Here is a 144179-nt window from a genome sequence, read left to right as displayed (position 1 = left end):
TCTCCCTGAAAATAAAAAAAAAAAACTTAAAAAAACAGTGGGAGAGTAATATTGCCCTTTCAGCTTGTGTGCCAGTCTTGACTCCTGGGTGTGCCACCTCTCTTATTCAGTGGGCCATAGAAAGCCTATTTATTTATTTTTATAAATATTATTGGGTTTCTAAAGTCTCCCTTAAAAAACAAAAAATACATAAAAAAACAGTGGGAGAGTAATATTGCCCTTTCAGCTTGTGTGCCAGTCTTGACTCCTGGGTGTGCCACCTCTCTCATTCAGTGGGCCATAGAAAGCATTTTTTTTTTTCCTTGATTTGTGTTCTAAAATCTACCTCAACACAAAAACACTACATCAATCAGTGGTAGAAAAATATTGGCCTCAGTCAGGGCTTGTGTGCCACTGCTGTGTGTGCTATCTCTCATTCAGTGGGCTATAGAAAGCCTATTTATTTATTTATTTATTTTTTTTCTTATTATTTGGTTTCTAAAGTCTCCCTGAAAAAAAAAAAAAAAAAAAAAACAGTGGGAGAGTAATATTGCCCTTTCAGCTTGTGTGCCAGTCTTGACTCCTGGGTGTGCCACCTCTCTCTCATTCAGTGGGCCATAGAAAGCCTATTTATTTTTTTGGTTTTTTTAATATTATTTGGTTTCTAAAGTCTCCCTGAAAATAAAAAAAAAAAAACTTAAAAAAACAGTGGGAGAGTAATATTGCCCTTTCAGCTTGTGTGCCAGTCTTGACTCCTGGGTGTGCCACCTCTCTCATTCAGTGGGCCATAGAAAGCCTATTTATTTTTTTTTAAAATATTATTGGGTTTCTAAAGTCTCCCTTAAAAAACAAAAAATACATAAAAAAACAGTGGGAGAGTAATATTGCCCTTTCAGCTTGTGTGCCAGTCTTGACTCCTGGGTGTGCCACCTCTCTCATTCAGTGGGCCATAGAAAGCCTATTTATTTTTTCCGTGATTTGTGTTCTAAATTCTACCTCAACACAAAAACACTACATCAATCAGTGGTAGAAAAATATTGGCCTCAGTCAGGGCTTGTGTGCCACTGCTGTGTGTGCTATCTCTCATTCAGTGGGCTATAGAAAGCCTATTTATTTATTTTTTTTTTTCTTATTATTTGGTTTCTAAAGTCTCCCTGAAAAAAAAAAAAAAAAAAAAAAACAGTGGGAGAGTAATATTGCCCTTTCAGCTTGTGTGCCAGTCTTGACTCCTGGGTGTGCCACCTCTCTCTCATTCAGTGGGCCATAGAAAGCCTATTTATTTTTTTGGTTTTTTTAATATTATTTGGTTTCTAAAGTCTCCCTGAAAATAAAAAAAAAAAACTTAAAAAAACAGTGGGAGAGTAATATTGCCCTTTCAGCTTGTGTGCCAGTCTTGACTCCTGGGTGTGCCACCTCTCTTATTCAGTGGGCCATAGAAAGCCTATTTATTTATTTTTATAAATATTATTGGGTTTCTAAAGTCTCCCTTAAAAAACAAAAAATACATAAAAAAACAGTGGGAGAGTAATATTGCCCTTTCAGCTTGTGTGCCAGTCTTGACTCCTGGGTGTGCCACCTCTCTCATTCAGTGGGCCATAGAAAGCATTTTTTTTTTTCCTTGATTTGTGTTCTAAAATCTACCTCAACACAAAAACACTACATCAATCAGTGGTAGAAAAATATTGGCCTCAGTCAGGGCTTGTGTGCCACTGCTGTGTGTGCTATCTCTCATTCAGTGGGCTATAGAAAGCCTATTTATTTATTTATTTTTTTTCTTATTATTTGGTTTCTAAAGTCTCCCTGAAAATAAAAAAAAAAAAACTTAAAAAAACAGTGGGAGAGTAATATTGCCCTTTCAGCTTGTGTGCCAGTCTTGACTCCTGGGTGTGCCACCTCTCTCATTCAGTGGGCCATAGAAAGCCTATTTATTTTTTTTTAAAATATTATTGGGTTTCTAAAGTCTCCCTTAAAAAACAAAAAATACATAAAAAAACAGTGGGAGAGTAATATTGCCCTTTCAGCTTGTGTGCCAGTCTTGACTCCTGGGTGTGCCACCTCTCTCATTCAGTGGGCCATAGAAAGCATTTTTTTTTTCCTTGATTTGTGTTCTAAAATCTACCTCAACACAAAAACACTACATCAATCAGTGGTAGAAAAATATTGGCCTCAGTCAGGGCTTGTGTGCCACTGCTGTGTGTGCTATCTCTCATTCAGTGGGCTATAGAAAGCCTATTTCTTTATTTATTTTTTTTCTTATTATTTGGTTTCTAAAGTCTCCCTGAAAAAAAAAAAAAAAAAAAAAACAGTGGGAGAGTAATATTGCCCTTTCAGCTTGTGTGCCAGTCTTGACTCCTGGGTGTGCCACCTCTCTCTCATTCAGTGGGCCATAGAAAGCCTATTTATTTTTTTGGTTTTTTTAATATTATTTGGTTTCTAAAGTCTCCCTGAAAATAAAAAAAAAAAACTTAAAAAAACAGTGGGAGAGTAATATTGCCCTTTCAGCTTGTGTGCCAGTCTTGACTCCTGGGTGTGCCACCTCTCTTATTCAGTGGGCCATAGAAAGCCTATTTATTTATTTTTTTAAATATTATTGGGTTTCTAAAGTCTCCCTTAAAAAACAAAAAATACATAAAAAAACAGTGGGAGAGTAATATTGCCCTTTCAGCTTGTGTGCCAGTCTTGACTCCTGGGTGTGCCACCTCTCTCATTCAGTGGGCCATAGAAAGCATTTTTTTTTTTCCTTGATTTGTGTTCTAAAATCTACCTCAACACAAAAACACTACATCAATCAGTGGTAGAAAAATATTGGCCTCAGTCAGGGCTTGTGTGCCACTGCTGTGTGTGCTATCTCTCATTCAGTGGGCTATAGAAAGCCTATTTATTTATTTATTTTTTTTCTTATTATTTGGTTTCTAAAGTCTCCCTGAAAAAAAAAAAAAAAAAAAAAACAGTGGGAGAGTAATATTGCCCTTTCAGCTTGTGTGCCAGTCTTGACTCCTGGGTGTGCCACCTCTCTCTCATTCAGTGGGCCATAGAAAGCCTATTTATTTTTTTGGTTTTTTTAATATTATTTGGTTTCTAAAGTCTCCCTGAAAATAAAAAAAAAAAAACTTAAAAAAACAGTGGGAGAGTAATATTGCCCTTTCAGCTTGTGTGCCAGTCTTGACTCCTGGGTGTGCCACCTCTCTCATTCAGTGGGCCATAGAAAGCCTATTTATTTTTTTTTAAATATTATTGGGTTTCTAAAGTCTCCCTTAAAAAACAAAAAATACATAAAAAAACAGTGGGAGAGTAATATTGCCCTTTCAGCTTGTGTGCCAGTCTTGACTCCTGGGTGTGCCACCTCTCTCATTCAGTGGGCCATAGAAAGCATTTTTTTTTTTCCTTGATTTGTGTTCTAAAATCTACCTCAACACAAAAACACTACATCAATCAGTGGTAGAAAAATATTGGCCTCAGTCAGGGCTTGTGTGCCACTGCTGTGTGTGCTATCTCTCATTCAGTGGGCTATAGAAAGCCTATTTATTTATTTATTTTTTTTCTTATTATTTGGTTTCTAAAGTCTCCCTGAAAAAAAAAAAAAAAAAAAACTGTGGGAGAGTAATATTGCCCTTTCAGCTTGTGTGCCAGTCTTGACTCCTGGGTGTGCCACCTCTCTCTCATTCAGTGGGCCATAGAAAGCCTATTTATTTTTTTGGTTTTTTTAATATTATTTGGTTTCTAAAGTCTCCCTGAAAATAAAAAAAAAAAAACTTAAAAAAACAGTGGGAGAGTAATATTGCCCTTTCAGCTTGTGTGCCAGTCTTGACTACTGGGTGTGCCACCTCTCTCATTCAGTGGGCCATAGAAAGCCTATTTATTTATTTTTTTAAATATTATTGGGTTTCTAAAGTCTCCCTTAAAAAACAAAAAATACATAAAAAAACAGTGGGAGAGTAATATTGCCCTTTCAGCTTGTGTGCCAGTCTTGACTCCTGGGTGTGCCACCTCTCTCATTCAGTGGGCCATAGAAAGCATTTTTTTTTTTCCTTGATTTGTGTTCTAAAATCTACCTCAACACAAAAACACTACATCAATCAGTGGTAGAAAAATATTGGCCTCAGTCAGGGCTTGTGTGCCACTGCTGTGTGTGCTATCTCTCATTCAGTGGGCTATAGAAAGCCTATTTATTTATTTTTTTTTTTTCTTATTATTTGGTTTCTAAAGTCTCCCTGAAAAAAAAAAAAAACAGTGGGAGAGTAATATTGCCCTTTCAGCTTGTGTGCCAGTCTTGACTCCTGGGTGTGCCACCTCTCTCTCATTCAGTGGGCCATAGAAAGCCTATTTATTTTTTTGGTTTTTTTAATATTATTTGGTTTCTAAAGTCTCCCTGAAAATAAAAAAAAAAAACTTAAAAAAACAGTGGGAGAGTAATATTGCCCTTTCAGCTTGTGTGCCAGTCTTGACTCCTGGGTGTGCCACCTCTCTCATTCAGTGGGCCATAGAAAGCCTATTTATTTTTTTTTTAAATATTATTGGGTTTCTAAAGTCTCCCTTAAAAAACAAAAAATACATAAAAAAACAGTGGGAGAGTAATATTGCCCTTTCAGCTTGTGTGCCAGTCTTGACTCCTGGGTGTGCCACCTCTCTCATTCAGTGGGCCATAGAAAGCATTTTTTTTTTTTTCCTTGATTTGTGTTCTAAAATCTACCTCAACACAAAAACACTACATCAATCAGTGGTAGAAAAATATTGGCCTCAGTCAGGGCTTGTGTGCCACTGCTGTGTGTGCTATCTCTCATTCAGTGGGCTATAGAAAGCCTATTTATTTATTTATTTTTTTTCTTATTATTTGGTTTCTAAAGTCTCCCTGAAAAAAAAAAAAAAAAAAAACAGTGGGAGAGTAATATTGCCCTTTCAGCTTGTGTGCCAGTCTTGACTCCTGGGTGTGCCACCTCTCTCTCATTCAGTGGGCCATAGAAAGCCTATTTATTTTTTTGGTTTTTTTAATATTATTTGGTTTCTAAAGTCTCCCTGAAAATAAAAAAAAAAAACTTAAAAAAACAGTGGGAGAGTAATATTGCCCTTTCAGCTTGTGTGCCAGTCTTGACTCCTGGGTGTGCCACCTCTCTCATTCAGTGGGCCATAGAAAGCCTATTTATTTATTTTTTTAAATATTATTGGGTTTCTAAAGTCTCCCTTAAAAAACAAAAAATACATAAAAAAACAGTGGGAGAGTAATATTGCCCTTTCAGCTTCTGTGCCAGTCTTGACTCCTGGGTGTGCCACCTCTCTCATTCAGTGGGCCATAGAAAGCATTTTTTTTTTTTCCTTGATTTGTGTTCTAAAATCTACCTCAACACAAAAACACTACATCAATCAGTGGTAGAAAAATATTGGCCTCAGTCAGGGCTTGTGTGCCACTGCTGTGTGTGCTATCTCTCATTCAGTGGGCTATAGAAAGCCTATTTATTTATTTATTTTTTTTCTTATTATTTGGTTTCTAAAGTCTCCCTGAAAAAAAAAAAAAAAAAAAAAACAGTGGGAGAGTAATATTGCCCTTTCAGCTTGTGTGCCAGTCTTGACTCCTGGGTGTGCCACCTCTCTCTCATTCAGTGGGCCATAGAAAGCCTATTTATTTTTTTGGTTTTTTTAATATTATTTGGTTTCTAAAGTCTCCCTGAAAATAAAAAATAAAAAACTTAAAAAAACAGTGGGAGAGTAATATTGCCCTTTCAGCTTGTGTGCCAGTCTTGACTCCTGGGTGTGCCACCTCTCTCATTCAGTGGGCCATAGAAAGCCTATTTATTTTTTTTTTAAATATTATTGGGTTTCTAAAGTCTCCCTTAAAAAACAAAAAATACATAAAAAAACAGTGGGAGAGTAATATTGCCCTTTCAGCTTGTGTGCCAGTCTTGACTCCTGGGTGTGCCACCTCTCTCATTCAGTGGGCCATAGAAAGCATTTTTTTTTTTCCTTGATTTGTGTTCTAAAATCTACCTCAACACAAAAACACTACATCAATCAGTGGTAGAAAAATATTGGCCTCAGTCAGGGCTTGTGTGCCACTGCTGTGTGTGCTATCTCTCATTCAGTGGGCTATAGAAAGCCTATTTATTTATTTATTTTTTTTCTTATTATTTGGTTTCTAAAGTCTCCCTGAAAAAAAAAAAAAAAAAAAAAACAGTGGGAGAGTAATATTGCCCTTTCAGCTTGTGTGCCAGTCTTGACTCCTGGGTGTGCCACCTCTCTCTCATTCAGTGGGCCATAGAAAGCCTATTTATTTTTTTGGTTTTTTTAATATTATTTGGTTTCTAAAGTCTCCCTGAAAATAAAAAAAAAAAACTTAAAAAAACAGTGGGAGAGTAATATTGCCCTTTCAGCTTGTGTGCCAGTCTTGACTCCTGGGTGTGCCACCTCTCTTATTCAGTGGGCCATAGAAAGCCTATTTATTTATTTTTTTAAATATTATTGGGTTTCTAAAGTCTCCCTTAAAAAACAAAAAATACATAAAAAAACAGTGGGAGAGTAATATTGCCCTTTCAGCTTGTGTGCCAGTCTTGACTCCTGGGTGTGCCACCTCTCTCATTCAGTGGGCCATAGAAAGCATTTTTTTTTTCCTTGATTTGTGTTCTAAAATCTACCTCAACACAAAAACACTACATCAATCAGTGGTAGAAAAATATTGGCCTCAGTCAGGGCTTGTGTGCCACTGCTGTGTGTGCTATCTCTCATTCAGTGGGCTATAGAAAGCCTATTTATTTATTTATTTTTTTTCTTATTATTTGGTTTCTAAAGTCTCCCTGAAAGAAAAAAAAAAAAAAAACAGTGGGAGAGTAATATTGCCCTTTCAGCTTGTGTGCCAGTCTTGACTCCTGGGTGTGCCACCTCTCTCTCATTCAGTGGGCCATAGAAAGCCTATTTATTTTTTTGGTTTTTTTAATATTATTTGGTTTCTAAAGTCTCCCTGAAAATAAAAAAAAAAAAACTTAAAAAAACAGTGGGAGAGTAATATTGCCCTTTCAGCTTGTGTGCCAGTCTTGACTCCTGGGTGTGCCACCTCTCTCATTCAGTGGGCCATAGAAAGCCTATTTATTTTTTTTTAAAATATTATTGGGTTTCTAAAGTCTCCCTTAAAAAACAAAAAATACATAAAAAAACAGTGGGAGAGTAATATTGCCCTTTCAGCTTGTGTGCCAGTCTTGACTCCTGGGTGTGCCACCTCTCTCATTCAGTGGGCCATAGAAAGCATTTTTTTTTTTTTCCTTGATTTGTGTTCTAAAATCTACCTCAACACAAAAACACTACATCAATCAGTGGTAGAAAAATATTGGCCTCAGTCAGGGCTTGTGTGCCACTGCTGTGTGTGCTATCTCTCATTCAGTAGGCTATAGAAAGCCTATTTATTTATTTATTTTTTTTCTTATTATTTGGTTTCTAAAGTCTCCCTGAAAAAAAAAAAAAAAAAAAACAGTGGGAGAGTAATATTGCCCTTTCAGCTTGTGTGCCAGTCTTGACTCCTGGGTGTGCCACCTCTCTCTCATTCAGTGGGCCATAGAAAGCCTATTTATTTTTTTGGTTTTTTTAATATTATTTGGTTTCTAAAGTCTCCCTGAAAATAAAAAAAAAAAACTTAAAAAAACAGTGGGAGAGTAATATTGCCCTTTCAGCTTGTGTGCCAGTCTTGACTCCTGGGTGTGCCACCTCTCTCATTCAGTGGGCCATAGAAAGCCTATTTATTTTTTTTTTTAAATATTATTGGGTTTCTAAAGTCTCCCTTAAAAAACAAAAAATACATAAAAAAACAGTGGGAGAGTAATATTGCCCTTTCAGCTTGTGTGCCAGTCTTGACTCCTGGGTGTGCCACCTCTCTCATTCAGTGGGCCATAGAAAGCATTTTTTTTTTTCCTTGATTTGTGTTCTAAAATCTACCTCAACACAAAAACACTACATCAATCAGTGGTAGAAAAATATTGGCCTCAGTCAGGGCTTGTGTGCCACTGCTGTGTGTGCTATCTCTCATTCAGTGGGCTATAGAAAGCCTATTTATTTATTTATTTTTTTTCTTATTATTTGGTTTCTAAAGTCTCCCTGAAAAAAAAAAAAAAAAAAAAACAGTGGGAGAGTAATATTGCCCTTTCAGCTTGTGTGCCAGTCTTGACTCCTGGGTGTGCCACCTCTCTCTCATTCAGTGGGCCATAGAAAGCCTATTTATTTTTTTGGTTTTTTTAATATTATTTGGTTTCTAAAGTCTCCCTGAAAATAATAAAAAAAAAACTTAAAAAAACAGTGGGAGAGTAATATTGCCCTTTCAGCTTGTGTGCCAGTCTTGACTCCTGGGTGTGCCACCTCTCTCATTCAGTGGGCCATAGAAAGCCTATTTATTTTTTTTTTAAATATTATTGGGTTTCTAAAGTCTCCCTTAAAAAACAAAAAATACATTAAAAAACAGTGGGAGAGTAATATTGCCCTTTCAGCTTGTGTGCCAGTCTTGACTCCTGGGTGTGCCACCTCTCTCATTCAGTGGGCCATAGAAAGCATTTTTTTTTTTCCTTGATTTGTGTTCTAAAATCTACCTCAACACAAAAACACTACATCAATCAGTGGTAGAAAAATATTGGCCTCAGTCAGGGCTTGTGTGCCACTGCTGTGTGTGCTATCTCTCATTCAGTGGGCTATAGAAAGCCTATTTATTTATTTATTTTTTTTCTTATTATTTGGTTTCTAAAGTCTCCCTGAAAAAAAAAAAAAAAAAAAAAACAGTGGGAGAGTAATATTGCCCTTTCAGCTTGTGTGCCAGTCTAGACTCCTGGGTGTGCCACCTCTCTCTCATTCAGTGGGCCATAGAAAGCCTATTTATTTTTTTGGTTTTTTTAATATTATTTGGTTTCTAAAGTCTCCCTGAAAATAAAAAATAAAAAACTTAAAAAAACAGTGGGAGAGTAATATTGCCCTTTCAGCTTGTGTGCCAGTCTTGACTCCTGGGTGTGCCACCTCTCTCATTCAGTGGGCCATAGAAAGCCTATTTATTTTTTTTTAAAATATTATTGGGTTTCTAAAGTCTCCCTTAAAAAACAAAAAATACATAAAAAAACAGTGGGAGAGTAATATTGCCCTTTCAGCTTGTGTGCCAGTCTTGACTCCTGGGTGTGCCACCTCTCTCATTCAGTGGGCCATAGAAAGCATTTTTTTTTTTTCCTTGATTTGTGTTCTAAAATCTACCTCAACACAAAAACACTACATCAATCAGTGGTAGAAAAATATTGGCCTCAGTCAGGGCTTGTGTGCCACTGCTGTGTGTGCTATCTCTCATTCAGTGGGCTATAGAAAGCCTATTTATTTATTTATTTTTTTTCTTATTATTTGGTTTCTAAAGTCTCCCTGAAAAAAAAAAAAAAAAAACAGTGGGAGAGTAATATTGCCCTTTCAGCTTGTGTGCCAGTCTTGACTCCTGGGTGTGCCACCTCTCTCTCATTCAGTGGGCCATAGAAAGCCTATTTATTTTTTTGGTTTTTTTAAATATTATTTGGTTTCTAAAGTCTCCCTGAAAATAAAAAAAAAAAAACTTAAAAAAACAGTGGGAGAGTAATATTGCCCTTTCAGCTTGTGTGCCAGTCTTGACTCCTGGGTGTGCCACCTCTCTTATTCAGTGGGCCATAGAAAGCCTATTTATTTATTTTTTTAAATATTATTGGGTTTCTAAAGTCTCCCTTAAAAAACAAAAAATACATAAAAAAACAGTGGGAGAGTAATATTGCCCTTTCAGCTTGTGTGCCAGTCTTGACTCCTGGGTGTGCCACCTCTCTCATTCAGTGGGCCATAGAAAGCATTTTTTTTTTTCCTTGATTTGTGTTCTAAAATCTACCTCAACACAAAAACACTACATCAATCAGTGGTAGAAAAATATTGGCCTCAGTCAGGGCTTGTGTGCCACTGCTGTGTGTGCTATCTCTCATTCAGTGGGCTATAGAAAGCCTATTTATTTATTTATTTTTTTTCTTATTATTTGGTTTCTAAAGTCTCCCTGAAAAAAAAAAAAAAAAAAAAAACAGTGGGAGAGTAATATTGCCCTTTCAGCTTGTGTGCCAGTCTTGACTCCTGGGTGTGCCACCTCTCTCTCATTCAGTGGGCCATAGAAAGCCTATTTATTTTTTTGGTTTTTTTAATATTATTTGGTTTCTAAAGTCTCCCTGAAAATAAAAAAAAAAAACTTAAAAAAACAGTGGGAGAGTAATATTGCCCTTTCAGCTTGTGTGCCAGTCTTGACTCCTGGGTGTGCCACCTCTCTTATTCAGTGGGCCATAGAAAGCCTATTTATTTATTTTTTTAAATATTATTGGGTTTCTAAAGTCTCCCTTAAAAAACAAAAAATACATAAAAAAACAGTGGGAGAGTAATATTGCCCTTTCAGCTTGTGTGCCAGTCTTGACTCCTGGGTGTGCCACCTCTCTCATTCAGTGGGCCATAGAAAGCATTTTTTTTTTTTCCTTGATTTGTGTTCTAAAATCTACCTCAACACAAAAACACTACATCAATCAGTGGTAGAAAAATATTGGCCTCAGTCAGGGCTTGTGTGCCACTGCTGTGTGTGCTATCTCTCATTCAGTGGGCTATAGAAAGCCTATTTATTTATTTATTTTTTTTCTTATTATTTGGTTTCTAAAGTCTCCCTGAAAAAAAAAAAAAAAAAAAAACAGTGGGAGAGTAATATTGCCCTTTCAGCTTGTGTGCCAGTCTTGACTCCTGGGTGTGCCACCTCTCTCTCATTCAGTGGGCCATAGAAAGCCTATTTATTTTTTTGGTTTTTTTAATATTATTTGGTTTCTAAAGTCTCCCTGAAAATAAAAAAAAAAAAACTTAAAAAAACAGTGGGAGAGTAATATTGCCCTTTCAGCTTGTGTGCCAGTCTTGACTCCTGGGTGTGCCACCTCTCTCATTCAGTGGGCCATAGAAAGCCTATTTATTTTTTTTTTAAATATTATTGGGTTTCTAAAGTCTCCCTTAAAAAACAAAAAATACATAAAAAAACAGTGGGAGAGTAATATTGCCCTTTCAGCTTGTGTGCCAGTCTTGACTCCTGGGTGTGCCACCTCTCTCATTCAGTGGGCCATAGAAAGCATTTTTTTTTTTTTCCTTGATTTGTGTTCTAAAATCTACCTCAACACAAAAACACTACATCAATCAGTGGTAGAAAAATATTGGCCTCAGTCAGGGCTTGTGTGCCACTGCTGTGTGTGCTATCTCTCATTCAGTGGGCTATAGAAAGCCTATTTATTTATTTATTTTTTTTCTTATTATTTGGTTTCTAAAGTCTCCCTGAAAAAAAAAAACAAAAAAACAGCGGGAGAGTAATATTGCCCTTTCAGCTTGTGTGCCAGTCTTGACTCCTGGGTGTGCCACCTCTCTCTCATTCAGTGGGCCATAGAAAGCCTATTTATTTATTTTTTTAAATATTATTGGGTTTCTAAAGTCTCCCTTAAAAAACAAAAAATACATAAAAAAAACAGTGGGAGAGTAATATTGCCCTTTCAGCTTGTGTGCCAGTCTTGACTCCTGGGTGTGCCACCTCTCTCTCTCATTCAGTGGGCCATAGAAAGCCTATTTATTTTTTTGGTTTTTTTAATATTATTTGGTTTCTAAAGTCTCCCTGAAAAAAAAAAATAAATAAATTAGGTGGGAGATTAATATTGACATTAGTGCTTGAGTGACAGTCCTGCGTGTGTGTCATCTCTGTGATTTTGTGCCACAGAAAACAGAGTGTGTAACATTGTGCCTGATTTTCCTTGTGGTCTCACCAACCTGTTAAGGGATATTGAAATCATACTGAAGTTATAGCTCACCGTGTAAGTTGTTTGACAGCAACAAATAAAGTTACTTTGGTTAAGATTTTAAAACAATGAGGAAGTCTGGTGCAAGAGGTCGTCGTGGGCGTTCATTGTCAGCTGGTAATGATGGTAGTGGTAGTGGAGCATCAGGTGGTCGTGGGGATAAAAATATTCCACCTAAGTCTGGAGCTGTGGAGCCAGTTTCGTCGTCAGGCTACACAAGGCCTCGAACGCTCTCTTTTCTGGGAGTAGGAAAACCGCTTTTAAAGGCGGAGCAGCAACAGCAAGTTTTGGCTTACATTGCAGACTCAGCCTCTAGCTCTTTTGCCTCCTCTTCCGAAACTGGTAAATGTAAAAGCAGCGCGTCGCTTGTGGATGTTCACGGTCAGGGACAAGTCGCTTCCTTGTCCTCCTCAGCAAAAACTACAACAAGAGAGAAGGATGCAGCAGGCGACACAACGGGTCACTCCATGGAGCTCTTTACACATACCGTCCCTGGCTTAGAAAGTGAAACATTTAACAGGCCATGCCCATTACAAGTATATTCTGACATGGAGTGCACTGATGCACAGCCACAGCCAGAGTACTATGCTGCTCCTTTGACTCAGACCACCACATTGCCCTCTCAGGGTACAGATCCACAATCAGACCCTGATGAGACTATGTTGCCCCGCCACGAACGCTATACCACCGACCGACACAGTGACACAGACGAAGTTGCACACGAGCTCGAAGAGGAGGTAATAGATGACCCAGTTATTGACCCCGATTGGCAGCCATTGGGGGAACAGGGTGCAGGCGGCAGTAGTTCAGAAGCGGAGGTGGAGGAGGGGCCGCAGCAGGCATCAACATCGCAACAGGTTCCATCTGCCGGGCCCGTATCTGGCCCAAAACGCGTGTCAAAGCCAAAACCTGTTGGAGGACAGCGTGGCCATCCGGTTAAAGCTCAGTCTGCAATCCCTGAAAAGGGATCCGAGTCTAGGAAGAGTGCAGTCTGGCATTTTTTTAAACAACATCCAACTGATCAGCGCAAAGTCATCTGTCAAAAATGTTCAACTAGCTTAAGCAGAGGTCAGAATCTGAAAAGTCTAAATACTAGTTGCATGCATAGACACTTAACCACCATGCATTTTCAAGCCTGGACTAACTACCAAACGTCCCTTAAGGTTGTAGCACCCTCGGCCAATGAAGCTAGTCAGCAACGCAACATCCCTTCCGTCACTGTAAGGCCACCATTTTCCGCACCACCGGCAGTATCTGTGCAGGTTTCTTTGCCAGCCAAAAGCAGTCAGGGTCAGGGAACCACCAGTTTTGTAGGAGGAAATATTGCATCTAGGGCACCGGCGGAAACAATACCGTCTCCAACCGTCTCTCAGTCTGCCATGTACACCGGCACACCCGAAAGTTCCACGATCTCCAGCTCTCCAGTCCAGCTCACCCTACATGAGACTCTGGTTAGAAAAAGGAAGTACTTATCCTCGCATCCGCGTACACAGGGTTTTAACGCCCACATAGCTAGACTAATCTCGTTAGAGATGATGCCCTACCGGTTAGTTGAAAGCGAAGCTTTCAAAGCCCTGATGGAGTACGCTGAACCACGATACGAGCTACCCAGTCAACACTTTTTTTCCAGAAAAGCCATCCCAGCCCTGCACCAGCATGTTAAACAGCGCATTGTCCATGCACTCAGGCAATCTGTGAGTACAAAGGTGCACCTGACTACAGATGCATGGACCAGTAGGCATGGCCAGGGACGTTATGTGTCCATCACGGCACACTGGGTGAATGTGGTGGATGCAGGGTCCACAGGCGACATCAATTTAGGGACAGTTGTGCCTAGCCCACGGTCTAGGAAACAGTTGGCTGTAGGCGTTCGCACCCCCTCCTCCTCCTCCTCCTCGTCCTCCTGCAGAAGCTACAGCTCTTCCACAGAACGCAGTCTGCCAACCACTCCATCGGCAGATGACACTGTTGCACACCAGTTGTCCCATTATGGGCCAGCTACTGCCAAGCGTCAGCAGGCTGTATTGGCTATGAAGTGTTTGGGCGACAACAGACACACCGCGGAAGTTCTATCCGAGTTCTTGCAACAAGAAACGCAGTCGTGGCTGGGCACAGTAGATCTTGAGGCAGGCAAGGTAGTGAGTGATAACGGAAGGAATTTCATGGCTGCCATCTCCCTTTCCCAACTGAAACACATTCCTTGCCTGGCTCACACCTTAAACCTGGTGGTGCAGTGCTTATTGAAAACTTATCCTGGGTTCTCCGACCTGCTCCTCAAAGTGCGTGCACTTTGCTCACATATCCGACGTTCGCCTGTACACGCCAGCCGTATGCAGACCTATCAGCGGTCTTTGAACCTTCCCCAGCATCGCCTAATCATAGACGTTGCAACAAGGTGGAACTCAACACTGCACATGCTTCAGAGACTGTGCGAACAGAGGCGTGCTGTTATTTATTTGTGGGAGGATACATGGGCAGGCAGTAGGATGGCAGACATGGAGTTGTCAGGTGTGCAGTGGTCTAAGATACAAGACATGTGTCAAGTCCTTCAGTGTTTTGAGGAATGCACACGGCTGGTTAGTGCAGACAACGCCGTAATAAGCATGAGCATCCCCCTAATGCGTCTGCTGATGCAAAGTTTGACGCACATAAAGGAGCAGGCGTCTGCACCAGAGGAAGAGGAAAGCCTTGATGACAGTCAGCCATTGTCTGGTCAGGGCAGTGTACAGGATGAGGTAGCGGGCGAAGAGGAGGTGGAGGACGAGGAGGATGATGGGGATGAGTATATTTTTAATGCCGAACCTTTCCCGGGGGCACAGCAAATTGGTTGCGTGTTACGGCCGGGTTCTGGTTTTTTGAGGGACACAAGTGACGTAGATTTGCCTGCAACTGCCCCTCAACCAATCACAACCGGAGATTTGACAACTGGAACTTTGGCCCACATGGCGGATTATGCCTTACGTATCCTAAAAAGGGACACACGCATTACGAAAATGATGAACGATGACGATTACTGGTTGGCCTGCCTCCTTGATCCACGCTATAAAGGCAAATTGCAAAATATTATGCCACATGAGAACTTGGAACTAATATTAGCAACCAAACAATCAACTCTTGTTGACCGTTTGCTTCAGGCATTCCCAGCACACAGCGCACGTGATCGTTCTCACACGAGCTCCAGGGGGCAGCAGACTAGGAGTGTTAGGGGTGCACACATCAGAAGTGGCGTTGGACAGAGGGGTTTTCTGACCAGGTTGTGGAGTGATTTTGCTATGACCGCAGACAGGACAGGTACTGCTGCATCAATTGAAAGTGACAGGAGACAACATTTGTCCAGTATGGTTACTAACTATTTTTCATCCCTTATCGATGTTCTCCCTCAACCGTCATTCCCATTTGATTACTGGGCCTCCAAATTAGACACCTGGCCAGAATTGGCAGAATATGCATTGCAGGAGCTTGCTTGCCCGGCAGCAAGTGTCCTATCAGAAAGAGTATTCAGTGCTGCAGGTTCAATATTAACCGAAAAAAGGACTCGTCTGGCTACCCAAAATGTTGACGATCTAACATTCATTAAAATGAACCACAACTGGATTTCGAAATCTTTTGCCCCACCTTGCCCGGCCGACACCTAGCTTTCCTATGAAAAGCTCTTGTCTGTGAATTACTTTTCTAATGTCTAATTTGCTGCAGCTGATTGTACAGCATACGACATGTTTACACCTCCCTAAATGGCAAAACTCCCCACACGGGGCCGTGGTATCGCGACCTGGCGCAAGCACCCGTGAGACTGCTGTTTGTCTGAAGAGGTGGGTGTGCTCGCTTTTGGTTGACGGCATTGCTACTGGGTCCCTCATAGTACAATGTAGTGTCTCTGGCGGTGGCGGTGCGCACCCAACGTCAGACACACCGTTGTAACATGAGGGGCCCTGGGGCGGTCCCGCCGGCCTCAAGAGAGTTCCCCCCTACCCCAGCTCAAAATGTGCTCTACCACGTGCAAAATTATGTCGCACAGCTCCACCAATCTTTAGTCTATTCGCTGACATCATTCAATGTCTGGCACTGACAATACAAATTTGTAGACATCTATGATGCAACTTAAAGTAGTCTGTGTCTGTGTCCTATATTGGCACCATTAAATAGTTACTGCCAAATTACTATGTCAGAAACTCAGTAGATGAGCCCACCCCTGTACCTAAGTATGCCACCTTTTTTTTTGTTTTGGTTGTTTTGCGAGACATTAACATCTATTTATATTTTGGGAGTACTGGGACAGACACTCCTTGCACTACTCCTCCACTCACCACCAAGCTGCCTGTGTATCCATGTAACCGCTGTAAAGCTGCCATGAGCCTATTGTTTGTTATTTTAGGCCTTTGATAGCCTGTCTGCGGTCCCTACTTTAAATACTCCTCCACTGACCACCAAGCTGCCTGCCCGTGTATCCATGTAACCGCTGTAAAACTGCCATGAGCCTATTGTTTGTTATTTTAGGCCTTTGATAGCCTGTCTGCGGTCCCTACTTTAAATACTCCTCCACTGACCACCAAGCTGCCTGCCCGTGTATCCATGTAACCGCTGTAAAACTGCCATGAGCCTATTGTTTGTTATTTTAGGCCTTCGAAGCCTGTCTGCGGTCCCTCCTTCCACTAGGCCTCCACTGACCAGACCACTGCTGCCCGTGTACCCCTGGAACCAATTTTAAAGTGCCTACAGCCAGCCCATTTTATTGTGTTAGGCCTTCGAAGCCTGTCTGCGGTCCCTCCTTCCACTAGGCCTCCACTGACCAGACCACTGCTGCCCGTGTACCCCTGGAACCAATTTTAAAGTGCCTACAGCCAGCCCATTTTATTGTGTTAGGCCTTCGAAGCCTGTCTGCGGTCCCTCCTTCCACTAGGCCTCCACTGACCAGACCACTGCTGCCCGTGTACCCCTGGAACCAATTTTAAAGTGCCTACAGCCAGCCCATTTTATTGTGTTAGGCCTTCGAAGCCTGTCTGCGGTCCCTCCTTCCACTAGGCCTCCACTGACCAGACCACTGATGCCCGTGTACCCCTGGAACCAATTTTAAAGTGCCTACAGCCAGCCCATTTTATTGTGTTAGGCCTTCGAAGCCTGTCTGCGGTCCCTCCTTCCACTAGGCCTCCACTGACCAGACCACTGCTGCCCGTGTACCCCTGGAACCAATAATAAAGTGCCTACCGCCAGCCCATTTTATTATGTTAGGCCTTCGAAGCCTGTCTAAGGTCCCTCCTTCCACTAGGCCTCCACTCACCTGACCACTGCTGCCCGTGTACCCCTGGAACCAATAATAAAGTGCCTAGAGCCTATTTTTTTATTTAATTTAATATTAATAAAGCCAGGATGAACTACGATATACCACGCTATGAGCTACCCAGTTGACAATTCTTTTGCGAGAAAAGCCATCTCACCCCTCCACCTGCATGTTAAAGACCGCATTGTCCTTGCATTCTGTCAATTTGTCAGTCCAAAGGTATACCTGACAACAGACACATGGACCTGTAGGCCTGGCCACGGAAGGTTACGTGTCCTTTGTGGCTAAATGGGTTAATGTATTGGATGCATGGTCCACACAGGGGACAGCCTGCAAAGTCTGTCTGCAGTCCCTAATTCAAGTTGTCCTCAACTGAATAAAGCTGAGCTTCTACCTTCTGGCTCTGATTAACTGCTGTTTTTAAAAAAATTGGCTGTTCCGTCCTTCTAAAGGTGTCTGCCCCTGCCTGGTGTTGTCCTCAACTGAATAAAGCTGAGCTTCAACCTTCAGTTCCAAACATACAACAGAAAACTGGTACAATACAAAAAGTGGCCTCCAGCTACAAAAACTTTCTCCTACAAGTAGTTAACTGACAGTTTTTTTTCCAGTGAAAACACAGATATGGCATCCAACGAGTGTTGTCCTGTCTCGTCTTCTTTATATTATTGCCAAGAAGCTGCAACTGAATAAAGCTGAGCTTCAACCTTCAGTTCCAAATTACCATTTTTAAAAAAGCAATTGGCTGTTCCGGCCTACTAAAGGTGTCTGTCTGCCCCTGCCTGGTGTTGTCTTCAACTGAATAAAGCTGAGCTTCAACCTTCTGTTCCAAATTACCATTTTTAAAAATGCAATTGGCTGTTCCGGCCTACTAAAGGTGAATGTCTGCCCCTGCCTGGTGTTGTCCTCAACTGAATAAAGCTGAGCTTCTACCTTCTGCCTCTTACTAACTGCAGTTTTTTTAAAAAATTGGCTGTTCCGGCCTACTAAAGGTGTCTGTCTGCCCCTGCCTGGTGTTGTCCTCAACTGAATAAAGCTGAGCTTCAACCTTCAGTTCCAAATTACCATTTTTAAAAATGCCATTGGCTGTTCCGGCCTACTAAAGGTGTCTGTCTGCCCCTGCCTGGTGTTGTCCTCAACTGAATAAAGCTGAGCTTCAACCTTCAGTTCCAAATTACCATTTTTAAAAATGCCATTGGCTGTTCCGGCCTACTAAAGGTGTCTGTCTGCCCCTGCCTGGTGTTGTCCTCAACTGAATAAAGCTGAGCTTCAACCTTCAGTTCCAAATTACCATTTTTAAAAATGCCATTGGCTGTTCCGGCCTACTAAAGGTGTCTGTCTGCCCCTGCCTGGTGTTGTCCTCAACTGAATAAAGCTGAGCTTCAACCTTCAGTTCCAAATTACCATTTTTAAAAATGCCATTGGCTGTTCCGGCCTACTAAAGGTGTCTGTCTGCCCCTGCCTGGTGTTGTCCTCAACTGAATAAAGCTGAGCTTCAACCTTCAGTTCCAAATTACCATTTTTAAAAATGCCATTGGCTGTTCCGGCCTACTAAAGGTGTCTGTCTGCCCCTGCCTGGTGTTGTCCTCAACTGAATAAAGCTGAGCTTCAACCTTCAGTTCCAAATTACCATTTTTAAAAATGCCATTGGCTGTTCCGGCCTACTAAAGGTGTCTGTCTGCCCCTGCCTGGTGTTGTCCTCAACTGAATAAAGCTGAGCTTCAACCTTCTGTTCCAAATTACCATTTTTAAAAATGCAATTGGCTGTTCCGGCCTACTAAAGGTGAATGTCTGCCCCTGCCTGGTGTTGTCCTCAACTGAATAAAGCTGAGCTTCTACCTTCTGCCTCTTACTAACTGCTGTTTTTTTAAAAAATTGGCTGTTCCGGCCTACTAAAGGTGTCTGTCTGCCCCTGCCTGGTGTTGTCCTCAACTGAATAAAGCTGAGCTTCAACCTTCAGTTCCAAATTACCATTTTTAAAAATGCCATTGGCTGTTCCGGCCTACTAAAGGTGTCTGTCTGCCCCTGCCTGGTGTTGTCCTCAACTGAATAAAGCTGAGCTTCAACCTTCAGTTCCAAATTACCATTTTTAAAAATGCCATTGGCTGTTCCGGCCTACTAAAGGTGTCTGTCTGCCCCTGCCTGGTGTTGTCCTCAACTGAATAAAGCTGAGCTTCAACCTTCAGTTCCAAATTACCATTTTTAAAAATGCCATTGGCTGTTCCGGCCTACTAAAGGTGTCTGTCTGCCCCTGCCTGGTGTTGTCCTCAACTGAATAAAGCTGAGCTTCAACCTTCAGTTCCAAATTACCATTTTTAAAAATGCCATTGGCTGTTCCGGCCTACTAAAGGTGTCTGTCTGCCCCTGCCTGGTGTTGTCCTCAACTGAATAAAGCTGAGCTTCAACCTTCAGTTCCAAATTACCATTTTTAAAAATGCCATTGGCTGTTCCGGCCTACTAAAGGTGTCTGTCTGCCCCTGCCTGGTGTTGTCCTCAACTGAATAAAGCTGAGCTTCAACCTTCAGTTCCAAATTACCATTTTTAAAAATGCCATTGGCTGTTCCGGCCTACTAAAGGTGTCTGTCTGCCCCTGCCTGGTGTTGTCCTCAACTGAATAAAGCTGAGCTTCAACCTTCAGTTCCAAATTACCATTTTTAAAAATGCCATTGGCTGTTCCGGCCTACTAAAGGTGTCTGTCTGCCCCTGCCTGGTGTTGTCCTCAACTGAATAAAGCTGAGCTTCAACCTTCTGTTCCAAATTACCATTTTTAAAAATGCAATTGGCTGTTCCGGCCTACTAAAGGTGTCTGTCTGCCCCTGCCTGGTGTTGTCCTCAACTGAATAAAGCTGAGCTTCTACCTTCTGCCTCTTACTAACTGCTGATTTTTTTAAAAATTGGCTGTTCCGGCCTACTAAAGGTGTCTGTCTGCCCCTGCCTGGTGTTGTCCTCAACTGAATAAAGCTGAGCTTCAACCTTCAGTTCCAAATTACCATTTTTAAAAATGCCATTGGCTGTTCCGGCCTACTAAAGGTGTCTGTCTGCCCCTGCCTGGTGTTGTCCTCAACTGAATAAAGCTGAGCTTCAACCTTCAGTTCCAAATTACCATTTTTAAAAATGCCATTGGCTGTTCCGGCCTACTAAAGGTGTCTGTCTGCCCCTGCCTGGTGTTGTCCTCAACTGAATAAAGCTGAGCTTCAACCTTCAGTTCCAAATTACCATTTTTAAAAATGCCATTGGCTGTTCTGGCCTACTAAAGGTGTCTGTCTGCCCCTGCCTGGTGTTGTCCTCAACTGAATAAAGCTGAGCTTCAACCTTCAGTTCCAAATTACCATTTTTAAAAATGCCATTGGCTGTTCCGGCCTACTAAAGGTGTCTGTCTGCCCCTGCCTGGTGTTGTCCTCAACTGAATAAAGCTGAGCTTCAACCTTCTGTTCCAAATTACCATTTTTAAAAATGCAATTGGCTGTTCCGGCCTACTAAAGGTGAATGTCTGCCCCTGCCTGGTGTTGTCCTCAACTGAATAAAGCTGAGCTTCTACCTTCTGCCTCTTACTAACTGCTGTTTTTTTTAAAAATTGGCTGTTCCGGCCTACTAAAGGTGTCTGTCTGCCCCTGCCTGGTGTTGTCCTCAACTGAATAAAGCTGAGCTTCAACCTTCAGTTCCAAATTACCATTTTTAAAAATGCCATTGGCTGTTCCGGCCTACTAAAGGTGAATGTCTGCCCCTGCCTGGTGTTGTCCTCAACTGAATAAAGCTGAGCTTCTACCTTCTGCCTCTTACTAACTGCTGTTTTTTTAAAAAATTGGCTGTTCCGGCCTACTAAAGGTGTCTGTCTGCCCCTGCCTGGTGTTGTCCTCAACTGAATAAAGCTGAGCTTCAACCTTCTGTTCCAAATTACCATTTTTAAAAATGCAATTGGCTGTTCCGGCCTACTAAAGGTGTCTGTCTGCCCCTGCCTGGTGTTGTCCTCAACTGAATAAAGCTGAGCTTCTACCTTCTGCCTCTTACTAACTGCTGTTTTTTTAAAAAATTGGCTGTTCCGGCCTACTAAAGGTGTCTGTCTGCCCCTGCCTGGTGTTGTCCTCAACTGAATAAAGCTGAGCTTCAACCTTCAGTTCCAAATTACCATTTTTAAAAATGCAATTGGCTGTTCCGGCCTACTAAAGGTGTCTGTCTGCCCCTGCCTGGTGTTGTCCTCAACTGAACAAAGCTGAGCTTCCACATTCTGGCTTTCGCCCTATACTATCAGATATTAAACTGCATTTGGCCTACTAGTGTGGTTATGCCCTTGAAACAGTGTCTGCTGCTCTTGGGTTTGCTACTCCACTGAACAAAGCAATGCCGCCTGTTTAGTCCTGTTACCAATTTTGAACTGCATTTAGCCTACTTTATTCTTTGGCCCTATATCTGTTTCCTCCTCATCCTGCCCATTGCCCAGCCACTGCTAGATGAGTCTGCTGGTACATTGACCTAGACCACTACATTCCCCTTATACTCTACACAGCCAGAATCTGACCCTGCTGAAAGTAAGGTTCCCCTTCCCGCATGTTATACCACCTTACACAGGGACAGAGAGGAAGGTGCAGATGAAAGTGCAGGTTCCTTCATCAGGTGGGGGGGCATACTCGTTGGCGACGTCACTGGCACAGGGCCCCTCAGAGTACGCAAAAGTGTCGCTGCTGGTGGGAGGCGCCCCCGCCATGCAAACACACATCGCTGTACTTTGAGGGGCCCTGTGCCAGTGCCAATGCGAACGAGTGGGCCCCCCCTGCTTGCTCAGGATCACAGCACTTGCAACGTTGAAATACTTACCTTTCCCTGCAACACCGCCGTGACGTAGTCCGCATTTCCTGGGCCCACGAAAAACTTGAGCCGGCCCTACTCCCCCCACAACTTTTGCCAAATGACCCCCAATTCCCTATGCCCAACTATTATTATAAAGTTAATTAAGATTGACAAGCTTCAGAAACAAGAATGGATGTTTTTGGCATTAAAATGGGCACTGTAGGTGTTTTCCTGGCCTCCACTCACTGCCGACTATGCTTCCCCATTGACTTGCATTGGGTTTCGTGTTTCGGTCGATCCCCGACTTTTAGCGATAATCGGCCGACTGCACTCGACTCGACTCTGGACAAAATCGGGTTTCACAAAACCCGACTCGATCTTAAAAAAATGAAAGTCGCTCAACTCTACTTGGTGCTTACAAAATGTGTCTAGCCCAAATACGTAAAGTGCCTAGTGCATATTTTATCTGACTACAATAGCCATAAAAGATTCACAAATTAATAATATACCTATAATTAGTAATATGTCTATAATCCCAGGGCACGTATTCCACACAATATATATCACAGCAATGCATAGGTGCAATGAGATAGCAGCAAAAATAGGTAAAGTATATAGGTAAGGAAAGGAGCTATATGACCTGATAGAGGCAGTCCTGATCCCTGATACGCGTTTCGGGCATGGCTTCTTCCTTGGGGGTTCCTACTCAATAGGTGTGCCTGTGATACTTACATAGTGTTGTTTAAGCATTGGTGGCAGTGGTTAAACATTTTTTTGTATGTGTGTCTCTATTTTTATCTTATCTAATTTTAGAATTATTTGTGAATAAAGATTTGTATATCATATTTGGCTTATGCTTCCCTGTTCTGTTTTTGGTGTTTGGTTTGGAAGTGCCATATATCTAGCTACTCTCTTGTAGGTTATCCCTTCTTCATGTATGGCCCTGAAAAAAAAATAAAGCCTATACTCACTTTCCATTCTGGCGCCGTTCCAGCGGTGTCGGCAGTCATTCTCCTTGGGACTCTCATGTGGTGTTGTAAATCAAGATGCCAGCGCCCAATCAGAGATGGTGTCACTGTCGCCGTCTTTGTACAAATGAAAGAGGAAGTCCAGACTGTAGCTGATCCCTGGCTTCCTCTTCTTACTCAATTTGTATGAAGGACCGTGACGTCAGTGCTGATTGGGAGCTGGCGTCACGTGTCATAACACGACACGAGAGACCCAGGAAGAGTGACTGCCGAGACTGCAGGAACAGCACGACCATGGGAAATAAGTATAAGCTTTATTACTTTGTGGGGGACAAGCGAAAGGTATGAGAAGAAATTGTCCAAGTAGTGGAAAACGTCTTTAATTAAACAAACAGTATCTTCTGATGTGTAGCATAATAACACCTACTCCAATGTCATGGTAGGCAAAAAAATATTCTTTTCCTAAAGTTCTAGTTAGAAGACAGGAGCAAGAAAGCAGGGAAATAAAGCTTTTGATGTTTTATCTATTGTAAATCTGCCGTACATGTTTATTCTCTAAGGTTGCTTCAGTCAATAATTAGGGGCTGTGCTTAAAATGTGTATTGAGACTCCGTCATCATTTTTAGGCTATGTTCACGTGTATCGAAATTGTGGTGAGTTATGCTGAGCCATTATGCTAGCAGGAGTGGGCTAGAGGGAATCCATAAATTGGAGACGTTTAGGACCATTCTCAATAATATACAGGACAAGATGCTGGACTGGAACATCAGTGGTCTGAGCAAAAGATAAGCTGAGATATTGGGCACTAAGAGTGGCAACTCAAGGTGACATCAAGGAACTATGGGAGGAGGTCACCTGCTAGGCCAAAGTCAAACGATCATATTTTTGGTCTGAGTGCCATCAGTGAAAAAACTGACAGCACTTGGACCAATGATATTCAATTGGGCTGCTCAGATGTGCAGCATTTTTGTGGATGTAATCCATGAGTGAATAATAAAATACTCGCATTCACTAGATTCCTCAGAATATTGAATTAATTTTGAATATTAAAATTTAGTCGTGCGCAAATCGAATCACATACAGATAAACCATATAGTATTCAATTTTTAGAGATAGACCGGTGTCCCACTTGCAACTGCAATGAGAGAAACTCACGTGAGTTTCTCGCCTCAATACCCGGCACTGCCGCTCCATTCCTAACCACTGGCGGCAGTGCCGGGTATTGAGGTGCGAGTTCTCACATTGCAGTTGCAAGTGGGACTCCGGCCATACATGGCAATTCTGTAACATCGTGTAACACCAGAAGTGGAAGCTATGTGTACAATGGCTGTTATGATCACACAGACATTCATGGCAGCAGACATTACTGCTTCTCTTGCTGCACTGCACTGGACTAAAACTCCCAGCAGACATTGCTCCACTCTGAATTATGGAAGCGGAGTAGCAGCAGAGGAAGAGACTGAATGGCTGAGTAGGGTGGAGAAGAAGGGTGGAGTTAGCTGTGCAGAGAGAGATGTGTGCATCCTCCATTACAGTCTGGCATTGGAGAGCAGAGAACAGAGATACAGAGTTCATGCTGACAGCCCAGATGCTCCAGCTGTGAGTGGACAAGGCAATCCAACAGCTGAATACAGTCTAGAGAACCGCCAGGTTACCAGGTGATGACCATTGCTGCTTGGCTTATCCCCCAGAAGATTGTTGCCTGCTCTCCATGTGTTCCCACATATCTGAACACTGCTGACCCAAGCTGGAACCTAGTGTGACCAAAGAGTGGTTGCATCAAGGAGTGAGTACATCTAGCTGGAACTTGTGTTTCCACTACTGATTAATCTATAAAGGAACTGCTGTTGTTTTGAGGAGATATTGGACGTGTTGTTCTACTGTGGAGAATTTCATGATAGAACTGATACTGAGGGGTTTTGTTTTTATTGTAATCTTAGGGTATGTGTCCACATTCAGGAAACGCTGCATTTTTGACGCTGCGTTTTTCCGCAGCGTCAAAAACGCAGCGTCCAGATGTTACAGCATAGTGGAGGGGATTTCATGAAATCCCGACTCCACTATGCGTTAAAAAACGCATGCGTTTTTGCCGCGAAAACGCATGCGCGGTGCGTTTTTTCAAAACGCAGCATGTTGCTACAATGAGCAAAACACGCAGGCACACCGCAGGTGACCTGCCAGTGACCTCAGGTGCAGTTTTGGTCAGGATTTTACTTGCATAAAATCCTGACCAAAGCCTGAAGCAAGCCTGAACGTGGACACATACCCTTAAAGTGCACCAACTAAATGCTCCAACATCCGTGGCAACTGGACCCCAACATTAGACTACATTATTTATATTGCTGCAGCTATTTGCTGGTTAAGTCTGATTAGGAGGGTGTCTGCTGTCCCTTAAAAGGGAAGTGTTATCATTCACATTCAGACCTACTGCAAAGCATATTTTTGACCTGTATTGTACATTGTGTAATATTATTTATTATGCTCTTCTTGTTATGCCCCCTGAATTTAATATGATTTAGCCCCAATAAATAAACCTGTTAAGTGTTTCAAATTCTTGTGAGTGTGTTTGGAGCCTGCACAGGGGTTTCCCGAGTAAACCCCTAGCAGAAGAAGAAGAAACTCCTCAATAACGCTAAAGTTCCCTGCAAGATTTGGGTGATGGCACTGCGCCATATGGAGGTGAGAACTACTGGACAGCTTAAAGGGGTATGGCAAGAGAAAACTGTATTTGGTCTTGTAAATTTTAACAACCTATGATGCATGAGAATGGATTTCACACAGATTACATGCAGAAGAATATTAAGATGAAAATGGCACGTTTTCTTCTGGATGAAATTCAGACAATTTTTAAAACACTCGTGTGAACTTAGACTTACACTGAAGGCAGCAATTAGTCTAAGACAGAATGCCTCAGTAGATCATACCTTTCTGACCTATGTTACCATTGGGGGATTGACCCCTTTACTCCCAAGGGTGGTTTGCACATTAATTACCAGGCCAATTTTTACAATTCTGACCACTTTCACTTTAAGAGGTAATTATTCTGGAATGCTGTAACGGATCCCACTGATTCTGAGACTGTTTTTTCGAGATGTATTGTACTTCATGATAGTGGTAAAATTTCTTCAATATGACTTGAGTTTATTTGTGAAAAAAATGGAAATTTGGTGAAAATTTCACAATTTTCCAACTTTGAATTTTCATGCCCTTAAATCACAGAGATATGTTAGGGTTGGTGGAACGCACTAAATAAATATGAAAATAAAGTGTGTTCGCCACCCGGGGTCTACCGTGCAGAGATGGCAAAATGCAGCTAGGAGACAATGGGGAATACAAGCAGCGAGCGAAAGTGACTCGCATTGAGTAAATGTCACTCAGTGGAGAAGCACATGGCTGTGCCAATCGCACATAGTGACGGTAAAGGAACTCTACTTTACCACTGTGTTTATCGGCACACAGCCACAGAGAAACATGGCACTAAACATGCACCCTGTTAACTCCACAGGAGCATGCAAGCCCAAATGGGGCAAGGGAACCGGTAGTGGACTCCAATCACTCATAGAATTCCTCTCCGGAGGGGCCGGAATTCTAAAGGCACTAGCACCTGCCCTGAATTCAACCGCACAATCTCCTCTCCTGAGAAGCCAGAATTCGAAAGGCTCTGAGCCTGCCCTGAGCACATACAACAGAGTCCACACTACTGTTATGTTCCTCACACACACTAAACTTGAATGATCTTAGCGCATCGACGGGCGTGCCAAAGATCCTTTTATAGTTTCTGTCAATCTGACAGGACCCTGCTCACTGGCCAATCTGGAGCTGGACCAAGACCTGAGCATGTGACAGGCGAGCACCAACGAGAAGTCATCCCACGAGCATGCTCAGTAGAGCAAAACCAGGTCTTATACTCAGGACTGATCATTCGCTGCAGTCTTTTATTGATTAATAAAGCAGAACTTGGGAAGGTAGCAGTAACCATTCTCACAGACTGAGTCTGAGCAAGACACTGAGACTGATGCCTTTGCTGAGCAGCATCCACTGTGGTCAGAACTGAATGGGAGACAACAGAGGAGGATAAGGCTTGGAATCCATCCTGTGCCGAGAGAGAATCCTGGCGCCTAACATATGTCACACAAAATACCTAATAAGTATCGTTTCCAAACTGTCTACTTTACATCAGCACAATTTTGGAACCAACATTTTTTGTTAGGAAATTATAAAGGTTAAAATTTGACCAGCAATTTTTCCTTTTTTTAGGGACCACATCACATTTGAAGTCACTTTGAGGGGTCTATATCACAGAAGATACCCAAAAGTGACACCATTCTAAAATTTGCACCCCTCAAGGTACTCAAAACCACATTCAAGAAGTTTATTAACCATACAGGTGATTCACAGAAATTTTTTGAAAAACAAATTAACATTTAGCTTTTTTTCACAAAAAGTTGAATTCAGATCCAATGTTTTTTATTTTGACAATGGTAACAGGAAAAAATGGACCAAAATTTGCTGTGTAATTTCTTCTGAGCATGCCGATACCCCATAAAAGGAGAAAACTGTTAGAATCTGTTTTGTTTTGACCATCAGCCATCTTGTTGTGGTTTTATGGCTGCTGGTCTTTTTCCCCTAGTGCTGGGTTGTCGTGGTCAGGTGATTGTATCACCCTTTATTACCCAGCACCTGCCTCCCATTCCTTGCTGCACAACGGTGTTAATCCGCTAGAGTCCTGGCTAGGTGCTAAGGGCTCATACTCACTTGCGAGAAACTCGGATGAGTCTCGCACGGCAATACCCGGCTCTGCACCCGGCACTCAGGAGCGGAGCGTGCGGCTGCATGTATTCCTATGTGGCTGCACGCTCCGATCTGAGTGCCGGCAGCAGCGCCGGGTATTAACATGTGAGACTCTTCCGAGTTTCTCACAAATGAGTATGAGCCCTAAGACAGATTTCTGTGTTTGATATTGTGCAGTTCTGGGATCTCTGCTTCTGCTATCTTTTGTTTCTGTTTTCAATTTGTTTCTGCAGCCTTCTCTGTGTTTCCTATTAGGTGACCTGTTTTTTTGTAACCAGTCTTTAGATCTTTTAGGGACCTCCTTCCCCTTATCTATAGGTCTTTGCTGAGTTTAGACTAGGATCGTCGGTGGGTCTATTCGCAAAGAATGGGTTGCCCACTCCATCATAGAGTTTCAGCCTAGTCTTAGTGCAGGGTCAGCTTTTCCCCTTCTCTCCTAGCTTGTCCACCCACACATATAAAAAAAAAAAAAAAAAAAAAAAAATTCCCGGATTCTTTCAATACGTGCAGCATCCAGGAACATGCTCAACGCTTGCAAGGGTTAACTTTGGAAGAAACCAACGTTCAACAGTGCGTGAGTAATTGCTCTGGAGCACACCCTGAAGCACACCCTGAAGAACCTAAGGTAGGATTACCTGAGTTTTTTTCTGGTAAACGTCAGAAATTTTTTACATTTAAAAATGCATGTTTACTATATTTTCGGCTTCGACCCAGATCTTCAGGGAGTGAATTACAGCGTGTAGGGATTATTATGTCTTTATTGCGAGGTGTACCCCAAATCTGGGTGTTTTCATTACATCCTGAAGATCCTTGTTTGACGTCAGTAGAAGCATTTTTTTCCTGCTATCGGTTTGTTCTATGATCATTCTGATCGGGTCACATCAGCTGAGGCAGAGCTCAGACGGCTTAAACAGGGCTCTGTGGATGCTGAGAGGTATTGCACGCTGTTCAGATGATGGTCCGCAGAGGTCAGGTGGAATGACCCAGCACTCAAGAGTCAGTTTTTAGCAGGTTTCAGTGAAAGAGATAAAGATGTGCATATCCTGCACCTGATACTTTGGAAACTGCTATGCAGTTATCTCTCCGTGTGGATAGAAGATTAAGAAACAGGCGGAGTGAAGAGAAGACTCTTATAATGCTGGACCCAGTCTCTCAGGATAGCCCCGTCAACAGTGGGGAACCGATGCAAATTGGGGCAATGCTTGCATTGTGGTAAGGCTGACCATTTTATTAAGCAATGTGAGGTTCACATAAGAAAAGGAAAAAAAAAAAAAGGTCTGTAGGAGTAACACTCCAGTTTGTATTTCGTTTTTACGGTCAGCAGGAGTTTTTCTTTCTGGTAATACCACATATCATGGTCATTCCATTGATTTTCTGGTAATGGTGGATTGTGGTTCTGCACTTATATTTGTCTAGGAATTGTTGATCAATCAAATTAAGTTTGATTCTGAACCATTGTCATCTCCTATTCCTGTTGCGGCTATTGATAACACTCCTCTGGAACATGGGTGTATTTCTCGAAAGGTTACCGGGTTCCCACTTATTGTGAATATGGAACATCAGGAGTGTATAGACTTGTTTGTTCTTGCCAAATTACCTTTCCCAGTCATCCTGGGTTTACCCTGGTTAAAAATACACAATCCTTTGCTGGACTGGTCGTCTAGTACCATAAGGTCCTGGGCTCAGGGGTGTTATGGTAATTGTTGTAATGTTCACATTGCTGCCGTTGTGAAGAAGGAGCTAACTGAAGCCATTCAGGATTTCTGGAGTACATTTTTGGAGCTCTACCACCCCATAGAGATTATGACTGCTCTATTAAGTTCATTCCAGGTGCCATACTTCCTATGAGTTGTTTATTTAATCTGACGATTCCCGAGATGGAGGCCTACAGACTAGTTTAGCTGCAGGTCATATAAGACCCTCTAAATCCCCTGTGGCTGTAGGATTCTTTTTTGTCAAAAAGAAGGATGGGGGCCTTAGGCCGTGTCTGGATTTTCGGGAGATTAATAAGGTCACTGTGCGCAATCCTTACCCATTGCCGCTGATTCTGGATTTGTTTAACCAACTAACTGGAGCGAAGTGGTTCTCTAAGATTGACCTTTGTGGGGCATATAATTTGCTGCGGGTGAAGGAGGGCGATGAATGGAAGACAGCCTTTAATACCCCGGAAGGTCATTTTGAATGTCTAGTGATACCTTTTGGCCTTATTAATGCGCCTGCGTTTTTTCAAAATTTCATTAATGACATTCTGAGGTTGTTGATCGGTAGAAGTGTTCTTGTTTATTTGGATGATATTTTGATCTATTCACCTGATCTGGAGTCGCATTGGCAGAGAGTCCGCAAAGTTCTACAGATTTTGAGTGAAAACACACTTTTTGCTAAATTGGAGAAGTGCGAGTTTGCGATGCAGAAAATGATTTTTTGGGGGTACCTTGTCTCCAGTGATGGGTTTGAGATGGACCCGGTGAAGGATCAGGCAGTGCTGGAGTGGCCTAGGCCTGAATGTTTGAAGTCGGTTCAGAGATTTTTGGGGTTTGCCAATTATTGCAGAAAATTCATAAAGAATTTTTCTGTGATCCCTAATCCTATAACTGATCTCACCAAGAAGGGTTCTAATACTGTCCAATGGTCCTCTGAGGCTGTTAAGGTTTTTGAGCATCTCAAGGAGAGGTTTAGCTCTGCTCCTGTTTTGATCCAGACGGATGAGACCAAGTCATTTCTGGTAGAGGTTGATGCCTCTTCAGTAGGGGTAGGGACAGTTCTGTCCCAGGAGGGAGAGGATGGGGTGCATCCCTGTGCTTTCTTTTCTAAAAAACTTTTGAAGATTGAGTTCAACTATGATGTTGGGAACAGAGAGTTGCTGGCTATTAAACTCGCGGTTGAGCATTGGCGACATTTTTTGGAGGGGGCTAGACATCCGATACAGGTTTTTACTGATCATAAGAAACTGATACATCTGGATGCTGCTAAACGTTTCAATGCCCGTCAAGCTAGGTGGGCACTGTTTTTTTCCCAGTTTCATTTCTCCATCACATATATCCCTGGGACAAAGAATGTTAAAGCAGATTCTTTGTCTCGTAGTTTGTCCCCAGCAGTTAATACTCAGAAGGAGGAATATATTTTGCAGAGAGGGGTGGTGGTGGCAGCAATGGGTTCTGAGTTGGAGAGTAGCATCCTAGAAGCCCAGAATGCTGCACTAATAGTGTTGAGCATTCCGATACCGCAAGTATCGGGTATCGGCCGATATTTGCGGTATCGGAATTCCGATACCGAGTTCCGATATTTTTGCCATATCGGGGATCGGGATGCATAATTATGTGTAAAATAAAGAATAAAAATAAAAAATAGGGATATACTCACCCTCTGACGTGCCCTGGTTGTAACCGCTTCAACCGGCAGCCTCTGTTCCTAAGAATGGGCGAGTGAAGGACCTGCGATGACGTCGCGGTCTTGTGATTGGTCGCGTAACCGCTCCTGTGACCGCTCACGTGACCGCGATGTCATCGAAGGTCCTTCACTCGCTCATTCTTAGGAACGGAGGCTGCCGGTTGCAGCGGTTACAACCAGGGCGCGTCAGAGGGTGAGTATATCCCTATTTTTTATTTTTATTCTTTATTTTACACATGAATATGGATCCCAGGGCCTGAAGGAGAGTTTCCTCTCCTTCACACCCTGGGAACCATCCAGGATAGCTTCCGATACTTGTGTCCCATTGACTTGTATTGGTATCGGGTATCAGTATCGGCGATATCTGATATTTTTCGGATATCGGCCGATACAATCCGATACCGATACTTTCAAATATTGGAAGGTATCGCTCAACACTAAGCACCAACTAACACTCAGTATGGTAAATTATTTGTGCCTAGAGCGTTACAGAGAGCTTTGTTTGCTGAATGTCATGAGTCTCGGTTGGCGGGTCATCCAGGGATTTCGGAAACTAGAAAGTCGATCGGTCGAAGATTCTGGTGGCCAGGGTGGCAAAGAGAATTCATGAAGTGGGTGCGTCAGTGTACTGTGTGCGCTAGGTCGAAGGCCTCACATACCCCGGCTGCAGGGTTGCTGTGCCCTTTGGAGGTTCCTAGTTCACCATGGTCACATCTTGCTATGGATTTTATCACACCAATCTGCCAGTCTCTGAGGGTTTTTCTGTCATCTGGGTTGTTGTGGACCGGTTTAGTAAGATGTGTCATCTGGTCCCGTTCAATAAATTACCCTGCTCCAAGACTCTAGCTAAGGCATTTGTGAAAGAGATTGTCAGGCTCCATGGGGTTCCCACTGACATTGTTTCAGATAAAGGACCACAGTTTGTGGCTCGCTTTTGGCATGCTTTTTGTGACAGATTAAAGGTTCATTTATCATTTTCATCAGGTTATCATCCGGAGTCCAGTGGATAGACCGAAAGGAAGAACCAGGACGTTTTTGAGACGTTTTGTAGCAGACAATCAGGAGATGTGGTTGAAATATCTACCACTAGCTGAGTTTGCTCTTAATAATCATACAGTATAGACCAAAAGTTTGGACTCACCTTCTCATTTGACCAAGAAGGAGAGTGATGGGGTGCTACGCCTGATGACCTGGCCTCCACAGTCACCAGACCTGAACCCAATCAAGATAAGGAGCGCCATTTGACTTTTTGAAATGTACAATTTCCTGGAATCATTAGCGTACATCATGTCCCTTTTGGAGAGCCCCTGATGTGCCAAAACAGTGGAAACCCCCCACAAGTGACAACATTTTGGAAAATGGACCCCTCAAGGAATGTATTTAGGTATGTGGTGAGCACCTTGAACCCCCAGGTGCTTCACAGAAGTTTATAACGTTGAGCTGTGAAAATAATAAAATCACATTTTCCTCACAAAAATGTTGTTTTAGCCCCAAGTTTTTAATTTTTCTAAGGGCTAATAGGAATTTTTTTTGCAACTAACTGAGGCCCTGAGTGCACCAATATGCCACATGTAATCAAGGAATATTTTTCAGGTACAGTGCATAGCTCAGAAGGCAAGGATTGCCAGATTTTACTGTTATGGTTTGCAGTTGCCGTGACCCATGATGTGCCAGAATAGCAGAATTCCCATAAGTGACCCCATTTTACAATCTACACCTCTCAATGAATTCATCAAGGGGTGCAGTGATCATATTGACATGACAGGTGTGTCACAGAATTTTATACCATTGGGCAGTAAAAAAAAACAAAACACATTTTTACCACCAAAATTTTGTTTTAGCCCCAGATTTTACATTTTCACACAAGAAGTGGGTTAAAAATGGCAAAAAAATTGTCCCATAATTTCTACTGAACGTGGCAATACCTCATATGTGGCTGTATAGTACTACTTAGCCATATGGAGAGACTTTGGAGGAACAAAGCGATATTTGCTTACTGGAGCGTAGATTTTCCTAGAAGTTTGCAGACCCCATATACAGAGCCCCTAATTGCAAGAAGAGCATAATCTCCCCTCAAGTGAACTTATTTAGGAAACTATACTCCTTAGGGATTTTATCTGCAGGTGTAGTGACTATTTCTCTGTCGCCCATGACGGCACCACGGAGAGAGGGGATCCGCCCACCAAGGACAGGAAACCTACAGATAAAAAGGGCGGTACCACTCTCCCGCATCAGTTGGTTTCCTGTCCTTGATGGGAGACCTACAGACTTACCAGAAGGAAGATCGTCGTGAAATTCCGGGGCCAATCAGTCCGACTCAGGCAGCTGGGGTCCCTCTGCCTCGGCTGGTGTGGTCACCCGAAGCGCCACCGCTGGGGCTAGTGGGCCTCTAGGGTGTGCGGGGGAGGTGACATGGAGACGCGGTCACCTCCCTAGGTAAGATGCAGCAGCGGCAACATCCAGGGGGGTCCCTCTGTGGTTGCGGGAGGAGCGGCGCGGCTCTCCCTTTAGAAGCGTCAGCCTGCACACTGCATAACCAACCGGCGTGCAGGGACCGCGCGTTAGGGCAGGCTGCAGGCTGCAAAGAGACCGGAAACTCCGGTGGGCAGCGGGTCATGTGCGGCACCATCTTGAAACTGCACGTTGGAAAGAGCGATAATGGCACACTCCGCAGGCGCCGACAGACAGCGTTCCTATGCAGGCGCCGGAAGAGGTGCTTCTGCGCAGGCGCATAATTGATCAAGCGGCGGGAATCTACGCCGCATAAAAAGAGGCTGCTTCAGTAATCCGTCGGTAAAGGAACCGCAGCACGAGCCACGGCACATGCCGCAGCGCAAATCGCAGCACTAGCCACAAAAAAAAAAAAAAAATGCCGCAGCAACGATAAACATACAGGGGGGTCCCTCTGTGGTTACGTGGAGAGTGGCGCTCTCCCCCCTGAAGCGTAAGCCTGCAATCTGCAAAAGCCGGGGCCCCCGGTGTGCAAAGAGAGAAAAAAAAAAAAAAAAAAAGCCGCATGCTGCCTCTCCCAGAATCTTCTCCAGGGAAACACCGGAGCTGAGCCTACTTCAGTTGCCAGGCCTGGACCTCATGGGGGAGAGAAAATCATTGACAGCAATGCAGCACTCCTGATGGGACGCCGCTTCCCCTCATGATGGGCTCTCGGCGTCACCAGCTCCCCCTGTTTTTTAGCAGGTATGGAGCCAGCACAAGTAAGTGCATGGTGGAATGTTCTGTTGATAGCTCATGCCTTTGTGCAAAGCTGTGCTAGAGCTTCCTATGTGAGGTATGTTTTCACATATACACAGCCAGACCTTGGACCTCTAGGCTATAATAAGGCCATATGTCCAGGCTACATCTCATGATTTGCCTTAAGTTAGTTGCATGTCTGTCTCCGCAGAGCCTTATGATTAGACTTCAAAGTGACCTTTGGAAGCATGTTTTTTTTTTGTTTGGGTTTTTTTGGGGTCTGATAAACAGGTGTCTCATTTTTCTTTGCAACTTAACTACTCTCTGCCTTGGGAGGACATATAGTGTTAATGGAGCACTTTGCCTCCATGAAGACTGCCCTTCAGCTGTGACTCATTAGTTAGCTCCTTCGGGTGGGGTCAGTCTGACAAATGAGATGTTCTATTCAGAGTGGAGGCTTATCCGTATCTCTGAGAGATTGCTCTTTTGCTTGTAACTATGGGCCGGTTTTCAAGCATGACTGTAGCTCTATGCTTTATATTGTGTGTGGCTGAACATCATATAATGATAATAATAATAATAATGGTGGTCTTTGTTTTTGTGTGGCGCTAGCATATTACACAGCACTTTGCAGACATTGTCATCGTTGTCCCCAGTGGGGCTCACAGTCTGAATTCACTATCGGTGTGTCTTTGGTGTGTGGGAGGAGGCCGGAGTGCCCGGAGGAGACCCACGCAAACACGGAGAGAGCATGCGGGCTCTTTGCAGATGTTGTCCTGGGTGGGATTTGAACCCGGGACTCCAGCGCTGCAGGGCTGCAGTGCTGGCCACTAAGCCACCGTGCTGCCCCATATCATACCGCATCATGATACTTTTATGCATTATATTGAGTGCAACACGTTGCATCATGTTTCCTCTATGCATTGTATTGAGTGCCTCCGTGTGTCATATTGCATCTTAGAGCCTCTATGCATCTTACCGAGTGCCCCTGCGTGTCATGGTGCCTCTTTGCATTATATTGCGTGTCTGTGTATCATTATGCTTCTATGCATTATGTCGTGTGTCCCTGTATCATGTTGCATCATAGTGCTTCTATGCATTATATTACATGCCTCTATGTATCATATTACATCATGGTGCCTCTATGCCTTATATTGCATGCCTCTGTGCATCATATTGCGGCATGGTGCCTCTATGCATCTTACTGAGTGCCTCTGTGCGTCATATGGCATCATGGTGCCTCTATGCATCATACTAAGTGCCTCTGTGCATCATATTGCATCATGGTGCCTCTATGCATTATATGGCATGTCTCTGTGTATCATATTGCATCATAGTGCTTTTATGCATTATATTGCATGCCTCTATGTATCATGTTGCATCATAGTACCTCTAGGCATCGTATTGAGTGCCTCTGCACGTTGTATTGCATCATGGTGCCTCTATGCATCTTACTGAGTGCCTCTGGGTGTCATATTGTATCATAGTGCCTCTACATTGAGAGCCTCTGTGCATCATGTTGCATCATAGTGCCTTTATGCATCATATTGAGTGCATCTGTGCTTCATATTGCATCAGTGCCTCTATGCATCATATTGAGTGCCGCTGTGCAGCATGTTGCATTATAGTGCCTTTATGCATCATATTGAGTACCTCTGCTTCATATTGCATCATTGTGCTTTTATGCATCATATTGAGTGCCTCTGTGCATCATGTTGCATCTTAGTGCCTCTATGCATCATATCGAGTGCCTCTGTGTATCATATTGCATCATAGTGCCTCTGTGCTTCATGTTGTATTATAGTGTTTCATATTGCCTCTGTGCATCATAGTTCACAGTGCCTCTGTGCATAATGTTGCATCGTATTGCATCATGTCGCATCTTAGTGCTTCATATTGCCTTTATGCATTGTATTGCATTATATTGCATCGTGGTGCTTCATTGTGCTTTTTTGCTTCACATTGCATCAATAGCCCCTCCATGCATCAAAATGTGTGCTTACGGGCATCTTATTGCTTCAGTGCTCCTGTGCCTCAGGGGGTATCATTAGTATCATAGTACCGCTGTGCTTCCTAGTACTTCGGGCTTGGTGTTTTCTTTTTTGGGTCTGGGTTAGACCTTCTGATTTAGGTTATGCAGCCACGCACAAGGTATATCGTGGGTCTACCATTTCACATTTTTGTCTTGGGGCCCCAACTCTGGCTTATAAGTCCTAGTGGTTTTGTACCCAGTTCCAACTTCTGTTGATTCATTCTTTACAACAGGGCTTAGCTGAGCTTTGCTTGAATTGGCTGAGTAAATTAGCAGTTCTTCCGTATGGAACAGTTTTTCTCAACCTATAAAGGGACATACTACTGTCCTGGGAGCAGAAAATACCAAGAGGTGGAAGGAAAAAATCCTTACCAATTCTACATGTGACAATCAGGCTGGTTTCCTTGATTAACATCCAGTAGACAGATTCTCGTCCCATAAGTCTGTTGTACTATGGTTACCAGGGACGGCATGTCTGCCTTTGGCACCTTGTGGCGAATCAGCACCTCTCTGGTGGGAAGAATCCTGTTTTTCTCTAGCCATAGAGTATGGCTACTCCCTCCATGGCTGATAACACTGACAAGCTTGCCTTTTAGGATATGTATATGTGTGTAATGTCAGTAAAATAGGAGTGATGATCCACGTTTCCCTTTCAGCGTTTCTAATGAGAGGCCAACTCTGGTAATGTTAGGAAATATTACCTGCCGGATTGTGTATTCCTTAGTTGCAATAATATCCAACCCTTGTTTGGGGTTTAGACACCTAAGGATTCGGAATAGACGTGATCTCCTGGATGAGTAATGTGTGTACATCCTAATGCTCTGCCATTATCCATGTATTAACGGTTATTGGTTTGATCTTCCCGCAGTCCAGGACCGGAGGCTAGTGGCACGCGTGGGGTGAGAGCGCGCCCTTATGACGCAAGCAGACGCCGCGGTGCATGACCGGGTAATCCAGTCTGAACAGGCACATGTTGCTTCTCCAAGTCCCCTCCTCGTGGAAATATAGAGCAGGTGGTCGGGGGCCGGTACTCTGAGCCCTAATATGTGGAAATGGTCAAAAGGCTGGTCACCCAGACTTCTCTGGTGCATCTCCTCAGAATATTAGCCATAATATTGATTGTGAATGTTTCTAGGAGTGGAGTAGACCATATAGGAACCACCAAACTGCTGGGGGGGGGGGGAACCTGGAGGAACTTCCTTTCAGGTTCCAAGTTAGAAGAGGGAGTTTCCAATAACAGCTGTCTTAGAGTTTCTGCAAGGAATTGCAACAGGGGCTAGCCACAAATACTTTAAAAGTTCAAGTCTTGGCTTTAAGGGCCCTGTACAATTACGACCCGGCTGGGTATCGGGGATATCCAGGTTCATCAAATCATTGGCCAGGTCTAGACCCATCCCCTCTCTGTTTACTCCTCCTTGGAATTTAAACTTGGATCTTATATCCCTATCCAAACCTCCTTTTGAATCCCGGTCAGAGGCTTCTCTGGGAATCTGTCCCTTAAAACATCACTTTATGAATCGGTGGGTTCCCAGGTTCATCAGGGCAGCAGGTAGTTCGAGGCCACTTCCAGTAAAAGTTCCCTTCAATGGGATTTATTTTTGGTCCTTTAAAACCCTGTCTAAACCGCCCTTCAAACCCTTAGAGGATATCCCATTAAAACTCCTATCCCTCAAAACATCCCTGCTCATCGCCCTCTCATCTGCTTGTAGAATAAGCGACATTCAGGCACTATCTTCTAACCCTCCTCATACACTGTTTTTAGAGGATAGTGTTACTCTCAAAATAGATCCTACATACCTCCCGAAGGTGGCATCCCGGTTCCACTGAACTCAAGAGATATCTCTTCCCTCCTTTTGTCTTAACCCTAAAAATAGGGAGGAGGAATCATTGCATACACTAGATGTCAGGAGATGCTTCACGTAGTACTTAGAAGCCACCAGAGAGAGTAGGGAGGATACCTCTCTTTTTGTGTGCTTTCAGGATCCCTGGAAGGGGAAAAAAGCCTCCAAAGCTACTCTGGCGAGATGGATCACAGATGCTATCAGCATATCATACTCATCAAGTGAAATGTCTATTTCCGGGGAGGTCAAGGCTCACTCAACGAGAGCAGTGGCGGCTTCTTGGGCGAGAAGGCCGGAGCTTCGATTGACCAGATATGTAGAGCTGCTACTTGGTCATCACCTTCCACATTCTATAGGCACTATAGATTGGACCTTATCTCCTCTTCGGACCTTACTTTTGGTAAAGGGTTCTGGAAGCGGTGGTCCCTCCCTGAATGTACAAATCTATGAAATCTCTCCGTGGTGCCGTCATGGGCGACAGAGAAAAATATAGTTCTTACCGATAACGGTATTTCTCTGAGCCCATGACGGCACCCGTACATTCCCTCCCTTCACTCATGGGTGTGCACGTTAATATAGTGCCATAGTTTATTTTATGATAGGTCACGCGGTATCTCAATTAAGTTAAGTAATATTGAAACTAATAAGCTGTTCCATAGTCTCCCATTGTTCTCTAGTAAACAACTGATGCGGGAGAGTGGTACCGCCCTTTTTATCTGTAGGTTTCCTGTCCTTGGTGGGCGGATCCCCTCTCTCCGTGGTGCCGTCATGGGCTCAGAGAAATACTGTTATCGGTAAGAACTATATTTTTTGACTCCTTGGGTATTTTCCAGAAACAAGCAGCAATGAATGTTGCCGAACGAAAATTGAAAACTGCTGACTAGTGACTAGTATGCTCTAGTGACCAGTATGTTGCAGTGACCAACCTGTGTTTCTAGAGGCAAGCAACCGTAAGTGAGGCAGGGTCTCATCGCTAGGGTTGAGCGAAACGGGTCGATCATTTTCAAAAGTCGCCGACTTTTGGCTAAGTTGGCGTCTCATGAAACCCGATCCGACCCCTGTGCTTGTCGGCCATGCGGTACGCGACTTTCGCGCCAAAGTCGCGTTTCAATGACGCGAAAAGCGCCATTTCTCAGCCAATGAAGGTGAACGCAGAGTGTGGGCAGCGTGATGACATAGATCCTGGTCCCCACCATCTTAGAGAAGGGCATTGCAGTGATTGGCTTGCTGTCTGCGGCGTCACAGGGGCTATAAAGGGGCGTTCCCGCCGACCGCCATCTTACTGCTGCTGATCTGAGCTTAGGGAGAGGTTGCTGCCGCTTCGTCAGAAGCAGGGATAGCGTTAGGCAGGGTCCACTAACCACCAAACCGCTTGTGCTGTAGCGATTTCCACTGTCCAACACCACCTTCGGTGTGCAGGAACAGTGGAAGCTATTTTTTTTTTTTTTTCCTCAGCGCTGTAGCTCATTGGGCTGCCCTAGAAGGCTCTGTGATAGCTGTATTGCTGTGTGTACGCCACTGTGGAAACCAACTGCTTTTTTCAAAGCACATATCCTCTTGTTCCTTTCTGCACAGCTATCTTTTTTGTTTGTCCACACTTTTTATTTAATTTGTGCATCAGTCCACTCCTATTGCTGCCTGCCATACCTGGCTTAGATTACTGCAGGGAGATAGTAATTGTAGGACAGTCCCTGTTTTTTTTTTTTTTTTTTTTTTTTGTGGGAGATTAAGATTGGCATTTCTGCTACAGTGCCATCCCTGTGTGTGCCATCTCTCACTGAGTGGGCCATAGAAAGCCTATTTATTTTTTCCGTGATTTGTGTTCTAAATTCTACCTCAACACAAAAACACTACATCAATCAGTGGTAGAAAAATATTGGCCTCAGTCAGGGCTTGTGTGCCACTGCTGTGTGTGCTATCTCTCATTCAGTGGGCTATAGAAAGCCTATTTATTTATTTATTTTTTTTTCTTATTATTTGGTTTCTAAAGTCTCCCTGAAAAAAAAAAAAAAAAAAAAACAGTGGGAGAGTAATATTGCCCTTTCAGCTTGTGTGCCAGTCTTGACTCCTGGGTGTGCCACCTCTCTCTCATTCAGTGGGCCATAGAAAAGCTATTTATTTTTTTGGTTTTTTTAATATTATTTGGTTTCTAAAGTCTCCCTTAAAAAACAAAAAATACATAAAAAAACAGTGGGAGAGTAATATTGCCCTTTCAGCTTGTGTGCCAGTCTTGACTCCTGGGTGTGCCACCTCTCTCTCTCATTCAGTGGGCCATAGAAAGCCTATTTATTTTTTTGGTTTTTTTAATATTATTTGGTTTCTAAAGTCTCCCTGAAAAAAAAAAACATAAAAAAACAGTGGGAGAGTAATATTGCCCTTTCAGCTTGTGTGCCAGTCTTGACTCCTGGGTGTGCCACCTCTCTCATTCAGTGGGCCATAGAAAGCCTATTTATTTTTTTGGTTTTTTTAATATTATTTGGTTTCTAAAGTCTCCCTGAAAAAAAAAAAACATAAAAAAACAGTGGGAGAGTAATATTGCCCTTTCAGCTTGTGTGCCAGTCTTGACTCCTGGGTGTGCCACCTCTCTCCCTCTCATTCAGTGGGCCATAGAAAGCCTATTTATTTTTTTTTTAAAATATTATTGGGTTTCTAAAGTCTCCCTTAAAAAACAAAAAATACATAAAAAAACAGTGGGAGAGTAATATTGCCCTTTCAGCTTGTGTGCCAGTCTTGACTCCTGGGTGTGCCACCTCTCTCTCTCATTCAGTGGGCCATAGAAAGCCTATTTTTTTTTTGTTTTTTTTAATATTATTTGGTTTCTAAAGTCTCCCTGAAAATAAAAGAAAAAAAACTTAAAAAAACAGTGGGAGAGTAATATTGCCCTTTCAGCTTGTGCGCCAGTCTTGACTCCTGGGTGTGCCACCTCTCTCTCTCTAATTGTGGGCCATAGAAAGCCTTTTTTTTTTTTTTTTTTTTTTAATATTATTTGGTTTCTAAAGTCTCCCTGAGGAAAAAAAAAAAATAAATTAGGTGGGAGATTAATATTGACATTAGTGCTTGAGTGACAGTCCTGCGTGTGTGTCATCTCTGTGATTTTGTGCCACAGAAAACAGAGTGTGTAACATTGTGCCTGATTTTCCTTGTGGTCTCACCAACCTGTTAAGGGATATTGAAATCATACTGAAGTTATAGCTCACCGTGTAAGTTGTTTGACAGCAACAAATAAAGTTACTTTGGTTAAGATTTTAAAACAATGAGGAAGTCTGGTGCAAGAGGTCGTCGTGGGCGTTCATTGTCAGCTGGTAATGATGGTAGTGGTAGTGGAGCATCAGGTGGTCGTGGGGATAAAAATATTCCACCTAAGTCTGGAGCTGTGGAGCCAGTTTCGTCGTCAGGCTACACAAGGCCTCGAACGCTCTCTTTTCTGGGAGTAGGAAAACCGCTTTTAAAGGCGGAGCAGCAACAGCAAGTTTTGGCTTACATTGCAGACTCAGCCTCTAGCTCTTTTGCCTCCTCTTCCGAAACTGGTAAATGTAAAAGCAGCGCGTCGCTTGTGGATGTTCACGGTCAGGGACAAGTCGCTTCCTTGTCCTCCTCAGCAAAAACTACAACAAGAGAGAAGGATGCAGCAGGCGACACAACGGGTCACTCCATGGAGCTCTTTACACATACCGTCCCTGGCTTAGAAAGTGAAACATTTAACAGGCCATGCCCATTACAAGTATATTCTGACATGGAGTGCACTGATGCACAGCCACAGCCAGAGTACTATGCTGCTCCTTTGACTCAGACCACCACATTGCCCTCTCAGGGTACAGATCCACAATCAGACCCTGATGAGACTATGTTGCCCCGCCACGAACGCTATACCACCGACCGACACAGTGACACAGACGAAGTTGCACACGAGCTCGAAGAGGAGGTAATAGATGACCCAGTTATTGACCCCGATTGGCAGCCATTGGGGGAACAGGGTGCAGGCGGCAGTAGTTCAGAAGCGGAGGTGGAGGAGGGGCCGCAGCAGGCATCAACATCGCAACAGGTTCCATCTGCCGGGCCCGTATCTGGCCCAAAACGCGTGTCAAAGCCAAAACCTGTTGGAGGACAGCGTGGCCATCCGGTTAAAGCTCAGTCTGCAATCCCTGAAAAGGGATCCGAGTCTAGGAAGAGTGCAGTCTGGCATTTTTTTAAACAACATCCAACTGATCAGCGCAAAGTCATCTGTCAAAAATGTTCAACTAGCTTAAGCAGAGGTCAGAATCTGAAAAGTCTAAATACTAGTTGCATGCATAGACACTTAACCACCATGCATTTTCAAGCCTGGACTAACTACCAAACGTCCCTTAAGGTTGTAGCACCCTCGGCCAATGAAGCTAGTCAGCAACGCAACATCCCTTCCGTCACTGTAAGGCCACCATTTTCCGCACCACCGGCAGTATCTGTGCAGGTTTCTTTGCCAGCCAAAAGCAGTCAGGGTCAGGGAACCACCAGTTTTGTAGGAGGAAATATTGCATCTAGGGCACCGGCGGAAACAATACCGTCTCCAACCGTCTCTCAGTCTGCCATGTACACCGGCACACCCGAAAGTTCCACGATCTCCAGCTCTCCAGTCCAGCTCACCCTACATGAGACTCTGGTTAGAAAAAGGAAGTACTTATCCTCGCATCCGCGTACACAGGGTTTTAACGCCCACATAGCTAGACTAATCTCGTTAGAGATGATGCCCTACCGGTTAGTTGAAAGCGAAGCTTTCAAAGCCCTGATGGAGTACGCTGAACCACGATACGAGCTACCCAGTCAACACTTTTTTTCCAGAAAAGCCATCCCAGCCCTGCACCAGCATGTTAAACAGCGCATCGTCCATGCACTCAGGCAATCTGTGAGTACAAAGGTGCACCTGACTACAGATGCATGGACCAGTAGGCATGGCCAGGGACGTTATGTGTCCATCACGGCACACTGGGTGAATGTGGTGGATGCAGGGTCCACAGGCGACATCAATTTAGGGACAGTTGTGCCTAGCCCACGGTCTAGGAAACAGTTGGCTGTAGGCGTTCGCACCCCCTCCTCCTCCTCCTCCTCGTCCTCCTGCAGAAGCTACAGCTCTTCCACAGAACGCAGTCTGCCAACCACTCCATCGGCAGATGACACTGTTGCACACCAGTTGTCCCATTATGGGCCAGCTACTGCCAAGCGTCAGCAGGCTGTATTGGCTATGAAGTGTTTGGGCGACAACAGACACACCGCGGAAGTTCTATCCGAGTTCTTGCAACAAGAAACGCAGTCGTGGCTGGGCACAGTAGATCTTGAGGCAGGCAAGGTAGTGAGTGATAACGGAAGGAATTTCATGGCTGCCATCTCCCTTTCCCAACTGAAACACATTCCTTGCCTGGCTCACACCTTAAACCTGGTGGTGCAGTGCTTATTGAAAACTTATCCTGGGTTCTCCGACCTGCTCCTCAAAGTGCGTGCACTTTGCTCACATATCCGACGTTCGCCTGTACACGCCAGCTGTATGCAGACCTATCAGCGGTCTTTGAACCTTCCCCAGCATCGCCTAATCATAGACGTTGCAACAAGGTGGAACTCAACACTGCACATGCTTCAGAGACTGTGCGAACAGAGGCGTGCTGTTATTTATTTGTGGGAGGATACACGGGCAGGCAGTAGGATGGCAGACATGGAGTTGTCAGGTGTGCAGTGGTCTAAGATACAAGACATGTGTCAAGTCCTTCAGTGTTTTGAGGAATGCACACGGCTGGTTAGTGCAGACAACGCCGTAATAAGCATGAGCATCCCCCTAATGCGTCTGCTGATGCAAAGTTTGACGCACATAAAGGAGCAGGCGTCTGCACCAGAGGAAGAGGAAAGCCTTGATGACAGTCAGCCATTGTCTGGTCAGGGCAGTGTACAGGACGAGGTAGCGGGCGAAGAGGAGGTGGAGGACGAGGAGGATGATGGGGATGAGTATATTTTTAATGCCGAACCTTTCCCGGGGGCACAGGAAATTGGTTGCGTGTCACGGCCGGGTTCTGGTTTTTTGAGGGACACAAGTGACGTAGATTTGCCTGCAACTGCCCCTCAACCAATCACAACCGGAGATTTGACAACTGGAACTTTGGCCCACATGGCGGATTATGCCTTACGTATCCTAAAAAGGGACACACGCATTACGAAAATGATGAACGATGACGATTACTGGTTGGCCTGCCTCCTTGATCCACGCTATAAAGGCAAATTGCAAAATATTATGCCACATGAGAACTTGGAACTAATATTAGCAACCAAACAATCAACTCTTGTTGACCGTTTGCTTCAGGCATTCCCAGCACACAGCGCACGTGATCGTTCTCACACGAGCTCCAGGGGGCAGCAGACTAGGAGTGTTAGGGGTGCACACATCAGAAGTGGCGTTGGACAGAGGGGTTTTCTGACCAGGTTGTGGAGTGATTTTGCTATGACCGCAGACAGGACAGGTACTGCTGCATCAATTGAAAGTGACAGGAGACAACATTTGTCCAGTATGGTTACTAACTATTTTTCATCCCTTATCGATGTTCTCCCTCAACCGTCATTCCCATTTGATTACTGGGCCTCCAAATTAGACACCTGGCCAGAATTGGCAGAATATGCATTGCAGGAGCTTGCTTGCCCGGCAGCAAGTGTCCTATCAGAAAGAGTATTCAGTGCTGCAGGTTCAATATTAACCGAAAAAAGGACTCGTCTGGCTACCCAAAATGTTGACGATCTAACATTCATTAAAATGAACCACAACTGGATTTCAAAATCTTTTGCCCCACCTTGCCCGGCCGACACCTAGCTTTCCTATGAAAAGCTCTTGCCTGTGAATTACTTTTCTAATGTCTAATTTGCTGCAGCTGATTGTACAGCATACGACATGTTTACACCTCCCTAAATGGCAAAACTCCCCACACGGGGCCGTGGTATCGCGACTTGGCGCAAGCACCCGTGAGACTGCTGTTTGTCTGAAGAGGTGGGTGTGCTCGCTTTTGGTTGACGGCATTGCTACTGAGTCCCTCATAGTACAATGTAGTGTCTCTGGCGGTGGTGGTGCGCACCCAACGTCAGACACACCGTTGTAACATGAGGGGCCCTGGGGCGGTCCCGCCGGCCTCAAGAGAGTTCCCCCCTACCCCAGCTCAAAATGTGCTCTACCACGTGCAAAATTATGTCGCACAGCTCCACCAATCTTTAGTCTATTCGCTGACATCATTCAATGTCTGGCACTGACAATACAAATTTGTAGACATCTATGATGCAACTTAAAGTAGTCTGTGTCTGTGTCCTATATTGGCACCATTAAATAGTTACTGCCAAATTACTATGTCAGAAACTCAGTAGATGAGCCCACCCCTGTACCTAAGTATGCCACCTTTTTTTTTGTTTTGGTTGTTTTGCGAGACATTAACATCTATTTATATTTTGGGAGTACTGGGACAGACACTCCTTGCACTACTCCTCCACTCACCACCAAGCTGCCTGTGTATCCATGTAACCGCTGTAAAGCTGCCATGAGCCTATTGTTTGTTATTTTAGGCCTTTGATAGCCTGTCTGCGGTCCCTACTTTAAATACTCCTCCACTCATCACCAGCTGCCTGCCCGTGTATCCATGTAACCGCTGTAAAACTGCCATGAGCCTATTGTTTGTTATTTTAGGCCTTTGATAGCCTGTCTGCGGTCCCTACTTTAAATACTCCTCCACTCACCACCAAGCTGCCTGTGTATCCATGTAACCGCTGTAAAGCTGCCATGAGCCTATTGTTTGTTATTTTAGGCCTTTGATAGCCTGTCTGCGGTCCCTACTTTAAATACTCCTCCACTCATCACCAGCTGCCTGCCCGTGTATCCATGTAACCGCTGTAAAACTGCCATGAGCCTATTGTTTGTTATTTTAGGCCTTTGATAGCCTGTCTGCGGTCCCTACTTTAAATACTCCTCCAGTCATCACCAGCTGCCTGCCCGTGTATCCATGTAACCGCTGTAAAACTGCCATGAGCCTATTGTTTGTTATTTTAGGCCTTTGATAGCCTGTCTGCGGTCCCTACTTTAAATACTCCTCCACTGACCACCAAGCTGCCTGTGTATCCATATAACCGATGTAAAACAGCCATGAGCCTATTGTTTGTTATTTTAGGCCTTTGATAGCCTGTCTGCGGTCCCCTACTTTAAATACTCCTCCACTGACCACCAAGCTGCCTGTGTATCCATGTAACCGCTGTAAAGCTGCCATGAGCCTATTGTTTGTTATTTTAGGCCTTTGATAGCCTGTCTGCGGTCCCTACTTTAAATACTCCTCCACTCATCACCAGCTGCCTGCCCGTGTATCCATGTAACCGCTGTAAAACTGCCATGAGCCTATTGTTTGTTATTTTAGGCCTTTGATAGCCTGTCTGCGGTCCCTACTTTAAATACTCCTCCACTGACCACCAAGCTGCCTGTGTATCCATGTAACCGATGTAAAACTGCCATGAGCCTATTGTTTGTTATTTTAGGCCTTTGATAGCCTGTCTGCGGTCCCTACTTTAAATACTCCTCCACTGACCACCAAGCTGCCTGTGTATCCATGTAACCGATGTAAAACTGCCATGAGCCTATTGTTTGTTATTTTAGGCCTTTGATAGCCTGTCTGCGGTCCCTACTTTAAATACTCCTCCACTCACCACCAAGCTGCCTGTGTATCCATGTAACCGATGTAAAACTGCAGTATTTTGCTTATAAAAAAGAAAATACTGGAGAGATATCAAATGCAGACATTTTAACATTAAAAACAAAAACACATACAACAAAAAACTGGTACAGTACAAAAATTGGCCACCAGCTACAAAAACTTTCTCCTGCAAGTAGTTAACTGAAAGGTTTTTTTCCATTGAAAACACAGATATGGCATCCACCGAGTGTTGTCCTGTCGCGTCTTCTTTATATTATTGCCAAGAAGCTGCAACTGAATAAAGCTGAGCTTCTACCTTCTGCCTCTTATTAACTGCTTTTTTTTAAAAAAATTGTCCACCAGCTACAAAAACTTTCTCCTGCAAGTAGTTAACTGAAAGGTTTTTTTCCATTGAAAACAGATATGGCATCCACCGAGTGTTGTCCTGTCGCGTCTTCTTTATATTATTGCCAAGAAGCTGCAACTGAATAAAGCTGAGCTTCTACCTTCTGCCTCTTATTAACTGCTTTTTTTAAAAAAAATTGTCCACCAGCTACAAAAACTTGCTCCTGCAAGTAGTTAACTGAAAGTTTTTTTTCCATTGAAAACACAGATATGGCATCCACCGAGTGTTGTCCTGTCGCGTCTTCTTTATATTATTGCCAAGAAGCTGCAACTGAATAAAGCTGAGCTTCTACCTTCTGCCTCTTATTAACTGCTTTTTTTTTATAAAATTGGCTGTTCCGGCCTACTAAAGGTGTCTGTCTGCCCCTGCCTGGTGTTGTCCTCAACTGAATAAAGCTGAGCTTCAACCTTCAGTTCCAAATTACCATTTTTAAAAATGCAATTGGCTGTTCCGGCCTACTAAAGGTGTCTGTCTGCCCCTGCCTGGTGTTGTCCTCAACTGAATAAAGCTGAGCTTCTACCTTCTGCCTCTTACTAACTGCTGTTTTTTTAAAAAATTGGCTGTTCCGGCCTACTAAAGGTGAATGTCTTCCCCTGCCTGGTGTTGTCCTCAACTGAATAAAGCTGAGCTTCTACCTTCTGTTCCAAATTACCATTTTTAAAAATGCCATTGGCTGTTCCGGCCTACTAAAGGTGTCTGTCTGCCCCTGCCTGGTGTTGTCCTCAACTGAATAAAGCTGAGCTTCAACCTTCAGTTCCAAATTACCATTTTTAAAAATGCAATTGGCTGTTCCGGCCTACTAAAGGTGTCTGTCTGCCCCTGCCTGGTGTTGTCCTCAACTGAATAAAGCTGAGCTTCTACCTTCTGCCTCTTACTAACTGCTGTTTTTTTTAAAAATTGGCTGTTCCGGCCTACTAAAGGTGAATGTCTGCCCCTGCCTGGTGTTGTCCTCAACTGAATAAAGCTGAGCTTCTACCTTCTGTTCCAAATTACCATTTTTAAAAATGCCATTGGCTGTTCCGGCCTACTAAAGGTGTCTGTCTGCCCCTGCCTGGTGTTGTCCTCAACTGAATAAAGCTGAGCTTCTACCTTCTGCCTCTTACTAACTGCTGTTTTTTTAAAAAATTGGCTGTTCCGGCCTACTAAAGGTGTCTGTCTGCCCCTGCCTGGTGTTGTCCTCAACTGAATAAAGCTGAGCTTCAACCTTCAGTTCCAAATTACCATTTTTAAAAATGCAATTGGCTGTTCCGGCCTACTAAAGGTGTCTGTCTGCCCCTGCCTGGTGTTGTCCTCATCTGAATAAAGCTGAGCTTCTACCTTCTGCCTCTTACTAACTGCTGGTTTTTTAAAAAATTGGCTGTTCCGGCCTACTAAAGGTGTCTGTCTGCCCCTGCCTGGTGTTGTCCTCAACTGAATAAAGCTGAGCTTCAACCTTCAGTTCCAAATTACCATTTTTAAAAATGCAATTGGCTGTTCCGGCCTACTAAAGGTGTCTGTCTGCCCCTGCCTGGTGTTGTCCTCAACTGAATAAAGCTGAGCTTCTACCTTCTGCCTCTTACTAACTGCTGTTTTTTTTAAAAATTGGCTGTTCCGGCCTACTAAAGGTGAATGTCTGCCCCTGCCTGGTGTTGTCCTCAACTGAATAAAGCTGAGCTTCTACCTTCTGTTCCAAATTACCATTTTTAAAAATGCCATTGGCTGTTCCGGCCTACTAAAGGTGAATGTCTGCCCCTGCCTGGTGTTGTCCTCAACTGAATAAAGCTGAGCTTCAACCTTCAGTTCCAAATTACCATTTTTAAAAATGCAATTGGCTGTTCCGGCCTACTAAAGGTGTCTGTCTGCCCCTGCCTGGTGTTGTCCTCAACTGAATAAAGCTGAGCTTCTACCTTCTGCCTCTTACTAACTGCTGTTTTTTTAAAAAATTGGCTGTTCCGGCCTACTAAAGGTGAATGTCTGCCCCTGCCTGGTGTTGTCCTCAACTGAATAAAGCTGAGCTTCAACCTTCAGTTCCAAATTACCATTTTTAAAAATGCAATTGGCTGTTCCGGCCTACTAAAGGTGTCTGTCTGCCCCTGCCTGGTGTTGTCCTCAACTGAATAAAGCTGAGCTTCTACCTTCTGCCTCTTACTAACTGCTGTTTTTTTAAAAAATTGGCTGTTCCGGCCTACTAAAGGTGTCTGTCTGCCCCTGCCTGGTGTTGTCCTCAACTGAATAAAGCTGAGCTTCAACCTTCAGTTCCAAATTACCATTTTTAAAAATGCAATTGGCTGTTCCGGCCTACTAAAGGTGTCTGTCTGCCCCTGCCTGGTGTTGTCCTCAACTGAATAAAGCTGAGCTTCAACCTTCAGTTCCAAATTACCATTTTTAAAAATGCAATTGGCTGTTCCGGCCTACTAAAGGTGTCTGTCTGCCCCTGCCTGGTGTTGTCCTCAACTGAATAAAGCTGAGCTTCTACCTTCTGCCTCTTACTAACTGCTGTTTTTTTAAAAAATTGGCTGTTCCGGCCTACTAAAGGTGAATGTCTGCCCCTGCCTGGTGTTGTCCTCAACTGAATAAAGCTGAGCTTCAACCTTCAGTTCCAAATTACCATTTTTAAAAATGCAATTGGCTGTTCCGGCCTACTAAAGGTGTCTGTCTGCCCCTGCCTGGTGTTGTCCTCAACTGAATAAAGCTGAGCTTCTACCTTCTGCCTCTTACTAACTGCTGTTTTTTAAAAAAATTGGCTGTTCCGGCCTACTAAAGGTGAATGTCTGCCCCTGCCTGGTGTTGTCCTCAACTGAATAAAGCTGAGCTTCAACCTTCAGTTCCAAATTACCATTTTTAAAAATGCAATTGGCTGTTCCGGCCTACTAAAGGTGTCTGTCTGCCCCTGCCTGGTGTTGTCCTCAACTGAATAAAGCTGAGCTTCAACCTTCAGTTCCAAATTACCATTTTTAAAAATGCAATTGGCTGTTCCGGCCTACTAAAGGTGTCTGTCTGCCCCTGCCTGGTGTTGTCCTCAACTGAATAAAGCTGAGCTTCTACCTTCTGCCTCTTACTAACTGCTGTTTTTTTAAAAAATTGGCTGTTCCGGCCTACTAAAGGTGTCTGTCTGCCCCTGCCTGGTGTTGTCCTCAACTGAACAAAGCTGAGCTTCCACATTCTGGCTTTCGCCCTATACTATCAGATATTAAACTGCATTTGGCCTACTAGTGTGGTTAGGCCCTTGAAACAGTGTCTGCTGCTCTTGGGTTTGCTACTCCACTGAACAAAGCAATGCCGCCTGTTTAGTCCTGTTACCAATTTTGAACTGCATTTAGCCTACTTTATTCTTTGGCCCTATATCTGTTTCCTCCTCATCCTGCCCATTGCCCAGCCACTGCTAGATGAGTCTGCTGGTACATTGACCTAGACCACTACATTCCCCTTATACTCTACACAGCCAGAATCTGACCCTGCTGAAAGTAAGGTTCCCCTTCCCGCATGTTATACCACCTTACACAGGGACAGAGAGGAAGGTGCAGATGAAAGTGCAGGTTCCTTCATCAGGTGGGGGGGCATACTCGTTGGCGACGTCACTGGCACAGGGCCCCTCAGAGTACGCAAAAGTGTCGCTGCTGGTGGGAGGCGCCCCCGCCATGCAAACACACATCGCTGTACTTTGAGGGGCCCTGTGCCAGTGCCAATGCGAATGAGTGGGCCCCCCCTGCTTGCTCAGGATCACAGCACTTGCAACGTTGAAATACTTACCTTTCCCTGCAACACCGCCGTGACGTAGTCCGCATTTCCTGGGCCCACGAAAAACTTGAGCCGGCCCTACTCCCCCCACAACTTTTGCCAAATGACCCCCAATTCCCTATGCCCAACTATTATTATAAAGTTAATTAAGATTGACAAGCTTCAGAAACAAGAATGGATGTTTTTGGCATTAAAATGGGCACTGTAGGTGTTTTCCTGGCCTCCACTCACTGCCGACTATGCTTCCCCATTGACTTGCATTGGGTTTCGTGTTTCGGTCGATCCCCGACTTTTAGCGATAATCGGCCGACTGCACTCGACTCGACTCTGGACAAAATCGGGTTTCACAAAACCCGACTCGATCTTAAAAAAATGAAAGTCGCTCAACTCTACTCATCGCTTCAGCTATGCCAAACGTGGACGCAATATGTGGTTTAGGTACACTGTGGGGCTCAGAAGGGAGGGGGCATTTGGATTTGGGAGCAGAGAATTTGCTAAATTTCTTTTGGTGGGTTAGGAGATATTTCACTTTTCCAGAGTCTTTGTGCTACAAGTAAAGTGAAAGCCCCCTTCATTTCTGTTAACAGATGATGGACCTGAGTGGGACTTGCTTTTTTGTGGATTGAGTTGAAGCTTTTATTGGGAACATTTTACACAACATTTAGGATCACATTTATCTGGCACACTATGCTGAGCACTTATTTTGGGGTTTCCATCTAAATCTCTGAGTGATGTGATTCAGATGAAACCCTTGAAAGATCCATTCACTATAATGAGGCAGCTGAGTTACTCTGGACTCCATCTGGCCTCTGTTCAGCAGTGTCCTTCTTTTCAGAAGTGCACAAAACTGTGGCCAATGGCACTTTAAAGCAATCCTAAAAAAGACGCACACCACCGGATCACAGGTCAGACGGCGTCCACAGTGCCTCCATCTGCCTCATTATAGGTAATCTTTTGTCAGGGGTTCAGTCTGATTCACATACTTTAGATACTTACATGGAAACACCGCTGTAAGCGCTCAGCGCAGAGCGCAGGATAAGTGTGCGCTGAACCATACTGCAATCTTTTGGAGGCAGAATGAAAAAATGAACATTAGGTGAAGAATTGGTTTTATTTATTTTTACGCCGTTCCTCATGTGGCATAAATGATTAGGAAACTTTATTCTTCGGGTTGGTCCGATTACAGTGATACCAGATTTATACCGGTTTTTATGTTTTTCTGCTGTCACACACTAAAAGATGCATTTTCTTGCAAAAAAATGTTTTTGCATCATCACATTTTGAGAGCTATAATTTTTCCATATTTTGGCCCACAGAGTCAAGTAAGGTCTGATTTTTTGCGGGACAAGTTGTAGTTTTTATTGGTACCACTTGTAGGCACATGCCATTTTTTGATCGCTTTCTATTCCGATTTTTTTTGGATGCGGAATGAACAAAACCCAGCAATTCAGGAATTTTTTTTTGGGGGGGCTTATGCCATTACGTGTGTGGTGAAATTGATAAAGCAGTTTTATTCTTCGGGTCAGTATGATTACAGGGATACATCATTTATATATATATATATATATATATATATATATATATATATATATATATATATATATATTTTTTTTTTTTTAATGCCTTGGTGCTTATACACAATAAAGATAATTTTATACAAAAAATTATTATTTTTGCACCGCTTTGTTCTGAGAGCTATAACTTTTTTATTTTTCCACTGATGGAGCTGTATTGCAGCATTTTTTTGGGGGGACAAGATGATGATTTCAGCGGTACCATGTTTATTTATATTGGTCTTTTTGATCGCGTTTTATTCCACTTTTTTCATCAGTATGATGATAAAGCATTGTTTTTACACTTGCTTTTCTTTATTTTTTTAATGGTGTTCTCTAAAGGGGGTTAACTAGTGGGACAGTTTGAAAAGTCGGGTCGTTGTGGATGCAGCAATACCAAATATGTCTACTTTTTTTTTTTCATTCAAATATTTATTTAGTGATACAATATCTTTAGATTTTTGTATTTTTTTAAAATATTTTTACAATTACTTAATATTTTTTTCTAACTTTATTATTTTGTCCCACTATGGAACTATCATTTTTTGCAGGCTGATGCAGCAACATCCACATGTTGTAGAAATTATCAGTTCTGCACTAACAGACAATCTTGATCATTGTAGATGATCACCAAGTTTCCTAGGTCTGGTGACCCAGATGTCATCAAGACAACATCAGGTCACCATTGCAACGATCGGGACCCTGCGTCACTCCATGCGGTCTCCGATCCAAAGGCATAGAGGCTGTCAGTCCTCTGCCGGCTCCCGTAATGCTGCGATCGTATTAAATCACAGAATTTCAGGGGATAAAGTGCCAGGAGCGGTCTACAACTGCTCCTGACACTTAGTGCCGGGTATCAGCTGTCACAATCAGCTGACACCCGGAGGCAATCGCCCACACACCGCCCTTGTGTGTGGGCATCGCTTGGACGTAATAATCCGTCCCTGGTCAAATAGGCCCAGGGCTCATGGATGGATTATGTCTGATGTCAGAAAGGGGTTAAGAGTAGACAGAGCTAGAAATTGTTGAAACTATGGATGAGCGAAGGTGCTCGGTGATACTCGAGTATCACGGTGCTTGGATGTTCTCTAAATCCCCACTCCACATTTTTGGTGCCTGTTACACAGCCTAAAAGCATGCGGAGATTGCCTGCATATCACTGTAACGCTCTAGCCACCATGGATGTGGCATTACTGTGACTGGCTGGCCGTGTGACATTATAAGGAGATACTGTATAAAAGAACAGATGCTGCCCGGTTCGGCACACTTGCAGCATTGCACAGCTCTGTGACACTTCTTACTGAAAAGGGAGAGTGCTTGTCAAGGCCTGTGTGTTCACAGCATAACAAATCAGAGGCCTGTAGTCTTGTTTCTGGTGTTGAAGCTGAGCCATCTATACTTACCTATAGCCCTTCTAAGGGCAAATTATTTGCTTTGCTATTTATATTACATACAATCTGAATTTAGCCACGGGAGGGAGAGAAAGTCGTATGAGCAGGGAGAGTGACAGAATACAGTCTGTAGACAGGGATTAGAGCTGTGCAGTCCATTGGCAAATATATATCTGCAGCTCTTTTGGGGATGGGGCTTATAAAAGGGAATATATTTTGATCCATCAAGTATTACATGCTTAGTGGTGCTTTGTGTTCTATAATACTCCTAAAAATCATTGAAACTTTTCTTGGATTAAATTTCTCACCCATACATTATTCTGTAGTGTAGAGTACATTTATGTCATCTCAGCCATACAGTATTACATATTACATGGTCTGGGTACATTTCTGTGATCTTTAAAACTGAGTCAAAGTTTTTAAACATTTTGTAGGATTACATTTCTCAGACATACGGTATTACGTGGTCTTAGTACATTTCTGTGATCTATAAAACTGAAAAAAAGTTAAAATTTTTTGCAGGCTTACATTTCTCAGCCATTCTCTTTCACATGATCTGTTATACATTTCTGTGATATATAACACTAAAAAAGCATTAAAAAATTAGCTGGATAACATTTATCACCCATACACTATTGCGTGATCTGGGGTAAACTTCAGTGATATGATATTATGTAACACTATAAAAAAGTGTTGAAAACATTGGCTGATTTACAGTTCTCATCCATTCACTATTCCATGGTCTGGGCTACATTTCATGTAATCTAGAAAACTGAAAAAAGCATTAAAACATTTGCTAGCTTAAATTTCTTAGCCATACAGTATTATATAGTGTAATGAAATATGTATAAATCTAATATATAAAGCTGAATGTGTGTGTGTGTGTGTGTGTGTGTGTGTGTGTGTGTGTGTGTGTGTGTGTATGTCCAGGATTGGCATCTGCACCGTCGCAGCTACATCCACAAAATTTTGCACAGTCACACGTCTGGACCCCGAGAGCATCATAGGCTGTGTTGTGAGGCAAAATGTTAACCCCGCGTGTTCCAATTCACCAAACAATTTTGCCCCTATCTACATAATGGGGAAAAAGTCAAAGGAAAAGTGTTAGAGGCAAATTGACAGCCAGGAGGAGATGGCATACAGGTATATACTATATACAGGGGAGATGATATACAGCTATATATTATATACAGGAGGAGATGACATACAGGTATATACTATATACACAGGAGATGACATACACATATATACTATATACAGGAGGAGATGACATACAGCTATATATTCTATAAAGGAGGAGATGACATACAGGTATATACTATATAGAGGGGAGATGACATACAGGTATATACTATATACAGGGGAGATGACTTACAGGTATATCTAATATATAAAGCTGAATGTGTGTGTGTGTATGTCCGGGATTGGCACCAGCCACAAAATTTTGCACAGTCACACGTCTGGACCCCGAGAGCGTCATAGGCTATGTTGTGAGGTGAATTTTTAACCCCGCGCGTTCCAATTCACAAAACTTTGCCCCTATCTACATAATGGGGAAAATGTGAAAGGAAAAGTGTTGGAGGCAAATTGACAGCTGCCAGATGTGAACAAGGGGGGACTTAAAGAACAAGAGCAATGGCGCCAAAAAGTATATACCATACAGTTGCTAAGGTGGGGCCCTGACATGGGATACTCACCACACCTGAGGATATGAACACACACACAATGTGCCACACACTACCACGTGCTTGAACACATATACCACCCTCAGCACACATTTCACCACACATGCACCAACCTCGCCACATAAAAGTCGAAACACAAAAGTCGCCACTCAAAACTCGCCATGCTCAAAATTCGCCACATGCAAAACTAGGCTCACGCAAAACTTGCCACACGTGCAAAACTCACCTCATGGAAAACTTGCCACACACAGAAAAATTGCCACATGCACAAAAGTTGCAACGCATGCAAAAGTTGCCTCACACAAAACTTGCACATACTCAAAATGCACCACACATAAAACTCGACGCGCAAAACACACTAACCTGTCACATGCAACTCGACACACAAAAAGTTGCTACACGCATGTCGCCACACAAAACTCATCTCACAAAAGTTGCTACATGCATGTCACCACACGCAACTCAACACAAACAAATTGGCACATGAAACTCGCCTACGACAGCTGTCAGTCACATGACCTGTCTATTATGTGTATGTGTGAGCTAATATATATACTGCCATGGGGAGGGCTTCCTGTTGGCTGGGATTTATCAGTCTGCCAATAGCAACCAATCACAGCTCAGCTTCTACTTTGCTACAGTTAATTAATCTGAGCTCTCATTGGTTAATATAGGCAGGGCATTCTCAGTATAACAAAGCTTATGTGAGGTAATAGCATGTCAGTTAGGGTGTGTTGGTGGAAAGGCTGATGCCAGTCATATTGCCTCTATGTGAGAGGATATAGAAACTGCCAGTTGCAGACTATTTTTACCACAATAATGCCTCATAAGAAAAGGAATTCCATGGCATGAATGTCAGCTGATGCGAAAAGAAAAGCTGCATTACGGGCCAATGAAAAATGTGAAGACCGAGAAACAAGGCTGACACACATGAGAACAGTAGCTGCTTTCTCAAGAGCCAATGAACTTTCTGAGCAGAGGGAAGCGAGGCTTGCAGACATGAAAACAAGAGCTGCTTCCTCAAGAGCCAATAAACTTTCTGAGGAGAGGGAAGCGAGGCTTGCAGGCAAGAGAACAAGAACTGCTTCCTCAAGGGCCAATGAATTTTCTGAGGAGAGGGAAGCGAGGCTTGCAGACATGAAAACAAGAGCTGCTTCCTCAAGAGCCAATGATCTTTCTGAGGAGATCGAAGCGAGGCTTGCAGATAAGAGAAGAGCTGCTTCCTCAAGGGCCAATGAGTCATCTCAGCAGAGAGAAGGCTGACTTGCCGCTAAGAGAATTGCTATTTCTTCCACCAGGGCACAGGAAATGGCTGGAGATTTGAAACATGCTGCCTTTTGTTACCAGTCAGACATAAACTATCAGGATAATCCTAAAGTTCAGATAGGAAAAATGGATGTGGTCTGCATGTACTGCAGTGCCCTAAAATGGAAAGATGAACCGCCAGGTTTATGCTGTGCAAATGGCAAGATAAAACTTCCACCTCTCCTGTCACCACCAGATCCCCTAAAGTCTCTGATGACAGGTACCAGTACAATGTCAAAGCATTTCTTGGACACCATCAGGAAGTACAACTCCTGCTTCCAAATGACATCATTTGGTGCAACAAAAGAAATGTTTACAACAGGATTTATGCCGACATTTAAAGTTCAAGGACAGGTTTACCACTCAATTGGCTCACTGCTTCCCTTACAAGGAGAAGAACCTCAATTTCTTCAACTCTTCTTCACGGGAAATGCAGAAGCAGAGGCTCAGCAGAGATGTTCTTTAATTCCTAACACTCGCCTTGATATTGTCACTATTTTGCAGCAGTTCATTCACTCCAACAATCCATATGTTCAACTTTTCAAGGCTGCACTTGAATGCATGCCAAATGACGATTACAAGGTTGTCATTCGAGCTGACAAAACACCACAAGGTGAGCATCAGCGACATTTCAATGCTCCCACATTTGATGAGGTAGCCATCTTGATTGTAGGTAATGATTTTCAAAGCCGTGACATTGTGCTTCAGAAAAGGAACAATAGTTTGCAAGGAGTAGCAGAAACTCACAGGTCCTGTGATGCACTGCAATATCCAATAATCTTTTGGCAGGGCAGGGATGGCTATCACTTTGAAATACCTCAGACAGATCCTACAACAGGCAACCCTCCAGAAAAAAGTGTCTGCCATGGACTTCTATGCATATAGGATCATGACAAGATTTGCAGAGGAAAAGCACATCTTGAAATGCAAACACCTCTTCCATCAATTTATTGTTGACATGTATGCAAAGATTGAGAGTGAATGTATTTTATATATCCGACTAAATCTAAAGAAGCTCAGGGCAGAGGAATATATTCACCTTAGAGATGCTGTTACAAATGATGCTGATCCAAAAGAGTTGGGGAAAATGGTTATTCTTTCATCAACTGTCACTGGAAACCCATGACGCATGCATGAATACACACAGGATGCAATGACTTATGTGAGAAAGTATGGCCGTCCAGATCTTTTCATCACCTTTACTTACAATCCTGCCTGGGAGGAAATTGGAGGGCACCTGTTGCCGGGCCAAAAACAGTGAATCGCCATGACCTTATTGCTTGGGTTTTCAAACAAACTTTCAAATATGACTAATCTCATCACAAAATCACATATTTATGGTGAGACGCAGTGCTGGATGTATTCAGTTGAATGGCAAACAAGAGGCCTTCCTCACGCCCACATTTTGATCTGGCTGAAGCAAAAAAATACAGCCTACCGAAATTAACAATATCATCAGTGCTGAATTGCCAGACCTTCAGATTGACCCATTGCTGTTTGACACCATTACAAAAAACATGATCCATGGTCCGTGTGGGAGACTCAACAAAAATTCTCCCTGTACGATTGATGGCAGGTGTTCAAAGCATTACCCACGATCCCTGGTCCAAGAAACCCAAACAGGACAAGATGGATATCCAGTCTACCGAAGAAGAAAGCCAGGGGATGGTGGTTTCACAGCAAAGCTCAAAATGCGTGTTGGATCATCACTCCAAGAGATAGAAATTAACAACAGGTGGGTAGTGCCTTACAACGCTTTGCTCTCAAAAATCTTCCAGGCCCACATAAATGTTGAATCTTGCCACTCTGTGAAATCAATCAAGTACATCTGCAAATATGTCCACAAAGGAAGTGATCAAGCAGTTTTTGAACTCCAGAAAAATGGACCTATTATTGATGAAGTGGAGGCATTCCAGATGGGCAGGTACATAAGCAGTAATGAAGCTGTTTGGAGAATTTTAGGATTCTCCATTCATGAGCACTACCCACCAGTTGTGCATCTGAGTGTGCACTTGGAAAATGGACAGAGAATTTATTTTGACCTAGCAAACTTGCAGCAGCAGCTCCAAACACCACCTAAGACCACCCTCTTGGCATTTTTTGAGCTGTGTCAACAAGACCCTTTTGCAAAAACAATTCTCTACTGTGATTTACCAAAGTACTACACTTGGAATGCCTCCAGAAAAACACTGGAACGGAGGAAATGGAGGCTTGATATTGAAGGCTATCCAGGGGTGAAAGCAACTGATACTCTTGGTCGCATCTACACTGTTCATCCGTCAAATGCAGAGTGCTTCTACCTGCGCATGTTACTTCATGTTGTCAAAGGCCCTACATCATTTTCTGACCTGAAGACCGTCGGAGGCCATGTGTGTGAAACATTCAGGGAAGCTTGCCAAAGAAAAGGACTTCTGGAGAATGATGGACACTGGGACATGACCCTCAGTGAAGCAGCAGCCACACAAACCCCAAAGAGACTAAGACACCTCTTTGCTATTATTCCCCCTGAGGAAGGAGTACGTTACTCCGAAACGCGTCGGGCTGTTTGATCCACTGCTCTATCCGTAGCCAGTCACGTATGTTAACACGTGACTGTGACGTCACGCTAGGTCCTGCACTGCCAGGAAACCGAGCGGCTAACAAACCACAGCGCGCATATACTTCACGCTAAGTACCGCAAGTGAAGATCGCGGGTGAGCTCTGCCACCGGCCGGGGCAGCGCTTACCACCTGCACACATCTCTGGCTATATACTTATCCCGATATTGGGACGAAGGAAAAGGACTACCACTACTAGCATAAAGAAACGGAGAAACACACTGAGCTATAGAAGATCCCCCTGGTAGGGTGAGTGTGTACTCATACCACTAAACAATACTTCACGTTTACTTTGTAGTACTGTAATGTTTATGGAAGTCATTCTGAAAGGAGTCTAACGGGGGCTGACAAATAAACAAAGGACCCTTGCTTTGTCCTATATCCACACACAATCAGAACTGATTAAAAATACAAAGAAAGGATTCTTCTCTTTTGGATTACTGAGCCACATAAACAGAGAGGGGTTTATTCCTAGCGCGGATATATTATTATCTATATAACCTTAGAGAATTTATTTTAACCCAGCAAACTTGCAGCAGCAGCTCCTAAGACCACCCTCTTGGCATTTTTTGAGCTGTGTCAACAAGACCCTTTTGCAAAAACAATTCTCTACTGTGATTTACCAAAGTACTACACTTGGAATGCCTCCAGAAAAACACTGGAACGGAGGAAACGGAGGCTTGATATTGAAGGCTATCCAGGGGTGAAAGCAACTGATACTCTTGGTCGCATCTACACTGTTCATCCGTCAAATGCAGAGTGCTTCTACCTGCGCATGTTACTTCATGTTGTCAAAGGCCCTACATCATTTTCTGACCTGAAGACCGTCGGAGGCCATGTGTGTGAAACATTCAGGGAAGCTTGCCAAAGAAAAGGACTTCTGGAGAATGATGGACACTGGGACATGACCCTCAGTGAAGCAGCAGCCACACAAACCCCAAAGTGACTAAGACACCTCTTTGCTATTATTCTAACAACCTGTAGCATTTCAAATCCTCTTGAGATTTGGACAAAGTACAAAACTGATCTCAGTGAGGACATTCTCATGCAGATTAGAAGGGAAAACTTCACTGAGGAAATGTTCAATTAAACTTTAATGCTCCTTGAAGATCAGTGCATAGCAATGTCAGGAAAAGCCTTACAGTTGCTTGGTTTGCCTGCTCCAATAAGAAATCCTGAAGGCATCCAAATGTGTAGGGAGATTTTCATAGAAACAAACTACAATAACTACATTTTAAGTTTCAGTGAAACCAACAAAGGTGGGATTGTCTTCCTTGATGCTTCCAGGTGGAACAGGAAAGACATTTGTAATCAACTTGCTCCTGGCAAAATTTTGACAACAAAAAAAGATTGCACTTGCAGTGGCATCTTCTGGAATTGCAGCTACGCTTTTAAAAGGTGGCAGGACATCACATTAGACATTCAAACTACCACTTAACCTGTCTCATAGTGACAGCCCCGTGTGTAATATTGCCAAGGGATCAGGACTGGCCAAATTGCTTCAAAAATGCAGCACCATCAATTGGGATGAATGCACCATGTCACACAAAAGGGCTCTGGAAGCAGTGGACAGACTGCTGCAAGACCTGCGTAGCAACAAATATATCATGGGAGGAGTAGTTGTTGTTTTGGCAGGTGACTTCCGCCACACACTACCTGTTATTCCAAGATCAACCCCTGCAGACGAACTCAATGCCTGTCTCAAAGCATCGTACCTTTGTAGAAAAGTAAAGAAAATGTCACTGAACACAAACATGAGGGTCTACATGACAGGCGATGTTTCTGCTGGACTGTTTTCGAGCCAGCTGTTGACTATTGGAGATGGCAAGGCACCAGTAAACTCAATCACTGGACAAATCACCTTCCCAAGCAACTTTTGTTGCATTGTGTCTTCCATTGAGGAGTTGAAAGCAAAGGTTTTTCCAAACATTCAACTCCACTTCAAAAATTCTGGCTGGCTGTGTGAAAGGGCCATTTTAGCTCCCAAAAATGACAGCGTCAACAAGATCAATCTTCAAATTCTAAATCTCCTTCCAGGTGTGTGCACAACCTACAAGTCAGTAGATACAGTAATAGACCCTGCTCAAGCATTATTTTATCCAACTGAGTTCCTCAATTCCTTGGAGCCACAAGGACTTCCTCCTCACAACCTCTTTCTAAAACCTGGAGCACCTATTCTGCTATTGAGAAATTTGGATCCACCAAAGCTGTGTAATGGAACAAGACTCTTGATTAAGAACCTGTTTCCCCATGTAATTGAGGCAACCATTTTGACAGGATGTGCCACAAGAGAAGATGTTTTCATTCCAACAATTCCTCTCATTCCATCTGATTTACCTTTTTGATTTTAAATGCCTCCAGTTTCCTGTTCGACTGGCATTTGCTATGTCCATCAACAAGGCTCAGGGACAGTCCTTGAAAGTAGTTGGAATCGATTTACAATCTCCATGCTTTTCTCATGGGCAACATTATGTGGCCTGTTCAAGAGTTGGAACAGCCAAAAATCTGTTTGTCTTTGCACCTGAAGGAAAAACTAAGAATGTCGTTTATTAGAGTTGAGCGACTTTTACTTTTTTATGATCGAGTCGGGTTTCGCGAAACCCGATTTTCTCAAAAGTCGGGTCGGGTGAAATTGGCCGATTATTGCGAAAAGTCCGGGGCCGACTGAAACACGAAACCCAATGCAAGTCAATGGGGAATCAAAGTCGGCAGTGAGTGGAGGACAGGAAAACACCTACAGTGCCCATTTTAATGCCAAAAACATCAATTCTTATTACTTAAGCTTGTCAATCTTAATTTACTTTATAATAATAGTTAAGCATTGAAAACTGGGGGTCATTTGGCTAAAGTTGTGGGGGGGGGGTAGGTCTGGCTCAAGATTTTTCTTGGGCCCAGGAAACGCAGAATACGTCACGGCGATGGAGCAGGGAGAGATAAGTATTTCAACTTTGCAAGTGCTGTGATCCTGAGCAAGCAGGGGGGCCCACTAGTTGGCACTGGCACAGGGCCCCTCATAGTACGGCGGTGTGTTTGACGGCGGGTGGCGTCTCCACTGCCAGAGACACTTTTGCATACTATGAGGGGCCTTGTGCCAGTGCCAACGAGTATGCCCCCCACCTGATGAAGGAACCTGCACTTTTTCATCTGCACCTTCCTCTTTTTCCCCGTGTAAGGTGGTATAGTATGCGGGCAGGGGAACCTGACACAGCTACTAGGCCCAAATAAGTAAGTAGGCTAAATGCAGTTCAAAATTGGGAACCGGAGTACACAGGCGGCATAGCTGTGTTCAGTGGAGGACAGCTGTAAGGACTGGCTGACACAGTTACTAGGCCCAAATAAGTAAGTAGGCTAAATGCAGTTCAAAATTGGGAACAGGAGTACACAGGCGGCATAGATTTGTTCAGTGGAGGACAACTGTAAGGAGTGGCTGACACAGTTAGAAGGCCAAAATAATAAAGTGAGGTAAATGTCTGCCCAAAAAATGTTCATAAATAAACAGGTGGCATAGCTAGGTACAGGGGTGGGCTCCTCTGCTGAGTAGCAGACAGTGGTAGTTGGCGCAAAGTATTAACTGATCTAAATGGAGGCCAGGGCCCCTGTATATTTTTACTATCATCTATCATTTCAACAAATTTGTATTGGCAGTGCCATTGAAGGATTTAACTGCACAGACTACACCGCACAGTGGTGGAGCAGGGAGAGGTAAGTATTGCAAGTGGTAGAGCACTGTTCGAACTGGGGGGAACACTCTCTCGCGGGTGGCGGTACTGGCACAGGGCCCCTCATATTACGACGGTGTGTCTGACGTTGGTTGTGCACCACCACCATCAGACACTTCATTGTACTATGAGGGACCCTGTGCCAGTGCCGTCACCCAAGAGTGGGCACACCCACCTGTCCAGGCAAACGGCACTCACACGGGTGCTTGCGCCAAGTGGTGACCACGGCCCTGTGGGGGGAGTCAGCCCATTTAGGGAGGTATAAAAATGGCCTATGGTGGACATTCAGAAGCTGCAAATGGAGGAATTGGAGCAGTCAGTAAGAGGAGGCCAAAAGCAAGACATTTTTCAGGCAAGCTACGTGTCAGCAGGGGAAGGTGGGGCAAAATAATTTGAAATCCATGATTGGTTCATTTTAATGAAGGTTAGATCATCAACATTTCGGATAGCCAGACATGTCCTTTTTTCGGTCAGTATTGAACCAGCAGCACTGAAGACTTTCTGATAGCACACTAGCAGCAGGGCAAGCGAGCTCCTGTAATGCATATTCTGCCATTTCAGGCCAGGTGTCTATTTTAGATGCCCAATAATCAAAGGGGAATGACCTGTGAGGGAGAACATCGATAAGGGAGGAAAAGTAGTTCGTAACCATATTGGACAAATGCTGTCTCCTGTCACTTTGAATGGATGCAGCAGTACCTGTCGTGTCTGCGGTCATTGCGAAATCACTCCACAACCTGGTCATAAAACCCCTCTGTCCAATGCCACTTCATATTTGTGCACCTCTAACACTTCTGCCATGTTGCCCCCTACAGCTCGTGTGAGAACCATCACCGCCGCTGTGTGCTGGGAATGCCTGAACCAAACGGTTCAGAATTGCTTGTTTGGTAGCCAATAGTGTTGAGCATTCCGATACCGCAAGTATCGGGTATCGGCCGATACTTGCGGGTATCGGAATTCCGATACCGAGATCCGATACTTTTGTGGTATCGGGTATCGGTATCGAAACAACATTAATGTGTAAAAGAAAGAATTAAAATAAAAATATTGCTATACTCACCTCTCCGACGCAGCCTAGACCTTACCGAGGGAACCGGCAGCGTTCTTTGCTTAAAATGCGCGCGTTTACTGCCTTCCGTGACGTCACGGCTTGTGATTGGTCGCGTGCCGCCCATGTGGCCGCGACGCGACCAATCACAGCAAGCCGTGATGTAATTTTCAGGTCCTGAATGCAGAATTAGGCATTCAGGACCTGAAATTACGTCACGGCTTGCTGTGATTGGTCGCGTCGCGGCCACATGGGCGGCACGCGACCAATCACAAGCCATGACGTCACGGAAGGCAGTAAACGCGCGCATTTTAAGCAAAGAACGCTGCCGGTTCCCTCGGTAAGGTCCAGGCTGCGTCGGAGAGGTGAGTATAGCAATATTTTTTATTTTAATTCTTTCTTTTACACATTAATATGGATCCCAGGGCCTGAAGGAGAGTTTCCTCTCCTTCAGACCCTGGGAACCATCAGGGATACCGTCCGATACTTGAGTCCCATTGACTTGTATTGGTATCGGGTATCGGTATCGGATTAGATCCGATACTTTGCCGGTATCGGCCGATACTTTCCGATACCGATACTTTCAAGTATCGGACGGTATCGCTCAACACTAGTAGCCAATATTTGCTCAAGGTTCTCATGTGGCATGATATTGTGTAATTTTCCTTTATATCGTGGATCCAGGAGGCAGGCCAACCAGTAATCGTCATCGGTCATCATTTTGATAATGCGGGGGTCCCTTTTTAGGATACGTAAGGCATACTCAGCCATGTGGGCCAATGTTCCAGGTGTCAATTCACTGCTTGTGCTGGGTTGAGGAGCACTTTCCTGCAAATCAACATCACTTGTGTCCCGCAAAAACCCTGTACCTGACCTTGCAACTCCACCAGTTTCTATTGCCTTCTGAGAAGCATCCTCCTCCCATAAATATTCATCCCCATCATCCTCCTCCTCCTCTTCATCCACCACCTCCAGGAGAGTTCCCTGAGCAGACAATGGCTGACTGTCATCAAGGCTTCCCTCCTCTTCGGCTGCAGACGCCTGCTCCTTAATGTGCTTCAAACTTTGCATCAGCAGATGTATTATTGGGATGCTCATGCTTATGATGGCGTTGTCTGCACTTGCCAGCCGTGTGCATTCCTCAAAACACTGAAGGACTTGACAGAGGCCTTGTAGCTTCGACCACTGCACAACAGTCAACTCCATGTCTGCCATCCAAGTGCCTGCCCGTGTATGTGTATCCTCCCACAAATAAATTACAGCACGCCTCTGTTCGCACAGCCTCTGAAGCATGTGCAGTGTGGAGTTCCACCTTGTTGCAACGTCGATTATAAGGCGGTACTGGGGAAGATTCAGTGATCGCTGATGGTTCAGCATACGGCTGGAGTGTACGGGCGACCGGCGGATGTGTGAGCAAAGTCTTCGCACCTTCAGGAGCAGGGCTGGTAACACTGGATAATTTTTCAGGAAGCAGTGCACCACCAGGTTCAAGGTGTGAGCCAGGCAAGGTATGTGTTTCAGTTTTGAAAGGGCTATGGCAGCCATATAATTCCTTCCGTTATCACTGACTACCTTGCCTGCCTCAAGATGTACACTGCCCAGCCATGACTGAGTTTCTTGCTGCAAGTACTCGGCCAGTACTTCCGTGGTGTGTCTGTTGTCACCCAAACACTTCATTTCCAACACAGCCTGCTGACGCTTACCACTAGCTGTTCCATAATGGGACACCTCGTGTGCAACACTGGCAGCTGCGGATGGAGTGGTCGTGCGACTGCACTCTGTGGATGAGCTTTTGCTTCTGGAGGAGGAGGAGGAGGGGTGGCAAATGCCTACAGCCAACTGTTTCCTAGACCGTGGGCAAGGCAGAACTGTCCCACTATGGCTGTTCCCTGTGTACCCTGCATCCACCACATTAACCCAGTGTGCCGTGATGAATACGTAATGTCCCTGGCCATGCCTACTGGTCCATGCATCTGTTGTGAGGTGCACCTTTCTATTGACTGATTACCTCAGTGCATGGACAATGCGGTATTTGACATGCTGATGGAGGGCTGGGATGGCTTTTCTCGCAAAGAAGTGTCGACTGGGTAGGTCATAGCGTGGTACTGCGTAGGCCATCAGGGCTTTGAAATCTTCGCTTTCAACCAACTGGTAGGGCATCATCTCTAACGAGATTATTCTAGCAATGTGGGCGTTCAAACCCTGTGTACGCAGATGACAGGATGAGTACTTCCTTTTCCTAACGAGAGTCTCTTGTAGGGTGAGCTGGACTGGAGAGCTGCATATGGTGGAACTAGCAGGGGTGGTGGTGGACATGGCAGATTGAGAGAGGGTTGGTGATGGTATTCTTGATGTTGGCCTACATACAGTGTTTCCTACTAAGAACCTTGTGATTCTCTGACTGCTTTGGCCTTGCGACGATACCTCCACATTTGCTGCAGGTGGTGTCCTAAACGGTGGGCTTACAGTGAGGGAAGCAATGTAGCGTTGCTGACTACCTTCATTCTGAGCGGGTGCACCAATGGTACGGGACGTTTGGTAGTTAGTCCAGGCTTGCAAGTGCATGCTGGTTAAATGTCTACGCATGCACGTTGTATTTAAATTTTGGAGATTCTTCCCTCTGCTAAAGGTCTTTGAGCATTTCTTACAGATAACTTTTGACTGATCATTCGGATCTTGGTTAAAAAATTGCCACACTGCACTCTTCCTACTATGGATAACATTTTCAGGCATTGCACGCTGTGCTACTTTCACCGGATGGCCACGCTGTCCTAAAACTGTTTTTGACAAACGTATTTGGCCTGATACGGGCCTGCCAGATGACAGCTGTTGCCATGTAGATGGCTGCTGCGGATCATCCTCCTCCGCTTCTGAGCTACTGTCAGCAGCAACCTCTTCCCCCAATGGCTGCCAATCTGGGTCAACAACTGGGTCATCTACCACCTCCTCTTCAATGTCATGTGCACCTTCCTCTGTGTCACCGTGTAAGGTGCTATAGCATTCAGGACGGGGCACCATAGTCTCATCAGGGTCAGATTCTGGCTCAGTACACTGTGAGGGCAATGTAGTGATCTGAGTCAATGGAACAGCATAATAATCTAGCTGTGGCTGTGCATCTGTGCACTCCATGTCCTATTCATCTTGTAATGGGCTGTTAACAATTTCCCTTTCTAACCCAGGCACGGTATGTGTAAAGAGCTCCATGGAGTAAACTGTAGTGTCGCCTGACGCATTCTTCACTTTTAGTTTGGGTGAAGGACACAAGGAAGCGACTTGTTCCTGACCGGGAGCATCCACTGACGACTCACTGCTTTTATATTTCGAACTTTCAGAAGAGGAGATGAAAGAGCTAGAGGCTGAGTTAGCAAGAAAAGCCAAAACTTTTTTTCTGCTGCTCCGGCTTTAAAAACGGTTTTCCTACTCCCAGATAAGGGAGCCTTCAAGGCCTTGTGTAGCCAGACGATGACGCTGGCTCAACACCTCGAGACTTAGGTGCTATATTGCTTTTCCCACTACCACCAGATGCTCCACCATCACCACCACCATCATTACCTGCTGGCAACGACCGCCCATGGCCTCTTCCACCAGACTTCCTCATTTTTGGGAAAATATAACCAAAATAACAAGCGTTATATGGTACTGTAAAACAAGGTAGAAGGTGTATATAAACTTGTTGATAAATTAAATCTCCCTTTTTTTGGGGGGAGACTGCACTAAAACTCAGGCCCAGTGTATTACACTACACAATGTAAGTGGCAGAACGTGGCTGGCTGATATACCACAAACTAACAGGACTCTAATATATCCACTTTGCGAGAATTTGAATCTCCCTTTTTTTGGGGGGAGACTGCACCAAAAAAAAGGCCCTGTGCATAAAACACCACAATGTACGTGGCAGAAAGTTTGTGGTATATCAGCCAGCCACTAACAGGACTCTACTGTATCCACTTTGAGAATTTGAATCTCCCTTTTTTGGGGGGACACTTCCCCCCAAAAAAAGGCCCTGTGCATAAAACACCACAATGTACGTGGCAGAAAGTGGCTGGCTGATATACCACAAACTAACAGGACTCTAGTATATCCACTTTGTGAAAATTTGAATCTCTGGGGGGAGACTGAACCCAAACTCAGGCCCAGTGTATTTTACAGCGCAATGTGAGTGGCAGCAAGTGGCTGGCTGATACTCGAGAAACTAAGAGGACTGAGGTATATCCACTTTGAGAATTTGAATCTCACTTTTTTTGGGGGGAGACTGAATCCAAACTCGGGCCCAGTGTATTTTACAACGCAATGTGAGTGGCAGCAAGTGGCTGGCTGATACACGAGAAACTAACAGAACTGACTTATATCCACTTTGTGAGAATTTGAATCTCCCTTTTTTTGGGGGGAGACAGCACCACAACTCAGGCCCAGTGTGTAACACAACACAATGTAAGTGGCAGAAAGTGGCTGGAAGATATCTGAAAAAAATCCAAGGACTGTAGTACAAAAATCTCCCTACAATGATCTCAGGACAAGTATGGCAGCAACAAAAAGGACTACTGCACACAAAAGTGTGGACAAATAAACAAGATAACTGCAGAAAGGAGCAACAGGATTTTTGCTTTTAAAAAAGCAGTTGCTTAGTTTTTGCTGTTTAATAATTACATTTCTATCTATTTGTTTTGTGGTTTTTGTGTGCAGAATAAATTTTTGTTAACACATTCTATTTTGCTAACAGCAGTTATTAACCCGGGCGAAGCCGGGTAGTACAGGTATAGGTTTATTGTGTGACTAGTAATAATTTAACATCTGTCCTGAAGGCTGCAGATCTCACCCAGGTGTTAATATGTATTATCCTGAGACAGCAGACTTCTGTCTCCTATCTAAACAGGGGGCCTAGCTAGGACCAGGAAGGAGAGGAAGCGCTTCACACCTTCGGCTCTTTGGAAGAGAGATGTCAGTTACAGCCTGACACTATCTATCTGTGGGAAGCTTTGCACAAAGAATCTCAGAGAAAATAATATATTCATTGGGGGCGCGGCTGTGGTCCAATCAAAAACAAGCAATTAGAATATCAACTTGGGGGGCTGGTCTAGAAATCTGACCTCCAGGGTGACTCTATAAATTTGGCTTGTATAAATTCAAAATTGTTCACAGATTGAGGGTCAGCCTAGCTGATGTGATCCAGTTTATATTCACCCACCCTCAGGGAGCAGAAGCAGACTACAAGTTAGCTATTTCTGTAAGTTTTCTCCTGTTTATTTTGTACTGTTTTGCATACCTGGATGTGTTTTATTACCATATTTTTATATTCTTTTTTACTGTAAGCACTGTACTTTTTGTATTAAAGCATAAAACTTTAACAGTTGAACCTTGTATGTTCTAAAGAATCCATAGCCTTAAAGTGTTTGACCCTTATGAGTGGTAGACAGTATTAGCAATATTTCCGGGACTCATCACCCGCGTGTTCAGTGAGTGGTGGCAGCGTGTATGAGCGGGGTGTGTGGCCTGGGTCAGTGTGTGATGTATGCTCCCATTACAGCATAGGACAGAGGTTGAATGCTGGACTGAGAGAGGGGGAGATAGATTAACCCTTGCAGGTGCAACCCCAAGTCACGTGCTGAGAGCGGGTACGTGACAACTGGTAGCAGTACGAAGTGGGGATCCATGACTTATAGTCTTTGGTACATTTCTGTGATATACCATTGTGCTCAAAAGTTTACATATCCCTACAGAATTTTTGCTTTCTTGGCCATTTTTCAGAGAATATGAATGATAACACGAAAACTTTTTCTCCACTCATGGTTAGCGGTTGGGTAAAGCCATTTATTGTCAAATTACTGTGTTTTCTCTTTTTAAATCATAATTACAACCCAAAACATCCAAAAGACCTTGATAAAAAGTTCACATACCCTGGTGATTTTAGCCTAATAACATGCACAGATGTTGACACAAATGGGCTTGAATAACTACTAAAGTTAATATTCTCACCTGTGACCTGTTTGCTTGTAATCAGCATGTGTGCATAAAAGCTGAATGAGTTTCTGAGATCCAGACAGACTCTTGCATCTTTCATCCAGCCACTGACATGTTTGGATTGTGAGTCACGGGGAAAGCAGAAGAATTGTCAATGGATCTATGGGAAAAAGTAGTAGAACTATATAAAACAGGAAAGGGTTACAACAAAAAATCCAAGGAATTGATAATACCAGTCAGCAGCCTTCAAACTGTGATTAACAAATGGAAACTAAGGGGCTCTGTAAAAGTAAAAGCATGGACAGGTAGACCAACAAAAATTTCATCAACAGCCAGGAAAATTGTTTGGGGTGCAAAGAAAACCCACAAATAACATCAGCTGAAATACTGGACTTTCCGAAAACTAGCAATGTGGCTGTTTCAAGATGCACATTAAGGAGGCACTTGAAGAAAAATGGGCTAGATGGTCGAGTCACCAGAAGAAATCCATTACTGCGCAAATGTCTCGCCTACAATATGCAAAACAGCACAGGAGACAAGCCTCAAAACTTAGAGTGATGAGACCAAAATTGAACTTTGTGCCACAGCCATAAACGATACATTTGGAGAGAGGTCAACAAGGTGGATTGCTGATGTTTTGGGGATGTGTGAGCTACAAAGCCACAGGAAACTTGGTCAAAGTTAAAGGAACGATGAATGCAGTATGTTATCAGCAAATTCTGGAGGCAAATTTGCAATTATCAATCTGGAAGCTGCGCATAGGACGTACTTGGATGTTTTAACATGACAAAGATCCAAAACACAAGGCCAAATTGACCTGTCATTGGCTATAGCAGAACAAAGTGAAGGTTCTGGAGTGGCCATCTTAGTCTCCTGACCTCAATATCATTGAGCCACTCTGGGAAGATCTCAAGCACGCAGTTCATGCTAGACAGCCCAGGAATTTACAGGAACTGGAGGCTTTTTGTCAAGGAAAGTGGGCGGCTTTACCATCTGAGAACATAAAGAACCTCATCCACAACTACCACAAAAGGCTACAAGCTGTCATTGATATTAGAGGGGGCAATACACAGTATTAAGAAATGGGGGTATGTGAAATTTTGATCAGGGTCATTTGGATGTTTTGGGATGTAATTATGATTAAAATTGAAAACACAGTAGTTTGACAATAAATGGCTTCACCCAACCATTAACCATGAGTGGAGAAAAAGTTTTGGTGTTATCATTCATATTCTCTGAAAAAAGGCCATTAAAGCAAAAAGTCTGCTGGGGTATGTAAACTTTTGAGCACAACTGTGGGCGATGGCAAATTTTGGCTAAGGAGGAAGATGATAATGAGACACAGTTGCCGGTACGTCTTGTTGTTAAGGATGACCCTGTTGTAATGTTTGGCAGGGATTTGCACTTAGTGCATAGCCTTTATGCGTGTAGCAGTACCAATACATGCCAATTTGAACAGAATGTGTATGTGGCCCTCCTTTAGTCTAATACGGGGTGTATCTGAGTCCCTATGAGTCCCTAATTTTTTGTAGTTCTTTTTTCCTTCCTAATTAAAGTGAAAAACAATTTTGGTTTACTTAAATTAAAAATGATTTTAAAAAATGTAAAATTCAGCCTTATATACAAGTCATTATACAGGAAAAAAAAATTTTGAACATTTTTTCCTGTACAATGCAATTTCTTGTGGATTTGGAATGTTTTATTTTCACTCCTTAAAGTGGAGTAAAAGTGTGACACAATTGTCACACGATTGTCAGCGATTTGGGAGTCAGATGCTTCCAAAAGTCTTTTCAATGCTATTCCCCTTTCATTCAGTACTTTTTCCATCCATCTGAACATTTTCACTGCTCCCAGACCTCTTTGTAGGGTCTGATGGGAAAAAAGCTGGAATTTCCCATTTACTCCCATTATATGCGTTACCCAAAATGAGCATTTGATAATTAGGAATTCTCGGTTCGAGCAATGAGCACCTGACAATTTTAGTGCTCGCTCATCTCAAGTTGAGACCACTTGTCACCAGTTTTTTAGTGTATTGAAAAATACTACCACCTTTATCAGTGCCTGTGCTGAATTACACAAACTTGTATATTTTCTTCAGGCTACCCCTGTATACACCCAAAAATACATTTTGAATTGCTCCTGCACTGTATGTAAATCCGGACGGTCCTGTCCGATATGGGCATCAATGTTGTGACGTCTGTCCCTCCTCTCCACTGCTAATCGCCTTCCTTCAGCTTTGATTGATGTGGATGACACATTCTGCGTCATCCATATAACACAATGAAATCTTGTTCCTGTGCTGGAGCATCGCCAGCTCATGCAGGATCACCTATATTTGCCTTACTGTGGACGTGCACAGTTACCATATTTTGCAGCATATTGGACGCACCGGTCCATAAAATGGTAATGTATCTTAATATCTGCTTTTACGGTAGCTTACCAATGGGGGGAGGCTGCGGTAGAGTGGGGTCCAAAGAGGCAATTTCGCTGCTGCAGGAAGCTGGTGGTGGCAGGAGTATGGCAATCCTCGGGCTGGGAGTAGGGGATCTCCACACTTGCCATCCTTCTCACTGCGGAGGACTTTGGGAAAATGGCACTCGGAAGCTGTGGGAGCTGAGCCAAGCTACACTCCTGCTTCCTGCATTAGTGACCCTGCCTCCTGAGATCCTGCTCCACTGCAGCCACTCCCCAGTAAGCAACAAATTTGTGGAAAAAAAGTGCATCTTATAATCCGCAAAATGTGGTATATTTTCTGCTCAGCCTGCTGTATGGTAAAACAAAGTGCATTTTAATGAGCTGGCAACGCTCCATTGCAGTCTCGCTATTTCATTGGGCTTTGTGGATGACGCAGAATGCGTCATCCACATCATTGAAAGCTAGAGGACTGAGATTAGCATCAGGGATGATAGACAAGCGACAAAGCAATGTTGCTCATTGGACAGAAACATCCGCATTTACATACAACACGGGAGCAATTCGAAAGACATAACATAGAAGTTTGTGGACTGCAGCACAGGGCCTGATAAAGGTCGTGTTTGTTGTGTTTGTGGTGATTGTTCATACAGTAAAAAATGGTGACAGGTTCAAGAATTAAGTATGATGACATCTCTTCTATAACGTATGAGCCCCCACATAGCCTCCTTTATACCGAAAAAGCCTTTAAATAGCTACCTATATTTAATATGAGCCTTCACATAGCCCTCCCATGCTGAAGCTGTTTTGAGCAGCGACACACGTTGGGCAGAGTGGCTCTGGTGAATCTCCACCAGGTAACTATGATTATATGTATTGGCAATTTAATTTAGGGACCTCATGAGGTACATATGTCTTAAAGGAGTAGAATATAGTGAGACTACCATTGATATTCAGATGGTGACTTGTGTGAGGCTGTGGCCTCTGATACAGCTAGGGGGTGCTGTTTGTTCTCCCCAGAATGTGCATGCAGACGGATGAAGTCCATAGGTGTGTGTTGTGAATTTGGATTCTGGGCTCCCCCGGTGGCCGCTTGTGGAATTGGACTTGTCATCCTCTTTCCTGTTTCACCTGGTTCCATCAGTAGTGGGTGTCGCTATTTAAGCTCATTTCTCTGGTGGTTTCTTGCCGGTCAACAATGTTATCTGATGCCTCTCAGTGCTTGTTCCTGCTTCTAGACAACTACTAGATAAGTTGGACTTTTGTCCATGTTTCGTTTTGCCTATTTGTTCCAGTTCACAGCTGAAGTTTTGTTACTGTGTCTGGAAAGCTCTCGTTGATCAGGGATTGCTACTCTGGCGTTATGAGTTAATGCCAGAGTTTAAGGTAATCTCTGGATGGTGTTTTGTTAGTGTTTTTCTGCTGACCATGAAAGTATACTATCTGTCTTCTGCTATCTAGTAAGCGGACCTCAAATTTGCTAAGACTATTTTCCTGCTGCGTTTGTTGTTTCATCTGAACTCACCGTCATTATATGTGGGGGGCTACTGTCTTCTTTGGAATATTTCTCTAGAGGTGAGCCAGGTCTTATATTTCCCTCTGCTAGCTATTTAGGTCTTAGGCCAGAGCTGGGCATCTAGCGATAAATAGGAAATGCTACCTGGCTATTTCTAGTTGCGCGGCAGGCTTAGTTCATGGTCAGTATAGTTCCATCTTCCGAGAGCTTGTCCCTCTATAGGCTTGCTATGATCTCTGCCTGCAGAGATCATGACAGTTTGACCGGCCTATAAAGTGTTAAAGACCCAGGTTGAGAAAGGAGAGTTATAAGAAGTCTGCTGGAAATTTTTTTTTTTTTTTTTTTCCCTCCAGTCTGCCTTGCTGCAGTCTTTTTTCTCTCTCTCCTCCTAATCTCTGTATGGCTCTGTGTGCACCTGACAATAATGGATCTCCAGAGTGTAACTGCGGGTTTGAATAATCTCATCACGAAAGTACAAAATTTACAAGATTTTGTGGTACATGCTCCGGTATCTGACCCGAGAATTCCTTTGCCGGAGTTCTTCACAGGGAATAGAGCTAGCTTCCAGAATTTCCGAAATAATTGTAAGCTTTATTTGTCCCTGAAGTCTCGTTCAGCTGGAGACCCTGCTCAGCAGGTTAGGATTGTGATTTCCTTGCTCAGGGGTGACCCTCAAGATTGGGCCTTCTCATTGCCAGCAGGGGATCCTGCGTTACGCGATGTGGATGCGTTTTTTCTGGCCTTGGGCTTGCTTTATGAGGAACCTCATTTGGAACTTCAGGCAGAAAAAACTTTGATGGCACTATCTCAGGGGCAAGACGAAGCTGAAGTTTTCTGCCAAAAATTCCGTAAATGGTCTGTGCTTACTCAGTGGAATGAGTGCGCCTTGGCGGCAACTTTCAGAGAAGGTCTCTCTGATGCCGTTAAGGATGTTATGGTGGGGTTCCCTGTGCCTGCAGGTCTGAATGAGTCCATGACAATGGCTATTCAGATTGATAGGCGTCTGCGGGAGCGCAAACCGGTGCACCATCTGGCGGTGTCTATGGAAAAGACGCCAGAAAGTATGCAGTGTGATAGAATTCTGTCCAGGAGCGAGCGACAGAATTTTAGACGGAAGAATGGATTGTGTTTCTATTGTGGGGATTCTACTCATGTTATATCAGCATGCTCTAGGCGTACAAAGAAGCTTGATAAGTCTGTTTCCATTGGCACCATTCAGTCTAAGTTTATTTTGTCTGTAACCCTGATTTGCTCTTTGTCATCCATTGCCACGGACGCCTATGTTGACTCTGGCGCCGCTCTGAGTCTTATGGATTGGTCCTTTGCCAATCGTTGTGGTTTTGATTTAGAGCCTTTGGAGACTCTTATTCCTCTGAAGGGGATTGACTCCACCCCATTGGCTAATAATAAACCACAATACTGGACACAAGTAACCATGCGTATCAATCCGGATCACCAGGAGATTATTCGTTTCCTGGTGCTGTATAATTTACATGACGATTTGGTACTGGGATTGCCATGGTTGCAGTCTCACAACCCAGTCTTGGACTGGAGAGCAATGTCTGTGTTGAGCTGGGGATGTAAGGGTATTCATGGGGACTTACCTTTGGTTTCTATTTCGTCGTCCATTCCCTCTGAAGTCCCTGAGTTCCTCTCTGATTATCAAGACGTCTTTGACGAACCCAAGCTTGGGTCGTTACCTCCGCACCGTGAGTGCGATTGTGCCATAGATTTGATACCGGGTTGTAAATATCCAAAGGGTCGTTTGTTTAATCTGTCTGTGCCGGAACATGCTGCTATGCGGGAATATATAAAGGAGTCTTTGGAAAAGGGACATATTCGTCCATCTTCTTCTCCCTTGGGAGCTGGGTTTTTCTTTGTCTCAAAAAAAGACGGCTCTTTGAGACCATGTATTGATTATCGGCTTCTGAATAAGATCACTGTTAAGTATCAATACCCATTGCCATTGCTTACTGATTTGTTTGCTCGTATAGAGGGTGCTAAGTGGTTCTCTAAAATTGATCTTCGTGGGGCGTATAATTTGGTGCGGATCAGGCAGGGGGATGAGTGGAAGACCGCATTTAATACGCCCGAGGGCCACTTTGAGTATTTGGTCATGCCTTTTGGTCTTTCTAATGCCCCTTCAGTTTTCCAGTCTTTTATGCATGATATTTTCCGCGATTTTCTGGATAAATTTATGATAATATATCTGGATGATATTCTGATTTTTTCTGATGACTGGGACTCTCATGTCCAGCAGGTCAGGAGAGTTTTTCAGGTTCTGCGGTCTAATTCTTTATGTGTGAAGGGGTCTAAGTGCGTTTTTGGGGTCCAGAAAATTTCCTTTTTGGGGTATATTTTTTCTCCCTCTTCCATTGAGATGGATCCCGTCAAGGTGCAAGCTATTTGTGACTGGACTCAGCCCTCCTCTCTTAAGGGTCTTCAGAGATTTTTGGGCTTTGCCAACTTTTACCGCCGATTTATTGCTGGTTTTTCGGATGTCGTTAAACCACTGACTGATTTGACCAGACAAGGCGCTGATGTTGCTAATTGGTCCCCTCATGCTGTAGAGGCCTTTCAGGAGCTTAAGCGCCGTTTTGCCTCTGCCCCTGTGTTGCGTCAGCCTGATGTGAATCTGCCTTTTCAGGTTGAGGTTGACGCTTCGGAGATCGGAGCTGGGGCAGTGTTGTCGCAGAAAGGTTCCGACTGCTCCGTCATTAGGCCTTGCGCCTTCTTTTCTCGCAAATTTTCGCCCGCAGAGCGGAATTATGATGTTGGGAATCGGGAGCTTTTGGCCATGAAGTGGGCGTTTGAGGAGTGGCGCCATTGGCTCGAGGGGGCTAGGCATCAGGTGGTGGTATTGACTGACCACAAAAATTTGATTTATCTTGAGACTGCCAGACGCCTGAATCCTAGACAGGCGCGCTGGTCTTTATTTTTTTCTCGCTTTAATTTTGTGGTGTCATACCTACCGGGTTCTAAGAATGTTAAGGCAGATGCCCTTTCTAGGAGTTTTGACCCGGACTCTCCTGGTAATTCTGAACCCACAGGTATCCTTAGGGAGGGAGTAATTTTGTCGGCCGTTTCTCCTGATCTGCGGCGGTCCTTGCAAGAGTTTCAGGCGGATAGACCGGATCGTTGTCCGCCTGATAGACTGTTTGTTCCGGATGATTGGACCAGCAGAGTCATCTCTGAGGTACATTCTTCTGCATTGGCAGGTCATCCCGGAATTTTTGGTACCAGGGATTTGGTGGCAAGATCCTTCTGGTGGCCTTCCCTGTCACGAGATGTGCGAGTCTTTGTGCAGTCATGTGACGTTTGTGCTCGGGCCAAGTCTTGTAGTTCTCGGGCTAGCGGACTGCTGTTGCCCTTGCCTATTCCTAAGAGGCCTTGGACACACATCTCGATGGATTTTATTTCAGATCTGCCTGTTTCCCAGAAGATGTCCGTCATCTGGGTGGTCTGTGACCGTTTCTCTAAAATGGTCCATTTGGTTCCTCTGCCCAAGTTGCCTTCTTCTTCTGAGTTGGTTCCTCTGTTTTTTCAGAATGTTGTCCGATTGCACGGTATTCCTGAGAATATTGTTTCTGACAGAGGTACCCAATTTGTGTCTAGATTTTGGCGGGCATTCTGTGCTAGGATGGGCATAGATTTGTCTTTTTCATCTGCTTTTCACCCTCAGACTAATGGCCAGACCGAGCGGACTAATCAGACCCTGGAGACATATCTGAGGTGTTTTGTCTCTGCTGACCAGGATGATTGGGTTGCTTTTTTGCCATTGGCAGAGTTCGCCCTCAATAATCGGGCCAGCTCTTCCACCTTGGTGTCCCCGTTTTTCTGTAATTCGGGGTTTCACCCTCGATTTTCCTCCGGTCAGGTGGAATCCTCGGATTGTCCTGGAGTGGATGCGGTGGTGGAGAGATTGCATCACATCTGGGGGCAGGTTATGGACAATTTGAAGTTGTCCCAGGAGAAGACTCAGCGTTTTGCCAACCGTCATCGTCGTGTTGGTTCTCGGCTTTGTGTTGGAGATTTGGTGTGGTTGTCTTCTCGTTTTGTCCCTATGAGGGTCTCTTCTCCTAAGTTTAAACCTCGGTTCATCGGCCCTTATAGAATATTGGAGATTCTTAATCCTGTTTCTTTCCGTTTGGACCTCCCTGCGTCCTTTTCCATTCATAACGTTTTTCATCGGTCGTTATTGCGCAGGTATGAGGTACCTGTTGTACCTTCAGTTGAGCCTCCTGCTCCGGTGTTGGTTGAGGGTGAGTTGGAGTACGTTGTGGAGAAAATTTTGGACTCTCGTGTTTCCAGACGGAGACTCCAGTATCTGGTCAACTGGAAGGGTTACGGCCAGGAGGATAATTCTTGGGTCAATGCATCTGATGTTCATGCTTCTGATCTTGTTCGTGCCTTCCATAGGGCTCATCCTGGTCGCCCTGGTGGATCTGGTGAGGGTTCGGTGCCCCCTCCTTGAGGGGGGGGTACTGTTGTGAATTTGGATTCTGGGCTCCCCCGGTGGCCGCTTGTGGAATTGGACTTGTCATCCTCTTTCCTGTTTCACCTGGTTCCATCAGTAGTGGGTGTCGCTATTTAAGCTCATTTCTCTGGTGGTTTCTTGCCGGTCAACAATGTTATCTGATGCCTCTCAGTGCTTGTTCCTGCTTCTAGACAACTACTAGATAAGTTGGACTTTTGTCCATGTTTCGTTTTGCCTATTTGTTCCAGTTCACAGCTGAAGTTTTGTTACTGTGTCTGGAAAGCTCTCGTTGATCAGGGATTGCTACTCTGGCGTTATGAGTTAATGCCAGAGTTTAAGGTAATCTCTGGATGGTGTTTTGTTAGTGTTTTTCTGCTGACCATGAAAGTATACTATCTGTCTTCTGCTATCTAGTAAGCGGACCTCAAATTTGCTAAGACTATTTTCCTGCTGCGTTTGTTGTTTCATCTGAACTCACCGTCATTATATGTGGGGGGCTACTGTCTTCTTTGGAATATTTCTCTAGAGGTGAGCCAGGTCTTATATTTCCCTCTGCTAGCTATTTAGGTCTTAGGCCAGAGCTGGGCATCTAGCGATAAATAGGAAATGCTACCTGGCTATTTCTAGTTGCGCGGCAGGCTTAGTTCATGGTCAGTATAGTTCCATCTTCCGAGAGCTTGTCCCTCTATAGGCTTGCTATGATCTCTGCCTGCAGAGATCATGACAGGTGTGCATGAGAGTCATGGATTTCCGGTCCAGGTTTTCCAGGTGGCTGAAGGCCACAGGTTTGTGTGTGTTTAAAAGCCCTGCAGTAAGGGGTATGGGTGGCAGGCCGTGCAGGCCGTGTCAGGCCGTGCAGGCCATGTCAGGTGTCTGGCCAGGTGAGGCCAGGTGTGTGAGGTGCACGTCAGTGTCAGTCTGGTGTGTGCTGGTCTGCAGAGTGCATGGAGGCCAGCAGAGCCAGCACCCAGGGCAGCTGAATAGCCTGGCACCCGCAGCGTACACAGAGATGCAAGTCGTCCATGGTACTGGTCTCGGATGTGGACAGTCCTGTGCCCGTAGGAGTCGGATGTGGACAGACCTGTGCCCGGAGGTGGATGTTCTGTGCCCGGAGGTGGATGTCCTGTGCCCGAAAGAGGACTAGCATGTGCAACGATTGCAAACAGGTGGATATGGTGCCCGGCTGCTATCCGGAGGATATCCTGAACTGTGTACGACTGTGTGAGTAAAGAGTCTGTAAGAGACTGTGATACAGCGATGCAGGACACCCACGAGAACTAGTCAGAGGTAGTGTTGAGCATTCCGATACCACAAGTATCGGGTATCGGCCGATACTTGCGGTATCGGAATTCTGATACCGAGATCCGATACTTTTGTGGAATCGGAATCGGAAGTTTCCAGTGTATGGTTCCCAGGGTCTCAAGGAGAGGAAACTCTCCTTCAGGCCCTGGGATCCATATGAATGTGTAAAATAAAGAATTAAAATAAAAAATATTGATATACTCACCTGTCCGGAGGCCCCTGGACATCACCGCTGGTAACCGGCAGCCTTCTTTGTTGAAAATGAGCGCATTCAGCACCTTCCATGACGTCACGGCTTCTGATTGGTCGCGTGCCGCTCATGTGACCGCCAAGCGACCAATCACAAGCCGCGACATCATCCCTCAGGTCCTAAATTCCCTTCTAGGAATTTAGGACCTGAGGGATGACGTCACGGCTTGTGATTGGTCGCGTGGCGGTCACATGGGCGGCCGCGACCAATCACAAGCCGTGACGTCATCTAAGGCCCTTCACGCGCTCATTCTTAAGAAGGAAGGCTGCCGGAAAGAAGCAGGGCGCGTCCGAGGGTGAGTATATACCTAATAGGAATATACTCACCCTCGGCTTCTTTCCGGCAGCCTTTCTTCCTAAGAATGAGCGCGTTCAGGGCCTTAGATGACGAATTAGGAATTTAGGACCTGAGAATTACGTCACGGCTTGTGATTGGTCGCGTAGCGGTCACATGGGCGGCCGTGACCAATCAGAAGCCGTGACGTCATGGAAGGCCCTGAACGCGCTCATTTTAAGCAAAGAAGGCTGCCGGTTACCAGCGGTAAGGTCCAGGCTGCGTCGGAGAGGTGAGTATATCAACATTTTTTATTTTAATTCTTTATTTTACACATTAATATGGATCCCAGGGCCTGAAGGAGAGTTTCCTCTCCTTCAGACCCTGGGAACCATCAGGGATACCTTCCAATACTTGAGTCCCATTGACTTGTTCTGGTATTGGGTATCGGATCAGATCCGATACTTTGCCGGTATCGGCCGATACTTTCCGATACCGATACTTTCAAGTATCGGACGGTATCGCTCAACACTAGTCAGAGGAGTGCTGGCGTGAGTAGTGTCTGCAACATATGAGGCTGTGTGTATGGAGACGTATAGAGTCTGAGATGGCGTGCGGTCGCCCAGGGAAACTGGACAGAGGGAAGTTCGGCCTGTGTATTGACTGCGTCATATAGCCATGCATTATTAATGGGCTGTATGAAGAAGCCGTTTACTAAATTAACTGTGTGAAGTAACACAATAAAAGAGACTTTTGTGTTTGAATTTGTGGGTCACTGCTTCTTCACTGCGTACGAAGCTACTGCAGCTTTACACTTGCTATATAAATATTTATATATATTTTAATTATTAATAATGTATATTGGATCTATTGTGATCTGGTAATTTTGACATCACTTTCCTTGTGAGTTTCTGTACTTCTGTATTTTTGCTATGATTGATATTTATTACCTACTGGAGTGTTGTATTTTTCATTATACGTGCTTGATAATATTTAAGTATTAAGGAGATGTCTCAAGATTTTCACCAGTCTGCTCACCATTGTTGTGCATGCCGCTCTACACATGGTTTTAATTGTTTTTAATTGTCTGTCTGTTTGGCATGTTGTGTATCAATAAAGCCTTTTTCATGTATGGTATATGCTGTGTGTGCACTATTTTTGAGCTCTTTTGCCTTGGTTTCACACACTGGAAGACGTCTTGTGGTAAATGGAACCATGAATTCTGCTGTCTACCAAAAATACAGAAGGAGAATGTCTTACTATCTGTTTGTGACCTCGAGCTGAAGGGCACTTGATTTATGCAGCAGGACAATGATCCAAAACATACCTGCAAATCCACCTCTGAATGACTTACTAAAAACAAAATTAAGACTTTGGAGTGGCCTAGTCAAAGTTCTGACCTTAATCCGATTGAGATGCAGTCACATGACCTGCAAAGATGAGTGGGCCAAAATCCTTCCAGAGCATTGTTAAAGGCTAATTGACAGTTATTGCAAGCACTTGATATTGTAATTGTTGCTGCTAAGGGTGGCCCAACCAGTTATTAGGTTTAGGGACATGTTGTGAATTCCGCTCTTGGGCTCCCTCCGGTGGTTGTAAGTGGCACTTTTGTGAGTTCTGCTCTTGGGCTCCCTCCGGTGGATTTAAGTGGAACTGCTGCTCCTTGGATTTAGCAGTCAGCAGCTGCTTCCACTGATCGTCTATTCTGGCTCGGCTATTTATCCTGGCTCTATCCTTCAGCTAGTGCCAGTTATCAATGGTTCCTGCTTGGATTCACATCTCTCTTGGATTTCCCTGATGTTCTGACCAGTTCAGCAAAGTTAAGTCCTTGCTTTGTTCTTTGCAGTCCACATTTTGTGGACTTTATCGTTCAGCACTTTCTATGTTTTTTCTAGTCCAGCTTGTCAGTATGGATTTATTCAGTTAAGCTGGAAGCTCTGGGAAGCAGATTTACCCTCCACCTTTAGTCAGGTGTGGAGATTTTTGTAAACTGTGGTGGATTTTTCTAGTTTTTAATACTGACCGCACAGTATTCTGTCCTATTCTATCTATCTAGCTAGAGTGGCCTCCTTTGCTTCATCCTGGTTTCATTCTGCGTATGTCATTTCCCTCTCCACTCACAGTCAATATTTGTGGGGGGCTGTCTTCCTTTGGGGATTTTCTCTGAGGCAAGATAGCTTTCCTGTTTCTATCTTTAGGGGTAGCTAGTCCTCCGGCTGTGATGAGGTGTCTAGGGAGTGACAGGAACATCCCACGGCTACTTCTAGTGTTGTGTTAAGATCAGGAACTGCGGTCAGTACAGGTACCACCTCCTCCAGAGTTAGTCCCATGTTGCTCCTAAACCACCAGTTCATAACAGGGGCAACCACTTTCATACAGGGCCCTGTAGGTTTGCATTTCTTTTTCCATTCATTTAAAAACTGTATTTTGCGTTTACTTGTGTTATCTTTGTCTAATGTTTAAATATGTTTGGTGATCTGAAACATTTAAGTGTGACAACCATGTAAAACAATTGGAAATCAGGAAGGGGGCAAATACTTTTTCACACCACTGTATATACAGTATGAGCCCTCACATAGCCCCCTATATAAAATATGAACGCCACACATAACATTCTATATACAGTATGGGTTCTACATAGCCTCTCTATATATAGTATGAGCCCCACATAGCCCCCATATACAGTGTGAGCCACCACATAGTCTCCTATACAGTGTGAATCTCCACATAACTGTAAGGAGGAAGACCAGGCTGCGGTTGCCTCTCCTGTGCCAGCTTCGGAACTGTCGAGACTGTCTCCTCTGACTGGGGGAAAGAATAAAAGACCGGACAAATCTTACTCGGAAGCAGGGGGTGTGGCTAAGCAGCAGCGCGTACGAAAGCAGTCAGTTTTAGCACAAACAGACAGCAAGCAGCAGGTGAAGGGAAGTGTTCTATCTCCTAAGCACTGGCACTGCGAAGGGCCTTGTATGCCAGCTCACACTGCAACTTGTGCGATCGTTGAGCAGAAAGGTGCTGTACACTCCAGTACTGTGAACACAGCAGATGTGCAGAGTAGAGGAGGCAGGGTACCGGAGAAATATCTGCGGACCTCCTTGTCAGTGAACCTCGGCAGGTGTACCCAGGACATGAGAGACACTGTGGCCCTCTTTACTTTGGCCGTAGCAATTCATGGATTAGGGGCTCAGCGGAAGGTACCAGACACCGACCGCTGCCCTCAGAAGATGGACTGCCATGTGAAGGATTCACCTCTGGACATCATTTCAGCAATGGCTGATGCTGCAGTTCCCTGCGGAATCATCTGCCGTGGCGGAGTATCAAGGACATGATAAGTTATTTATAAAAAGACTGTTCTCATTCTGCGCCTACTGTTCTGCATATTTTCCCTTTAATCATTTGTCTCCCTGCGAGGAGTAAATCCCTTGTTCAATTAAACTGTTTAATTTGTTAACTCTTGTTCTGCCTTCTGTCTGTCACTGCATTCTGCAACCTGCTAACATAACCTCCTATATGCAGTGTGAGCACCCACATGGCCTCCTGCATGCAGTATGAGCTCTTAAATAGCCTCCATTACATAGGCACACATACTCATCTCGTTCCTATTACCCCGGCTCTCTGCTTCAGTACTTGGGTATCTATTTCGTCCTGTGGCCAGCTAGTACAGGCTGGCGTCGGCGCAATTACATAATTGCGCTGGCACGTGACAGAAAAGTCATTGGGAGCTGCGCTGCCATTCTATATTGTTGGCAGTGGAGCATCAGGAAAGTTCCATGTCCAGGGATTAGCTTCAAACATTACAGTCAGGGTAATCTGGCCATGGGCCCAACCAGAGCAGCCGCAGGCCTCAGGTGGTAGCACAGAATGCCCTCGTTATAATCTGCCTATGCATGTCACTGTTGTGTAAATTTGGCTTTTCAGATTTCTAACAAAGCTGGGTGAGAAATCTGTATTGGAAACATTATTATTAGTTACACATCAATTTAACTCCAAGCGCATTTTAGAATGTATATAAATTGCTGAGCAAATTGCCTCTTCAGAGAAAAAGAGGACTTGAACTCTATAGCGCCACCTGTTGGAAGTAGCGATCCTACAAGTCAACCCTTTAACGAGTCTTGCAATATGACTTGGGATAAAAGCCAAATCAGTATCTCTGATCTCTATCTAATTTGCTGGTGACACGTCTGTTATACTACAAGGTCTATAAACTTCATGGTGAGATGAGCAGACAAGGATTTTGCCATCTAAAAATGTCCTCGTACTGCAGTAAATTCGACTTAAAAATGTTTTCAGCAAAAAAATGTTTTTTTTCCTATATTTCACGATAATAGATTTAAGTCTGATTATGACATTGCTTACATCAAAGTATTGTTTCAACAATATGATTAAGTATGCAATACATCAATCATGAAGTGTTATAATGCAAGGTTATGATGGAAATTATTAATTCATTATTCAGGACGTACCAGTGACAGCTCTGGCTCAAACTCACTTTGCATGCAGCCTCCATCATTTCTAATTACAGCATGTAAGAACACTTCATATTTCCTTTATAATGGCTTTGAAAAGGAAACAAATGCTTTGAATCTTGTAGTTTTGGTGTGTCTGACAGCTGGCCAGCATCCTGCTTCTTACTCACTGGAAACAAAGGCACAATGAAGATTAATCTTGTAGTTATCATCATTTCACCTTCATTTACATAATTATTCTAATCCCACTTAGCTCATATATAAAGGAAAGGAAAGCCTCGATCTCAAGTATTTCATGCATTTCCTAAAAAATGGTCTATAAAAAGTGACTAACTATCACTTTCGCAGAAACATAATTAATTATGTATGAGTTCAGTGTTTCACAAATTTGATATTAATACACCCTGAGCTACCACATTTTATTTAAATGTGTACATGGCTATACCAAACCATACTTTGTCCATTGACTATATCCTGTAAGTGGTCAGGTGAGGGTTTCTGATCAAAGTACTTATTTCTATATACTGTATGAACCACGGCCTGTATTATATTAATTTTTCAAAATTTTTGAGAATTTTATTCTCAGCAACTTAGTTGATTAGTCAGCTTCTTAGGCCGGTGTCACACACAACGTATAAAAAAAATCGGTCCATGTTACATGGACGAGAATCGCAGACGTGTTCCCTGAACTGTGATCCGTACGTTATCCGTGTGCAGTGCGAGGATGCAATTTTTCTCACAAGATTTTCTTGCTGGATTGCAAAATGGACATATATGGATTCATGGGCTCAAATATTCGTGAAAACATATATTTTATACAGGGCTAGATAGCAGAAAAGCCAGTTATTAATTTGTCGGCTTTTGCTAAATCATTACCGAACCCGACAGGATATGGTTACATACAGTAAACCATTGCATATCCGTTATGTTTTTATATATATGGTCCCTCTCTGGGCTATTAATATCTGCCCTCAGTCACTGGCTTTCCCTCTCTGGCGGAGAAAATTTTGCCGGAGTCCACACCAGTTTTTTCCGTGCATTAATCCTTTAATTTAACACCTACAACTCCCAAATTTTAAACACACGTACACTGCTAACATTTTTAGGGAGGGATATATAAAAATATAACGGATACGCAATGTTTATTGTATGTAAACCATGTATCATATTCTGTCGGGTTGTACAATGATTTTACAGAACCCAACAATTGAATTATCAGCTATTCTGCTATCTAACTCTCTATGAAATATAAAGATATGTACAGTATGTGTGTCAATGACATATATATACAGTGTGTGTGTGTATATATATATATATATATATATATATATAGATATATATATATATATATAGATAGATAGATATATACACCTATACTATGTGTAGACATTTATTTTATCTATTCTAACCTGTCAGCATGATTTTACTGTACACCGAACTAAATTGCCGGCTTTACAAAAAGGACACCGGTGCGTATTTCTCGCAAGTCACACTGATGGTCCGTGTGGTGTGCGAGATTTTCTCGCACCCTTAGACTTTCATTGGCGATACTCGGCTGATATACAGTGCAAATCGCAGCACGCTACGATTTCTCTCGCACATATAATGCGGCCGAGAAAACAACGGATGATAGGAGCTGGCCCATAGATTAACATTGGTCCGAGTGCTATGCAATTTTTTTTTTTTATATATAGCATAGTACTCATCCGTATTACGGTCTCGTGTGACTCCGGCCTTAGAATATCTCATTCAATTTTCACTGTCTAAATATGAAAAATTGAGAAAGCTTAGTGCATAAATTGGCAAATTCATGTGTACCTGGATGCCACGTTAAGGTTTTTCTCATTTCCAGGACCTAACAATACCATTCCTCTCTTAGAATAAAGTCTTCATCTGTATGGGAACCTAATATGAGTCCTCTTAGACTGAAATCTCTGTCTCTGGAGGGGTAGTGGTCCTACTGTCATTAAAACACCTGTGGCTAAAAGGTGGAGTACACCACTACATTAGATTCCCATACAGATTAAGACTTTATTCTAAGAGAGGAATGGCATTGTTAGGTCCTGGAAATGAGAAACACCTTAACGTGGCTTCCAGGTACATATGAATTGGCCAATTTATGCACTAAGATTTCTCAGTTTTTCATATTTCTAGTGCAGTAATGCAATTCAATTTTATATTTGCATGCTATGGAGTGCTGCCTTTTGTTTTTGCTTTGTTTGTTTTTTTACTTTTTTTATGGTTTGCAGACCAGTCACCATTCTGGTCACTCTTCTCTGAACTTGCTCCAGTTTGTTGGTACCTTTTTTTTGAATGTGGTGCCCAAAACTGGACACAGTATTCCAGATGAAGTCTGACCAATGAGGAGTAGAGGGCAATAATGACTTTGCGTGATCTAGACTGTATGCTTCTGTTAATACATCCCACAATTGCATTTGCCTTTTTTGCTACTGCATCACACTGTTGACTCATGTTCAGTTTATGATCTAGTAGTATACCCAAGTTTTTTCCACATGTCCTGTTGGATAGCCCTATTCCTCCCATTCTTTATATATTTTTTTTTTTTTTATTGCCCAGATGTAGTTCTTAGCATTTTTCCTTGATAAAAAACATTCTGTTTGTTGCTGCCCACTGCTCCAGTTTATTTATATCTTTTTGAATCCTCTCTCTCTTCTCCAGTATTAGCTATCCCTCCTAGCTTTGTGTCATCAGTAAATTTTATCAGTGTACCCTCAATTCCTTCATCTAAATAATTGATAAAGATGTTGAACAATACAGGGCCCAGGACAGAACCCTGTGGTACCCTACTTGAGACATTCTTCCAACTGGATGTGCAGTCATTTACGACCACTCTTTGAGTCCTAACACTAAGCCAGTTATGAATCCACCGAACAGCTGCCTTGTCCATTACATACTTAGTCATTTTTTTCAATTAGAATGGTGTGAGATACTTTGTCAAATGCTTTGCTGAAATCAAGATATACTATATCTAAAGCATATCCCTGATCCACCCAGACAGTGATTCTGTCATAGAAAAAAATTAAGTTAGTTTACATGACTTATTAGTTACAAATCCAAGCTGACTCTGGTTAATCACTTTATTCTCATCCAGGGACTTACATGTATGTTGTTTAAAAATTTGTTCAAAGGTCTTTCCTGGTATAGAAGTCAGACTCAGCTGCCTATAGTTCCCTGGGTCCACCTTAATATATCAAGTACTTCGGTTTTGATATTTAATTTTTTGCACGCTGCACCTTCACCTTTGTGTTGGGTATATGTATATTTTAGTATTATACTAGTTATATATTAAAGTTTTTTTGTTAGTAAGCTGTCTTTATTAGTGATGGGCGAGCAGTAAAATGCTCAGGTGCTAGTTGCTCAGGTCGAGCAAATTTGAATACTCGGGTACTCGACCCGAGCAACGAGACCAGTGTAAGTCTATGGGAAACCCGAGCATTTTTGCCGCGATCACACTGGGGTCCTTTTAGGGTCTAAAAACTTCTGAAATAGATGGGAACAGTGCTCAAATGACACAGGAACATAATGGGGAAGACCCCTAGAAGCATTTCTGACTTCTAGGTCACAGCTGTGACCAATGTTGTCAGAGTGTGATGCCACTTTTACAGGCGCACACTAAAACATACAAAAACAAAACCAAAATAGATTTTCCCGGGAAATATGTTAAGGAACATCCTTTCCATGGTAATAATTAGTGTTGAGCATTCCGATGCTGCAAGTATCGGGTATCGGCCGATACTTGCTGTATCGGAATTTCCGATACCGAGATCCGATATTTTTGTAATATCGGATATCGGTATCGAAACAACATTAATGTAAAAAGGTGTAAAAGAAAGAATTAAAATAAAAAATATCGCTATACTCACCTGTCCGACGCAGCCGGGACCTCGGCGATTGTAAGCGGCAGCGTTGTTTCTTTAAAATTCGCGCTTTTACTTGCTTACGTGAATTCCCGGCTTCTGATTGGTCAGGGCGGCCATGTTGCCGGGACGCGGACCAATCACAGCAAGCCGTGACGAAATTACGTCACGGCTTGCTGTGATTGGTCCGCGTCCCGGCAACATGGCCGCCATTAACCAATCACAAGCCGTGACGTCACGGGAGGCTGGACACGCGCTTATTTTGAAAAGCGCGCGTGTCCAGCCTCCCGTGACGTCACGGCTTGTGATTGGTCACGGCGCCATATTGCCGGGATGCGGACCAATCACAGCAAGCCGTGACGAAATTACGTCACGGCTTGCTGTGATTGGTCCGCGTCCCAGGAACATGGCCGCCATTAACCAATCACAAGCCGTGACGTCACGGGAGGCTGGACACGCGCTTATTTTGAAAAGCGCGCGTGTCCAGCCTCCCGTGACGTCACGGCTTGTGATTGGTCACGGCGCCATATTGCCGGGACGCGGACCAATCACAGCAAGCCGTGACGTAATTTCGTCACGGCTTGCTGTGATTGGTCCGAGTCCCGGCAACATGGCCGCCCTGACCAATCAGAAGCCGGGAATTCACGTAAGCAAGTAAAAGCGCGAATTTTAAAGAAACAACGCTGCCGCTTACAATCGCCGAGGTCCCGGCTGCGTCGGACAGGTGAGTATAGCGATATTTTTTATTTTAATTCTTTATTTTACACATTTATATGGTTCCCAGGGCCTGAAGGAGAGTTTCCTCTCCTTCAGACCCTGGGAACCATCAGGGATACCGTCCGATACATGAGTCCCATTGACTTGTATTGGTATCGGGTATCGGTATCGGATTGGATCCGATATTTTGCCGGTATCGGCCGATACTTTCCGATACCGATACTTTCAAGTATCGGACGGTATCGCTCAACACTAGTAATAATTTGTATGTAAGGCAAAATAAAGAACCCCCCAAAAAATGTACCTCCACCACTTGGGCTATGTTCACACGTAGCGTTTTTGATGCGTTTTTCAACTTTAGCATTGCTTTCAACCAATATAAATGTATTCACTGGGAAATGTCATTTTCACATTTAGCAACATTAGCTGACCATGTGATGTGTGACGCATCATCAGACACATCTTGCATCCTTAATAGTGTTGAGCATTCCGATACCGCAAGTATCGGGTATCAGCCGATACTTGCGGGTATCGGAATTCCGATACCGAGATCCGATACTTTTGTGGTATCGGGTATCGGTATCGAAACATTAATGTGTAAAATACAGAATTAAAATAAAAAATATTGCTATACTCACCTCTCCGACGCAGCCTGGTCCTCACCGAGGGAACCGGCAGCGTTCTTTGCTTAAAATGCACGCTTTTACTTCCTTCCGTGATGTCACGGCTTGTGATTGGTCGCATGCCGCCCATGTGGCCGCGACGCGACCAATCACAGCAAGCCGTGACGTAATTTTCAGGTCCTCAATGCCTAATTCTAGGCATTCAGGAATTTAAAATTACGTTCCGGCTTGTGATTGGTCGCGTCGCGGTCACATGGGCGACGCGACCAATCACAAGCCGTGACGTCACGGGAGGCAGGAGACGCGCATATTTTTAAAATTACGTCACGGCTTGTGATTGGTTGCGTGCCGCCCATGTGACCGCGACGCGACCAATCACAGCAAGCCATTACGTAATTTCAGGTCCTCAATGCAGAAATAGGCATCAGGACCTGAAATTACGTCACATGGGCGGCACGCAACCAATCACAAGCCGTGACGTAATTTTAAATTCCTGAATGCCTAGAATTAGGCAAGGGACAAGGGAGGAGATAATTAAAGAGTGACTTTCTCTCATCAACACACACACGTTCACAAGTGTACACTACAGCATGGCCAAGCGGCCATGCGAACCTTTTATAGTGGCAGTGCTACAAGACCTTCAAGATGGACCAATAGGAGCCGCAACAGGACCTGAGCATGTGACCCCCGACCTCCAATGGGAGGTCGTCCCATGGGCATGCTCAGTAAGGGAAAAGCAGGACTTAGTCCCAGAAAGACCTGCTCGTTGCTGAACATTGCTGGCTACAAGGACTGAGCCTGGAAGGGCAGTAATAAACAGTTGTCCAGTATCATCCTGAGCTAGATGCTGAGACCGACGTCTCCGCTGAGCAGACTCCACTGCGGCTGGAGAAGAATTGGAGACTGCAGCGGAGATGGTTTGAGATTCCCCCTGTACAGAGGTGGGAACTTGACACCTAACACATACTGTAAAGCCTGCCTTGCACCTAATTTACAGGCACCCCAATAAGCCTTGGAAGAGACAAAGAGGTCTGCCTCCTGAAAACAATGTTCCCATTATTAGGAAGTGGGTCTCCTATAGTGTTTGCTTATACAGTGAATTCAAGGCCTGCAAAAAATTAGGAGTCACTCCAATGCCTCTTGAAAGAGATGTGGAGGATGGCCTCATAAAGAATTACCATTATATAGGAGCAGGTCACCTATACTTGTAATGCCCATACACAAAGTGTATGGGCTGACAAACCTTTCCACCTGGGGCGAACACATCAGCTTTTTAAAAACCAAATTTTTTTTTACGGGAATCATAAACACCCTTGCCAAAAACTAGAATGGCTGTATCATCAGGGAACACGTTCACCCTGGTGTTCGAGTAGTGGTGTCTGAAGAGACATGGAGAATGTCCTAGGAATCTTTTCCCAATTTAAAGGAGCGGGTCTCTTATACTTGGAATGCCCATACACTAAGTGTATAGGCTGACAAGCATTTCCCCCTGGGGGGTACATATTTGTTTAAAATTATTTTACGGGCATCATAAACTCCCTTGCAAAAATCTAGAGTGGCTGTAGCATCTAGTGGTGGTGGATGATGAGGAGAAGGAGGAGGAGAACCCAAATAGCCAAAATCAGGAATGTACGGGTGTGAAGAGCTGCATGGAAATACACCTCCCAAAAAAGACACTGTATTGGAGGTTATGTTTTGCTGTTATCATTCGGTGGTGTAGAGAAGTGTGGCCCAATCCAGCCCTTGTTCATTTTTATAAGAGTCAGCCTGTCAGCATTTTCAGTTGACAGGCGGATGCGCTTATCAGTTATAATTCCACCAGCAGCATTAAAAACCCGGTCTGACAAAATGCTAGTGGCAGGCCAGGTCCCCCAAGGCATAGTGAGCCAGTTCATGCCACGTGTCCAGCTTGGATACCCAATAATTAAAAGGCACAGAGGAATCACAGAAGACGTTGCCTCTGCTGGATTGGAGTTGTCTCTCTCACCTGCACTCCTTGGTTGTCCAATGAACTGTGACGTCTGCAGCCAGCATTTTCAGATGGGAATTTTTTAAATAATTCCGCAACAAGGGCCCTCTGGCACTGCACCATTTTAGTACACCTGTCTGCCTCTGGAAGAAGAGATTGAAAGTTCTCCTTGTAGCGTGGGTCTAGAAGTGTCACCAACCAGTAATGAGTGTCACTGAAAATTTTGATAATGCGAGGATCATGAGAAAGGCAGCACAACATAAAGTCAGCCATGCGTGCCAGACTGCTAACAGGCAAGACTTCCGTGTCCTCACCAACAGGACGACTGACCATGCTGTCCTCCTCCTCCTACCTGTCCCCCTCCCTGTCCTCAAGCCATCCATGCTGACCAGACGGTATGACAGTTTTGCTCGTAGTACCGTCTATAGAGCATGAAAGTAGCTCCTCTTCTTCCTCCTCTTCCTCATTGTCTACCAATCCACGCTGGGATGACATGAGGCTGGGATGTGTGTAATCACCCTGTGTGGGTTCCTTGCTCCATGTCCTCGTGATCTGCCTGCAAAACATCCTCTTTCATTGTGAACAGAGAGCTTTTCAGAATGCAGAGAAGCGGGAGGGTGATGCTAATTATGGCGTCATTGCTGCTCACCATCTTGGTGTAGTCCTCAAAGTTTTGTAGGATGGTACATATGTCGGACATCCATGTCCACTCCTGAGGTCATATATGTGGTCTTAACTGAATAATAATGGCCTTGTTGATGCTGGTAGTCAACAACTGCCCTCTTCTGCTCACAAATCTTTTCCAACATATGCAGTGTAGAGTCACCAGTCAGTGAGCCGGAAGCTGCAAATGCTGCTGAAGCATGGAAAGGGAGGCTGAAGCAGAAACTGACTTTCTAAACTGGGCACACAGGCAGCGTACTTTCACAAGCAGATCCAGCAGGTAGCTTTTGAGAAATCATTGAATGATGAGGTTAAGCACATGGGCCAGACATGGTACGTGTGTGAGCTTGCCTCAGAGCCACCACCAGGTTCCAGCCAATGTCACACACGACCATGCCTGGCTGTAGGTTAAGCAGTGTCAGCCACAAATGTGACTGCTTTTTCAGAGTTCTCCACAAAGCTTCAGCATTGTGCGGTTTGTCACCTAAGCATATTAGATTCATCACAGCCTGTTGACGCTTGGCTGAGGCAGTGCTGCAGTGCTTCCAGCTTGTGACTCATGTGCTCATTTCGGAGATGGAGGCTGAAGAGGAGGAGGTGCAGGAGCTGTAGACTGTGGGGGCAATGCTGACTGAAGTAGGGCCCGCAATCCTCAGTGTCGGGAGGACATGTTCCATCCTATGGTCCAACTGGGTCCCAGCTTCCACTATGCTAACCCAGTGTGCCGTCAGTGAGATGTGCCATCCCTGCCCACAAGCACTTGACCACATGTCCATGGTTAGGTGGACTTTACCAGTAACAGCATTGTTGAGGGCAAAGGTAATGGAGTGGGACACATGCTTGAGTAATGCCGGGACAGCACACCAGGAGAAATAGTGGTGGCTGGGGACCGAGTACCTTGGGACCACCACCACCATCCAGTTGTGGAAAGCTTCCGTCTCCACGAGCCTAAGGCAACATTTCAAGCGCAAGCAGACGGCAAATGTGTGGATTTAGTACTGTGGCCTGTGTGGCGTTGGCTCTGTATTTCCGCTTGCATTCCAATGACTGGGGTATAGACAACTGAAGGCTGCGCTGGGACAAAGACGTGGACATACTTATTGATGGTGCTAGTTGAGTGTGGGCAATGACATGTGCAGGGCAGGAGGAATCCACCACCTCATCTTCCACATCCGCACCCTGGACCTCCTCCTGACTTTCTGTCAATTGTGTCTCATCATTGTCCACCTTTTGTGACACTTTCCCACCGTCGCCTTCGTGTAACCGTGACTGCTCAAATATTTGGGCATCGCTACACGCAATCTCATCTTGCCCTGCCTAAAGTGGCCTGGGTGAGGTGCCCGAATTTATAAATGAAAAATTGAACAGCTCTTCGGAGTGTCCAAGTGTGGGATCAATTTTCTCCAGGCACTCGGCATGGTGGGAGGAAGGAGGATCAGGATGAGTAATATGCCATCCAGACTCACGGCTACTCAGATTTGACCATGTGGAAGATGTGGTGGCAAAGTGACTAGAAGCATTATCTGCTAACCAAATAACAACCTTTTGACACTGCTCTGGGTTCAATAGTGGTGTGCTGCAGTCCCCTCGTAATTGGGACAGGAAGGTCGAACGACAAGATGTGGGTGTTTGTTCTGTCCCAATTTCAGCTTGCCCATGGCCTCGGCCTCTGCATGCACCATCACGTCCACTTCACCATCCCTTGCCATGCGCCTTCCATTTTAAATGGACCACAGTTTAAAATATCTGGACTGTATGTAACCATTCTTTTATTGTTACCAAACTGTAGTTAATAACTAGGGTAAGACACAGCAAAAACAGTTCAATGGAGCCTTCAAATACCACAATTTTTAGCCCACAGATAGATCAGGCGTCTGACAGAGATAATACACTGTTCAATATGTGGCCTGTATATTTGTTTTTTTTACAGAAAAATACTGTATAGAACTAGGCTAATACACTGCCAAAAAAAGGTGAATGTAGTCTTGAAATGCCCAAATTTGTAGCCCACAGATAGATCCGGTGTCTGACAGAGATACCACACTGTTCAATATGTGGCCTGTATTTTTGTTTATTTACAGAAAACACTGTGTAGACTTACCAAAAGCACAGCAAAAACAGTTGAATGGAGCCCTCAAATGCCACAATTTTTAGCCCACAGATAGAAGAGGCGTTTGATGTAGATACCACAATGTTCAATATGTGGCTTGTCTTTTTTGCCACCAAAATTGTCAATAAGTTGGCTATGACACAACAAAAAAAAAATTCAATGGAGGCCTGAAATGGTACAATTTTTAGCGCAATGATATGGGATCAGTATTAAATATCTAAAGTGTAGCTAAATATTTTTTTGGCAGCTAAATATTTTTTCATAGCAAAATGGTGTCAAAAATTGTATAAGACACTCCAAAAAATACTACAGTACCATGAAAAATAAATGCCAGAATTTTCTGCGCGCTCAGATATGATGTCTGGGACGGTCAAACCCGTTTAAAATAGCTGGATTTTCATGCTGTACTATGAAAAGTATCTGCCTGTAGTCTGCAGTGTCAACAAGCAAATGGAGGAAAAAAGGGGATTCTGGATTGATTTGACATAAAATAATCACGATTAACATGCCAAAAAAATTCTTCCTAGCCACTGATACCTGGGGCTTGGTATATATGTAGTAGACAGCAGTAGGGTTGAGCGAAACGGATCAGACAAATTCAAAAATCGCCGACTTTTGGCAAAGTCGGGTTTCATGAAACCCGATCCTAGTGTGGGATCGGCCATGAGGTCGCTGATCTGCGCGCAAAAGTCGTGTTTCATATGACGCTTTCAGCGCCATTTTAGCCAATGAAGGAGGATGCAGAGTGTGGGCAGCGTGATGACATAGGTCTCGGTCCTCACCATCTTAGAGAAGGGCATGACAGTGATTGGCTTGTTTTCTGCGGCATCACAGGGGCTATAAAGGGGCGTGCACGCCGACCGCCATCTTACTTCTGCCGATCTTAGCATAGGGAGAGGTTTCTGCAGCTTCATCAGAAGAAGGGAAATAGTTAGGGAGGGAAGATTAACCCCCAAACTGCTTGTGCTGTAGCGATTTCCACTGTCCAACACCACCTATTTTTTGCAGGGACAGTGGAGGCTGTATTTTTGTGCATCAGCTCTGTAGCTTATTAGGTTGCCTTATAAGGGTATGTTTCCACGGTCAGTAAACGCTGCTTGTTTGACGCTGCAGCTTCAAACAAGCAGCGTCCAGATGTTCCAGCATAGTGGAGGGGATTTTATGAAATCCCGTCTCCACTATGCTTGGAAACCCGCATGCGGCGGCCCTGCGACTCCGGACATGCTGCGCGTCTTTTCAGAACGCAGCATGTCCGTACACCTTGCGGGGACGCAGCGTCCCCGCAAGGCATATCACAGGGCCCTATGGCGAGGGGTGCGATGATCCCGGATGTGTACTGTACACATCCGGCACCATCGCGTCCCATTTAGGGGGCGGGGCTTAGCGCCGAGCGGCTTCGCCGCTGTCGCGATAACGCCGCGTAGCCTTAATGTGGAGACATAGCCTTAGGCTCCCTGATAGCTGCATTGCTGTTTGCACGCTGCTGTGCAAACCAACTGCTTTTTTAAAAGCAAAAATCCTGTTGCTCCTTTCTGCACAGTTATCTTGTTTATTTGTACACACTTTTGTGTGTAGCAGTCCTTTTTATTGCTGCCATACTTGTCCTGAGATCATTGTAGGGAGATTGAAATTGTACTACAGTCCTTGTATTTTTTCATATATCTTCCAGCCACTTTCTGCCACTTACATTGTGTTGTTTTATACACTGAGCCTGAGTTTTGGTTCAGTCTCCCCCCAAAAAAAGTGAGATTCAAATTCTCACAAAGTGGATATATTTCAGTCCTGTTAGTTTGTCGTATGTCAGCCAGCCACTTTCTGCCACTTACATTGTGTTGTTTTATGCACAGGGCCTGAGTTTTGGTTCAGTCTCCCCAAAAAAAAGGAGATTTAAATTCTCAACAAGTTTATATACACCTTCTACCTTGTTTTACAGTACCATATAACGGTTGTCATTTTGGTTAGATTTTCCAAAACATGAGGAAGTCTGGTGGAAGAGCCCGTGGGCGGTGGTTGCCAGCTGGTACTGATGGTGGTGGTGGTGGTGGAGCATCTGGTGATAGTGGCAAAAGCACAATAGCACCTAAGGCTGGAGGTGTTGAGCCAGCGTCATCGTCTGGTTACACAAGGCCTCGAAGGCTCCCTTATCTGGGAGTAGGGAAACAGCTTTTGAAGCCGGAGCAGTAGGAAAAAGTTTTGGCTTTCCTTGCTGACTCAGCCTCTAGCTCTTTCGCCTCCTCTTCAGAAAGTTCCAAATATAAAAGCAGCGAGTCATCAGTGTATGCTCCCGGTCAGGAACAAGACATTTCCTCGTGTCCTTCACCCAAACCAAAAGTGAAGGATGCATCAGGCGACACTACAGGTTACTCCATGGAGCTCTTTACACAAACCGTGCCTGGGTTAGAAAGGGAAATTAACTGCCCATTACAAGATGAATCGGACATGGAGTGCACTAATGCACAGCCACAGCTCGATTATTATGCTGTTTGTTATGACCCCAATGGCAGAGGGTCTCAAAAGTACATACCAAGTCTGCAAACACAAAAAAACAGCTCATAGGGCAGTGGTAACTGGGCTGACCATATATCTAATCCTAGCACCACAAATAGCAGCAGCCGGGGAACGTGCCTATGTTGGTTCTAGACGTCTCGCGCCAGCCGGAGAACTAACTAACCCTAGAAGGGAAAAGATAGACCTTTCTTGCCTCCAGAGAAAAGACCCCAAAAGTTGGATACAAGCCCCCAACAAATAATAACGGTGAGGTAAGGAGAAAAGACAAACGGAAGAATGAACTAGATATTTAGCAAAGAGAGGCCCACTGACTAATAGCAGAATATAGTAAGATGACTTATATGGTCAGCAAAAACCCTATCAAAATTTCCACGCTGGATATTCAAGAACCCCCGAACCGTCTAACGGCCCGGGGGGAGAACACCAGCCCCCTAGAGCTTCCAGCAAAATCAGGAATCACATATAGTACAAGCTGGACAAAAAATAAGAGCAAAGTAAATAACCAAAAAACAAGGAAGCAGGACTTAGCTTAATTTTGCAAGATCCAAGACCAGCAGACAGGAGCAAACAGAAAGGAACTGATTACAATGATGCCAGGCACTGGACTGAGAAACCAGGAAGTTTATATAGCAACACCCCTGGACTAACGACCCAGGTGGGTGCCAAACTGAGGAAAGACAATCCCAGAGTCATATCACTAGTGACCACAAGAGGGAGCCAAAAAGTCTAATTCACAACAGTACCCCCCCTTTAAGGAGGGGTCACCGAACCCTCAGCAAGACCACCAGGGCGATCAGGATGAGCAGCGTGAAAGGCACGAACTAAATCGGCCACATGCACATCAGAGGCAACCACCCAGGAATTATCCTCCTGACCATAGCCCTTCCACTTGACCAGATACTGAAGCCTCCGCCTGGAGAGACGAGAATCCAAGATCTTCTCCACCACGTACTTCAACTCGCCCTCAACCAACACCGGAGCAGGAGGCTCAACAGAAGGAACCACAGGTACAACGTACCTCTGCAACAAAGACCTATGGAACACGTTGTGAATGGCAAACGACACCGGAAGATCCAAGCGAAAGGACACAGGATTAAGGATTTCCAATATCTTGTAAGGACCGATGAAGCGAGGCTTAAATTTAGAAGAGGAGACCTTCATAGGAACAAATCGAGAAGACGGCCATACCAAATCCCCAACACGAAGTCGGGGACCCACACCGCGGTGGCGGTTGGCAAAACGCTGAGCCTTCTCCTGTGACAACTTCAAGTTGTCCACCACATGATTCCAGATCCGCTGCAACCTATCCACCACGGAATCTACCCCAGGACAGTCAGAAGGCTCCACATGTCCCGAGGAAAAACGAGGATGGAAACCAGAGTTGCAAAAAAAAGGCGAAACCAAAGTAGCGGAACTAGCCCGATTATTAAGGGCAAACTCAGCCAACGGCAAGAAGGTCACCCAATCATCCTGATCTGCAGAAACAAAACACCTCAAATAAGCCTCCAGAGTCTGATTAGTTCGCTCCGTTTGTCCATTAGTCTGAGGATGAAAGGCAGACGAAAACGACAAATCAATGCCCATCTTAGCACAAAAGGATCGCCAGAACCTGGAAACAAACTGGGATCCTCTGTCAGACACAATATTCTCAGGAATGCCGTGTAAACGAACCACATTCTGAAAGAACAAAGGAACCAGATCGGAAGAGGAAGGCAGCTTAGGCAAAGATACCAAATGGACCATCTTGGAAAAGCGATCACATACCACCCAGATGACAGACATGCCCTGAGACACCGGAAGATCTGAAATGAAATCCATGGAAATGTGTGTCCAAGGCCTCTTCGGGACAGGCAAGGGCAAGAGCAACCCGCTGGCACGAGAACAGCAAGGCTTAGCTCGAGCACAAGTCCCACAGGACTGCACAAATGACCGCACATCCCGTGACAAGGAAGGCCACCAAAAGGACCTAGCCACCAGATCTCTGGTGCCAAAAATTCCCGGATGCCCTGCCAACACCGAGGAATGAACCTCGGAAATTACTCTGCTGGTCCACTTATCAGGAACAAACAGTCTGTCAGGTGGACAAGAGTCAGGTCTACCAGCCTGAAATCTCTGCAACACACGTCGCAAATCCGGAGAAATGGCTGACAGGATAACTCCCTCTTTGAGAATACCAACTGGTTTTGCGATTCCAGGAGAGTCAGGCACAAAGCTCCTTGAAAGAGCATCAGCCTTCACATTCTTTGAACCTGGTAAATACGAGACCACAAAGTCAAAACGGGAGAAAAACAATGACCAGCGGGCCTGTCTAGGATTCAGGCGTTTAGCAGACTCGAGATACATCAGATTTTTGTGATCAGTCAAGACCACCACACGATGCTTAGCACCCTCGAGCCAATGACGCCACTCCTCAAATGCCCACTTCATGGCTAACAACTCCCGATTGCCAACATCATAATTCCGCTCAGCAGGCAAAAACTTCCTAGAGAAAAAAGCACATGGTCTCATTACAGAGCAACCAGGGCCTCTCTGCGACAAAACGGCCCCTGCCCCAATCTCAGAAGCATCCACTTCAACCAGAAAGGGAAGTGAGACATCAGGCTGGCACAAAACAGGCGCCGAAGTAAACCGGTGCTTCAACTCTTGAAAGGCTTCCACGGCTGCAGGAGCCCAGTTAGCAACATCAGAACCTTTCTTGGTCATATCCGTCAAAGGTTTAACAACGCTAGAAAAATTAGCGATAAAACGACGGTAGAAGTTAGCAAAACCCAAGAACTTCTGAAGACTCTTAACTGACGTGGGTTGAGTCCAATCATGAATAGCTCGGACCTTGACTGGGTCCATCTCCACCGCAGAAGGGGAAAAAATAAAACCCAAAAAGGGAACCTTCTGTACTCCAAAGAGACACTTTGAGCCCTTAACAAGCAAAGCATTCTCACGCAAAACCAGAAACACCATCCTGACCTGCTCTACATGCGAGTCCCAATCATCAGGAAAAAACAGAATATCATCCAGATAAACAATCATAAATTTATCCAGATACTTCCGGAAAATATCATGCATAAAGGACTGAAACACTGAAGGAGCATTAGAGAGCCCGAAAGGCATCACCAAGTACTCAAAATGACCTTCGGGCGTATTAAATGCAGTTTTCCATTCATCTCCTTGCTTAATGTGCACAAGGTTGTACGCACCACGAAGATCTATCTTGGTGAACCACTTGGCACCTTTAATCCGGGCAAACAAGTCCGACAACAGAGGCAAAGGATACTGAAATTTAACAGTGATTTTATTCAGAAGCCGATAGTCAATACAAGGTCTCAAAGATCCGTCCTTCTTGGCCACAAAAAAGAATCCCGCACCAAGAGGGGAAGAGGATGGACGGATATGCCCCTTCTCCAGAGATTCCTTGATATACGAACGCATTGCGGTATGCTCAGGTACAGACAGATTAAATAATCTTCCCTTAGGAAATTTACTACCTGGAATCAAATCTATAGCGCAGTCACAGTCCCTATGAGGAGGAAGAGCACTGGACCTGGACTCGCTGAATACATCCTGGTAATCAGACAAATACTCAGGAACTTCCGAAGGAGTAGAGGAAGCAATAGTTACCGGCGGGGAATCACCATGAATTCCCTGACAGCCCCAACTTGACACAGACATTGCCTTCCAATCCAAGACTGGATTATGGGTCTGTAACCATGGCAGACCTAAAACGACCAAATCATGCATTTTATGCAGAACAAGAAAACGAATCACCTCCCGATGTTCAGGAGTCATGCACATGGTTACCTGTGTCCAAAACTGCGGTTTATTTTCCGCCAATGGCGTAGCATCAATACCTCTAAGAGGGATAGGATTTACCAACGGCTCAAGAACAAAACCACAGCGCTTGGCAAACGACAGATCCATAAGACTCAGGGCAGCACCTGAATCCACAAACGCCATAACAGGGTAGGAGGACAATGAGCATATTAAAGTCACAGACAAAATAAATTTAGGTTGCAAATTACCAATGGCGACAGGACTAACAACCCTAGTTAGGCGTTTAGAGCATGCTGATATAACATGTGTAGAATCACCACAGTAAAAACACAACCCATTCTGACGTCTATGATTTTTCCGTTCATTTCTAGTCTGAATTCTACCACATTGCATTAAATCAGGTGTTTGTTCAGACAACACCACCAGAGGATTTGCGGCTTTGCGCTCCCGCAAACGCCGGTCAATTTGAATAGCCAGCGCCATGGAATCATTCAGACCTGTAGGAATGGAGAAACCCACCATCACATTCTTAATGGCTTCAGAAAGGCCATTTCTGAAATTTGCGGCCAGAGCACACTCATTCCACTGAGTAAGCACGGACCATTTCCGAAATTTTTGGCAATACACTTCAGCTTCATCCTGACCCTGAGAAATAGCCAGCAAGGCTTTTTCTGCCTGAATTTCAAGATTGGGTTCCTCGTAAAGCAATCCGAGCGCCAGAAAAAACGCATCAATATTTGCCAATGCCGGATCTCCTGGCGCTAGCGAGAAGGCCCAATCCTGAGGGTCGCCCCGTAAGAAAGAGATAACAATTTTTACTTGCTGAGCTGAGTCTCCAGATGAACGGGGTCTCAGAGATAGAAACAATTTACAATTATTCCTGAAATTCCTAAACTTAAATCGGTCTCCAGAGAACAGTTCAGGAATAGGTATTTTAGGTTCAGACATTGGACTACTGGTAACAAAATCTTGTATGCCCTGCACACGAGCAGCAAGCTGATCCACACTTGTAATCAAAGTCTGGACATTCATGTCTGCAGCAAGCACAAGCCACTCAGAGGTAAAGGGGAGGAAAAAAGAGAGGAAAGAAAAAAAAAAAAAAAAAACTCAGACTTTCCTTTCTTGTAATCCCACTTCTGCAATGCATTAAACATTCAACCTTGGCCTGGCATACTGTTATGACCCCAATGGCAGAGGGTCTCAAAAGTACATACCAAGTCTGCAAACACAAAAAACCAGCTCATAGGGCAGTGGTAACTGGGCTGACCATATATCTAATCCTAGCACCACAAATAGCAGCAGCCGGGGAACGTGCCTACGTTGGTTCTAGACGTCTCGCGCCAGCCGGAGAACTAACTAACCCTAGAAGGGAAAAGATAGACCTTTCTTGCCTCCAGAGAAAAGACCCCAAAAGTTGGATACAAGCCCCCAACAAATAATAACGGTGAGGTAAGGAGAAAAGACAAACGTAAGAATGAACTAGATATTTAGCAAAGAGAGGCCCACTGACTAATAGCAGAATATAGTAAGATGACTTATATGGTCAGCAAAAACCCTATCAAAATTTCCACGCTGGATATTCAAGAACCCCCGAACCGTCTAACGGCCCGGGGGGAGAACACCAGCCCCCTAGAGCTTCCAGCAAAATCAGGAATCACATATAGTACAAGCTGGACAAAAAATAAGAGCAAAGTAAATAACCAAAAACAAGGAAGCAGGACTTAGCTTAATTTTGCAAGATCCAAGACCAGCAGACAGGAGCAAACAGAAAGGAACTGATTACAATGATGCCAGGCACTGGACTGAGAAACCAGGAAGTTTATATAGCAACACCCCTGGACTAACGACCCAGGTGGGTGCCAAACTGAGGAAAGACAATCCCAGAGTCATATCACTAGTGACTACAAGAAGGAGCCAAAAAGTCTAATTCACAACAGCTGTTCCATTGACTCAGATCACTACATTGCCCTCGCAGTGTACTGAGCCAGAATCTGACCCTGATGAGACTATGGTGCCCTGTCCCGAACGCTATAGCACCTTACACGGTGACACAGGGGAAGGTGCACATGACATTGAAGAGGAGGTGATAGATGACCCAGTTGTTGACCCAGATTGGCAGCCATTGGGGGAAGAGGGTGCCGCTGCCAGTAGCTCAGAAGCGGAGGAGGATGATCTGCAGCAGCCATCTACATCGCAACAGCTGTCATCTGGCCGGCCCGTATCAGGCCAAAAACGTTTGTCAAAAACAAAAAGTTTTAGGACAGCGTGGCCATCCGGTGAAAGTAGCACAGCGTGCAATGCCTGAAAAGGTATTCCATAGTAGGAAGAGTGTAGTGTGGCAATTTGTTAACCAAGATCCGAATGATCAGTGCAAAGTTATCTGTAAGAAATGCTCAAAGACATTTAGCAGAGGGAAGAATCTTCAAAATTTAAATACAACGTGCATGCTTAGACATTTAACCAGCATGCACTTGCAAGCCTGGACTAACCACCAAACGTCCTGTACCGTTGGTGCACCTGCTCAGAATGAAGGTAGTCAGCAACGCTACATTGCTTCCCTCACTGTAAGCCCACCGGTTAGGACACCACCAGCAGCAAATGTGGAGGTACCGTCGCAAGGCCAAAGCAGTCAGAGAATCACAAGGTTATTGGTAGGAAACCCTGTATGTAGGCCAACATCAAGAATACCATCACCAACCCTCTCTCAATCCGCCATGTCCACCACCACCACCGCTAGTTCCACCATATGCAGCTCTCCAGTCCAGCTCACCCTACAAGAGACTCTCATTAGGAAAAGAAAGTACTCATCCTCTCATCCGCGTATACAGGGTTTGAATGCCCACATTGCTATACTAATCTTGTTAGAGATGATGCCCTACCGGTTGGTTGAAAGCAAAGCTTTCAAAGACCTGATGGCCTATGCAGTACCACGCTATGACCTTCCCAGTCGGCACTTCTTTGCGAGAAAAGCCATCCCAGCCCTCCACCAGCATGTCAAAGACCGCATTGTCCATGCACTCAGGCAATCAGTCAGTGGAAAGGTGCACCTCACAACAGATGCATGGACCAGTAGGCATGGCCAGGGACATTACGTGTCCATCATGGTGCACTGGGTTAATGTGGTGGATGCAGGGTCCACAGGGGACAGCCATAGTGGAACAGTTCTGCCTAGCCCATGGTCTAGGAAACAGTTGGCTGTAGGCGTTCGCCACCCCTCCTCCTCCTCCAGAAGCGAAAGCTCGTCCACAGAGTGCAGTCGCATGACCACTCCATCCGCAGCTCCCAGTGTTGCACACGAGGTGTCCCATTATGGAACAGCTAGTGGTAAGCGTCAGCAGGCTGTGTTGGAAATGAAGTGTTTGGGCGACAACAGACACACCACGGAAGTACTGGCCGAGTACTTGCAGCAAGAAACTCAGTCATGGCTGGGCAGTGTACATCTTGAGGAGGCAGGCAAGGTAGTCAGTAGTGTTGAGCATTCCGATACCGCAAGTATCGGGTATCGGCCGATATTTGCTGTATCGGAATTCCGATACCGAGATCCGATACTTTTGTGGTATCGGGTATCGGTATTGGGATTAATATCAATGTGTAAAAGAAAGAATTAAAATAAAAAATAGGGATATACTCACCTCTCTGGCGGCCCCTGGACTTTACCGCCGTAACCGGGAGCCGTTGTACCTAAGAATGCGCGCTTGAAGGGCCTTAGGTGACGTCACGGCTTTGTGATTGGTCGCGTAGCGGTCACGCGACCGCTACGCGACCAATCAGAAGCTGCGGACGTCTTCTAAGGTATTTCAAGCGCTTGAAAGACCTTAGGTGACGTCACGGCTTGCTGTGATTGGTCGCGTCGCGGCCACATGGGCGGCGCGCGACCAATCACAAGCCGGGACTTCACGTAAGGAGGTTAAAGCGCGAATTTTAAGCAAACAACGCTGCCGGTTCCCTCGGTAAGGTGCAGGCTGCGTCGGAGAGGTGAGTATAGCAATATTTTTTATTTTAATTCTTTATTTTACACATTAATATGGTTCCCAGGGCCTGAAGGAGAGTTTCCTCTCCTTCAGACCCTGGGAACCATCAGGAATACCGTCCGATACATGAGTCCCATTGACTTGTATTGGTATCGGGTATCGGTATGGGATTAGATCCGATACTTTGCCGGTATCGGCCGATACTTTCCGATACCGATACTTTCAAGTATCGGACGGTATCGCTCAACACTAGTAGTCAGTGATAACGGAAGGAATTTTATGGCTGCCATAGCCCTTTCGGAACTGAAACACATACCTTGCCTGGCTCACACCTTGAACCTGGTGGTGCAGTGCTTCCTCAAAAATTATCCGGAGTTACCAGCCCTGCTCCTGAAGGTGCGAAGACTTTACTCGCACATCCGCCGGTCGCCCGTACACTCCAGCCGTATGCTGAACCATCAGTGATCGCTGAATCTTCCCCAGCACCGCCTAATAATCGACATTGCAACAAGGTGGAACTCCACACTGCACATGGTTCAGAGGCTGTGCGAACAGAGGCGTGCTGTAATTAATTTGTGGGAGGATACACATACACGGGCAGGCACTTGGATGGCAGACATGGAGTTGTCTGGTGTGCAGTGGTCGAAGCTACAAGACCTCTGTCAAGTCCTTCAGTGTTTTTGAGGAATGCAGATGCCTGGTAAGTGCAGACGACGCCATCATAAGCATGAGCATCCCAATAATGTGTCTGCTGATGCAAAATTTGACGCACATTAAGGAGCAGGCGTCTGCAGCCGAGGAGGAGGGAAGCCTTGATGAGTCAGCCATTGTCTGCTCAGGGAACTCTCCTGGACGAGGTGGCGGATGAAGAGGAGGAGGATTGTGGGGATGAATATTTATGGGAGGAGGATGCTTCTCAGGGGGCAATAGAAACTGGTGGCGTTGCAAGGTCAGGTACAGGGTTTTTGCGGGACACAAGTGATGTTGATTTGCAAGAAAGTGCTCCTCAACCCAGCACAAGCAGTGGATTGACACCTGGAACATTGGCCCACATGGCTGAGTATGCCTTGCGTATCCTAAAAAGGGAACCCCGCATTATCAAAATGATGACCGATGACGATTACTGGTTGGCCTGCCTTCTGGATCCACGATATAAAGGAAAATTACAAAATATCATGCCACATGAGAACCTTGAGCAAATATTGGCTACCAAACAAGCAATTCTTGTAGACCGTTTGGTTCAGGCATTCCCAGCACACAGCGGCGGTGATGGTTCTCACACAAGCCGTAGGGGGCAACATGGCAGAGGTGTTAGAGGTGCACAAATCCGAAGTGGCGTTGGACAGAGGGGTTTTATGACCAGGTTGTGGAGTGATTTCGCAGTGACCGCTGACACGACAGGTACTACTGCATCGATTCAAAGTGACAGGAGAAAGCATTTGTCCAGTATGGTTACAAACTACTTTTCCTCCCTTATCAATGTTCTCCCTCACAGGTCATTCCCCTTTGATTACTGGGCATCTAAAATAGACACCTGGCCTGAATTGGCAGAATATGCATTACAGGAGCTCGCTTGTCCAGCTGCTAGTGTGCTATCAGAAAGAGTATTCAGTGCTGCTGGTTCAATACTGACTGAAATAAGGACACGTCTGGCTACCCAAAATATTGATGATCTAACCTTCATTAAAATGAACCAATCATGGATTTCAAATTATTTTGCCCCACCTTCCCCTGCTGACACGTAGCTTGCCTGAAAAATGTCTTGCTTTTGGCCTCCTCTTACTGACTTCTTCAATTCCTCCATTTGCAGCTGCTGAATGTCCACCATAGGCCATTTTTATACCTCCCTAAATGGGCTGACTCCCCCCACAGGGCCGTGGTCACCACCTGGCGCAAGCACCCGTGCGAGTGCCGTTTGCCTGGACAGGTGGGTGGGCCCACTCTTGGGCGACGGCACTGGCACAGGGTCCCTCATAGTACAATGAAGTGTCTCTGACGGTGGTGGTGCACATCCAACGTCAAACACACCGTTGTAATATGAGGGGCCCTGTGCCAGTACCGCCACCCACGAGAGAGTGTTCCCCCCAGCACGAACAGTGCTCTACCACTTGCAATACTTACCTCTCCCTGCTCCACCACTGTGTAGTCTGTGCTGTTAAATCCTTCAATGGCACTGCCAATACACATCTGTTGAAATGATAGATGATAGTTAAAATATACAGGGGCCCTGGCCTCCATTTAGACCAGTTAATACTTTGTGCCTACTACCACTGTCTGCTACTCAGCAGAGGAGCCCACCCCTTTACCTAGCTATGGCACCTGTTTATTTATGAACAATTTTTTGGCAGACATTTAGCCCACTTTATTATTTGGGCCTACTAACTTAGTCTGCTACTCATTACAGTTTTCCTCCACTGAACAAAGCAATGCCGCCTGTTTAGTCCTGTTACCAATTTTGAACTGCACTTAGCCTACTTTATTATTTGAGCCTATGTGTTTCCTCCTTATCCTGCCCATTGCCCAGCCACTGCTATATGAGTCTGCTGGTACATTGACCCAGACCACTACATTCCCCTTGCACTCTACACAGCCAGAATCTGACCCTGCTGAAAGTCAGGTTCCCCTTCCCGCATACTATACCACCTTACACGGGGACAAAGAGGAAGGTGCAGATAAAAGTGCAGGTTCCTTCATCAGGTGGGGGGCATACTCGTTGGCGACGTCACTGGCACAGGGCCCCTCATAGTACGCAAAAGTGTCTCTGCCAGCGGGAGGCGCCACCTGCCATCAAACACACCGCCGTACGATGAGGGGCCCTGTGCCAGTGCTAATGAGTGGGCCCCCCCTGCTTGCTCAGGATCACAGCACTTGCAAAGTTGAAATACTTACCTCTCCCTGCTCCACCGCCGTGACGTATTCTGCTTTTCCTGGGCCCATGAAAATCTTGAGCCAGCAATACCCCCTTACAACTTTAGCCAAATGACCCCCAGTTTTCAATGCCTAACTATTATTATAAAGTAAATTAAGAATGACAAGCTTAAGTAATAAGAATTGATGTTTTTGGCACTAAAATGGGCACTGTAGGTGTTTTCCTGTCCTCCACTCACTGCCGACTTTGATTCCCCATTGACTTGCATTGGGTTTCATGTTTCAGTTGGCCCCCGACTTTTCGCAATAATCGGCCGATTTCACCCGACCCGACTTTTGACAAAGTCGGGTTTCGCGAAACCTGACTCAATCCAAAAAAAGTAAAAGTCGCTCAACTCTAGACAGCAGCAGCAGACAGTAATGGAATGGACCATCTTGATGCATGCAATGTCATTTATATACCCACATACAGTGCCAGCATGACTTGCACTGATATGTATATAGCCACATACACTCCCCTGCCTAACTAGCACTGCAATCTATATACTCCGTAATTAGTCCTTTAGAAGGACTGTTGGTGTAGCTGGATTTGTGTAAAATATGATGGTATACCCACAATAACTGAAAAACCCCAAAATCTGACCCTGTCTCGGCAGCACGTCTCACTACACTGTCTGAATCAGGAGCTGAATGCGAGGAGCAGGGCGGCGCCAGGTCTCTTACAGATCTGAAGACGCTGTGCGGCCAGCCAATCAATGTAATGCCACAACCAAGATGGCTACGACATTACAGTACGTGGCAGACAATCTCTGCATGTTGATTGGCTCTCTATAGCGCGCCAAACATGCAGGGCGGGGACCTGAACTCCCGCAGAACAAACCCGGAAATGCTCGGCGCTCGCCGAGTACCGCAAGTACAGCTATGGCCGGGCGAGTAACGAGCATTACCGAGTATGCTCACTCGTCACTAGTCTTTATACATCCTATTTCATTATCATCTTTTGTTAACTTGTTTTTACTTGCCAATGGCAGGCTTCCTCTCTGGTCCTATAAATACGGAGCTCTGGTTAGAGGACACCAATCAAGCCTTCTCTACAGAGGCTATTCCAGGCAGTGGTTGTGTATCCATTAAAAACCTTTTTTAAAGACCTCTATATTGGTTATAAAAATAATGTAAAATCGTGGTGGGAAATTAAGGCTCTGGAGAATTATATAAAAAATAACATTGTTCTGAGTGGTTTTAGGATTAATATTTTCCCCTCTCCTAGATTGGCTAATCCCCAATTACTTCAGGCCTGGCAGAGAGAGTCCATTGCCTCATCTTGCAGGTTTATGAAGATACTGTTGGAGGCGGAGAAGATTAATTTTGAAAGGACAACTGGAATAGTGAATTAATTAATTGATAAAAGACTACAACGTAAAAACGATCCCGAATTCACCAGACGGGAAGGTATACTTCAGTCCTCAGTGGAAAAATTGCAAGCTCCTATTAAGGATAGAAAACACAACCAATTCCTTAGGGAATTTAAAATTTTAAAACAATATAGTAATGCCGGGTGCAAGTGCCCTAAAAAACAGTGCCCACATTTTGCCCCCTAGAAAGTAATAATGCCATGTGTGCCCCTTTGACAGTCAGAGTAACCTGAGTTCCCCTATAACAATAAGTGGCCACTTTACATTTAATAATGTCCTGAGTCTTCCCACTGTACAGCTCCCCTATACACAGTATGATGCTCTATTATACACAGTTTAATGCCCCCTCACTGTATAGTACCACGCACACAGTATACTGACCCACGGATTTGACGCTGCGGATTCGCAGCAATTTTCCATGCGGCTTACAGTACCATGTAAACCTATGGAAAACTGAATCCGCAGTGCACATGCTGCGGAAAATTCCTCTCGGAAACGCAGTGGTTTATTTTCCGCAGTATGTCAATTCTTGTGCGGATTCCACACCGTTTTACACCTGTTCCACAATTGGAATCTGCAGGTGTGAAAAAACACAGATGAAATCTACACAAAAACCGGGGTAAATCCGCAGGTAATCCGCAGGTAAAACGCAGGGCGTTTTACCTGCAGATTTTTCAGAATCTATGCTGAAAAATCCGCACACAAATCCACAACGTGTGCACATACCCTTAATATCCCTCTGTGCCTGTACTTTTACACATACTGGTTGGTTACTGGTTCATGCAGCATTACATGAACACCCTATTTATTACATTGATGGCTAGACCGTACAATGAAAGCAATTGTTACCATCCACCTTTCGGGTCTCCCCTATTTCCTCATAGATTGTAAGCTTGCGAGCAGGGCCCTCACTCCACTTGGTATCTTTATGTGATCAATGTTATTCTTTAATGCTTATTGTCCCCTCTAAAATGTAAAGTGCTGCGGAATATGTTGGAGCAATAGAAATAAAATTATTATTTATTATTACTACAGGAAGACACAAAGTCCAACCTTGGCAACAAAAACCAAAGAGAAACAAGGTCCAAGGTTGCTTTATTACTTGGATGACCAGCAAAAGTCAAGATGCAATGTACTAATAAAACATTGAGACACAGATGCAATGGCACAAAATAATTTCCCTGAAGGACAAGCAGGGGCATCCCACTGAGCCTTCAATACCACTCCCACCTTCTCAGAACATGCAACAGACGTTCTTAATCCCAGGGCAGTAAGTGACAATAAAATTAAACCTGGTGAAGAACAATGACCAACTAGCTTGTCTAGGATTAAGACGTTTAGCAGATTTGAGCTACAACAGATTTTTATGATCAATAATTACATTGAGAGGGTGGACTGCCCCCTCCAAAAAGTGAGGCCATTTCTTAAAAGCCAAGTTGATGGCTAAAAGTTCTCTATGGCCTACTTCATAGTTCTTTTTTGCTGACGATAATTTTTTAGAGAACGCACATGGATGCTACTTACCAGGGGATGACCCTCGAGACAACACAACCCCAATCACCACCTCAGATACATCAATCTCAATAACAAATGGTTGGAAAAAATAGGGGCGGAATGAGTACAGGAGCAGTGGAAAAGCATTTCTTCAAAGAAGAAAATGCTTGACAGGCACAGTCAGACCACCTCGAGAAGTCCGTACATTTCTTTGTCATGTTACTGAGGGATTTGACAGTTGAAGAGAAGTTTTGATAAACTTATGATAGTAGTTAACAAACCCCAAAAAGCATTCAGATTTTCTGTCAGATCGCATTCCAGAACTGCACATACGGAAAACTGCCACAGACACTAGGAAACCCAGGAAATGAACCTCTTATATGACGAAAAAACATTTTTCTAATTTGGAGAACAGTTTATTATCCTGCAAAATCTGTAACATCTGCCAGAATGTCTACCTGATGTGACCACAGGTTGGAGGGAGGAGTGCTCGAACAGAGGGCAGATATACAAATAGCAAAAAAACTGACTGGCACCTGTACACACCAGTTTTCTGATCTGGAAGTGTCAGTAAATGATTTGCTATTTGTATATTAGCCTCTGACTGAGCACTCCGCCCCACAGCCTGTGGTGGTTTTAATTGCAGCATGATCCTACCTACCCAGAAAAATTCAGGCTTCAGCCTAAGGGCTCATTTCCACTTGCGAGAAACACGTCCGTGTCTCGCATGTGGAAACCAAGCTGTGGCGCCGGCACTCCAGAGCGGAGCGTGCGGCCGCATAGGAACACATGGAGCTGCACGCTCCGCTCTGGAGTGCCGGCGGCACAGCTTGGTTTTCACATGCGAGACACGGACGTGTTTCTCGCAAGTGGAATGGAGCTCTAAGAGAGGTATTCACACTAGACACGTAGGTTCCCAGCAGATCTGAGACTGCCTGGTCGTTGGCTGCTGGGCATGCATGAATTGGCAAAATTATATGCTAAGCGTCTCTATTTTTTCTTATTATCTAGAGCAGTAATGCTATTCATATTTCATATATTACTTATTTACATGTTTTAGCAGTACAGAATGCAACTTTCTTTATTTCTCAAGTTAGGGGCAGACACTCAGAAAAATGGCATCAATTGACCCACAGTACAAATTTGATAATGGCACAGCATCAGTCAGCCATGGGCCATGCATGAGGTATCATGGTTTGGGCCATCATTTACAGCTTTGAATTTAAGTATAAATTAAGATGAGGTGGGTGAGGGACCTGTGTAAGCATACACGTAAATGTGATTTTTGATCAGCCACACACAGGTGGCACAAATATTAGCTTGGTATACCACAAATGTTATACAAATTTAAAGATATTGACACAGGTAGTTGACTGAAAGTAATTGCAGGCCTGCCGGTCTGGGAGTCCTACTGCTACAGGCAACACACATGATGGAGACCCAACTTGGAGTACAAACATTTCCCAAAACTATTGACACACACCACTAAAGTGTCATCAATTTCTCAGAGTAGAAATATTCTAATTGCACAGTTTTTTTTTAAAACTTCAGTTACTGTACAGTCTACTCGACTCTCTTTCTCCGGCAGGCGTACAGGGGTATTATTAGTATTATTATTAATTGTTATAGTGCCATTTATGTGAAAAAAGGTTTGCATAATAAAAAGTGCAATAATCTTAAACAATACAAGTCCCTGACTGTTACTGGAGGAGAGAGGACCCAACTTGTGAGGGATCACAGTCTACAAAGGATGGATGAGGATACAATTGGTGAGGGTAGACCTGCTTGTATGGTGGAGCAATGGTTAAGGTAGGTTGTAGACTTGTCAGAAGAGGTATTTCTTCAGGTTCCTTGTGATGGCTCACATGGTATGCGGGAGTATGATATCTTGGGGTACACAGTTCGAGTAGAGAGGATCTACGGGGGACACCTAGTATGAAATTGTGGGAAGTTGTGGGAAGAGGAGATAAAAGGGGAGTAGAGAAGAAAATCTTGTGATGATCAGAGTTTTCGTGCAGGTAAGTTCCAGGAGACTAGTTCACAGATGTATGGAGGAGGAGGAGACAGGTTTTGGATCACTTTGTATGTCAAACTTAGGGTTTTGAATCGGAGTCTCTGTGCAATGGGGAGCCAGTGCAGAGACTGACAGAAGGGAAAATCCTGGGTATAGCGGGTTGATAGTGGATTAGTTGGGCAACAGAGTTTAGAATAGATTGGATGGGTGTGATAGTGTTAAAAGGGAGCCCACCCAGCAGAAAGTTGCAGTAGTCGAAGTGGGAGATAATGAGGGTACGCACTAGGATTTTAGGAGATTCATAGTTGAGAAATCTGCAGATTTGGGAGATATTTTTGAGTTGGAGTCAGCATGAAGGGGAAAGGGCTTGAATCTCAGATTTGTAGTCAAGTCAAGCCATTGATTTTGACAGATAGGTCAGTTGCGGGGGTTAAATTAGATAGTTGAAAGATCATGAATTTGGTTTTATCCATGTTAAGTTTTAGAAATCTAGCAAACAAGAAAGATGAAATAGAGGACTGACATTGTGGGATAGAGGTGATACTGAAAGCTGTGAGTCTCCGTGAGCTATCCCAGGCCAAAGGTGTAGATGGAGAAGAGCGGGGGTCATAAAACTGAACCTTGGGGGATACTGACAGGGGGCGAGATGAGGAAGTGGTGTGTGAGTGGGAGACACTGCATGTCCTGTCTGTTAGATATGAGCAGAACCAAGATAGGACTAAGTCTGTGATTCCAGGAGATGAGAGAGACTGTAGTAAGAGGGAATCGTCCACTGTGTCGAAGACAGATGACAGGTCCAGAAGGAGGAGGGCATAGTAGTGTTGCTTGGATTTGGCGGTTAGTAGGCTATTGTTGACTTTAGTCAGGGCAGTATCAGTGGAGCGGTGCAGTCAGAAGCCAGATTGTAAGCGGTCAAATAGGGAGTAGGAGGAGAGGTTTGGGAACAGTTCAAAATGGACCTGTTATTCCACTAGTATTAAGGCATTGGGGAGAAGTGATATTGGGCGATAGATGGTATGGGTGTCATCGAGGTATGTTTGAATCGTGAGGGGAAGACAACATTTGTTAGTGACAGGTTGAAGTGATCGGTTAGTTTTGGGATGAAGACTGTTGCAAGGTTTGGAATGAAGTAGTATGGGTTTGTGTCAAGTTCATAGGTGGTGAGATGTGATTTGGAGAGTAAAGAGGAAAGATGATCTTCCGTGATGATGGAGAAGTTGGTTTTGGAGGAGGCAAGTTGAATAGTTATGAGGAGGGGCTGTGGAGACATTAGGCAAAAGTTTTGCCTTCTGTTGTCAATCTCCTGCTTAAAGAATGAGGCAAAGTCTTCAGCTGATATGAGTGGATAGGGAGAGTGATCTGTGGGACGAGGGGAGAATTAAAAGTACTGAATAGCTGTTTAGTGTTGTTAGACGGGGATGATAAGAGAGATGAGAAGTAGGTTTGTTTTGTTGCACTGAGTAATTGTGCAGCATTTTGACAACTTCTGTTACTGGAAGGGCTACTGAACTCCCTTTTTTTGCTAGCCACACAGGGGTATGCCTTGTAGATGAGGGCCAGAATGTGCTCCCGTGAATGGCAAGCCCTGCATTAAGTGACCTATCCTCCTCTTCCTGCACCTTAACATCACACACAGTACAGTCCTCATAAGTGCCACCCAAATTATCCTTGTTTCCCTCTCTCTCTCTCTCTCTCTCTCTTTCTCTCCACTGCCCAACTGACTGTGGGGAACCACAGATGGGCGAGTCTTCAGAGCTATTTGCACATTCTATTCCATGTGCATTAGACATCTGCTCAAAAGAGTCACAGATTCAAGAGGAAGAAAGCATCTTCACCAATGGGAAAGAATTTTTGCAGTTGGATCTGGGCTGGACATAGTCGGGTCCAAGCAGAATCCAGACCCTCATCATCAGATGGCTGCATGAGGAGGAGGGTGATTCTCAGGGCAAGGAATGGGAGAAGAGAGGATGATGACTTGGTTGTAGATCCCACTTGATGTGAACCCAGGGGCACACAGCTGAGTAGCTCATCATAGGAGGTGGGGGAGGAGAAATACAAGTAGGTTACATTGTGGCTTCCCACACAGAAAGTGAATGATGCAACCACGACACGGAATGCATCCTCATCCACAGCTCTGGCTGTGGAAAGCAGCGGTCGTGGGTCTGAAGTTCGCAGGGGCGGCAAGGGTTGGCTAGCCTGGTCCTTTTTTGAGACCATAAAGGATGACCCAGCTCACATAATCTGACAACTTTGTAAAATACGACTAAGTAGAGGCAAAGAAATCTCAAAATTTGCCTATTACATGCATGAATTGGAACATGCACGATCAACATGCTTTAGTCTGGGAATCTCACTGCCCTAAAATGCAGAGTAGCGGGCCTCGTCAACTACTGGCTGCCTCATTAACCACATCTGCTGGTTCTTTCTCCGCAGTCAATATGGCAAGTGTTGTCACACAGTTCCCTGCCCACAGAACCTCCACTTGTTTACCCACTACAGTTGTTGTGTGAGAGCCCATCAGCTGTTACGGAAGTGGATATGCCTGCTGTTTTTGACTGATCTCAAACATTGAGCACATCACATCTTTCTCAATCCACCATAACATCCCCGCCTGCACCTCACTCACAGTCCAGCAGTTTGTCATGTTTACCCTACTCCACCCACTGTCAGCACAGCAGTCAGTTCTCTTTCGTGCAGTTGTGGTCATGAAAAAGATTATTTCATCATACACATGGCAAAGCTAAGAGCTTAAACTTCAATATCTTCAATCTACTGACAATAATAATCTTTATTTATATAGTACAAACATATTCTGCAAAGCTTTACAAGTCTGCAGTTCATACAAAATGGTCATAAGTTACAACATCAACGATAATACAATAATTAAAGCAAAAAATTATGGTGAACGTGCTCGTAAGAGCTTATAATCTACAATAAGATGGGGGTGACACAAAGTACAGGTGCTTATTTACAATGATAACACTGGTCAACACAATTTTTCTGGAAAAAGGTTTTAAAACATATTTTAAGTCAATTTTGGCTGCTGATTACGAATATGAATGTGAACTCTGTTTTTGGCTATCACATCAGGATTTCGAGATATTTTCAATTTTTGATGAAAATGACTTCTAATGTTTTATGATAAAAACACATGATTTTCGGTACAAAATTTTGTATATTTTTAACCCCTTAATCCCATCTGACGTACTATCCCGTCGAGGTGGGGTGGGCCTTAATTCCCACCGACGGGATAGTACGTCATAGCGATCGGCCGCGCTCACGGGGGGAGCGCGGCCGATCGCGGCCGGGTGTCAGCTGCCTATCGCAGCTGACATCCGGCACTATGTGCCAGGAGCGGTCACGGACCGCCCCCGGCACATTAACCCCCGGCACACCGCGATCAAACATGATCGCAGTGTACCGGCGGTATAGGGAAGCATCGCGCAGGGAGGTGGCTCCCTGCGGGCTTCCCTGAGACCCCCGGAGCAACGCGATGTGATCGCGTTGCTCCGAGGGTCTCCTACCTTCTTCCTCCCTGCAGGTCCCGGATCCAAGATGGCCGCGGCATCCGGGTCCTGCAGGGAGAAAGGTGGCTTACCGAGCGCCTGCTCAGAGCAGACGCTTGGTAAGCCTGCAGCCCTGCACAGCAGATCGCAGATCTGACAGAGTGCTGTGCACACTATCAGATCATCGATCTGTAATGTCCCCCCCTGGGACAAAGTAAAAAAGTTAAAAAAAAATTTTTCCACATGTGTAAAAAAAAAAAATCCTAAATAAATAATTAAAAAATATATATATATTATTCCCATAAATACATTTCTTTATCTAAATAAAAAAAAAAAAAACAATAAAAGTACACATATTTAGTATCGCCGCGTCCGTAACGACCCAACCTATAAAACTGCCCCACTAGTTAACCCCTTCAGTAAACACCGTAAGAGAAAAAAAAAAAATGAGGCAAAAAACAACGCTTTATTACCATACCGCCGAACAAAAAGAGGAATAACACGCGATGAAAAAGACTGATATAAATAATCATGGTACCGTTGAAAACGTCATCTTGTCCCGCAAAAAACGAGCCGCCATATAGCATCATCAGCAAAAAAATAAAAAAGTTATAGTCCTGAGAATAAAGCGATACCAAAATAATTATTTTTTCTATAAAATAGTTTTTATCGTATAAAAGCGCCAAAACATAAAAAAATGATATAAATGAGGTATCGCTGTAATCGTACTGACCTGAAGAATAAAACTGCTTTATCAATTTTACCAAACGCGGAACGGTATAAACGCCTCTCCCAAAAGAAATTCATGAATAGCAGGTTTTTGGTCATTCTGCCTCACAAAAATCGGAATAAAAAGTTATCAAAAATGGTCACGTGTCCGAAAATGTTACCAATAAAAACGTCAACTCGTCCCGCAAAAAACAAGACCTCACATGACTCTGTGGAGCAAAATGTGGAAAAATTATAGGTCTCAAAATGTGGAGACGCAAAAACTTTTTTGCTATAAAAAGCATCGCTGGTTTCACACTTGCGTTTTTGTCTGCAGCGTTTTTTGCACAAAAAAACACATGCGTTTTTTCCCTATATTTAACATTGAAAATGCATGCGTTTTTTTGTACGCGTTTGGTCGCGTTTTCAAACGCATGCGTTTTTTTTCTGCATGTGTTCATTTTCAGAAATACAGCCTGCAGTATTTTCTTGCGTTTTTAAGCACATGCGTTTGCGTTAAAAACGCATGCGTTTTTATCGAAAAAAAACCAGAAAACACACTGAAAAGCCACCCACCACCATCAAGGTGATAAAGGGATCCAAACCCTAACCCTTACTCTACCCCTAACCTCACCCCTAACCGTTTAATGAACATTTTCTGACAGTCATAGTGCCACGTATTTCAGTGCCACGTATTTCAGTGCCACGTATTTCAGTGCCACGTATTTCAGTGCCACGTATTTCAGTGCCACGTATCACGTGTTTCAGTGCCACGTATTTAAGTGTCACGTATTTCAGTGCCACGTATCACATATTTCAGTGCCACATATTTTAGTGCCACGTATTTAAGTACCATGTATTTCAGTGCCACGTATTTCAGTGCCACGTATTTCAGTGCCACGTATTTCAGTGCCACGTATCACGTATTTCAGTGCCACGTATTTCAGTGCCACGTATTTCAGTGCCACGTATCATGTATTTCAGTGCCACGTATTTCAGTGCCACATATTTCAGTGCCACGTATCACGTATTTCAGTGCCACGTATTTCAGTGCCACGTATTTCAGTGCCACGTATCACGTATTTCAGTGCCACGTATTTCAGTGCCACGTATTTCAGTGCCACGTATTTCAGTGCCACGTATTTCAGTGCCACGTATCATGTATTTCAGTGCCACGTATTTCAGTGCCACGTATTTCAGTGCCACGTATCACGTATTTCAGTGCCATGTATTTCAGTGCCACGTATTTCAGTGCCACGTATTTCAGTGCCACGTATTTCAGTCACGTTTAGGGTTAGGGTTAGGGTTAGGGCTAGGGTTGGAGGTAAAGTTAGGGTTAGGTTGGGGCTAAAGTTAGGGTTGGGGCTAAAGTTAGGGTTAGGGTTTGGATTACATTTACGGTTTGGATTAGGGTTGGGATTAGAATTATGGGTGTGTCAGGGCTAGGGGTGTGGTTAGGGTTACCGTTGGGATTAGGGTTAGGGGTGTGTTTGGGTTAGGGTTTCAGGTAGAATTGGGAAGTTTCCACTGTCCAGGCACATCAGGGGCTCTCCAAATGGGACATGGCGTCCAATCTCAATTCCAGCCAATTCTGCGTTGAAAAAGTAAAACAGTGCTCCTTCCCTTCCGAGCTCTCCCGTGCGCCCAAAAAGGGGTTTACCCCAACATATGGGTTATCAGCGTACTCGGGACAAATTGAACAACAACTTCTGGGGTCCAAGTTCTCTTGTTATCCTTGGGAAAATAAAAATCATTTTTGTGGGAAAAAAAAGATGTTTTATTTTCACGGCTCTGCGTTATAAACTATAGTGAAACACTTGGGGGTTCAAAGTTCTCACAACACATCTATATAAGTTCCTTGGGAGGTCTAGTTTCCAATATGGGGTCACTTGTGGGGGGTTTGTACTGTTTGGGTACATCAGGGGCTCTGCAAATGCAACGTGACGCCTGCAGACCAATCCATTTAAGGCTGCATTCCAAATGGCGCTCCTTCCCTTCCGAGCTCTGTCATGCGCCCAAACAGTGGTTCCCCCCCACATATGGGGTATCAGCGTACTCAGGACAAATTGGACAACAACTTTTGGGGTCTAATTTATCCTGATACCCTTGTGAAAATACAAAACTGGGGGCTAAAAAATCATTTTTGTGAAAAAAAAAAAGAATTTTTATTTTCACGGCTTTGCGCTATACACTTTAGTGAAACACTTAGGGGTTCAAAGTTCTCAAAACACATCTAGATAAGTTCCTTGGGAAGTCTAGTTTCCAATATGGGGTCACTTGTGGGGGGTTTGTACTGTTTGGGTACATCAGGGGCTCTGCAAATGCAACGTGACGGCTGCTGACCAATCCATTTAAGTCTGCATTCCAAATGGCGCTCCTTCCCTTTCGAGCTCTGTCATGCGCCCAAACAGTGGTTCCCCCCCACATATGGGGTATCAGCGTACTCAGGACAAATGGAAAACAAATTTTGGGGTCCAATTTATTCTGTTACCCTTGTAAAAATACAAAGCTGGGGGCTAAAAAATCATTTTTGAGAAAAAAAAATATATATATTTTCACGGCTCTGCGTTATAATCTGTAGTGAAACACTTGGGGGTTCAAAGCTCTCAAAACACATCTAGATAAGTTCCTTAGGGGGTCTACTTTCCAAAATGGTGTCACTTGTGGGGGGTTTCAATGTTTAGGCACATCAGGGGCTCTCCAAACGCAACATGGCGTCCCATCTCAATTCCAGTCAATTTTGCATTGAAAAGTCAAATGGTGCTCCTTCCCTTCCAAGCTCTGCCATGCGCCCAAACAATGGTTTACACCCACATATGGGGTATCAGCGTACGCAGGACAAATTGCACAACATTTTTTGGGGTCCAATTTCTTCTCTTACCCTTGGGAAAATAAAAAATTGGGGGCGAAAAGATCATTTTTGTGAAAAAATATGATTTTTTATTTTTACAGCTCTGCATTATAAACTTCTGTGAAGCACTTGGTGGGTCAAAGTGCTCACCACACATCTAGATAAGTTCCTTAGGGGGTCTACTTTCCAAAATGGTGTCACTTGTAGGGAGTTTCAATGTTTAGGCACATCAGGGGCTCTCCAAACGCAACATGGCGTCCCATCTCAATTCCAGTCAATTTTGCATTGAAAAGTCAAATGGCGCTCCTTCCCTTCCAAGCTCTGCCATGCGCCCAAACAATGGTTTACACCCACATATTGGGTATCAGCGTACTCAGGACAAATTGCACAACATTTTTTGGGGTCCAATTTCTTCTCTTACCCTTGGGAAAATAAAAAATTGGGGGCGAAAAGATCATTTTTGTGAAAAAATATGATTTTTTATTTTTACGGCTCTGCATTATAAACTTCTGTGAAGCACTTGGTGGGTCAAAGTGCTCACCACACATCTAGATAAGTTCCTTAGGGGGTCTACTTTCCAAAATGGTGTCACTTGTAGGGGGTTTCAGTGTTTAGGCACATCAGGGGCTCTCCAAACGCAACATGGCGTCTCATCTCAACTCCAGTCAATTTTGCATTGAAAAGTCAAATGGCGCTCCTTCCCTTCCAAGCTCTGCTATGCGCCCAAACAATGGTTTACACCCACACATGGGGTATCAGCGTACTCAGGACAAATTGCACAACATTTTTTGGGGTCCAATTTCCTCTCTTACCCTTGGGAAAATAAAAAATTGGGGGCGAAAAGATAATTTTTGTGAAAAAATATGATTTTTTATTTTTACGACTCTGCATTATAAACTTCTGTGAAGCACTTGGTGGGTCAAAGTGCTCACCACACATCTAGATAAGTTCCTTAGGGGGTCTACTTTCCAAAATGGTGTCACTTGTAGGGGGTTTCAATGTTTAGGCACATCAGGGGCTCTCCAAACGCAACATGGCGTCCCATCTCAATTCCAGTCAATTTTGCATTGAAAAGTCAAATGGCGCTCCTTTCCTTCCGAGCTCTGCCATGCGCCCAAACAGTGGTTTACCCCCACATATGGGGTATCAGCGTACTCAGGACAAATTGTTCAACAACTTTGGGGGTCCATGTTCTCCTGTTACCCTTGGTAAAATAAAACAAATTGGAGCTGAAATAAATTTTGTGTGAAAAAAAGTTAAATGTTCATTTTTATTTAAACATTCCAAAAATTCCTGTGAAACACCTGAAGGGTTAATAAACTTCTTGAATGTGGTTTTGAGCACCTTGAGGGGTGCAGTTTTTAGAATGGTGTCACACTTGGGTATTTTCTATCATATAGACCCCTCAAAATGACTTCAAATGAGATGTGGTCCCTAAAAAAAAATGGTGTTGTAATAATGAGAAATTGCTGGTCAACTTTTAACCCTTATAACTCCGTCACAAAAAAAAATTTTGGTTCCAAAATTGTACTGATGTAAAGTAGACGTGTGGGAAATGTTACTTATTAAGTATTTTGTGTGACATATGTCTGTGATTTAAGGGCATAAAAATTCAAAGTTGGAAAATTGCGAAATTTTCAAAATTTTTGCCAAATTTCCATTTTTTTCACAAATAAACGCAAGTTATATCGAATAAATTTTACCACTAACATGAAGTACAATATGTCACGAGAAAACAATGTCAGAATCGCCAAGATCCGTCAAAGCGTTCCAGAGTTATAGCCTCATAAAGGGACAGTGGTCAGAATTGTAAAAATTGGCCCGGTCATTAACGTGCAAACCACCCTCGGGGCTTAAGGGGTTAATCAAACAATAACAAAGATTACAAAGTCTATGTACAGCAAATCAAATATACTTACAGAATGAAACTACAAAATATAAAAACACATATATATGGCACACAGATGAATGACAAATGGCAGTTATTTGAACTTTCTTTTCTTGGCTGATGTGTGTACAGCTTCTGGGTTGTCTCTCATCAAGCTCCAGCAATAGTCAGCCATCATATGTGAGTCCCACCGGCCTTGATACCGTTCTTCCATTGTTTTAATGTCCTGATGAAAACGCTCCCCTTGTTCCTCACTCACATCCCCAAGGTTCTCTGGAAAAAAGTCCAAATGGCTGTGCAAATAGTTAATCTTCATACACATTCTACATCCAAGATTTCGCAGACTCATTAGTAGCTCTTCTACAATCTCTTTATAGTTGTCTGCTTTCTTATTCCATAGAAAATTCTGCACCACATTACTCACAAGCTCTTTCTTCTGTCTCATTCATTGATGTGATAAAATTTGGGTCTCTCATAAGTGTTCTTATTTGAGGTCCATCAAATATTCCGGCCTTTTTCTTCTCTTCACTAAGACCAGGAAAAGTTGAACATATATAGTTAAAGCATTCTCCACTGTGATTGAGAGCTTTGACGAACTGCTTCATCAATCCAAGTTTTATGTGTAAGGGAGGAAAGACAATGTCCTTCCTATCCACTAGAGGATCATGGATGACATTCTTATCGCCAGATGCCAAACTCTGTCGCCGAGGCCATTCAGTTTTCACCCAATGCTCTGCTGTAGCTCTACTGTCCCAGTAGCACAGAAAACAAGGGTGTTATCATAACAAATGGGAATTATGCATGTTCAAAGAAAACAAAGATATTCTCACATTTATTGGGAGACTAAATGAAAACTAAATTTACCTTAGTGAACCGTATAAACCGGCACTTTTCATACACTACTTATATTTATCATGGAATTCATGAAAATGGGCTATATACCTATAGCACAAAAATGTGATGTGATAGAGAAATTATATGATCAGATTTGAATTCAGAACCCTCAAATTAGTCTAAAACTGTTCTCAAAGTCCATGCCAGAATTTTTATTTTTTTTTATTTTTTTTGTAGACCAGTGTAATCTAGACATCTTGGGGAAATAGGGGGTAGATGAAAGCTGCATGAGATAGTCACCTGCACATAGTTGTATTGCTTTGAGATGTGGTTGTGTATGATGGCAAATTATGTTCAAAGTAGAGAATGAGCTATATATAAAAGGACTTTGATTAGTGAACATGATAGGCCGCCCTAAACAGTTGTATTTTTAGGGATCCCCTAAAAATGTGTAAATTGTGGTTAATCCTAATTTCATGGGGAAGAGGTGAGTTCTCTAGGTAGGAGATTGAACAGACCGGACAAAGACCAGATCAGGGGTGTTACTGTCTTTGTGTGTCACAGAGGTTAAAAGTTGCGAGAGACCAAGAGAAGTGGGTAGAGATAGAAGCTGGGATACAGCTGGGGAGGTGGGGCTGTTGAAGTCTCCCAGGATAAGGGTTGGAAATTCTGAGGACATGAAGTGTGGCAGAAAAGCAGAAAAGTTTTCAAAAAAGTGGGTGAGTGAGCCTAGGGGTTGGTATATGACCGCTACTCTGAGGTAGAGGGATGGAAGACCCTGATGGTGTAGACCTCAAAAGAAGAATGGTGTCCAATCAGCCTATATTTATTTATTTTTGTTTTTTTTAAAAAAGGATTAGTGGTGGCAGTGAGTGGTGTATTTTTATCGTGGAGTTAGCAGTGATCATATGGCGGTATATACACATATTCCATGCGTTGTAATCCGAAGGTTTATATACCGTATGCTCACTGTTAGTTTTCCAATAACTAATTATTGGGAACAGTCTGCAGTCTCCTCTGTTGATTGTCACCCAATCGTGTAATTGTCTGAACGATATGGCCCAACTGAGAGCTCTTGACTCCATGAAGCATGCATAGGTAATACCTACGATGTGATTCACTAACCTATATATGTGGGTCTCTGCACAGTATGTCCTGACACTCCTTTTACTCAATGGGACCAATATCCATGTCACATCTGTCAAAATATCTCCCTCCAGTGTTTTATGGGCACAGTGAGTGACAGCTCAGTCATCCAATCTGGTGCAGGGGAGTGCTGAGCTGACAATGTGTTGATTGACAGTTCAGTCATCCAATCCAGTGCATGAGCATGCTGAACTGTCGACAATTTGGTCCAATCTGAGACTGTGAGGTGCTGAGCTTCTTGCAGTTGCTCCCTTATTCTAAATGATTAGATTCCTACTTAGCTGAGCTTCAGTCCAAGATCCCTGCAAATCGTGGCATTCTCTTCGTAGTGCTGTTTACCTGGTAACTCTATGCTCTGATTATTGGTCTACTGCTACATGACTTTGGACCTTTTTCTGACCATCATTGCCTTTGTCTGTTACCTTTTACATTTCGGTGGTATGTAGCGCTCCAAAAAGGTGTTCAAAATTTTTTCTCAATAGAATTTGTCATTAATGGATTGAATTTGCCACTCATACACTTTTATGTTACATTACGGTGATATTAAGCTCCAAAAAAACACTTTGCTGCAGTTGACCAATTTATTTTTCATTAAAAATAAACTTGGTTTCAAGACATCCAGCAGTTACAAAATGAAAAAAGTGTGTGGTAAGGGATGGGAATGTGGTGGTGCATGCACATGCCAAGAACGTGGGGCAGGTGTGACACCTGTTGCTGGATCACAAGAATCACTCCCATTCACGACACATAGGTTCCTGTCCCATTTTTCAGGGAAGCATGGTACCCCACTCCTGAAACCACATCAGTGTGAACAGGTGATCGGTTGGATAGCAGATACTTCCAGGATGCTTGGCAGCTACCACTCAGTCTTACACAAGGTTCAGTCTAACCAGCCAAGAGTCTGGGTAACTTAATCCTCACCTTAAACCTTCCACCATGCTAAGTCCCAGGAGACTAGTGATTCCACACTAGAACACTCCGAGTAGCTCTTTACAACACAATTTTTTGATTGTGTCTTCTCATCCTGCATGATCCAAGAGGAACAGGAGGGGATGCTGTTTATTGATGCACAAAACCAAGAGCAACCACTGCCACAAGAAGATGATGGTAATGAGCGGAAAATTTTATCTGAAGAGGCAGATGATGATGAGACACATTTGCCGATAAATCAGCTTGTTGTTAAGTCACCAAGTCAGGAGGACCAGGGTACGGCGGTGGAAGACGTGGTGATGGTGGATGATGACCGAACGTGGGAAACTGGCATGCAAAGCGGGGCCAGCAGTGCTGAAGGGGCGGGATTGGCAGCACCAAAACAGGCAGCAAGAGTCAGTGGGATGACCAAAGGAAGAAGGCAGTCAACTGTTTTGCAGAACACCGACACCTCTGAATTTCGCCATCAAAAAGGTAAGTGTTCTCCAGTCTGGGACTTTTTTAAAGAGAGTTCTGAGACAAAAAAATGGGCATTTGCAACCTGTGCCATGCCATGATCAGCAGGGGCCTGACCACTAAGAGCCTAACCACCACCAGCATGATCATGCACATGTCATCTAAGCACCCAACTGGGTGGGCCAAAAGACTGATATTTATACATTAAAATAAGATCACCCCTTAGCCTTCATTTTTCCAATCTAAATAACCCCAAGTGTAATAACGTGTCTTGGTATTGCAGACCCCCAGTCCTCTAATAACCTTGGTCACTCTTCTCTGCACCCGCTCTAGTTCAGCTATGTCTTTCTTATACACCAGAGACCAGAACTGTACACAGTATTCTAAGTGTGGTCGCACAAGTGACTTGTATAAATGTAAAATTATGTTCTCCTCATGAGCATCTATGCTTCTTTTAATGCATCCCATTATTTTATTTGCCTCTGTAGCAGCTGCCTGACACTGGCCACTAAATGTGAGTTTGTCGTCCACCAATACACCCAGGTCTTTTTCGTTGACGGTTTTGCCCAGTATTTTACAATTAAGCACATAATTATACATCTTATTTGCTGTACCCAAGTGCATGACCTTACACTTATTCCCATTAAAGCTCATTTTCCATTTAACAGCCCAAGCTTCTAGTTTACATAAATCCTCCTGTAATATAAAATTGTCCTCTTCTGTATTGATTACCCTGCAGAATTTAGTGGCATCTGCAAATATTGAAATTCTACTCTGTATGCCCCCTACAAGGTCATTAATAAATATGTTAAAAAGAAGCGGGCCCAATACTGACCCCTGTGGTACCCCACTGCTAAGTGTGACCCAGTCCGAGTGTGCTCCATTAATAACCACCCTTTGTTTCCTATCCCTGAGCCAGTTCTTAACTCACACATATTACCCCTATCACCATTGTTCTCATTTTATGCATCAACTATTTGTGTGGCACTGTATCAAAAGCTTTTGAAAAGTCCATATACACTATGTCCACTGCGTTCCCTTGGTCCAGTCCGGAACTTACCTCTTCATAGAAACTGATCACATTAGTCTCACAGGAACGGTCCCTAGTAAACCCATGTTAATATTGGGTCATGAGGTTATTCATCTTCAGATACTTCCAGGATTTTACCCACAGTAGAGGTTAAGCTTGTGCAATGGTGAAACTTGTACTACCTATCTCTACCTCTTGTATAAACTGCAAAATGTATTGTAATGTCCCCATCACAGCGTATTTAAGCTTGTATGATACAGACCTCTTGGGTAATTTTTTTGAAAACTTTGCACATTGTGCAATGGTGAAAATTGTATTGCCATCTCTACCTCTTGTAATAACTGCAAAATATATATTGTGAGGTCCCCATCATGGTGTCTTTCAGCTTGCATGATTCAGACTTCTTAGGTTATTTATTGAAAACTACCGTATATACTCGAGTATAAGCCGAGATTTTCAGCCCAAATTTTTGGGCTGAAAGTGCCCCTCTCGGCTTATACTCGAGTCATGATCGGTGGTGGGGTCGGCGGGTGAGCACTGTCATATACTTACCTAGTCCCGGCGATCCTGGCGCTCCCCCTGCCCGTCACACTGTCTCCGGGTGCCGCAGCCTCTTCCCCTGAGCGGTCACGTGGGACCGCTCATTAGAGAAATGAATAGGCTGCTCCACCTCCCATAGGGGCGGAGCCGCCTATTCATTTCTCTAATGAAGCGGTGCCGGTGACCGCTGACAGAGAAAGAGGCTGCGGCACCGAAGACAAGTAAGTATGACATATTCACCTGTCCTCGTTCCACACGCCGGGCTTCACGCCTCTCCGCTCTGACTGTTCAGGCAGAGGGCGCGATGACGCATATAGTGTGCGCGCCACCCTCTGCCTGATCAGTCAGTGCGGAGAGACGCCGGGAAGATGGCGCCGAGGAGCTGCAAGCAAGAGAGGTGAGTATGTGTTTTTTTTTTTTAATTGCAGCAGCAGCAACAGCTATGGGGCAATAATGGACGGTGCAGAGCACTATATGGCACAGCTATGGGGCAATAACGGTGCAGAGCACTATATGGCACAGCTATGGGGCAATGGTGCAGAGCACTGTATGGAACAGCTATGGGGCAATGGTGCAGAGCACTATATGGCACAGCTATGGGGCAATGGTGCAGAGCACTATATGGCAGAGCTATGGGGCAACGGTGCAGAGCACTATATGGCACAGCTATGGGGCAACGGTGCAGAGCACTATATGGCACAGCTATGGGGCAACTGTGCACAGCACTATATGGCAGAGCTATGGGGCAACGGTGCAGAGCACTATATGGCAGAGCTATGGGGCAATGGTGCAGAGCACTATATGGCAGAGCTATGGGGCAATGGTGCAGAGCACTATATGGCACAGCTATGGGGCAACGGTGCAGAGCACTATATGGCACAGCTATGGGGCAACTGTGCACAGCACTATATGGCAGAGCTATGGGGCAACGGTGCAGAGCACTATATGGCAGAGCTATGGGGCAATGGTGCAGAGCACTATATGGCACAGCTATGGGGCAATGGTGCAGAGCACTATATGGCACAGCTATGGGGCAATGGTGCAGAGCACTGTATGGCACAGCTATGGGGCAACGGTGCAGAGCAATATATGGCACAGCTATGGGGCAATGGTGCAGAGCACTATATGGCACAACTATGGGGCAATGGTGCAGAGCACTATATGGCACAGCTATGGGGCAATGGTGCAGAGCACTATATGGCACAGCTATGGGGCAACGGTGCAGAGCACTATATGGCACAGCTATGGGGCAACGGTGCAGAGCACTATATGGCACAGCTATGGGGCAATGGTGCAGAGCACTATATGGCACAGCTATGGGGCAATGGTGCAGAGCACTATATGGCACAGCTATGGGGCAACGGTGCAGAGCACTATATGGCACAGCTATGGGGCAATGGTGCAGAGCACTATATGGCACAACTATGGGGCAATGGTGCAGAGCACTATATGGCACAGCTATGGGGCAACGGTGCAGAGCACTATATGGCACAGCTATGGGGCAACGGTGCAGAGCACTATATGGCACAGCTATGGGGCAATGGTGCAGAGCACTATATGGCACAGCTATGGGGCAACGGTGCAGAGCACTATATGGCACAGCTATGGGGCAATGGTGCAGAGCACTATATGGCACAGCTATGGGGCAATGGTGCAGAGCACTATATGGCACAGCATGGGGGCAATGGTGCAGAGCACTATATGGCACAGCTATGGGGCAACGGTGCAGAGCACTATATGGCACAGCTATGGGGCAATGGTGCAGAGCATTATATGGCACAGCTATGGGGCAACGGTGCAGAGCACTATATGGCACAGCTATGGGGCAACGGTGCAGAGCACTATATGGCACAGCTATGGGGCAATGGTGCAGAGCACTATATGGCACAGCTATGAGGCAATGGTGCAGAGCACTATATGGCACAGCTATGGGGCAATGGTGCAGAGCACTATATGGCACAGCTATGGGGCAATGGTGCAGAGCACTATATGGCACAGCTATGGGGCAACGGTGCAGAGCACTATATGGCACAGCTATGGGGCAACGGTGCAGAGCATTATATATATGGCACAGCTATGGGGCAACGGTGCAGAGCATTGTATATATGGCACAGCTTTATGTGGGGCATCTATGGGGCCATAATGAACGGTGCAGAGCATTATATGTGGCACAGCTTTATGTGGAGCATCTATGGGGCCATAATGAACGGTATGGAGTATCTATTTTTAATTTTGAAATTCACCGGTACCTGCTGCATTTTCCACCCTAGGCTTATACTCGAGTCAATAAGTTTTCCCAGTTTTTTGTGGCAAAATTAGGGGGGTCGGCTTATACTCGGGTCGGCTTATACTCGAGTATATACGGTATGCATATTGTGCAATGGTGAATCTTGTACTCCCTATCGCTACCTCTTGTAATAACTGCAAAACGTATTGTGAGGTTCCCATCATGGTGTCTTTCAGCTTGTATGATACAGACTTCTTTGTGCAATGTTTTTAAAAAATTAACCATGTGCAATGGGGAAAACTGAACTCCCTATCTCTACCTCTTGTAATAACTGCAAAATGTATTGTGAGGTTCCTACCACAGCGTTTTTCAGCTAGTATAATACAGACCCCTTGGATAATTTTTTTTTAAACTTTGCACATTGTGCAAAAGTGAAAATTGTACTCCCCGTCTCTACCTCCTGTAATAACTGCAAAATATATTGTGAGGTCCCCATCATGGTGCCTTTCAGCATGCATAATTCTGACTTTTTTGGTAATTTATTGAAATCTTTGCGCATTGTGCAATGGTGAAAATTGTACTCCCCATCTCTACCTCTTGTACGGCGAATATTGACATTAAGCATGTCAATTCCACGTACTCTAAAGAGGGAACTATCACTATTACTATTATCCCGAGGCACTTTCAGATCTCACATAATAGTGATAGTTCCCTCTTTAGAGTACGTGGAATTGACATGCTTAATGTTAATATTCGCCGTGGGAATCTCTTCAAACGTCTTGGCCAATTAGAGACAAGATGGATTTGGTCTCTTAATACAGTACATCCATTGGGCCTAAATGAGAACATAAGCTATGCCCCTTTTCTTTAGTCGTCACACTGCTGTGCACTGTCTGCCTCTCTGCATCATGTATGTTTTTATGTGTTTTTAATCGCAATTTCTCTTGTTATTTAGGATCCTCACGCTGGTATATTGGATGGTGTGTTTTTCACCTTTAATTGGCAAGATTTTGAAGTATGAAGTCGGAAGTGGACTAAGCGTCGCCAGAAATACTAATATATTATACACAGTGTAATTTTTGTTATATAATATATTTGTGGTGGTGTTTGATATTATTTTTATTGTGTAGATGATTTGATAAGTCGGCTCAGATTTATGTGCTAATATACTATTGCCCACTATGTATATTGTCCATCTGCCTATACAGTATATACCACTAGGTTTTCTATATGGGACTTCCTCTCTGTATATGTAGATTGGCCTCTGACCTTTGTGGGTTGCGCTTAATTTACACAATCCCGTACATCACATCTGGGATGTTTCCACTAGGTATATCCGCATTGATACATGTTTTCTTGTAATTTTATGTTCCTTCGCAGAGTATACATTCATCTGCCCCTCTTCTGGCTTCATATTTTTTATATCTTCTTGCCTTTCACTTTGCCCTTATTTAAGATGGTCTTTTTACACTGATACGCACCTGCGCATACGCCGCCTTGCTCCGTCCTGCCCCAGTGACCGTGCTCGTACTTCCTGATCACGTGGGGCCCCACGTGTTTCCGGTGGTTGCTTGCTTCGGTATACTGGGCGGGCGGAAGTCACACTGTGCGGGCGGCGCCGACTCAATGATGGGTCCTCTATATATAGTTCTGCTGTGCCCGTGTATTACCATGCGCCCCCTGAGGAACGTATACGTACCGAAACGCGCGTTGGGGTGGTTCGGTGTCCCTGCGCTGGCCCAGATCCTCATCATTAGGTGATGTGCACACTTATATTTTGTATATGCATTGCAAGAAAGGTACTGATTGTTGCCTATGGGATTTAGATATAGATGTTGGCGGTACTAGTTGCTAGCTCTTAAACTTTGCATGTTGTTCTCTTAGGCCATGTTCACACTTTGCGGGTGACCTCTGCGGGTTCTCCCGCAGCGGATTTGATAAATCTGCAGGGCAAAACCGCTGCGGTTAACCCTGCAGATTTATTGCGGTTTGTTCCGCGGTTTCCGCTGCGGGTTTCCGCCTATACTATTGATGCTGCATATGCAGCAATATGCAGCATCAATAGTAATGTTAAAATAAAAAAAAAACCTTATATACTCAACCTCTGACGTCCCGATCTCCTCGGCGCTGCACCCGGCGGTCCAGTTCCATAGATGATGTGCGAGAAGGACCCTTCGTGACGTCACGGTCATGTGACCGCGACGTCACTGTCATGTGACCGCGTCGTCACCGCAGGTCCTGTTCGCACAGCAACTCTGACCGGCCGGCCGCGTGTAGCGCTGAGAGGTGAGTATAACATGATTTTTTATTTTAATTCTTTTTTTTACACACAAATATGGTTCCCAGGGCCTGGAGGAGAGTCTCCTCTCCTCCACCCCGGGTACCACCCGCACATTATCCGCTTACTTCCCGCAACGTGGGCACAGCCCAATGCGGGAAGTAAGCGTTTCAATGCATTCCTATGGGTGCAGAATCGCAGCGATTCTGCACAAAGAAGTGACATGCTGCGGGATGTAAACCGCTGCGTTTCTGCGCGGTTTTTCCCGCAGCATGTGCACAGCGGTTTGCGGTTTCCATAGGGTTTACATGTAAATGTAAACGCAATGGAAACTGCTGCGGACCCGCAGCATCAAAATCGCGGCGGTTCCGCGGTAAAGATCGCAAAGTGTGAACATGGCCTTATACTCACCTATGAGCTGTATGTGGACTGGTAGCAGGGTCTGCCGTTCCTTGGGCTGTTTTTACATGCTGCTTGTTGGCATTCTGTGTCATCTTTTAGCCCCACTGTACACTGTCTGTTTGGTTTTCTTATGCTTACTTTGAATAAAATGTTATTTATATTGGATTCTATGACTGCATGATGTCCTTTTCTTAGTCTTATTCTGTACTGGCAGTTATCCTTCTGTCCATGCATGGGTGGTACATAATTATTGCGACATATGGTGTTAGGTACTTTGTGGACTATATGTATCACCAATAATGCTTATTGGAATTATTCTCTGAGCCACTTGTGTGGGTTGTAGAGTTCGTCTCATGCTACCATAAGTGTGAAAGCACAACCAACTGTAAAAAGTGACCAAAACATCAACCAGAAAGCATTGGTACTGAGATGTGGTCTGTGGTCCCCACCTGCAGTAGCACTCCTTTATTGAGTGTGTCTTGATAATTGCCAATAATTTCCATCTGTTGTCTATTCCATTTGCACAACAGCATGTGAAATTGATTGTCAAATAGTGTTGCTTCCTAAGTGGGCAGTTTGATTTCACAGAAGTTTGAATATTCTGTTGTTTAAGTGTTCCCATTATTTGTTTGAGCAGTGTATTTTCGACATAATCTACTATGGTAAGTGCCATATAGATAAGAAGTGAGAGTAAGCAAATTAGTTAATAAAAGAAAAATACATTAAATAAATGAATAACAATAATATAAAAATTGGTTAAAAAGACAGGGCAAAAATGGAGCCTCCAAAATGGTGGGGAACGAAAGCAACAGCAGGTGATAAATTGCACAGTAAAATGGAATGTAATATAAGTACCCATATTAGAGAAAAGCCAGGCTTAAAATTCAGTCTTTAAATCCAATTATTGGCGGAAAAAAGGACGATGAAGGGAAAGAGGTAGGGGGAGGAAGCAATCTCAAAAAGCAAACATTTTGCTGTTAAGTACTGCGTAGACAAATGCAGTTAAATAACCACCTATTAAAACAATGGATAAGACGTGATCACACCCCCGGAAGAAGCAACCTTGCGAAATGGTGCTTGTCGGCCGAGGGGACCCATGGCAGCAGCTGTTCTCACCGCACAGTCTCACAGCACCAGTCTCACAGCACCAGTCTCACAGCAGGTACTTTACTGAATATTTTGAACCTCTTTGGGCATTTAATAGACCTGCTCATTCACTGTGAATTGCTGGTACATGTGACATTTAGCAATCAGCCTCTATATTCTATATAGCTCACACTTTGAGCATTCCATTGTTTCTACTCTACTCTGGGCTTTTGTCTTATCCATTGTTTTAATAGGTGGTTATTTAACTGCATTTGTCTACTCAGTACCTAATAGCAACATGCTTGCTTTTTGAGGTTGTTCCCCCCTTCCCATCCCCCTTTTCCTTCCCTGTCCTTTTGTGACACCCCAGGAGTTCGGTTGTCACAGTGGTATTGCCTTCCTCACGGGGAGGGTGATGCCATGCTTGGAAGCGACAGGGATCCCTTTAACAGGTTACATGTACACACAACACTGTTCTGACTCCAGGCCAGAAGGGGGAGCTCTGATCCAGTTTGTGGGTGGCTTCGAGCTGGAGCCGTGCAGACACAAGGTCTGCAGCTCCTGAGACAGCAGTTTGAGAGGAGTGGAAATCTGGGGCTGTGCAGACGCGAGGGTCTACAGCTCCTGGAAAGAGAAGAGAGAGAGAAAGAGCAGATTGTAAGAGAGTGCGAGGGCAGCAGAGGCAAAGGAGAGGAAAGATACTGGGAGTGGAGCTGCGAGAGGGCTCATTCCAGAATCCGTGCTAGAAACCGGAAGCCGGAATTCTTAGGTTGTGGGGGTAACTGTATGCCCCACAGCAGAAACCGGCGGGCAGGAGATTTCAAGTTTCCTGTCCACCATTACATCCAAAGGCACAGCAGCATATAGAGCCCGGAGTCGCCATAAGTAGGGACACCTGTAAAAAGGCTTGAGTTGCCTGCCATATGGATATTGTCCTATTAATAGGACAGAGAGAAAGTGAGGACCTTGTGTGACGCCTTAGGTAGCAAGGGACTACAACACAGCGCAGGAAGGAAGGCTTCCAACCCCACTTGGCTATTGCGATTCCCAATTGCTTACAAACTGGCCGGACCTCTCCATCACCTGTTACCAGCACCCTGGACTGTGGCTGCATACTACCAGTAAAAGGTAAATAGGCTATAACCTTGTATCCTCCAATTCTTTCCGGCACTACACTCTGTCATCTTTACCCACTACACCGGGAGCCCTGGGGACTAAGCTTTACCTGTGGGAAGGCATACCATCCCTACTGCAGTACCATCATCCCCAGTGGACCCCTTTAAGCAGCGTCGGTCATCACTGATCAAATACCACAGGTGGCGTTATGAACAAACTTTATTCACAACAACCCCTTTAAAAACTTTCCCTTTAACTTGGACGCCCTGGGCTACGGAATGGGTCACCGCCACCATGACCACCCCTCTAATGACAACCGGACCGAGTACCCCAGGGCCCTAGCAGGAGATCCACTTTTTCCACAATTCCTTGGATTTAAAGACTGAATTTTAAGCCCAGCTTTTCTCTAACAGAGGTACTTATATTACATTCTGTTTTACTGTGCACTTTATCACCTGCTGCTCCTTTCATTCCCCACCATTTTGGAGGCTCCATTTTTGCCCTAATTTTTAAATGATTGTTATTTAATAAAGATATTATTTTATTCACTAACTTGTTTCCAATCACTTCTTATCTATATGGCACTTACCATAGTAGATTATGTTGATAACTCTTGTAATAACAGCAAAATGAATTGTGAGGTCCCCATCAAAGCGTCTTTAAGCTTGTATGATACACACCCCTTGAGTAATTTTTTGAAAACTTTGCACATTGTGCAATGGTGAAACTTGTGCTCCCCATCTCTACCTCTTGTAATAACTGCAAAAAGTATTGTGATATTCCCATCAAGATGTCTTTCAGCTTGTATGATACTCACCCTTTTGGTAATTTTTTGAAACCTTTGCACATTGTGCAATGGTGAAACATGTACTCTCTATCTCTACCTCTTGTAATAACTGCAAAATGTATTGTGAGGTCTCTATCATGGCCTCTTTCAGCTTTTATGATACAGACTTCTTGGAGAATTTTTTGAAAACTTTGCACAATGTGCAATGGTGAAAATTTAACTTCTTATCGATACCTCTTGTAATAACTGCAAAATGTATTATATTGTCCCCATCACGATATATTTCAGTTTGTATGATACCCCTTGGGTAATTTTTTTTTAAACTTTTCACATTATGCAATGGTGATTCTTCCGCTGCACAGAATGGATACCAAGCCTTATCTGCCTCTGCGGTCTACCATTCAGGCCCATCCACTGGGATTGTTACTTAGCACAAACTTTGATCCCAGTGTCTTGCACTGCTTTGTAGTGTCCATGTGGTTACTACTAGCTCTCCAGCTAAGTCTATTGTAACCAGTGGTATACAGAGGCAGCCCTACCCCTCTGAAGTCTAAATCCAGAAATCATCTTACTGAGCATGTCCATGATGTGGCGCCTTTTCATTGGTGCTCAGACTCTGACTGCTCTGGTGATGTGGCAGCCCCAGATTGGCCCATTGGCCCAGCCTATCTGTCTGGGTGTGAGTGTTTGGGGTGGTGCCCTGCAAAGAATGTACCTTAACATATTTCCCAGCAAAATCTGTTTTGGTTTTGTTTTAGTTTGTTTTTTGTGGCACTGGGAAAAATGGCATGAATCTCTGACAAAAATTGTTTAAAGCTGTGAACTAGGAGTCAGGAATGCTTCCAGGGGTGATCCCCATGATGTTCCTGTGTCATTTGAGCAGTGTTTCCATAATTTTCAGACATTTTTAGACCTTAAAGGAATCGCAGTAAAAATACTCGGGTCTCCCATAGACTTACATTGGGCTTGTTGTTCTGGCTGAGTACCTGAGTAGTCCAATCTGCTTGATCCGAGCAACGAGCACCCGAGCATTTTTAGTGCTCGCTCATCACTAGCTGTGGTGGCTCTGGAAGTGTCCACAGTCTAAAAGCTTGTTGAGTGGCTGTGCTGCAGTTTTTCAACTAGCTTTATTAGACTGGAGAACCTGAACAGGAAACCAGACTTTGCCATTCGGGTTTGCTCATAACTAGTGTTGAGCATTCCGATACCACAAGTATCGGGTATCGGCCGATACCACAAGTATCGGGTATCGGCCGATACTTGCGGTATCGGAATTCCGATACCGAGATCCGATACTTTTGTGGTATCGGGAATCGGTATTGGGATTAATATCAGTATGTAAAAGAAAGAATTAAAATAAAAAATAGGGATATACTCACCTCTCTGGCGGCCCCTGGACTTTACCGCCGTAACCGGGAGCCGTTGTACCTAAGAATGCGCGCTTGAAGGGCCTTAGATGACGTCACGGCGCTCTGATTGGTCCGTAGCGGTCGCGTGACCGCTACGCGACCAATCACAAAGCCGTGACGTCACCTAAGGTCTTTCAAGCGCTTGAAAGACCTTAGGTGACGTCACGGCTTTGTGATTGGTCGCGTAGCGGTCACGCGACTGCTATGCGACCAATCAGAAGCTGCGGACGTCTTCTAAGGTATTTCAGGCGCTTGAAAGACCTTAGGTGACGTCATGGCTTTGTGATTGGTCGCGTAGCGGTCACGCGACCGCTACGGACCAATCAGAGCGCCGTGACGTCATCTAAGGCCCTTCAAGCGCGCATTCTTAGGTACAACGGCTCCCGGTTACGGCGGTAAAGTCCAGGGCGCGTCAGAGGGTGAGTATATCCCTATTTTTTATTTTAATTCTTTCTTTTACACATTGATATGGATCCCAGGGCCTGAAGGAGAGTTTCCTCTCCTTCAGACCCTGGGAGCCATACAGGATACCTTCCGATACTTGGTGTCCCATTGACTTGTATTGGTATCCGGTATCGGTATCGGATTAGATCCGATACTTTGCCGGATCGGACGGTATCGCTCAACACTACTCATAACTATTTTTATGATAGTCTTTAGTCACTCATTATCAGTAGCTATTTAGTATTGCTTCTACAATCAATAAATTAATATGTACATAGAAGTCTGTATAGAATGTACACCTTTAACAAAATAGATTGTATTTTATTATAACCAAGATAACAAATAAATAGAACTCAAGCAATAAAAAGATCTTAAAATCTCCAAATCTCTTTTGGGAAGCTTGTTATATAAGGCCATTGTGTTCTATTTTACCTCCACTTAAAAAAGCCTTTAGTAATTTAGCTGAAGCGACTGAGCAGATGTGCAATTTAACAAGCAATAGATCAAGTAGTTTTGTATCACTCTGCATGCCAGTATTATTAAAATAAAGTGCACTTCTCTTGACCTAGGGGCAAAAAAGCTTTCATTCTTGCGTAATATAAAAATCTCATTTTCTCTCATTCTGATAACTTTCAGGGGACTTTTTCTGCATTATGATCTATACTTATTTTTATCTTGGGTATGCTTTTTCAATCAATTCACAACAATAAATAAACATATGATTCGCAAAACAAAGTCCTTTTATGCATTTCTAATATACAAAACAAAGAATATCTACAATAAAGGTATTATTATTATATTAATGAATTACAATCTCTATATTTGTGTATGCATGCAAAAATGCCTATGTTATATATAAGAGAATTTGTGATCCAAAAAGAAAAATATTTAGAATTGAGAGTCCTCAGTGGTTGATACCTTTTAATGGCTAAGTGAAAAGATGGTAACAAATTGCAAGCTTTCGAGACTACACTGGTCCCTTCATCAGGCATAGACTAATAGACTAATACAAATTCTGAAAAAAACATATTTATGCACAATACAGTCCAGAAACAATGCCATTTATTAGGGTTGAGCGAAACGGATCGGTCATTTTCATGAAACCCGAACCGATCCTAGTGTGGGATCAGCCACGCGGTCGGCGATCAAAGCGCCAAAGTTGCGTTTCTTATGACGCTGTTACCGCCGTTTTATATCCAATGAAGGAGGACGCAGAGTGTGGGCAGTGTGATGACATAGGTCTCGGTCCCCACCATCTTAGAGAAGGGCATGACAGTGATTGGCTTGCTTTCTGCGGCGTCACAGGGGCTATAAAGGGGCGTGCACGCTGACCGCCATCTTACTTCTGCCGATCTTAGCATAGGGAGAGGTTGCTGCAGCTTCATCAGAAGAAGGGATATAGTTAGGGAGGGAAGATTAACCCCCAAACCGCTTGTGCTGTAGCGATTTCCACTGTCCAACACCACCTTTTTGTCCAGGGACAGTGGAGGTCGTATTTTAGTGCATCAGCTGCATAGCTGTGTGCACGGTGCTGTGCAAACCAACTGCTTTTTTGAAAGCAAAAATCCTGTTGCTCCTTTCTGCACAGTTACCTGTCTTGTTTATTTGTCCACACTTTTTTGTTCTGAAGTCCTTTTTATTGCTGCCATACTTGTCCTGAGATCATTGTAGGGACTAGGGAGCGTGTTATTGCAGTACCTTTTTTTTTTCTTTATAATAATTCCAGCCACTTTCTGCCACGTTCATAGTGTTGTGTTATACCACAGGGCCAGAGTTAGGGTTCAGTGTCTCCCCCCAAAAAATGGAGATTCAAATTCTCACACAGTGTATATTCAGCTGTACTGCTAGTGCGTCGTATATCAGGCAGCCACTTTCTGCCACGTTCATAGTGTTGTGTTATACCACAGGGCCAGAGTTAGGGTTCAGTGTCTCCCCTCAAAAAATGGAGATTCAAATTCTCACACAGTGTATATTCAGCTGTACTGCTAGTAGTGTTGAGCGATACTTTCCGATATCGGAAAGTATCGGTATCGGAAAGTATCGGCCGATACCGTCAAAATATCGGATCCAATCCGATACCGATACCCGATCCCAATGCAAGTCAATGGGACGAAAATATCGGAATTAAAATAAACCCTTTATAAACTTGTAGGTTCATTCTACATGAAGGAAAACAACTAAGAATAATGTAGGATGTATTGGGGGACGTGGCGGAGACATTAAAGGCACAGAGGTTTAGCCCAATGTAATAGAATAGCAGGTTTTTGTTTTTTTTTATGACGTTCGGCGGTAGAAAGATTTAGACTGTTAATTTTTTTTTATTTTGTCAGATATTGATGTTTCACTACTTCCACGCCCTTCACCTTCTTTTTTACTTCTCCCACACTTTCTTCTTCATTATCCTCATCATCAGCTTCTTTGACATCAACTTCTTCACCTTATTCATCTTCTTCTTCATCTTCTACCTATTATTTTTTTTCTTACATTGTTCATATTCTTTTTATTTTACTATTATCTTCATCATATTCTACTTCTTCATCATATTCTTATTTGTGACAGGCATTCCCGTAGTTGTTATCTATAAAAGTTTGAAGATTACACCTTCCGTTCTGCCTGTCACAAAAGAGTTACATTTGTCCGCGTTCAGTTTGGCCTGCAGCATCAGGCTTTATCCAGGGGCACCACGAGGAGGAACGGACTCACCCCCATACACTGCTTAGTCTTCTTCTGCTTATAATTTAGATAATATTTTTTGCTCTGATATTTAGTGTTATGCTTAATGTTCTTCTGCTCTTTGTTCTGCAGCCTCTTGTTCTTCTGCTTCTCGGTCTTCCAGGTCGTCGTCGTCTCCAGGGTCGTCGTCTCCGGGGTCGTCGTCATCGGGGTGGTCTTCAGGGTCGTCGTCTCCGGGGTCGTCGTCATCGGGGTGGTCTTCGGGGTCATCGTCTCCAGGGTCGTCGTCATCATGGTGGTTGTCGTCTCTGGTGTCGTCGTCATCTTAGGGGTGGTCTTCCGGGTCATCGTGTTTAGTCTCTTGAACTTGGAAATGTAGCAGAAGGTACAAGAAGGCTGAGAAAATGCCGAGAACCAGCTGATGGAACTGGAACTCGGATGGCTACCCGAAGGTCCAAGAGCCAATGGAACTACCGAGGACCAGCTGACGTTACTGGAACCCGGTTACTAAGCAGGAGGTACCCGTGCCTGAAAGCACTACCAAGGACCACCTGACGTTGGTGGAACTCGGATACCCAGAGGGAGGCACCTAAGCCAAAGGCTCTGCCCGGAACCAGCTGACGGTACTGGAACCAGGATGGGGAGCAGAAGGTACAAGAGCAAAAGACACTGCCGAGAACCAGCTGACGGTGCTGGAACCCGGATGGGTAGCCGAAGGTCCAAGAGCCAATGGAACTACCGAGGACCAGCTGACGTTACTGGAACCCGGTTACTAAGCAGGAGGTACCCGTGCCTGAAAGCACTACCAAGGACCACCTGACGTTGGTGGAACTCGGATACCCAGAGGGAGGCACCTAAGCCAAAGGCTCTGCCCGGAACCAGCTGACGGTACTGGAACCAGGATGGGGAGCAGAAGGTACAAGAGCAAGTGTCTGCGTGGCTTTTGCAGGACACGATGCCGGCTGCACAGCAGGGGAACAGCTGGCGGTGCTGAACCCCACTGACACATTGGCTGGTGTTTTTCTCTGTGCAGCTAGCAGTACCGGGCCCCAACTGGCGGTGTTGGAGCCCGGGGTCAGCAGGAGGAGGAGATGGAGCAGAGTGTAGGCCGAAGCCTGCACTGGCGGCAGCTTTTGGGTCTGTTGTGCCTGCGTGGCAGTTGCAGGACACGTTGCCGGCTGCACAGCAGGGGAACAGCTGGCGGTGCTGAACCCCACTGACACATTGGCTGGTGTTTTTCTCTGTGCAGCTAGCAGTACCGGGCCCCAACTGGCGGTGTTGGAGCCCAGGGCTCTGCAGAGGGAGCAGAGTGTAGGCCGAAGCCTAATTGAACCAATTTCAAAGGTAACCTTTAACCCCCCCTCAGGGGTTACAAAGTAGAAGAGCCACAGCTTATGCAGCAGTAGTGCTGCACAAGTCAAAGGTTGCTCTTTTAATTTCGCTCCTTGCACACGCTGAATGAAACACGTATAACATTTAACCCTTTAAACAGTCAAACTGTGTTGGAGGCGCGAGTTCCCTTTGTAATGAGACGCAGCACAGATGTCAAGAATCCCACCTTGGTGCTGGGTGCAGCCTCCTGAGCGTTGTTATTTGCTGTACAGGAGTCTGCGCTGTCGTGTGATCCCCTGGCCTAGCGCTGTTAGCGCTGCCCATGTTCTGGCATCATTTAATGTCGGCCGGTGCGGTTCGCGATGACCATGAATCCCAGCCCCGCAGTGTCTTAACATTGTTAAAACACTGCGGGGCTGGGATTCAGGGCCTGGCGCAGCACATATGTTCGCCTCTCACACTCGGGTCCTTACACCCGCTTCAGACTGTGCGGCGTCATCTGATCCCTTATCGCATGCCACGGCCATGAAGCCGCACAGTCCGCAGAAGGCGGAAGGAGATGAGGGACAGGCGAACTGATGCACTGATCATGCCCGTCAATCACACCCTCGCAGTCCCAATAAATAAGACAACGAGGGGCGTTGTGTGGGTCAGGGCGGCCGCAGAGGCGCAGGCAGCCAAACAATGATGCCAGAAGACGGGCAGCGCTACCAAGGGGGTTGCAGCGTGTCATTACAAAGGAAAGTCACACCACCGGGACGGTTAAATGGTCACACAGAGGACACATTTTAGACGTGTTTTCAGTTCCACATGTGCGAGGAGAATACGTTTATGAGCCACCTTGCACACATGCAGCATTACCGCTGTACAAGGTGGCCTTTAAAACGTACAAACGCCTGGGGGAGGGGGGACAGGTTCCCTTCAATTTCAGTTCTTGTGTCTGCGTGGCTTTTGCAGGACACGATGCCGGCTGCACAGCAGGGGAACAGCTGGCGGTGCTGAACCCCACTGACACATTGGCTGGTGTTTTTCTCTGTGCAGCTAGCAGTACCGGGCCCCAACTGGCGGTGTTGGAGCCCGGGGTCAGCAGGAGGAGGAGATGGAGCAGAGTGTAGGCCGAAGCCTGCACTGGCGGCAGCTTTTGGGTCTGTTGTGCCTGCGTGGCAGTTGCAGGACACGTTGCCGGCTGCACAGCAGGGGAACAGCTGGCGGTGCTGAACCCCACTGACACATTGGCTGGTGTTTTTCTCTGTGCAGCTAGCAGTACCGGGCCCCAACTGGCGGTGTTGGAGCCCAGGGCTCTGCAGGGGGAGCAGAGTGTAGGCCGAAGCCTAATTGAACCAATTTCAAAGGTAACCTTTAACCCCCCCTCAGGGGTTACAAAGTAGAAGAGCCACAGCTTATGCAGCAGTAGTGCTGCACAAGTCAAAGGTTGCTCTTTTAATTTCGCTCCTTGCACACGCTGAATGAAACACGTATAACATTTAGCCCTTTAAACAGTCAAACTGTGTTGGAGGCGCGAGTTCCCTTTGTAATGAGACGCAGCACAGATGTCAAGAATCCCACCTTGGTGCTGGGTGCAGCCTCCTGAGCGTTGTTATTTGCTGTACAGGAGTCTGCGCTGTCGTGTGATCCCCTGGCCTAGCGCTGTTAGCGCTGCCCATGTTCTGGCATCATTTAATGTCGGCCGGTGCGGTTCGCGATGACCATGAATCCCAGCCCCGCAGTGTCTTAACATTGTTAAAACACTGCGGGGCTGGGATTCAGGGCCTGGCGCAGCACATATGTTCGCCTCTCACACTCGGGTCCTTACACCCGCTTCAGACTGTGCGGCGTCATCTGATCCCTTATCGCATGCCACGGCCATGAAGCCGCACAGTCCGCAGAAGGCGGAAGGAGATGAGGGACAGGCGAACTGATGCACTGATCATGCCCGTCAATCACACCCTCGCAGTCCCAATAAATAAGACAACGAGGGGCGTTGTGTGGGTCAGGGCGGCCGCAGAGGCGCAGGCAGCCAAACAATGATGCCAGAAGACGGGCAGCGCTACCAAGGGGGTTGCAGCGTGTCATTACAAAGGAAAGTCACACCACCGGGACGGTTAAATGGTCACACAGAGGACACATTTTAGACGTGTTTTCAGTTCCACATGTGCGAGGAGAATACGTTTATGAGCCACCTTGCACACATGCAGCATTACCGCTGTACAAGGTGGCCTTTAAAACGTACAAACGCCTGGGGGAGGGGGGACAGGTTCCCTTCAATTTCAGTTCTTGTGTCTGCGTGGCTTTTGCAGGACACGATGCCGGCTGCACAGCAGGGGAACAGCTGGCGGTGCTGAACCCCACTGACACATTGGCTGGTGTTTTTCTCTGTGCAGCTAGCAGTACCGGGCCCCAACTGGCGGTGTTGGAGCCCGGGGTCAGCAGGAGGAGGAGATGGAGCAGAGTGTAGGCCGAAGCCTGCACTGGCGGCAGCTTTTGGGTCTGTTGTGCCTGCGTGGCAGTTGCAGGACACGTTGCCGGCTGCACAGCAGGGGAACAGCTGGCGGTGCTGAACCCCACTGACACATTGGCTGGTGTTTTTCTCTGTGCAGCTAGCAGTACCGGGCCCCAACTGGCGGTGTTGGAGCCCAGGGCTCTGCAGGGGGAGCAGAGTGTAGGCCGAAGCCTAATTGAACCAATTTCAAAGGTAACCTTTAACCCCCCCTCAGGGGTTACAAAGTAGAAGAGCCACAGCTTATGCAGCAGTAGTGCTGCACAAGTCAAAGGTTGCTCTTTTAATTTCGCTCCTTGCACACGCTGAATGAAACACGTATAACATTTAGCCCTTTAAACAGTCAAACTGTGTTGGAGGCGCGAGTTCCCTTTGTAATGAGACGCAGCACAGATGTCAAGAATCCCACCTTGGTGCTGGGTGCAGCCTCCTGAGCGTTGTTATTTGCTGTACAGGAGTCTGCGCTGTCGTGTGATCCCCTGGCCTAGCGCTGTTAGCGCTGCCCATGTTCTGGCATCATTTAATGTCGGCCGGTGCGGTTCGCGATGACCATGAATCCCAGCCCCGCAGTGTCTTAACATTGTTAAAACACTGCGGGGCTGGGATTCAGGGCCTGGCGCAGCACATATGTTCGCCTCTCACACTCGGGTCCTTACACCCGCTTCAGACTGTGCGGCGTCATCTGATCCCTTATCGCATGCCACGGCCATGAAGCCGCACAGTCCGCAGAAGGCGGAAGGAGATGAGGGACAGGCGAACTGATGCACTGATCATGCCCGTCAATCACACCCTCGCAGTCCCAATAAATAAGACAACGAGGGGCGTTGTGTGGGTCAGGGCGGCCGCAGAGGCGCAGGCAGCCAAACAATGATGCCAGAAGACGGGCAGCGCTACCAAGGGGGTTGCAGCGTGTCATTACAAAGGAAAGTCACACCACCGGGACGGTTAAATGGTCACACAGAGGACACATTTTAGACGTGTTTTCAGTTCCACATGTGCGAGGAGAATACGTTTATGAGCCACCTTGCACACATGCAGCATTACCGCTGTACAAGGTGGCCTTTAAAACGTACAAACGCCTGGGGGAGGGGGGACAGGTTCCCTTCAATTTCAGTTCTTGTGTCTGCGTGGATTTTGCAGGACACGATGCCGGCTGCACAGCAGGGGAACAGCTGGCGGTGCTGAACCCCACTGACACATTGGCTGGTGTTTTTCTCTGTGCAGCTAGCAGTACCGGGCCCCAACTGGC

The sequence above is a fragment of the Ranitomeya variabilis genome, chromosome 1 (assembly GCF_051348905.1).
Source record: "Ranitomeya variabilis isolate aRanVar5 chromosome 1, aRanVar5.hap1, whole genome shotgun sequence".
NCBI classification, from domain to species: domain Eukaryota; kingdom Metazoa; phylum Chordata; class Amphibia; order Anura; family Dendrobatidae; genus Ranitomeya; species Ranitomeya variabilis.
Note: the sequence above shows the minus strand (reverse complement) of the source record.